Source organism: Nycticebus coucang, chromosome X (assembly GCF_027406575.1).
Source record: "Nycticebus coucang isolate mNycCou1 chromosome X, mNycCou1.pri, whole genome shotgun sequence".
NCBI lineage: Eukaryota > Metazoa > Chordata > Mammalia > Primates > Lorisidae > Nycticebus > Nycticebus coucang.
Window position 1 is genome coordinate 139,770,805 of NC_069804.1, and position 144,179 is coordinate 139,914,983.

At 45.1% G+C, this 144,179-nt stretch overlaps 1 long non-coding RNA gene and 1 pseudogene across 6 annotated transcripts; one reads left to right on the top strand and one right to left on the bottom strand.

Moving 5' to 3' along the window:
• Positions 1–9,357: 9,357 nt before the first annotated feature.
• LOC128578326 (uncharacterized) lies at positions 9,358–116,001 on the bottom strand. 6 transcript variants are annotated; one of them, XR_008377698.1, is made up of 7 exons: positions 115,837–116,001; positions 80,236–80,355; positions 76,341–76,405; positions 59,631–59,709; positions 38,440–38,703; positions 21,444–21,579; positions 9,358–12,061 (listed from the first exon to the last, which is right to left on the bottom strand). It is a non-coding gene; the product is annotated as an uncharacterized LOC128578326 (long non-coding RNA). The 6 variants fall into 6 exon arrangements; XR_008377699.1 differs by lacking the exons at positions 9,358–12,061; positions 80,236–80,355 and adding an exon at positions 69,136–69,211 and having other exon boundaries at positions 21,127–21,579; XR_008377696.1 differs by lacking the exon at positions 9,358–12,061 and having other exon boundaries at positions 21,127–21,579.
• LOC128578325 (1-acyl-sn-glycerol-3-phosphate acyltransferase epsilon-like) lies at positions 89,406–90,474 on the top strand (annotated as a pseudogene).
• Positions 116,002–144,179: the final 28,178 nt, after the last annotated feature.

The window sequence follows — 144,179 nt, forward strand, 5'->3', positions numbered from 1 at the left end:
TGAAACTGGACCCACACCTTTCACCATTAACTAAGATAGACTCTCACTGGATTAAAGATTTAAACTTAAGACATGAAACTATAAAAATACTAGAAGAGAGTACAGGGAAAACCCTTGAAGAAATTGGTCTGGGCGAGTATTTTATGAGGAGGACCACCCGGGCAATTGAAGCAGCTTCAAAAATACACTACTGGGATCTGATCAAACTAAAAAGCTTCTGCACAGCCAAGAACACAGTAAGTAAGGCATGCAGACAGCCCTCAGAATGGGAGAAGATATTTGCGGGTTAGGTCTCCACCAAAGGTTTAATAACCAGAATCCACAGAGAACTCAAACATATAAGCAAGAAAAGAACAAGTGATCCCATTGCAGGCTGGGCAAGGGACTTGAATTGAATCTTCTCTGAAGTAGACATGCACACGGTCTACAGACATATGAAAAAGTGCTCAACTTCTCTAATCATCAGAGAAATGCAAATCAAAACTACCTTGAGATACCATCTAACTCCAGTAAGATTAACCCAAATCACAAAATCCCAAGACCAGAGATGTTGGCGTGGATGTGGAGAAAAGTGATAACTTCTACACTGCTGGTGGGAATTCCAATTAATACATTTCTTTTGGAAAGATGTCTGGAGAACACTTAGAGATCTAAAAATAGATCTGCCATTCATTCCTATAATTCCTCTACTAGGTTTATACCCAGAAGACCAAAAATCACATCATAACAAAGATATTTGTACCAGAATGTTTATTGCAGCCCAATTCTTAATTGCTAAATCATGGAAAAAGCCCAAGAGCCCATCGATCCACAAATGGATTAATAAATTGTGGTATATGTACACCATGGAATATTATGCAGCCTTAAAGAAAAATGGAGACTTTACCTCTTTCCTGTTTATGTGAATGGAGCTGGAACATATTCTTCTTAGTAAAGTATCTCAAGAATGGAAGAAAAAGCATCCAATGTACTCAGCCCTACTATGAAACTAATTTTTGGCTTTCATATGAAAGCTATAACCCAGTTACAACCTAAGAATATGGGGAAGGGGGAGATAGAGGGGAGGCAGGGGGGAGGTTGGGCGGAGGGAGGGTGATTGGTGGGATTACACATGTGGTGCATCTTACAAGGGTACATGTGAAACTTAGTAAATTTAGAATATAAATGTCTTAACACAATAACTAAGAAAATGCCAGGAAGGCTATGTTAACCAGTGTGATGAAAATGTGTCAAACTGTTTACATAAGCAGTGTATGGTGCCTCATGATTGCATTAATGTACATAGCTATGATTTAATAAAAAAAAAATAAACTTAAATCAGAGCCCCCCCCAAAAAAAAGAAAGAAAGAAAGAAATAAAAAAAGAAAGAAAGAAAGAAAGAAATGCACGCACCCACTGCCAACGGGCAGCCGTCCCACTAATGGATGAGTACAGTGGGCCCAAAATCAATAAGCAAAGATTTGTGAACTGCTAACTGTGGGGATTAAAAGAGACTTTTGCTTAAAGGCAAAAAAAAAAAAAAAAGGATATGCAATTTATTTAGAAGGCAAAGGAAAAATTAATAAAGTGGTATAAGAATAATTGTTTCCTAAGGCTGCTGTAACAAATTGCTGGAAAGTGGGTGCTTATAACAACACAAATTTCTTACAGTTCTGGAGGGCAAAATTTCAAAATCAAGGTTTTGGTAAGGCCACACTGTGCACAGGCTCTAGAAGATATTCTTTTCCATGCCTCCTTAAGCTTTTAGTGCAGTGGTTCTCAACCTATAGGTCGTGACCCACAGGAACTGTATTAAAGGGTCGCGGCAATTAGGAAGATTGAGAACTACTGTTTTAGTGGCTATTGACTCATGGATACATATCTCTCTGCTCTTTGCACTGCCTTCTATGTGTTTCTGCGTAAAATTTCCCTGCTACTCTTGGTTAGAGATACATGTGATTACATTTAGAATCCACATAACTGATTATTGCATGCTGATCTATACTCTGTACCTGTTCTGAATTCTTTTGGCTCTATGTTTTCTTTGCAGATTTCTCTGGGTAGTCTATACATTAGAATTATGTCATCTGCAAACATAGTTTTACTTCTTTATTTCCAGTTTAGATGCTGTTTTTTCCATTTTCTTAACTAATTCTGATGGCAAGGACTTCTATTAAAATCTTGAAGAGTGGGTGGTGCCTGTGGCTCAGAGGAGTAGGTCACAGGCCCCATATGCTGGAGGTGGCCAGTTCAAACCCAGCCCCAGCCAAAAACTGCAAAAAAAAAAAAAAATCTTGATGAGCGTGGCTCAGCGCTTGTTGCTCAGTGAGTAGCGCACGGGTCACATAAACAAAGGCTGGCCTGGGCCTGCTAAACAATGACAGCTGCAACCAAAAAATAGCGGGTGTTGTGGCAGGTGCCTGTAGTCCCAGATACTTGGAAGGCTGAGGCAAGAGAATCGCTTGAGCCCAAGAGTTTGAAGTTGCTGTGAGCCGTGATGCCCTGGCATTCTGCCAACAGCGACATAGTGAGACTCCGTCTCAAAAAACAAAACAAAACAAAAAAAAAACTTGAAGATCTAGCACTCTGGGAGGCCAAGGTGGGTTGATCACTCTAGCTCAGGGTTAGAGACAAGCCTGAGCAAGAGCAAGACCCCATCTCTAAAAAATAGCCTGGCATTGTAACAGGCACCTATAGTCCCAGCTACCCAGGAGACTGAGGCAAGAGGATTGCTTAAGCCCAAGAGTTTGAGGTTGTTGTGAGCTGTGACTCCACGGCACTCTACAAGTTCAACAAAAGTAAGACTATCTCAAAAAAAAAATCTTAAAGAGAAGCAGTGAAAGCAGGCATCCTTGTCTTCTTTTAAAGGAAAAGATGTAGTGTTTCATCACTGAATATGATACCAGCTGTAGATTTTACATACAGCCCTTTATCATGATGAGGAAGTTCCTTTTCATTCCTACTTTAGTGAGTGTTTTTATCATTATCATAAGCTGTCCCAGCTACCAGGGAGATGGAGTCAAGAGAATCTGTTGATAGTGACAGACTTGAAAAGGGGAGGGGCACTTGACCAGCAAAGATCTCACAGACCACCAAGGCTTGTACGAAAGGTTTTTATTGGTGAGGGAGGGATGCTGCAGAGCACCACCAAGGAGAGAAAAGGAGAGAGAGGGGGGAGAAAAGAGAGAGAGAGGAAAGGGAGAGGGGGAGAGAGGAGAGACCGAGAGAGACAGGAAGAGAGAGGAGGGGAGACAGAGAGAGCACATGTGTGAGAGAAAGCTATATAGGTTTGGTTAGGGGAAGTCTTAGAATGGTGATGGGATGGTAGAATAGCCAGTAAGGAGTTACTGCCCTTGCCGGAAGAGGCGTTAGGGGCAGGCCATAAGTTTGAAATTTTCAGGGGGTAGCTATAACTTTAAGAGTGAGATAGCTAATCTTGGTCTATAGAAAGCAGGAGAGGCTTTTCTGGGGGAGGGGCTTTCTCTGGGGCAATTACTTAACATCCCTCCCTTCTTGATTTATTAAAAATAGGGGGTTGGCCTTGGGATTGGGGACATATAGTTCTCTCTTCTGTAGCTTCTTCCTGCTGAGAGGGGCTTGTAGTTTCGATTGGCCAACTAGAAGACGATTATGATTTTGTTGTTGTTGTTGTTGGGAGGATGTAAGTTTTTCCTTTCAGACTGTTCTTTTAGCTGTGGTTGTTTAGAAGTGGTGTTCAGGAAAGTCTTGTGGTTCGGAGTAGGTAGTCCATTCATGAAGAACAGTTTCTCTTGTAGGTTTGGAGTACCAACTGAGTACCTGTTGAGATAACTTTGAGAGTTGAGTTTAAATAAAATGAGTTATCGAGTAGGAAATATTAGCTATTTCTGTGTCTGTTACCTGTGATTCTCACTGCTGCCAGTAAGGGAAGTACAGCAACTTGGGCATCCCATTTCATACACGTTGGATAGAGAGAAAGAAGAGGCACTGGAACAGGTTCATCTCCTGCAATAATTTTAAAATCAGGTAGTAATATAACTACAGAACAGAGACTTTGAATGCGGATATGGGGAATTTGGTATAATTTTTTCCCGCACAGAAACTGGAAGGAAGGATGGCACTTTCTGTGCAACTTCTTTTTTGGTTTGAAAGGGAAAGTGACTATATTAGAGCACTTTGATGGGTTTAGGCCTGATAGGGGAGTGGTGCCGGTAAAGTTGAAGCAAAGAGGGTCTGACTAGATGACTTGATTGAGTGAGGGTACAAAAGGTTTAGTTTCATGTGTGCAAGTTGTTAAATTAAGAGATGTGTGGTCTGAAAGGTTGAGAGATAAAATTTTAGGAACTATGACTGGGGCGGTTTGAAGTTTAGTGTGTAAGAGACTTTGAAGATTTAATCCAATTTAGCAGTCCAGTTTATATTTAGGGTGATGTTTTAAAAGTGAGTATGTTTGTAAGATGGAATCATAGGTTAGATTAAGATTTAGTTGGGGTGTGAGGGTGGAGAGATTGAAACTTTGGATTTGATTTTGGCTAATCTCTTCTTTTAAAATTTGAGAATGAGTTTTAATGATTTTGATATCTGTTAAAGGAAGGGGAATAAATTTTGGTTTTTCTTTTGTGATTGTAAATTCTGAATATGCATTTTCTGGACCCCATTTCCTATCTGTTCTTATTTCCCACTTTTGTCCCTTAAGCCAAGTAGGGTCATTTGGTTTTAATACTGTTATAGTGAGTTCGTAAAAGTATGTCCAAGGGCTTGGAAAAGTAGTTGTTGATACCCTGTTCCCCTCAAAATAAGACATCCTCTGAAAATAAGACCTATTTACAGGAAAGATAAGACGTCCCCTGAAAATAAGACCTAGTGCATCTTTGGGAGCACACCTTAAAATAATACACTGTCTTATTTTTGGGGAAACAGGGTAGTTGTATATTGGTGTCAGTGACCTTCCAGGGGGCTATGGATTCACAGCCCCAATAGGCATATCCTTTTCTACATTTTGAGTCAGGATTTTGAGTACTGCAAGCATATATTTGGAGGGTATAGTTTAGATAATGTTCACCTAAAAAGACTAAGGTATATGAATCACCTTTAAATAATTCACATAAGGTGACATTAAATATTAGAGTGATTTGATTTTCTAGTTAGTGTTTTGTCAATAGAGGTGTGATATGACTTCCAGGTGTTAGATCATGAGTCGATGTGTAATTTCCATGTTTCTTCCCAGTGATCAGAAAGTGAGAGAAGTTGAGGGTTTTGTAATTGAGACCCATAAGTATTAGGAGAGGTTATTAGGAACAAGAAAATTATGAGAAGCATTTTAGGAAGGTAAGAGAATACTTTATGAACTTGGAGTAAAGGGATAGAGAGTATTTTGTTTTTGTGATTATTATGGTGGAGTAATTGTGATTGGATTAACCTTGAAGAGTAATATTAGGAGTATAGTTATTATTATAAAGATGTCTATTGGTGAGCATTAAGGGAGGTAATGATTGAAATTTTATGAGATGTATCTTTTAGAGCGTTGGGACCTCAGGTGGAGGATGAATTTTGGTTTCCTGGACCTCTGGAATCCGAGTGAGTTTAAGCTTTAGGGGGCCTGTTTCTTGAGCCAAGTATGAGGGAAGATTTTCAGGTGTCGTCTGTTGACTTGCAGTAGTAGTTGGGTTAAAGAAAGGCTTAATGCGAGATATATGAAACCATCCAGGAAATGAGGCTAATTTTACTGCAGTGGGTGTTGATAAAATTACTCTATGAGGTCCTTGCCATTTTGACTCAAGTGGTTTTTTGGGATGATTAGGAGGAGCTACTAGAACTTGATCTTCTGGGTGAAAGAAGGTGGGTAATGAAGGTGTTGGGATAGGAAGAAGTGTGTCTGTTTGTTTCCAAAAAAGGGATTGGATATACTGAAGAAGAGAGGATAAGATGGAGGGAGATAATGGGCTATCTGATGGTGTAAGTCCTGGAGGAAGAATGGGTCTACCAAACGTTAATTCAAAAGAAGAGAGGTTGGAGGGTTTCTTTGTAAGGGAATGTAGGCGTAGAAGTGCCAGGGGTAGAAGAGTGATCCAGTCTAAGTGAAGTTCAGGGAAAGTTTGGCTAATATAGATTTTAGGGATTTGTTAGACCTTTCAACCTTCCCTGAAGATTGAGGATGGAAAGGAATATGGAAATGCCAGGGGATACCTAAGGCTTTGGTTAAGGTTTGAGAAACGGTGGAGGTGAATTTAGGTCCATAGTCGGACTGTAAAGAACAAGGGATTTCAAAATGGAGAATAATGTCTTGGAGTATGATAGAGGCAACAGTGGTAACCCTTTTGTTTGTAGTAGGAAAGGCTTCAATCTAACCTGAGAAGGTATCTACTAATACTAAGAGGTATTTATAACATTTGATTTTAGGCATGTGTGTGAAATCAAGTTGTCAGTCTGTTCCAGGAAGAAGTTCCCTAGCCTGGTGAGTTGGAAAGTGTGGGAGGTGAGACTTTGTTTGTGGGTTAGAGTGTTGGCAGATTTCACAGGATGATGTGATTCAGAAACTCTGAATCTATTTGTGAGAGAGGAAGGAAAGCTTTAAGAAATTGTAGTAAAGTTTGAGAGTTGAGGTGAAATAACTTGTGGAGATAGATGAGAAGGTCATGAGTGGGAGGTTGATTCATTTCTTCTGCTGTAGTAGTAGTAATAGGAGTAGAAATAAGTGGGAGGTGAGAGGAGGTGTCAGGAGATGATTGTTTGAGAGCAGTCGTACACGCTGCACGGTCGGCTAGGTTATTACCCTTTGATATAGGTGAGTGGTTAGATTGATGTGAACGGTAATGAACAATGCCTATAGTTTTAGGCAATTTAGAAGCTTTTAGTAGTTTGATAATAAAGTGAGAGTTAAGAGGTCTTTCTTGTATGTTGGAGAGGTAAGGGAGAAGAGTGTCTAGTGTTTTAAGGTAACCGTGAGTGGGTGACGAGTCAGAGGGAGTAGGTAAGAGGGATGTAGGATTTAGTGTGGGGTATGTGTTAAAAGATAATGGTGGGTTAGATAAGAGAGGTTTGAAGGTTAAGAATGCGGTATGGTGGTAGGGTTCGAAGATTTTTGTATGTCAAAAGATCAGATAGCGAATGAGGGGATAAGACGGTAGTAGGGGAATTAAAAGTGAGTTCCTTTGATTCTTGTATTAGAGTAATTGTGGCTGCCAATGTCTTGAGATAAGGGGTTTAACTTTGAACAGTGTGATCTGTTTTGAGAGATAAGTAACTGAAGTAAAGGTGGGGCCTAGTTGATGTTTAAGTACATTGAGAGAAAATATATGTTTTTTTGTAATATATAGGAGGAAGTGGTGAAAAAGATTAGGAAGGTGGAGGACTGGAGTTTTTAATAAAGCATGTTGTAGAGATTAAAAGAAGTGGAAATGGAGGTTAGGAGAGGCTTATGAGGGTAATTTTGAGTAGTATTATATAAAGGAGCAGTTAGGAGAGAAAAGTTGGGAATCCATGCTCTGAGGTATCCAGCTAATCCTAAAAAGGAGAGGAGTTCTTGTTTTGTGGTGGGTAGAGGAAAGTCGTGAAGAAGGCTTTTTTGTCTATGGTAATAGTTTTGAAGTTTGGGGATAAAAGGATATTAAGGTACGTGATTTTCTGTTGGAATAATTGAAATTTTGAGGGAGAGATCTGGTATCTCCTATTTGCAAGGGAATTAAGGAGGGAATAGGTGTTTTGCTTAGAGTCATGTAAGGTGGGATTATAGAGTAGGAGGTTATCGATATACTTAATTAAGGTTGAAGGAGAGGGATTATAGGATTGGAGGTTTCGTGCTAATGTTTGGCCAAATAAGTGGGGGCTGTTATGAAATCCCTGGGGGAATATAGTTTAAGTAGGTTGGGAATAAGTCTGAGAAGTAGGGTCAGTCCATGTGAAGGCAAATAGGTTCTGGCATTTAGGGTGTAAGGGAATGGAGAAGAAGGCATCTTTGAGGTCTAGTACGGAGAAATAAGTTGTTTAAGATGGGATGGTTGATAGAAGGCATGTGGATTAGGGAATACTGGGTGTATAGGAATGAGCATAGAGTTAATGGGTTTTAGATTTTGTATTAAGTGATAGGTGCCATTAGGTTTTTTAATTGCTAGTATGGGAGTATTATATGGTGAGTGGGCAGGTTGTAAAAACCCTTTTTTTAGGAGATCTTGTATAATAGGTTGGAGTTCTTGGAGATTAGATTGGGAAGTAGATATTGACGTTGAGAAGGAAAAGTAGAGGGGTTTTTTAGTTTAACAAGAATTGGAGAGCAGGAGGCAATTGAGGGGGTTTTAGTATCCTAAATTTTAGGATTTACTTGCTCTGGTGGAATGGGCTAGGGCAACGAGTCTTTTATAGCTTGGGAAAAGACAAGGCAGAGTGAGGCAGAAGGAGATGGGTCAGCATTTATCAATTTAAGATCAAAAGTTAGGGCGGTACTTAATTTGGAAAGTATGTCACGTTCCAGAAGGGGAATTAGAAAGGAAGGTAACATTAAAAGGAATGTATAAATGAGAAATTGCCAATCATGTAGTGTAAAAAAGGAGTTTGAAACCCTTTACTCTAACAATAAGAGGTGGGGAGGTAGGACCGCTGAACTCTTTAAAAACTGAGACACTAGTTTCTGTGTCTAATAGAAAAGCGATCATCCTACCTGCCACCATCAGGGTTACTCTTGGCTCCGTAGAGGTAAACTTCGTCGGGTGAGAGAAGTCAGGGTCCTGTTAAGTCTTCAGAAGAGGCAACTCCCAGTAAGTCTGCTGTAAGTGCTGTAGGTTGGCTGGCCCCATGTCCTCTCTGAGCCAACGGGCAGTCAGCATTCCAGTGACCTTTTTTTTTTGCAGAGAGGGAATGGCCATGGCAGAGGTTTGGGATTGGGGCAACGTTTTACCCAGTAGCCTTCTCCATTGCATTTGTAGTATGATTCAGGTGGTTGAGTCATGAAGCTGTCTTTGGTCCCTGATTGCTTGGGTAGGTTAGGAATGATGGTCTTAGAGACACTGTAATGTTTTGAGCTAGCATTTGATAATTTGGGGTTTGAGATTTTTTATTTTCCCTTCAGAAAATATCATCTCGTCCCATGTAAACTTTAAAGGCCATATTTAAAATTACAGCTTGGGGTGTCAGGGGTCCGTGCTCCAAGCACTTTAGTTCAAGTTTGATGTTGGGGTAACTTTGGTTAAAGAAATAAGTCATGAGAACGTTTTTCCCATCTATTGTTTCAGGATTTAAGTTAGTATACTTAATAAAAGCCTCGGTAAGGCGTTGGAGGAAAGCTGAAGGATTTTTAGACTTATCTTGTATGACTTCCCATAATTTATCATAATTGATAGCCTTTTTGGTGGAAGCTCTAAGTCCACAAAGAATGCAGGTAATAAAAAAGTCTCTATTTTTTCTTAGTATTATTATTATAATTCCAATTTGGCTGGGAGTTAGGGACTGTAGTGTTACTTTTAGGATGTTTATTGTTTGATATATGAAATTGATTTCCTGCCTCTTTCACACTTTCCCGCACTCGTTTGCACTTGTCATAGGTTAGGGTAAGAGACTTGAAGAGAAACTTCTCTGAAGAAGTCAGGTGCACAGCTTACAGACATATCCAAAAATGCTCATCATCATTATCAGAGAAATGCAAATCAAAACCACTTTGAGATATCATCTAACCCCAGTAAGATTAGCCCACATCACCAAATCCCAAAACCAGACATGTTGGCATGAATGTGGAGAAAAGGGAACACTTCTACACTGAGAGTGGGAATGCAAGCTAATAAGTTCCTTTTGGAAATATGTTTGGAGATCACTTAGGGATCTAAAAATAGGCCTGCCATTCAATCCTTCAATTCCTCTACTAGGTATATATCCAGAAGACCAAAAATCACATTATAACAAAGACATTTGCACCAGAATGTTTATGGTAGCCCCACTCATAATTGCTAAGTCATGGAAGAAGCCCAAGTGCCCATCAACCCATGAATGGATTAATAAATTGTGATATATGTACACCATGGAACATTATGCAGCCTTAAAAAAAGATGGAGATTTTACCTCTTTCATGTTTACATGGATGGAGTTGGAAGATATTCTTCTTAGCAAAGTATGTCAAGAATGGAAGAAAAAGTATCCAATATACTAAGCCCTACTATGAAACCAATTTATAGTGTTCATATGAAAGCTATAACCCAACTACAGCCCAAGAAGAAGGGGGAAGAGAAGGAGGGGAGGGGGAGAATTGGTGGAGGGGCAGTTGCAGCTGGACAGATATTTGCTGCGCCTTGCCGTGTGGGCTGGACGGTGTGGGGCCCGGGGCCGGGTGAGCTCAAAGGTGGTGTCATCTGGGGGTGATGGGAGATGGTGACCCCCAAAGTGTGTTGCCCATGATCAGTCTACTCCGTATCTTCATTTTGGTTGCTGTCTCTGCAAGAAAACCCCGTTTCAGAGGGGAGGAGACAAGATGGCTGACTGAAGCCAGCTTTCCACAGAGGCTCCCGTCCAGTAGGAGAGTTAAAGGACAAAAATTCAGCAAGTAACCTGGTGGATTTGAGCTGCACTAAGAGAGAAGGTTGAAGAACGCATGTCAACCCCACTGAGGTGAGCTGCAACCACAAGGATACAAACAAAAGGTACAAAATCCATCACCAAGTGAATGGGAGTTACCTCCACCATAAGAACAGCTCAGAGTGCCCCACAAACAATCGGGCAGAGTTAAACGTTCCTCCCACTACACTCCACGGGAGAGACCCTCTAAAAACTGGACCTATCTCCCCTACTAGGGTGCCACAGTGTCCTCCTGCCAGGCATAAAACTGTATAAGCTGTATATAGTCTCTACCTGGAATTCTGAGCTCCCAGCGCTCCCCTTCACTCACACTGAGGTCTGGAGGCCAGTCCTGGTCGGCGAAGAGGGAACTGCACCGGAGTGGCGGTTCCCTGAGGCACAGTGCGACAGCCGTCTTTTGGTGACAGTATGGCCAGGCATAAAACTGTGTAAAGCTGTGTGTGTTCTCTGCCCTCAACCCCAGGCTCCCAGCGCTCCCTGCGGTCCCCTCTGCTCCAAAGTCTGGAGGCCTGTCAGCCAGGGGTTTAGACTCTTGGGTGATTGCTCGAGGAGTGTAGACAGTGCTGGGCTGTAGCCGGTTGGTGCAGACTCTGGGGTACGGGAACAGAGAGAGGATGGTTGGCCAGAAGGGAGCTACACCGGAGCAGCGGTTGCCTGAGCCATAAAACAGCAGCCCTCTTTGCTAGCAATACGGCTCACTACCGTATCTGAAGCCCACACTCCCTGTCTCCCTGGGCAACCAGAGACTCTGAGTATAGGATTTGCCTGAGGCTACTCCAACTTGCAAACTGGGAAAACTCCCAGGGCGGGGCTGACCCAGAGGTCCACTTTACTAAACCTAAGACACACCTGGCCCTCAGGGGATCGTCAGCCTATAGACAATACAAGAGCAAAGACAAGGTGATTTGGAACTCAACTCAGCTTCTCTTCTGCAGGGGAACCGCAGAGTTGTTCTGTTCTGTTCTGTCAGTAACATTAATCAGGGGCGAGACTGGACCTGCGTGAAAACCCCCCAACCTTCATCAAGCACCCGAGGTTGTCAGGCCTTACCTCCTCCTGCTAGAGAGAGGCAGAGCGCAGCGGCCTGGCAGATTTCCTTGTGATTCAGGCAGGTGCAAATTCCTGGAGTACCGATTCACTACAGGCAACTGGGTCAGCCAACTGCAGGGCTATCAGTGACTGGGTGTGACAGTGATGCAAGGTGGGGAAGGAGGCATTAACCTTCCCAGACTGATCTATTGGCTGGGTGGCTCCTCCTGACTCCACGCAGCACTGGAGCAAGCCACACGAGAGCAGTCACCAGACCCCTGTGATCCAGTTCCCAGAGACCTCTTAAACTCTCTCACCCAAGACAGGTGCAGACTGAGACAATTGATTTGGACTTTTTGAACTGAACCAATCGGCTGAGGACAAATCAGGTGGTGCCCTGGGTGCACGGTGGTAGGAAGGTTTGATTTCTCTTCTCCAATTGTTTGCCGGTGGGGGGTTGGGTGACTTCATGGCTGATAATTCTCCACAGCTGAGACTTCAATCCAGAGTATCTGTTTCACTAGGGTGGAACAGAAACCAGCTGAAAACAAGACAGAACTGCTTAGCCCCACCACACCAGACAGGGCCCCAGTTTCTCAGGCCACAACACTGTACAGGCCCTCGACAAAGCCCCAGGGGAAAAAATCAAAGGGAGTAAAACAAACATGGGGCGGAATCAGTGAAAAAACTCTGGTAACATGAATAACCAGAATAGATCAACCCCCCCCAAGGAAAGATATGGCAGATGCAAATGAAGATCCCATTCATAAACAACTGGTTGAGATGTCAGAAATCAAATTCAGAATTTGGATAGCAGACAAGATTAACAAAGAGGAATTAGGAATTCGAGGAGAAATTCCAAAGTTGTCACAAGAATTTAACGAATTTAAAGACAAAACCACCAAAGACTTAGACACACTGAAGCAAGAATTTGCAGCCCTCAAAGATATGAAAAATACAGTAGAATCCCTCAGCAACACCAATGGAGCAAGCAGAAGAAAGGATTTCTGACATTGAAGATAAAGCCTTTGAACACTACCAAACTCTCAAAGAGGAAGAGAAATGGAGAGCAAAAACAGATCATTCTCTCAGAGAGCTCTGGGATAATTCAAAGAAGGCGAATATCCGAATCATAGGAGTTCCAGAAACAGATGAAGTGGCCTCACTGGGCACAGAGGCCCTCCTGCATGAAATTATGACAGAGAATTTTCCAGACATGCCTAGAGATTCTGAAATTCAGATAGCGGACAGCTTCAGAACCCCAGCATGACTCAGCCACAATAAGACATCCCCCAGGCATATCATAATTAACTTCACTAAAGTTAATATGAAGGAGAAAATCCTCAAAGCTGCCAGGAGAAAGAAAACCATTACCTTCAAAGGGAAGAATATAAGAATGACTGCAGATCTCTCTGCTGAAACTTTTCAAGCCAGAAGAGGGTGGTCACCGACTTTTAATCCCCTAAAGCAAAATAACTTTCAACCCCTGATCTTGTATCCAGCTAAACTGAGTTTCATTTATGATGGAGAAATTAAATACTTTAACGACATTCATATGTTGAAGAAATTTGCCATAACCAAACCAGCTCCTCAGGATATTCTCAGACCTATCCTCCATAATGACCAACCCAATCCTATACCACAAAAGTAAACTCATTCAGAAACTTCGGATCAAACGCCAATTTCCACACTGGCAAAAGGATTAAAAATGAACCCCTGGACTTTTGAAAAACTCGATACCCAAAACTTCAACAGACTTATCAATATTCTCCATTAAAGTGAACGGCTTAAACTGTCCTCTAAAGAGGCATAGGTTAGCTGACTGGATACAAAAACTCAGACACGATATTTGTTGCATATAAGAGTCACATCTTAACTTAAAAGACAAATACAGACTCAGGGTGAAAGGATGGTCATCCATATTTCAGGCAAATGGTAATCAGAAAAAAGCAGGTGTTGCAATTCTATTTGCAGATACAATAGGCTTTAAACAAACAAAAGTAAGGAAGGACAAGAATGGTCACTTCGTATTTTTTAAGGGTAATACTCAATATGATGCGATCTCAATTATTAATATCTATGCACCCAACCAGAATGCACCTCAATTTATAAGAGAAACTCTAACAGACATGAGCAACTTGATTTCCTCCAGCTCAATAATAGTCAGAGATTTCAGCACTCCTTTGGCAGTGTTGGATTGATCTTCCAACAAGAAGCTGAGCAAAGAAATCTTAGATTTAAACCTAACGATCCAACATTTGGATTTAGCAGACATCTACAAAACATTTCATCCCAACAAAACTGAATACACATACTTCTCATCAGCCCATGGAACTTACTCCACAATCGATCACATCTTAGGTCACAAGTCTAACCTCAGTAAATTTAAAGGAATAGAAATTATTCCATGCATCTTCTCGGACCATCATGGAATAAAACTTGAGCTGAGTAACAACAGGAATCTGCATACTCATACAAAAACATGGAAGTTAAATAACCTTACGCTGAATGATAGCTGGGTCAGAGATGAGCTTAAGAAAGAAATCGCCAACTTTTTGGAACAAAACAACAATGAAGACATGAACTATCAGAACCTCTGGGACACAGCAAAGGCAGTTCTAAGAGGGAAATTTATAGCACTGCAAGCCTTCCTCAAGAGAATGGAAAGAGAGGAAGTTAACAACTTAATGGGACATCTCAACAATTGGAAAAGGAAGAACATTCCAACCCAAAACCCAGTAGAAGAAAAGAAATAACCAAAATTAGAGCAGAATTAAATGAAATTGAAAACAAAAGAATAATACAACAGATCAATAAATCAAAAAGCTGGTTTTTCGAAAAGGTCAGAAAAATAGATAAACCTTTGGCCAACCTAATCAGGAAAAAAATAGTAAAATCTCTAATCTCATCCATCAGAATCAACAAAGATGAAATAACAAAGGACTCCTCGGAAATCCAAAAAATCCTTAATGAATATTACAAGAAACTGTATACTAAGAAATATGAAAATCTGAAGGAAATTGACCGATACTTGGAAGCACGTCACCTTCCAAGACTTAGCCAGAATCCAGTGGAAATGTTGAACAGGCCCATATTAAGTTCGGAAATAGCATCAACCATACAAAACCTCCCTAAAAAGAAAAGCCCGGGACCAGATGGTTTCACATCAGAATTCTACCAAACCTTTAAACAGGAATTAGTACCTATATTACTCAACCTGGTCCAAAAGGTAGAAAAAGAAGGAAGTCTACCTAACACATTGTATGAAGCAAACATCACCCTGATCCCCAAACCAGGAAAAGACCCAACAAGAAAAGAAAATTATAGACCAATATCACTAATGAATATAGATGCAAAAATATTCAACAAGATCTTAACAAACAGAATCCAGCAACACATCAAACAAATTATACATCATGACCAAGTCGGTTTTATCCCAGGGTCTCAAGGCTGGTTCAATATACGTAAATCTATGAATGTAATCCAGCACATAAACAAATTAAAACAAAGACCATATGATTCTCTCAATCGATGCAGAAAAAGCTTTTGATAATATACAGCATCTCTTCATGATCAGAACACTTAAGAAAATCGGTATAGAAGGGACATTTCTGAAACTAATAGAGACCATCTACAGCAAACCCACAGCCAATATCATATTGAATGGAGTTAAATTGGAATCATTTCCACTCAGATCAGGAACCAGCCAAGGCTGCCCATTGTCTGCATTGCTTTTTAACATTGTAATGGAAGTTTTAGCCACCGCAATTAGGGAAGAAAAGGCGATCAAGGGTATCCATATAGGGTCAGAAGAGATCAAACTTTCGCTCTTCGCAGATGATATGATTGTATATCTGGAAAACACTAGGGACTCTACTACAAAACTCTTAGAAGTGATCAAGGAATACAGCAGAGTGTCAGGTTACAAAATCAACATTCATAAATCGGTAGCCTTTATATATACCAACAATAGTCAAGTTGAAAAAACAGTTAAGGACTCTATCCCATTCACAGTAGTGCCAAAGAAGATGAAATATTTGGGAATTTATCTAACAAGGGACGTGAAAGATCTCTATAAAATGAACTATGAAACTCTAAGAAAAGAAATAGCTGAAAATATTAACAAATGGGAAAACATACCATGCTCATGGCTGGGAAGAATCAACATTGTTAAAATGTCCATACTACCCAAGGCAATATATAATTTCAATGCAATCCCTATTAAAGCTCCACTGTTATACTTTAAAGATCTTGAAAAAACAATACTTCATTTTATATGGAATCAGAGAAAACCTCTAATAGCCAAGACATTACTCAGAAATAAAAACAAAGCAGGAGGAATTACGCTACCAGACCTCACACTATACTAGAAATTGATAGTGATCAAAACAGTATGGTATTGGCACAAAAGCAGAGAAGTAGATGTCTGGAACAGAATAGAGAACCAAGAGATGAACCCAGCTACTTACTGTTATTTAATTTTTGACAAGCCAATTAAAAACATTCAGTGGGGAAATGATTCCCTATTTAACAAATGGTGCTGGGAGCACTGGCTGGCAACCTGTAGAAGACTGAAACTGGACCCACACCTTTCACCATTTACTAAGATAGACTCTCACTGCATCAAAGATTTAAACTTAAGACATGAAACTATAAAAATACTAGAGGAGAGTGCAGGGAAATCCCTTGAAAAAATTGGTCTGGGTGAGTATTTTATGAGGAGGACCCCCCGGGCAATTCAAGCAGCTTCAAAAATACACTACTGGGACTTGATCAAACTAAAAAGCTTCTGCACAGCTAAGAACACAGTAAGTAAAGCAAGCAGACAGCCCTCAGAATGGGAGAAGATATTTGCAGGTTATGTCTCCGACAAAGGTTTAATAACCAGAATCCACTGAGAACTCAAATGCATTAGCAAGAAAATACAAGGGATCCCATCGCAGGCTGGGCAAGGGATTTGCAGAGAAACTTCTCTGAAGAAGACAGGCGTGCGACCTTCAGACATATGAAAAAATGCTCATCATCTTTAATCATCAGAGAAATGCAAATCAAAACTACTTTGAGATAACATCTAACTCTACGGAGACTAGGCTGTATCACAAAATCCCAAGACCAGAGATGTTGGCGCGGATGTGGAGAAAAGAGAACACTTCTGCACTGCTGGTGGGAATGCAAATTAATACATTCCTTTTGGAAAGAGATATGGAGAACACTTACAGATCTGAAAATAGATCTGCCATTCAATCCTGTAATCCCTCTACTGGGCATATACCCAGAAGACCAAAAATCACATCATAACAAATATATTTGTACCAGAATGTTTAATGCAACCCAATTCATAATTGCTAAGTCATGGAAGAAGCCCAAGTGCTCATCGATCCACGAATGGATTAATAAATTGTGGTATATGTACACCATGGAATATTATGCAGCCTTAAAGAAAGATGGAGACTTTACCTCTTTCATGTTTACATGGATGGAGCTGGAACATATTCTTCTTAGTAAAGTATCTCAAGAATGGAAGAAAAAGTACCCAATGTACTCAGCCCTACTATGAAACTAATTTAGGGTATTCAGATGAAAGCTATAACCCAGTTAGAACCTAAGAATGGGGGAAGGGGGAAAGGGAGTGGAGGGAGGGCGGAGGTGGGTAGAGGGAAGGGGATTGGTGGGATTACACCAGCGGTGCATCTTACAAGGGTATATGTGAAACTTCGTAAACGGTCTGTGAAGCTAGTGAATGATGCCCCATGAATATATCAATGTATACAGTTATGATTTAATAAAAATAAAATAAAATATAAAAAAAAAGAATTGGTGGAGGGAGGGTAATTGGTGAGACTACACCTATGGTGCTTTTACAAGGGTACATCTTAAATTTACTAAGTGTAGAGTATAAATGTCTGAACACAGTAACTAAGAAAATGCAGTGAAGGCTATGTTAATCAGTTTGATGAAAATATTTCAAATTGTATATAAAACCAGCACAATGTACCCCATGATTGCATTAATGTACACAGCTATGATTTAGTTAGAAAAAAGAAAAGAAAAGAAAAGAAAGTCTTGGTCCTAGGTCCAGTAGGATTGCATTCCATGTATCTTTTCCCATAGTGCAAGTCGTGCTGAAAGCATGCAGGAGCTTTTAACAACTGGTTCTTGGGTGGTCAGAAAAAGAATTGAAAGAGACATCACTCACCAGAGGTTTTCAGTTACCACGCCTCTTCCTAGCTAAGGGAAAACCAGGATGAGATAGAGTATACTCCATGTTAGAGTACTTAGAGTTTATTGAAAGACACAAAAAAACTCTATAGTTAAGACAAGGATCAATAGTATAGGGGTGGTTGAACACCACCAACTTCTACTCTAATCTTTACTTCTTATATATCTTATAACTACCTTTATGGCTGGGTGTGGTGGTTCATATCTGTAATCTGGAAGCATTCTGGAAGGCCAAGGTAGGTGGATTGCCTGAGCTCAAGTGTTTAAGACCAGCCTCAGCAAGAGCAAGACCCTGCCTCTACTAAAAATAGAAAAACTGGCCCAGCATTGTGGTGGGCACCTGTAGTCCCAGATACTTAGGAGGCTGAGGCAAGAGGATCGGTTAAGCCCAAGAGACTGAGGTTGCTGTGAGATATGACATCACGGTTACTCTACCCAGGGAGAGTAAGACTGTCACACACACACAAAAAGTGACAGTATGTATTTATCCCATCCAGCCAATCAAGAGAGAGCTTTTAGGCCAGGATATCAGCTTGTGAGTCAATCATGATTTCTGCAGAAAGAATAGCATGAAATCAACTGTACTGATATCTTAGAAATTGCACAAATGGCATTCAGGACTGTCATAAAGAAGCAGTTCTACTGGAAGAAGCCCAGGTGAAATCGAGAATACCTTCTCTTTGGCTCTCTGTTCTATGCATATCATGGCCATCACACCTTGGTGTCTATATTCATACAACTTTCCTCCTGGTGTTTGTACATGTGTATGTATGGAAAAGTAAACTTCAGAATATCTCCATGAGGCTGTTTCTTCCATAGCCCATAAATGGACTAATAGACCCTTGAGGGACCGGCAGCTTGTCTGGCCAGAGAAGGAGAACTGGGTATAATCACTCTTGCTGGATACAGATCTGTACATTAATTTTCCAGGGATAAGGGTAAATCATTCTTAGGGGTGGTCGTGTCTCGTTCTACCCAGCTGTTGGGCTCTGAGTGGACATGGACACTACATAATATACTGTCACATGCACATACTCACCCTGTCAGAACTAGGACTTTATATGTTGCTTGAATGCCAAGTCTATTTCAAAGGAAAGAAGAGGGGAAGAAAGAAAACAGAAACTGTCCAAAGAAAAGAGACATGGTAAATAAATGATGCTTCTGCTGCTTTCAGGAAGGCACTCTAGCACCCCAAGCAGTTGTTACAGAGGAAATGGAAAGGATCTGGTGGGACAATGATTCTGCACATATGTGCAAAGACCCAAGGATATGTTTTTTGTGAAAGGAGCAAAGTATAAGCGCCTATTACATGTAAGTCTGGGGAGAGTCAGAGAGAAGGCCAAAAGCAGATACGTGCCTGCATTTGCCTGCATTCATAGTGTATACTGGAAGCATACGCATGAGAGAAAGTGACACCTAATTCTCACTGTGGGGATAGTTGTTAGGAAGGGTAGAAAGCAGCAGGACAACTTAGAAGCAGACATCCTGCAATGTTAGTGGCTATTGCTTTGATTGAGAGAAATCTCTATCCGTAGTGGCATGTCCAAGGCAGTTATGGGAGAAACAAGAAAGAAAAGAAAAGGGGGAATACATATGTACATATGTACGCACATACACACATAAATATAAAGAGCACGTGTATACACAAGTCCACGTTCATGAATGAATGAATGAGTGTGTGAGGGCTGAGTGGAAAGCATACTTTCGGGTGGCACCTGTGGCTCAAGGAGTAGGGCACCGGCCCCATATACCAGAGGTGGCAGATTCAAACCTGGCCCTGGCCAAAAACTACAAAAAAAAAAAAAAAAAAGAAAGAAAGAGAAAAGAACTGTGTGCTTAGCAACATTTATCTCCTTCATGGCCTTGACAGGTCTAATTGATAGGGATCAATTTGAGCAAAATGGGGAGGAAGGGTGCTAGGCTACTGCAATGAGAAAAACAAAGGTGGAGAAAGGATTAGGGCAGTGACATAACTGGTGAGATTTAGGCAGGGTAAACTAACCTTCTTAATTGCCAGGTCCCAGAGCAAAGACTAGGTTGAGAATGGAAATGTAGAGGTAAACAAAAAACAAGGGCCGTTCTTGGTCATTTCTCTGAGGTATCATGGATTCTTAGGCAAAGTGGCCAGTAAAGAAGTGTCTGAAAAGGCACTGTACCAGGCAATTGCTATATTAAAAAATGAGACCTTCAAAACTAACAGAAGTCCTCTGCAAAAGTGTAGGGTATCATGGGTGTTGGTTAGGAATAGGAAAAGGGGCAAAAGACAAAGTAACCACAGACTTCAGATGAGGCTACCCCAGATTTCACCTACTTCTGCCTAGAGATGGCCTCCACCAGGCTCTGCAGCCTGGGCTTCCTCTATAGGACCCACCAGGCATGATGGCTGTCTGTCTCTGCCTGCTGCATGTCTCCTATGGCCTCATGGCCCCATCTGCTGCGGGACATGCTAACCTCAGCCTCCCCGAGAGTACAGATCCCTCCATAACCCAGTTCCCTGATCTCCCCTGACCATGACTGAACTCCCAGGCCACTCTTCCCCAGGAAACTCCAGGCAAGGCTTTGGGGGATCGCCAAAAGTTCCTCTGGACAACGGTATTTCTCCACAAATGCCCACCTGTCATCCCCCAAGTCCACTCCCTCCACCTTTTGCCGAGGAAAAAATGCTACCCGCTGTCCAACATGGAGGATCAGAGTCTTGGCCACTTTGGGAGAGCGTTCATGTAGTGCGGCGCAGCCAGGGGCCTGGCTGCTGGAGGGCCCTTTTCACCTGCCTCTTTCACAAAGAGGGCATAGTAAGGCCTGGGGCCACCAACCAGACCTAACTTGACACAATCCCTTAGCTATGCCTCTAGGATTAGGGGTGCTTGAGCCCCCATGGACAAAATGCAGACTGGACACAGAATTACATACAACCCCATCCCCTGCCCACCAGGAAACACCGTTGACCACTCTCCAAGGCTGCTCAAAGGCCAGTTGGACTACTTAGGTCCAGTGTGACCAGGGTCTCACAGGGTCGTGGTGGGGAACAAAGGTCACCAGAAACTGAGACTCTGGACAGCTGGCTTGAATGCCGGGCCCTTATTGATATGGCAATTATGGTTCTGAAGGCATGCCTAGGTCCGAAGGGAGGGGAGCCACCCGAAAGACACCCCTTGTCACGCTCGGCCTAGGTCTGCCAGTCATAGCTCCCACCCAGAGGTTAGTTGTATAAGACGTGTAGAAGCATGTGTGGTTCTTTGGATGCATGTTTATGTTTGTATCTTCTCAAGGACATTTTACTGTTACTCCACTGGGGCTGATTTCAAGTAAGAGCACCCCCAAAGCATGCTGTAAAAACAAGCTGGTTTTGAACCCTAGTGTGGACCATGCTTCCCCTTTGCCTTTAGTTCTGTATCTCCTCTTCGTCCTGCTCAGACTCTTACTTGACTCCAATCCCACTCTTCCCCATAAAGGTTTAACAAAAACAGGGGTCATGGAATTGGCAAAGACAATCCTCTTGTGTCATATCTGGCTCTGGAAAAATTAGAGTGAAAGAAAATCAACTGTACCAATCTGTTGGAAATTGCATGAATTTCATTTGGTACTGCCATGAAGAGGCAACTCCCCCCAGGACTGATCTCCAGTATAAAAAAAGAATTCCTTTTTCTTGGCTTTTTGATTGGTGAGAACCACTGTCAGCACACCTTGGCTGTCAGCTGTCACATAACTTCCCTCCAGTTGTTTGTGCTGTGATATATATCAATACATCTTCATGAGGTTGTTTTTTCTACTTTTCATAAATAGAGTAAGAAACCCTCAAGGGACCAGCAGCTCATCCACCTAGAGAAGAAAAGAGAACCTAGTAAGTTTACTTTGCTTGCAAACAGATCTACCACATTGACTTTCCAGTGATAAGGGCAAATTATTCTTGGGGGTGGATGCATCCCAACTGACCAAATTGATGGCATCCGGGTTGACATGGACATTACACATGATATACCTGTCACGAATACATGCTTACCATGCCAAAACTATAAGTTTATATGTAGCCTCAAGGCCTGGTCTGTTTCAAAGAAAATAAGAGGGGAAAAAACCAAAACAGACACCAAATATCCAAAGAAAAGAGACATAATTAACGAACAGTGCTCCTTCTGCTCACAGAAAGACACATTCCCACTCTAAGCAATTGCTACAAGCAACATGGAAAGGATTTGGTAGTTGACTGCACACATGTGCAAAGGGTAGGGGATGTGTGCTTTGTGAAAGCAGTAAGTGCCAGAGTGTAGCATGTGTGAGCCTGGAGGAGTCAGAGAGTATGCACAAGTGAACATACTTCTGTGGTATCATTTATTTGCATAAAATACAGGCAATAAACACACAAGAGAAAAACACAATAACTTTCACTTTAGGGAGGACTGATTCAGAGGGAGAAAGGCAGAGGGGACAACTTGGGATTCAATGTTTTGCAATGGTAACAGTTATGACGTTAACTGCGAGAAATTTCTCTGCATAGTGGCATCTCCAAGGCACTTACAAAAGAAAGAAAATAAAAAATCAAAAGTGGGGGCAGCGCCTATAGCTCAAAAGAGTAGGGCACTGGCCCCATATGCTGGAGGTGGTGGGTTCAAACCCAGCCCCAGCTAAAAACTGCAAAAAAAAGAAAGAAAAAAGAAAAGAAAGAAAGAAAGAAAAAAAAAAGCACTATTAGGGTGGCACCCGTGGCTCAAAGGAGGTGGCGGGTTCAAACCCAGCCCCAGCCAAAAAAAAAAAAAAAAACTGCAAAAATCAAAAGGGGACAACACACAAACATGTACACAAAAATTTAAGGATGAAAGGGTGTTGGTATATATACATGAATGAATGCATGAATAAATGCATGAGTGAACTTGTAGACACTGAGGGTTTTTTCCCCTCTTATTTTCTTTGAAACAGACCAGGCCTTGAGGCTACAAGTTCACTCATGCATTTATTCATGCATTCATTCATGTATATATACCAACACCCTTTCATCCTTAAATTTTTGTGTGCATGTTTGTGTGTTGTCCCCTTTTGATCTTTGTAGCACAGCCACACTCCAGTATAGGGCTACCCACAAGGGGCTACAGAACCAAAGGCCCTCACCGAGGTCCCATACCTGTGGAGAGCCACTGGGCTCTTCTACTGACCCTGGGAACCTCAATCTGGGCTACACAATGGGGAGTAACTACCTTAGATCCTTGTAGGTGACCAAGGGCTACATCCTCCCACTCTTCTCACGGGACAGGCCCCTAAATGTATTCCTGCTGCTCCCACAATGGCTTACAACTACTGTCTCTCAGGACTGCTCTTAGACATTTATTTTGTTGCTTCAGGTCCTTGGCTTGACTCTTTGGGCTAGTCCTGGCTCCTTGAGGGACAGAATAGATGTAATGACTGCAGGATCAGAGGGGAAACCCAGGTACTCATCCCGTTTAAGGCTGCAACTCAATATCCCCTTAATACCAATAATTTTACTCAAGAGGACCCATATAATATCCACAAGGTGTACCCAGAAAAGTGAGGACTCCATTACATTATATTCAGACCTAAAAGTCATAAGGGAATGATGTAGCAAGGGATACACTGATTTATCTATCCCTGTTGGTGAACATATTCCCACATTTGTATTTCAAAGCAAGAGTCTGGTAAGAATGAACATCATTTCATATACCACCCCAACAGAATAAACTCCAGTCACAGGCCTTGATTTATTTTTGCCTTCCTTGGTGTTTTTTAATCTGGAAATGGTGGAAAAGGTCTGGAAGGCAAATTGGTTGGCATTTCTGGAGCAATAGTGCCATCAAGTGGAAGGTTTTTGAGTGTGGTTTCCAACTTCACTGTGTATCTGGACAGGAGTCAATTCCAGGCATTCATGGAATTCTGAGGCTGTACCTGATGACCTGATGGGAGAGTCCAGATTCAGTAAGAAAGGGAAGAAGACAAGGCTCTACAAACAAGTAGCCCCAGATTCTCAGACCTGCCAGGCTCAGGACTCCATGTCCTGGTGTCCGCCATGTTTGGGAACCTGGAGCTGAAGCTATTGCATGGAATCTGACCTCTGGGCGAGGTCAGGATGTTAGCACTGCCAGACTCCTAGAGAGCAGGCCCACACTTCCAGGGAGGAGGCATCTTGTAAGAACGCCTGCCTTGCCAGCTTGGCTTTTGCTGGAACCCTAGATGCGGGAGCCCCAGCAGACAAATGAAGGAGCTCCTGCAGTGGCCCCAGTTTACCTCCTTCACTTTTCGGGGAGCCATGGCGCCTCAACCCTCAGCTTCTCTCTTTGACACATAGGCTGGGCCTGGGAGAAGATGGACCTTCCTAGCTCCAGCTTCTCCCTTTTATAGAACAGAAGACCAAAGGGTGTGGCTGGCAGGGAGCAGGAAGTAGGAACCAAGTTACTGGCTGGGGACTGTTCCCAGTCAGAACAAATAGCGAGGAGACCCTAGTGAACTTACACTCACCTGGTCTCATATAATTAAACTTGCAGATTTTGATTCCATGTGTTCCTTGCTAAGGTTCAAGGGAGAACACACGCCTTTTAAGTAGTTTTGATATATAACCGCAACCTATCAGTTACCCCGAAAGTAGGAGGCAATAGCCAGTCCTGCTGGGGAAAAGGAGGGGATAATTAGGTAGTTTAATTTGTTTATAAAAGACAATATGACTTCAGACTCCGGGGTCTCTTCTCCACTTATGGGAGGAAATCATCTCACTCTTGAGATGTATTTTACCTGTGGTTTGTGTACTTTTGTTCTGCAATAAATGTATGCTGCTGGTGGTTGCTTTGTGTTTGTGATTACTCTGTAATCTGCTAAGCACCAGTGCTCATTCTTGACACTGGGAGCCAAGAACCAGGGAACATCCTCTCTCCAGAGGGCCCCAACAGGGGGAAGAAGAGTGTCACTGTCCTGGTGGTTAGGACCAAGGGGAAATTGGGATCTGATGGACCATCTGGAAAACCTAGGACTAGACAAGTAAAGAGGAGGGGTCAGCAGTTTACAATGTCAGGAGATGTCTCTTGCAGAGACGAATTCTCTGATTAGCAGATACTAGAACAAGACATGAAACAGCAAGGTAGGTGCATTGCAATTCAAGTTTTATGTGATTTCCTCTCACTCCTGTCAAAAAACCTCTGGGTTAAAGGCCTCACAGGATGCCATTCTAGGCATCTTTCCCCATTTTGCAGAGGGTTAGAACCAACTGGGAATCAATAAGATAAGTCATCCCTTTTCCTCTGGAGTTGGAAGACTTGGGTCCATATTGTTCATGCACTATAGTTAGGAAAAATTCCAGAGATGCCCTATTCCCTGGCTTTCAGTGGTATATCCCAATTTCCTGTGAGGACATCACAGGAGTGGGGATCTATGTTCTGGGAGTCCAGCTGACCCAGAACACTGGAGAATCTTAAGGAACTCACTGAGACCATCACAGCAATAGCCTTGGGCTGGGAAGAGATCAAATTTTGCAGGTCTACCCCTTGGCCAAGGAATGGAGGAAAAAAGGTCAGAGGGACTGAAGGCTTTACCCACATGAAACCATTAATCAAGTATTTGGGAAACCCATGAAGATAAAAGGACACAGAAAGCCCTTTACACTGCTGGTGGGACTGTAAACTAATACAACATTTTTTGAAGTATGGAGAATTGTCAAAAGACTCAAATTAGACCTCCTATTTGATCCTGCCATCCCATTACTGGACATCTACCCAGAAGAAAAAAATTATTTTATCATAAGGACATTTGTACTAGACTGTTTATCACACCTCAATTTACAATTGCCAAGATGTAGAAACAACCTAAATGCCCGCCAACCCAGGAATGGATTAATAAGCTGTGGTGGGCAATGCCTATGGCTCAAGGCGTAGGGTACCAGCCCCATATACTGGAGGTGGCGAGTTCAAACCCAGCCCTAGCCAAAAAAAAAAAATTGCAGAACAAGCTGTGGTATATGTATACTATAGAATACTATTCAGCCATCACAAGAGATGGAGACTTTATGTCTTTTGTATTACCCTGGATTGAGGTAGAATGCATTCTTTTTAGTGAAGCATCTCAAGAACGAAGAAGCAAGAATCCTATGTACTCAATTCTAATATGAAGGCAGTAAACACCCAAATAAATGGTGGGGGGTGTTTAGGGAATGATGGATCAGGGGTAGGAGAGAAGGAAGGGGATTGGGGAATCAGTGTGGCACACCACTTGGAGGTGGAACACAATTATAAGAGGGACTTTACCTAAGAAATGCAATCTGTGCAACCTAATTCTTTCTACCTTTAATGAACCCCAAACAATGCAAAAAAAGAATTTGGGGAACTCATAAGGATAAAGGGACGCAGAGAGTCCTTCTCAGAAACTAACCAGTAGCTATGAGAGGAAAAGAGTACAGTCCTAGGCTTTGAAACTTATTCCCATATCCTTGGGCTGGCACTGACTAGGTAGCAAATGCTCAGGCAGATGAGAACTGGCCAATAGCATGACCCACACCAGCGGTTCTCAAGTAGTAGGCAATCGTGTGGTTGAGGTGGAGGAGAAAGGCCTGTGTGTCCAGCAGTGTTCACTTCATCTGTGGCCTTGGCAGGTCTGATTCATGAGGGTGAATCTGAAAGATATTGGGAGAAAGGGAGCTGGGCCCAGAGCACACACAAAAAAGCAAGAAGGTGGGAAAAGCAGAAGGAGAGTAACTGAACTCCAAAGTTGTGAAACACAGGCAAGGTCACCTGACCTTCCTGACCACAAGCTTCCTAATAAGCACAGAGTTGAGACCAGGAGACCTACAGGCAAACAGAAAACAAGGGCCATTCTTAGCGATTGCTCTGAGACTCTTGAGAATTTTAGCAAGGTGGCAAAGACAGAAGCCTGAAAAGGAACTGGCCAAAGTGATTCTTTCCTACACCATTAGACATGCTAACTACAAATAAGCCTCTGAAACAGAGCAGAGCAATGTGAGAGTAGGAATTATAGACAACAAATAGGAAATGAAAATGGCCACAGCCCCCACGAAGGCTCCCTGTCCCAGGCCTCTACTATCTCTGCCCAAAGATGGCCACCATGAGGCTGCAGAGACTGGATATACTGTATAGGACCCGCCACTCCTGCTGGTTATCCGTCTGGGCCAGCTGACTGTCTCTGATGCTTCCACAGCTAGATCCTTCACAGCCACACTTCTCTCAACCTTACAGAAACCTCTCTAAGCCCCTTTTCCCCTATCTGACCACTACTTCCCAGGAAGCCCAGGCAGGGCTTCAGAGGATGGCCAAACAAGTTCCTCTGGATGGCAGTAGTGCTCTACAAATACCCATCAGCCCTTCCCACCAAGTCCACTCCTTCCACCCTTCACTGAGGAAAAAAAAGCCAGCTGTGATCAAAGGCAAGCTGGACCACCAGGTGCAGGGTGACCTTGTGGCACAGGGCCCTGGAGAGGATCCAGGGGTCACCAGACAGTGGGCTAGAGCACCCTGGCTCTTCTCACCCTCGCAGACCATGAGACTAAAGGCATGGGCAGGGCCGTGGGAGGGGAGCAGGTGCCACCCATAAGACACCAATTTCCTTATGTTGGGCCTAAGGCCACCTGGGACAGCTCCTACCCAGAGGTTAGCTGTGTAACACACCTGTAGAAGTGTGTGTGCTTGTGCACACTGGTGTGAGCTATGCCGGATGAAGACATGGATGATGACAGGCACCTCTCCCATCGATAAGTACACATTCTCATCGAATAAGTACCTAACCGAGTATGGGTTGCTGATGATGAGAATGGGGAATACCTCCAGCACAAATTCAAACAATAGCCCAGAAACACTGCACTGTTGGGAAGACTAAACAGAAGGAACAGGATAATGAAGTTCAGTCTCCCTGACTCCTGAATGCAACTTCCAAAAATAAATGTGCAAGGGTCCCTATAACATTGTGTTTCTTCCCTCCTGAACATGCCCAATTTTCTCTCTAACCCTCCTTCTCTGTCATACTTCTCATCCTTCTCTCTCCCCTTGTGAATTTTACCTCCTCCTCCCCATGACCTCTGCTATTACATCCCTGCCCCTAAACCATGAGACATGCACTTGAAGGTAGTAGCAATTCTAAAAGGAGACTGACAAGCCTCAAGGCAACACAAAGGAGCATAAGCCCCATGCCACCAGCTCCATGGACAGTCACTGTTGCCTCTCCCACCGCCAACACCAACATCAAAAAGCTCCTCACTGATCCCCAAAGCCAAAGCTAGGCAGGTCACCATTGCAGGTCTCCCTCTCTGTCCTAGGGAAGAAACCCATGTACACCAGCTAGCAGTCATTATGTGGAAGGCGAATCTAAATCTGCACCATGGTCCCTGGGCTCACAAGAATAGAGGGGTTTACAGGTCCATCTCCCTGTCTCTCTATATTCAAGATGGGGGCCAGCCCTTTCCTTTCCTCTCCAGGACCATTCCCTCCCAGAAAGATGCCCTGCGCCTAAGTTGTCAGGTCTCCAAGGTCCAGAACCTCACCCTTCCTGAATTCCCTCCTGCCCTCCTTGCGGAAATAACACCTCCCACCCGGGACCTCCTAGTACTCAACCTTCATAATGCTGCGACCCTTTAATACAGTTCCTCATGTTGTGGTGACCCCTCAGCCATAAAATTATTTTCGTTGCTACTTCGTAACTATAATTTTGCTACTGTTATGAATCATAATGTAAATACTGGATATGCAGGATGTTAAAAGGGTCGCGACCCACAGGTTGAGAACTGCTGGGTCCCCCGTGCCCCATCCCACTTTAACATTCTACAGATTAAGATTTAGCCACGCTTCCTTGAACACACCCCTCTCTTGTGTTGGAAGACTGCTTGCTTGTCAACATTCTGGGACCTGTGAGAAAACATGGGGAACTGGCCCAGGCCTCTGCCTATCCAGATGAATTCTTGCAAAGGGACTTGTCCTCCAAGCTCCTGCAATCCCCACAAGCCAAGGTGCCACCCGTGATGTCCACATAAGGACATGGAAAGGGAAGCGGGGATGAAGGTGCCAGTACACATGGCTACTTGCTATGTCCCCTGAGCAAGCCTGAGCTTCCCCTGGGACAAACCCAATGGCTCCATCCTTCTGGGTGATTCTTTGTGCCCTTCACCAGGCCTACAGAGACACCTTCCCACCCCATAGAAACCCAGAGTCCCCACTCCTGATGACTAGTCAAAGGCCTGTGTTCCCAAGGGGGAACATACAGGCAAGGACTCAAGACAATGTACATAGTGGACAGTGAGCACAGTGGACAGTGACCCACCTCCCAGCCTACCATCTCATCACCTGGGACATAGACACCAGAAGGAAGGAGAACGGGGCTACACTGTATTGCACGTTGGTTGGGCAAGGCTTGGCACTGGTGGGTTTAAGGGAAAGTTTGGCTGTGGGCCCTACACATGATACTACTCCTGCCAGGGAAGAAGGATCATCTCCACGCTGGCCACCAATAGCCACAGACACCCAGGGTGAAGAGTGGACCTTCACTGCAGTGCCCTGTGAACAAAGAGACATGCTAGCTGGCCTGACCATTGATCATAAGGGAGTGGACACCAAACTGCCCACAGCCCCCAACGAAAGACTCTCTGCACCCAAAGTTCTTCTAGTCCCGCCCAGACATGGCCACCACCAGGCTTCACAGCCTGGACTTCCCCCACAGTACTCGCCAGTCATACTGGGTGTCCGCCTCAGCCTGCTGCCTGGCTGTGGAAACGCCATGGCCTGATCTGCAGCAGGCCACCCTTCCCCCAGCCACCCAGAGAGCACTGATCCTTCCCTGGTGCTGTTCCCTGGTCCCCCCGAGTACGACTGTACTCCCAGGCCCCTCCAGGAAGTCCTGGGCAGGACTTCAAGGGACAGCAAAACAAGTTCCTGTGGATGGCACTATTGCTCCACAAATGCCCACCTGCCCTTCTCCCAGGGCCATTCCCTCTGCCCTCTGCTGAGGAAAAAATGCCAGCCACTGTCCAACATGGTGGATCAGGCTCATGGCCACTTCTGGGGAGCCATATCCCTCTGGCAGTGCTCAAGTGGTATGGCTAGGAGCCTGGCTGCTGGAGGGTGCTCTTCACCTGCCCCAGGTCATACCACTCTCAGCACTAGGGGATGCTTGAGCCCCAGGGACAAGATGCAGCTTGCACACACGGTTGCATCCAAGCCTACCCCCTGCCTACCAAGAAACACTCTTGACCCGGCCACTGAAGGGCCAGCTGGATTGCTAGGTCCAGGGTGGGCAACATCCTCCAGGGGGCTGGAGGGGAGCCAAGGGTCACCAGAAACTGCAACCCGGGCTGGTGGACCTCAGCCTGACAGCCAGTGGGGCTGAAGGCATGGCTACGGCCGACGGAAGGGGGAGCAGGTGCCACCTGTACGACACCCCTTCCCTTCCCCTTGGTCCCTGGGCTACCTGGGGACAGCTCCCACCCAGAAGCTGGCTGGGTAACACACCCGTAGAAGTGTGTGTGCTTGTGCGCACTCAGTGTGCTATGCCGGATGAAGACAAGGACGAAGATATAGACGAGGACATGGACAAGGATAAGGCATCTCCCCCATGAAGAAGTAGACATATTCTCATCCACACATTACCATAACCGGGTAGTGGAAGATGAGCATGGGACTCCCTGCAGCACAGATGCCAATGACGCACAGCCCAGGAACAGTACTCTGTCGAGAAGGCACAGTAAACACAAGGACCACACTATACCACCATTCGGCCTCCTTGCCCTGCCTCCCAACTGTGACTCCCCCAAATCACCGTGCAAGGTGCCCCACAACAGTATGTTTGCTCTCGCTTGTGTTGCCCCTATGTCTCTGACTCTCACACCATCCTCCTCCTCCATCCTATCCCTTTCTCCCTCTCCCCTTATCGATTTTCACTCCTTCCCTCCGACAGGCGCTTGTCCCATTCTTAATCCTTCACTGGGTGTCTGTCCCTGCATGCATGGTGCATGTGTGTGCCCGGGCCCGTGTCCATACATGCACTCCTCCTCTTGTCTGTGGGACCTCACATCAAGGTATTTCCCCCAAACCATGTGAGGTGCATTTAAAGGTGGTAGTGATTATGCAGGGAGACTGACAAGCCTCAAAGGAAATGCAAAGGAGCCCAAGCACCATGCCACCAGTCCTGTGGACACTTGGAGCAGCGTCAGCCATGGCCTCTGTTGCCAAAACCATCAGCCACACCACCACCACCACCACCTGTACCACCGTCACCCTCTCGCCCCCACCACTGCCATCCTCTGACCCAAGAAGCCCTCACTGATCCCCAAACTCAAGGCTAGGCAGGTCACAGTCGGATTTTTCCCTCTCTGTCCCGGGCAACACAACCCACATACACCAGCCAAGCTGTCCTTACATAAAAGGGGAATGAATGTAATTCTGCACCGGGATCCCTGTCCTCATGGGCACAAAACAGTGCACATGTGCACTGCTCTCTCTTTCTGGATTCAGGTGGGTGGGAGGGCAGGCCTGTCCTCTCCTCTCTTCTCCAGGACCTTTCTTCCCAGAAGGACGCCCTGGGGCTAAGGAGATAGGCCTGCGAGGCCCACCACCTCACCCTGCCTACATTCTCTCCCACCCTCCCTGCAGAAATACCCCCTCCCACCTGGGACTCTCTAGAGCAGTGGGCCACATTTCCCCCAGCCCCCTAGAGAGCTCTGATCCGATAATGGCCCCATTCCCTGGTATCCCCTAACATGAGTGCATTCCTAGGCCACTCCTTCCCAGGCTGGGCTTTACAGGATGACCAAACAAGTTCCTCTGGATGGCAGTATTACTCTACAAATGCCCCCCTACACTTTCCCAAGTCCACTCCTTCCACCCTTTGCTGAGGAAAAAACGCCAGCCTCTGTCTGACATAGTGGATCAAAGTCTTGACCACTTTAGGGGAGCCAAATGCCACCTGTAGGGATCATGTTGTGGGCCAGGAGCCTGATCTCTGTAGGGTCCTCTTCACCTGCCTTTGTTTTTATTTATTTAGTTTTCCACACAGCCTCACCTTGTTGCCCTTGGTTGAGTGCCCTGGCTTCATAGCTCACAGCAACCTCAAACTCTTGGGTTTAAGTGATTCTTTTGTCACAGTCTCCCAGGTAGCTCAGACTAGAGGGGCCTGCCACAAAGGTTGGTTGTTTTTAGAGAGGGAGTCTCACTCTTGCACAGGTTGGTGTCCACCTGCTGAGCTCAAGCAATCTACCCACCTTGGCTTCCTAGAAGGCTAGAATTAGAGGCATAAGCCACCACACCCAGCCATCACCTGCCTTCTTGACAAAAAGGGAAGTGTTCCTCTGAAACCTCCCTAGTGTCCAGGGAGCCCTCACCAATGTCAACTACCTATGTGGGGCCACTGAGCCCTCCTACTCACCCTTGGAACTCTAACCTGAACTATTCAATGGGGGAGTGACTACCTGAGATCCTTTTAGGTGACCCAGAGTACTATCCTCCCATGTTTGTAAACTGACCATAGGAATTGAGTCTTCTTATCATACCCAAGTGAAAGACTCAGGATGCCAGGAGCAACAATCACTTGGGACGTATATCATTGTTCCAGCATCTAATTCTCTATAATCCTTCCTGCCGAAGCTGTTGCAATCCAAAAACAGTTTTATCTAACAACTACTGAAATAACTTGATGAGACTCTAACACTAGTTTTACCCAAAGACATTACTTACAATCATAGCTTGAAAGCATCATGAAACGTTTCTAGTGCCACAAAACTTTCGGGAAAATCAATATGTAACACTTCTCCTTTTTATAAAGCTTGCAACCTCTTATTTCCTCTTTGTATATACCAAAGACCACCATGTCTATATATACGCTCTATATTGTAATTCGTCCTTCCCAAATACAATGTTAAATCTAAATATTCACCTCTACATTAAGGTTAGATTTTGACACAGTTTTCTTGCCTGACAGGGCCCCTGTCAATTTCTGCTGCCACCACAATGGCCTACTATTCCCTCTAGGTCCTATTGCTGACACCTTAAGCTGAAGGAGGATGCTGGACTGGCTTGGGTGGGTTTGGCCTGTATCCATGAGGACAGAGGAGAGGCAGTGACTCTAGGATAAGGAGGGAAATACTGGTACTCAGCCCACTGCAAGATATGAGTCAATATGCTAATGAGTCACAATTCTACCCAAAATGACTCATATAGTACCTATAAGTACAGTCAGAAAATTCAGGACCTCAATACATATTTGGACTTTATTTATTTATTTTTTTTTTTTTTGAGACAGAGCCTCAAGCTGTCACCCTGAGTAGAGTGCCGTGGCATTATAGCTCACAGCAACCTCCAACTCCTGGGCTCAAGCGAGTCTCCTGCCTCCACCTCCCAAGTAGCTGGGACTACAGGCGCCCGCCACAACGCCTGGCTATTTTTTGGTTGCAGCCGTCATTGTTGTTTGGCAGGCCCGGGCTGGATTCGAACCCGCCAGCTCAGATGTATGTGGCTGGCACCTTAGCCGCTTGAGCCACAGGCGCCAAACCCATATTTAGACTTAATTCTCATAAGAGGATGAGGTAGCAACAGATACATCAATACATCAAAGCCTTTTGATGAACATTCTAATGCAAATATTTATATTTCCATTGAGACATTGGAGAAAGGGATACCCCATCACCTAGCACCCCAACAGAGTAAAACCCACTTTTAGAATTTATATGGCTTTTGGGCTTTCCTTGGAGTTTTGTTATTTGCAGAGGCAGAGAAAGAAGACCAAAAGGTCAATGGTCGGTTTTTCTGGACCAATAATACTACCAAGCTGAAGCTTCATGAATCCGGCTTCCAGGCCATCTCTGTGTAATTGGAGGGGAAGGCCTTTAAGCGAAGGAAGGCTGGATTTGGGGAAGTCAGGGAATTCTGGGGCTAGACTCAGCCACCCAACTGGGTAACTCCAGAGTCAGTGTGAAAGGGACTGAGCTGAGCCTCCTCACTAAGAAACCCTGGACTTCCAGGCCTGCTAGACGTGAAAGGCAGTAGAGGGCAGGCCTTGGTAGGGATGGCCCTTGCCATGGGTAGGGATCTGGAGCTGAAGCTACTGCAGGGCATCTGTTTCTGGATCTTCATTCTCAATGCAGAAGCAAGATCAGGGAAGGGGGGCACATTGCTCTAGAGGGTCTCAGAGGAACCCAAAACTCAAGACCCAATGTCTCATCTGGTGGACCTAAGGACACCCAAGGAAAGGGGAAGCAGCAATGGCCCCACTGTCAGAGGCAGCCTCTTATAGACAGGATAAAGAATTTCCTCATTATTAGGTACTAGAACAAGACAAGAAAGAATAGTGTAGGTGTGCTGCAGCTCAAATTTTCCTGGTTTGTACTTGCTCCCATCAAAGAAACTCTGGGTCACAGGCCCCAAAGGATGGCAGGTGATGCTTATTTTCCCATAGTATAGAAAGTGCCTACCCCACTGAGGAGTGATAACTGGAATAGGACATCAAGCTATGGAGTACAGGAGCTCAGGTCTGTACTGCATGTGTACTTTGGCTTGAGAAGAATCCAGATGCTCTGCTTCTTGGCCTCTGAAGTATGACATACTTCGTCTCCTTGTGGAAGACACCTGTATTCACATGTGTGGGTGTATGTTGTGTGGCTCTGGGTGTTCCACAAAGTTGGCCCAGGCTGAAGGAGCACACTGAGAGCAACATGCTCACTGCCTCACCCAAGAGACCAGTCAGACCCTGTAGATGCAGATCCTGCCCCAGGGCTTGGCAAAGAGGAAAGTCATCAGCCCAAAAGGCTTTACTCACTTAGGACAACTAGGCAACCCAGGCGTGTGAAATGGAGGGGGCGGGGAACAATTTTCAGCCTCCACATAGGAGGTGTGGAAAAAAAAAAAGTAGAGGGCTGGACTTTCAGTACAGTTCCCTGAGCAAATGTTAACCACTAACCAGGGAACACAGCTCCAGGCAGGTGGGAGCTGGCAAATGGTAGACCCACCACAGAAGTTCCCCAAAAGGGTGCTAATGGCACCATCAGGTTATATGAGTAACAGCTGTATGTCCAAGAGAGCACACCATGTCCTGGTCATGGCAGGCCTGTTCGATAAGGAGCGGATCAGATATAAAAAGCAAGAAAAGGCAAAAGCTGGGGTCGGAAAAGTTGGACTGGGTATGAACTGAAACCAATAGTACTGAGACTGAGATAGGGATTACTGAATGATCTCAATTCCCAGCTCCTAGGGTGACCATGAGTTAAGACCCAGAGAACTGAGGGTGAAAAGGAAACAAATGCCTATTCCGGATCATGGGACAAAGGCTCCCTTGAATTGCAGGGACAGTGGACAAGTAACAAGTAGTCCTCAAAGGCAGCAGCCTTAGTTCCCAGATCCCCTTGAAGAGTTAGAACCTGCAACACTGAGGAAAGGCCTCTGCCAGACAGAAGGCAACACAGAAAGTGAGCAGTGCAGCCTGCAGAGGGGCAGAAGAAACAATGTTCACAGCCCAGAGGTTCGAATTCAGGGGGAGGCATCCTCCTTCTTTCATAGGAAAGAGGGACATCTCAGCTATTACCCTAGAGCAGTGGTTCTCAACCTTCCTAATGCCGTGACCCTTCATCACGCCAGGTACTCCTATGTGGGCGTACCTGCATGTGGGTGGACCCGCCTGGAGATGGATAGAGGAACGGTGTTTCGGTTCCTAAGACCATTGGAAATATGTGTTTTCTGATAGTCTTAGGTGACCCATGTGAAAGGGTCGTTCAAGAGGTCACGACCCACAGGTTGAGAACCGCTGCCCTAGAGCCAGTTGTTACAGAGGCCCTGAGTCACCTGGGATGTCCTGTCCTTTACTCCTAAGGGAAAGGGCACCAGAAACTATATCCCACCTTCCCCTAGTCTTGCCCAGACATGGCCACCAGCTCTAATTTGTGGGCTTCCTGTACATGACCTGCTGTGTCTTCTGGCTGCTCTGGAACTTTTACGGCCTAGTCGGACACGGGCCATGATTCCACAAGGACTCCAAAGAGCTTTGACAATTCCGAGGCCTCGTCTCTTGTCTATGTCCCCGAGGGAACACAGCTACATTCCCAGGACACTCCTCCTCCAGGAAGTCCAAGGTAGGTCATTGCAGGATGGCCAAACTATTTCCTCTAGATGGCAGTATAGCTCCACAAATGCCCATCTGCCCATCCCTCAGGTCCGTTCCCTCAGCCCTTTGCTGAGGAAAAAATGTCAGCTGCTATCCCATGTAGCAAATCATGGTCTTGGACACTTTTGGGGAGTCCAAACCCACCTGCAGTGCTCCTGGCTGATGGGGGGTCCTCTTCACCTGGCTCCTTGACAAAGAGGGAATAGTTGCCCTGCAAGGTTGGGGCCACCAACCCGACTGGACCCAATCCAATCCCTAGGCTATACCATTGTCACCAGTGGGGGATGCTTAAGTCCCTGGGGACTAGATGTAGACTGTACAGAGGGTTGCATTCAACCCTGCTCTCTGCCCACCAGGAAACACTCTTGACTTGGCCACTCTCACAGGCCACTCAAAGGCCAGCTGGACAACCACGTGCAGGGCGACCAGCATCCCACAGGGCCCTGGCAAGGAGCCAAGGGTCACTAAAAACTGCAACCCTGACAGCAGGCCTGCTGTACATCCAGGCCCTTCTCACCCTGGCAGCCCCTGCGGCTGTAGGCATTGTAGGGCAGATGGGAGGGGAGCAGGTGCCACCTGTAGGACACCCTTCTCATTGCTCCAGGCCTAGGGCCACCTGGGGACAGCTCCCACCCAGAGTGTAACACACTTGTAGAAATGTGTGTGCTAGTGCAGATTTGTGTGAGTTATGCCGGACGAGGACATTGAAGAAGACAAGGCATCTCCCCCTTCGATAAGTACAAATTCTCATGGATACCTTACTGAAACCGGGCCTCTGATGATGAGAATTGGGAGTACCCCAGCATGGATGCAAATAACACACAGCCTGGAACACTGCTCTGTTGACAAGACACAGTGAACACAAGGAACAGAACAATAAATTTCAGCCTCCCTGCCTAACTCCCAAGTGTGACCCTCCAAAAGAGAACGTGCAAGGATCCCCATAACATTGTGTTTATTCCCTCTTGCACCTCTGGATTGTCTCTCTGCCCCTCCTTCCCCTTCACACTTTTCACTTTTCCCTCTCCCCTTGTGAATTAACCTTCCTCCCCCCACCTTGGCTATCACATCCTTGCCATCAAACCATGAGAGGTGTACTTGAAGGTAGTAGCAATTCTGCAAGGAGACTGTCAGGCCTGAAATATAACACAAAGAAGAAGTGCCATGACACCAGCTCCACAGACAGATGCTGCTGTCTCTGCCTCTGCCATAACTAAACCCCAAAACCCCTCCCAGATCCCCAACACCAAGGCTAGGCAGGTCACACTTGGATGTTTCCCTCTGGTCCTGGGCATGACAACCCATGTCCACCAGCTAAGCTGTCATTACATGAAAGTTGAATGTAAGTCTGCACGGGGGGGGGGGGCGTGTGCTCATGGGCATAGAGGGATACACATGTCCACCTTCCTGTCTCTCTAGATTGAGGTGGGTGGCCTTGTCCTCTCCTCTCCAGGATCTTTCCTTCCAGAAAGACATCATGTGCCTTAGGAGTCAGGCCTCACAAGCCCACCACCTCACTCTGCCAGCATTCTCTCCCTCTCTGCAGAAATGATACCTCCCACTTGGGACCCTCTAGAGCAGCAGTTCTCAACATGTGGGTCATGACCCCTTTTTTCCATTTGTAACAACGAGGCAATTAGGAAGGTTGAGAACCACTGCAGAGGGTCCCCTGGGTCCCTTCCCACTCTAAAATTCTACAGAACATGACTTAGTCAAACCTGCTTGGACAAGCACCTTTCTTTCCTTGGAACACCCCTGGTTTCTTAACGTTCTGGGATGTGTGAAAAAACACGTGGAACTGGCCCAGGCCTCTGCCTTTGTAGATGGGTTCCTGCAAAGGGACCTGTCCTCCAAGCTCCCACCAGGTCAAAAAGCCAAGCTGGCCCCAGCCAGATGCTTCCTGTGGTGTCCACTTGAGTACATGGAGAAGGATGCGAGGGCAAAGGTACCAGTGCACACGGCCATTTGTTATGTCTCCTGATCCTGCCAGAGCTCTTACTTCTGGCATGCAGGGGGCTCTACCTTCACCAAACCCTAGGGCTCTGTCCTTCTTGGTGATCTTGCCTTTATGTCCTTCACCAGGCCTAGAGAGCCACCCTCCTGCCCCTTGGAAACCCAGAGTCCCCAGTCATGATAATTGGCTAATAGGCTGCATACACAAGGGGGAGTACACGGGCAAGGCCCTGAGCCTCAAATGGGCACCAGGGACAGTAGACAGTCTCCAAGTCTATTGCCCCATTGCTTGGGACCTGGACACAACAAGGGAGGGGAGCAGGGCTATACCATAGATCAAGTTGTTGAGCCAGGGCTTGCACTGGTGGCCACATGGTCCAACTCCTGCACTAGAAAGACTGATAGTCTGCGCTGGTCTCCACAGCCACCAATGGCGAGAGTATGAACTGAGCGCGGGCCATCCTTCTCTTTGCTTTTACTTCTGTATCTACTGGTGGCTGCATCCTTCATCCTGCTTGGACCCCTACTTGACTCCAATCCCACTTTTCCACATAAAGGTTTAACAAAAACAGGGGTCATGGAATTGGCAAAGACAATCCTCTTGTGCCATATTGGACTCTGGAAAAATTATAGAGTGAAAATAAAATCAACTGTACTGACCTGTTGGAAATTGCATGAATTTCATTTGGTACTGCCATAAAGAGGCAACTCCCCTGGATTGATCTCCAGTATAAAAAAGAATTTCTTCTTCTTGGCTCTGTGATTGGTGAGAACCACCATCAGCACACCTTGGCTGTCTGCTGTCACATAACTTCCCTCCAGTTGTTTGTGCTGTGATATATATCAAAACATCTTCATGAGGTTGTTTTTTCTACTTTTCATAAATGGAGTAAGAAACCCTCAAGGGACCAACAGCTCATCTGCCTAGAGAAGAAAAGAACCTGGTAAGTTTACTTTGCTTGCAAACAGATCTACCACATTGACTTTCCCATGATAAGGGCAAATTGTATCCCAACTGGGCAAATTGATGGCATCTGGGTTGACATGGAAACTACACGATATACCTGCCACGAATACACGCTTACCATGCCAGAACTATAAGTTTATATGTAGCCTCAAGGCCTGGTCTGTTTCAAAGAAAATAAGAGGGGGAAAAAAACAAAACAGACACCAAATATCCAAAGAAAAGAGACATGATTAATGAACAGTGCTCCTTCTGCTCACAGAAAGACACATTCCACTCCAAGCAATTGCTACAAGAAACATGGAAAGGATTTGGTAGTTGACTGTACACATGTGCAAAGGGCAGGGGATGTGTCTTTTGTGAAAGCAGTAAGTGCCAGAGTGTAGCATGTGTGAGCCTGGGGGAGTCAGAGAGTATGCCTTGAGTGAACATACTTCTGCATTACCATTCATTTGCATAAGATACTGGCAATGAACACACAAGAGAAAAACACAATACCTTCTCACTTTAGGGAGGATTGATTCAGAGGGAGAAAGGCAGAGGAGACAACTTGGGACGTTAATAGTTATGATATTAATTGGGAGAAATTTCTCTATATAGTGGCATCTCCAAGGCACTTACAAAAGAAAGAAAATCAAACATTAAAAGGGGGTGGCTTGGCGCCTGTAACTTAGTAGTTAGGGTGTCGGCCACATGCACCGGGCCTGGTAGGTTCCAACCCAGCCTGGGCCTGCTAAACAAACAAACATCAACAACAACAAAAATAGCCAGGTGTTGTGGTGGGCACCTGTAGTCCCAGCTATTCAAGAGGCTGAGACAATAGAATTTCTTGAGCCCAAGAGTTTGAGCTTACTGTGAGCTATGATGTTACAGTACTCTACAGAGGGTGACAAAGTGAGATTCTGTCTCAATTAAAAAAAACTCAAAAGGGAAAACACACATACCTGCACATAAAAATTTAAGGATGAAAGGGTGTTGGTATATATGCATGAATGAATGCATGAATAAATGCATGAGTGAACTTGTAGACACTGAGTGGAAAGCACAGCCACACACCAGTATAGAGCTGCCCACAAGGGGCTACAGAACCAAAGTCCCTCACCAAGGTCCCATACCTGTGGAGAGCCACTGGGCTCTCCTACTGACCCTGGGAACCTCAATCTGGGCTACACAATGGGGAGTAACTACCTTAGACCCTAGCAGGTGACCAAGGGCTACATCCTCCCAGTCTTCTCACGGCAGGCACAGGTCCCTAGATCTATTCCTGCTGTTCCCACAATAGCTTACTATTGTCTCTCAGGATTGGTCCTAGGTCTTTATTTTGTTGCTTGAATGTGTCTGCCTTGATTTCTTGGGGCAGTCTTGGGTCCTTGAGGGAGGAAATAGATGTAATGACTGTAGGATCAGAGGGGAAATCCAGATACTCATCAAATTTGAGGCTATGACTCAATATCCCTTTAAGACCAACAATTTTACCCAAGAGGACCCATGTGATACCCACAAGGTATACTCAGAAAACTGGAGACTAAGCCGGGTGCCTGTAGCTCAGTGGCTAGGGCGCTAGCCAGGTACACTGGAGCTGGGGGGTTTGAATCTAGCCTGGGCCTGCCAAACAATAATGACAACTACAACCAAAAAATAGCAGGGCATTGTGGCGGTGAAAGGATCAAACTAACTCCATTTTGTTAAAACTAACTCCATTTTGTCTCACAGCCTTCACTGACTCCACTTTGCCCCACAGCCTTCAATTTGCAGCTACATACCAAAGGTGATAGGCAACCTGTTTGCATACCAAAGGTGATAAGCAACCTGCTTCTTCCCCCACCCCCAGCTCCAGTATGTCTGCCCCCAGCAATAAGGGCACCCACCCTGGGCCCCAGTAGTAGTAAATCCTTCCCCTAGGCTAATCAGCCCACATCAAACATTGTCCAGTTCCCTAAGCCCCTATCCCAGCTCCCTTTTTCCTTTCTGTATCCTTAAGACTGCTCTTCCCCCTGCGGTTGGGGCTTCTCTGCTCTCCTACTGTGTCAGGAACGGAGAAGCCCAAGCCCGAGCTTGTGAATAAACTACCTCTTGCTTTTGCATCGGACTTCGTCTTTGGGTGATTCATGAGGGGTACCCCGCGACCTGGGCACAACATTGGGTGCCTAGAGTCCCAACTACTGGGGGGGCTGAGGCAAGAGAATTGCTTAAGCCCAAGTGTTTGAGGTTGCTGTGAGCTGTGATGTCATGACAGCTTGAGACTGTCTCAAAAAAAAAAAAAAAGGATGGGGGTGGCGCCTGTGGCTCAGTGGGTAGGGCACCGGCCCCATATACTGAGGTGGTGGGTTCAAACCTGGCCACAGCCAAACTGCAACAAAAAAATAACCGGGCATTGTGGCCGGTGCCTGTAGTCCCAGTTACTTGGAAGGCTGAGGCAAAAAAATCGCCTAAGCCCAAGAGCTGGAGGTTGCTGTGAGCTGTGATTCTGCAGCACTCTACAGACAGCAACAAAGTGAGACTGTCTATAAAAAAAAAAAAGGAAAGAAAACTGGAGACTCCATTATTTGATATTCAGACTTAAAAGTCATAAGGAAATGATTTAGCCCTTTAGCCCTAAAGCCCTTGCTAAAGCCCTTGCTAAAGCCCTTGCTAAATTCATTGATATATCTTTTTTTTTTTTTTTTTATTGAGACAGTCTCATTTTGTCACCCTTAATAGAGTGCTGTGGAGGCATAGCTCACAGCAACCTCAAACTCTTGGGTTTAAGCGATTCTCTTGCCTCAGCCTCCTGAGTAGCTGGGACTACAGGAGCCCACCACAACACCCAGCTATTTTTAGAGATGAAATCTTGCTGTAGCGCAGGGTGGGCTTGAACTCCTGAACTTAGGCAATCCACCAGCCTCAGCTTCCTAGAGTGCTAGGATTACATGCGTGAGCCAGCATACCTGGCCTATATCTATTCCTTTGATGAACATATTCCCACATGTACATTTCCCACCAAGAGTGTGATAAGAGTGAACATCATTTCCTTTACCACCCCAATAGAATAAACTCCACTCATAGCCCTTAATTTACATTTTGCCTTGGTGCTTTTTCATCTCCAAATGGTAGAAGAGGTCTTAATGGCAAATTGGTTGGTATTTCTGGAGCAACAGTGCCATCAAGTGGAAGATTTTGAATGTGGTTTCCAGCCTCTGTGTATTTGGACAGTGGTTATTTCCAGGCATTCAGGGAATGGTGAGGCTGTACCTGATGACCTCATTGAGAGACTCTAAGCTCAGGAAGAAAGGGAAAAAGACAGGCTCTACCAACAAGAAGCCCCAGAGCGCCAGGCCTGCAAAGCTCAGGACTCCATGTCCTGGTGTCCGCCATGTTTGGGAACCCCCAGGCAAGCTACGGCAGGGAATCTGCCTCTGGACATTTGTTCTTGTTGCAGGGGACAAGTTAGGGTATTAGCACCAAATTACTGTCTGGCTCCTGGAAAGCAGCCCACACTTCTAGGAAGGAGGCAGTCTATAAGAGTGCCTGCCTTGCAACCTTGGCTTTTGCTGGAACCCTAGATGCAGGAGCCCCAGCAGGCAAATGAAGGAGCTCCTGCAGCTGCAGTGGCAGCAGGCAACAGCTCCAGCAGGGCTGCTGCCCCAGGACACAGCCTGTCCCACCCTCCAGGGAGTCTGTGTGTAATGCGGTAACATGCCATCTCAGCCCCCAGCTTCTATCTTTCACTTTAGGGGGAGACGTGACACCTCAGCCCACAGCTTCTCTCTGTGACAGGTAGGGTGTGAGCCGCTGAGATTAGGAGGTGATGGACCACCCCAACTAAGGCTTCTCTCTTTGATAGAACAGGAGACCAAGAGGTGTGGCTAGGGGGCGGGGAGTAGGAACCAAGTTACTGGCTAGGGACTGTTTTCCAGTCGGAACAAATAGCGAGGAGCCGCTAGTGAACTTACACTCACCCAGGATCAATATCATATAATTAAACTTGCATGTTTTGACCCCCAAGTGTTGTTTGCTAAGGTTCAAGGGAAAACACATGCCTATTAAGTAGTTTTTTTGTATAACCCCAAACTGTCAGTTACCCCAAAAGTGGGAGGCAATAGCCAATTCTGCTGGGGGAGGGGGGAGAGGGCACAACTAGGAAGTTTAGTTAGCTTATGAAAGACAATGTGTCTTAAGACTCTGGGGTTTCTTTTCCACTTGTGGGAGGGAACTATCTCATTCTTGAGATGTATTTTACCTGTGGTTTGTGTACTTTTGTTCTGTAATAAATGTATGCTACTGGTGATCACTTTGTGTTTGTGATCGTTCCGTCATCTGCTAGGCACCAGTGCTCATTCTTGACACTGGGAGCCAAGAACCAGGGCACATCCTCTCTCCAGAGAGCCCTAACAGGGGGAAAGAAGAGTATCACTGTCCTGGTGGTCAGGACCAAGGGGAAATTGGGACCTGATGGACCATCTGGAAAACCTAGAACTAGACAAGTCAAGAGGAGGAGTCAGCAGTTTATAATGTCAGGAGATATCTCTTGCAGAGATGATGAATTCTCTGATTAGTGGATACTAGAACAAGACATGAAACAAGGTAGGTGCACTGCAATTCAAATTTTATGTGATTTCCTCTCCTGTCAAAAAGCCTTTGTGTCAAAGGCCTCACAGGATGCCATTCTAGGCATCTTTTCCTATGGTGCACAAGGCTGGAACCAACTAGGAATCTGTAAGTCAATCAGTCCTCCTCCTCCTCTGGAGTTGGAAGACTTGGGTCCATATTGCTCACGCACTATAGTTAGGGAAAATTCCAGAAATGCCCTATTCCATGGCTTCCAGTGGTATGTCCCAATTTCTCTCCTTGTGGAGGACATCTAGGTTCACAGGAGTGGGGATGTATGTTCTGGGAGTCCAGCTGACCCAGAACACTGGAGAGTCCTAAGGAACACACTGAGACCATCACAGTAACAGCCTTCAGCTTGGAAGACATCAAATTTTGCGGGTCTACACCGTGGGCCAAGGAATGGGGGGGAAAAAAGTTAGAGGAACTGAAGATTCTACCCACATGAAACCAGTAATCAACAGTTTGGGAAACTCATGAGGATAAAGAGATGCAGAGAGCCCTTTTCAGAAACTATCCAGTAGCTATGAGACAAAAGGATTGTAGTCCTAGGCCTTGAGATGTACTCTCACATCCTTGGCCTGGCACTGACTAGGTAGCTAGTGTTGAGGCAGATGAGAACTGGCAAATAGCATGACCCACACCAATGGTTCTCCAGTAGCAGGCAATTGTGTGGTTGAGGTGAAGGAGAAAGGCCTGTGTGCTCACCTCTGTTCACTTCATTTGTGGCCTTGGCATGTCTGATTCATGAGGGTGGATCTGAGAGCTATTGAGAGAAAGGGGCTGGGTCCAGAGCAGAGAAGGAAAAAATGGGTAAAGAACAAAACTGGCAATTGAACTCTAAGGTGGTGCAATATAGGTAACGTCACCTGACCTTCCTGACTGCAAGCTTCCTGAGCACAGGGTTGAGACATGCAGACCTATAGGTAAACAGAAAACAAGGGTCATTCTCAGTGATTTCTCTAAGACTCTCGAGAATTTTAGCAAGGTGGCAAAGACACCAGAAATCTGCAAAGGAATTGGCACAGGTGATTCCGTCCTACACCATGAGACATGCTAACTACAAATAAGCCTCTGAAATAGAGCACAGAAATGTGCGAGTAAGAACTACAGACACCAAATAGCAAATGAGAATGGCCACAGGCACCACGATGGCTCCCTACCCCAGGCTTCCATTATTTCCAACCAAAGATGGCCACCATTAGGCTGCAAAGCCTCGTGCCAGATACGCACAGCTAGATCGGCCATGGGCTACACTATCCCCATTCCTCCAGAGACTTCTCCCAATCAATTGTCACCCCCTGATCACCACTCCCCAGGAAGACTGAGGCAGGGATGGTGAGATGGCCAAATGTGTTCCTCTGGATGGAAGTATTTCTCTAAAAATGCTCACCTGCCCTTCCCCCAAGTCTACTCCCAATGCCCCTTGCTGAGGAAAAAATGCCAGATGCTGTCCAACATTGTTGATCAGAGACTGTGCCACTTTTGGGGAGCTGAATCTCAACTCACAACTCAAGTGGTGAGGTGAATTGAGCAGCCTAGCCATTGCAGGGTCTTCTTAACCTGCTTCCAACCTAAAAGAACCCAAAACAATGTCTCAGGTATACCACCTTCAGCAAAAGGGGAAGCTTAAGCTCCCAGGGATAAGATGGAGACTAGACACAGGTTGCATCCAAATCCAACCCCTGCTGACCAGGAAAAAAAACTTGACTTGGACACTTTCAGAGGTCGCTGAAATGCCAGCTGAACCTCTAGGTCCAAAGTAACCAGGATACCATAGGCTCAGAAGAAAGCCAAGAATTGCTAGAAACTATAACCCAAAACAGCAAAAGGAGCACTGGGGACCTTATCAAGTGGCAGCGATTGAGGCTTAAGACATGGCTATGGCCAATGGAAGGGGAGCAGGTGCCACTGGTACGACAACACTTCCCCTTGCATTGGGCCTGGGGTGGCCTGGGGATGGCTCCCACCTGGAAGCTGGCTCTGTAACCCACCTACAGAAGCGAGTGTACTTGTGAGGACACGACTCTGCTATGCTGGAAGAAGACATGGATGAGGATATGGACTATGGATGAGGACAAGGCATCGTACCAATGGATAAGTACACATATTCTCTCTTTTTTTTTTTTTTTGTAGAGACAGAGTCTCACTGTACCGCCCTCGGGTAGAGTGCCGTGGTGTCACATGGCTCACAGCAACCTCTAACTCTTGGGCTTAAGCGATTCTCTTGCCTCAGCCTCCCAAGCAGCTGGGACTACAGGCGCCCGCCACAACGCTCGGCTATTTTTTGTTGCAGTTTGGCCGGGGCTGGGTTTGAACCCGCCACCCTCGGCATATGGGGCTGGCGCCCTACTCACTGAGCCACAGGCGCTGCCCAAGTACACATATTCTCATCCACACCGTACTACAACCAGATACCAGATGATGAGAAAGGGGAGTACCCCCAGCAAGGATAAAAAAGACACAGGGCCCAGGATAGTACTCTATCAATAAGGCACAGTAAACACAAGGACGACACTACACCACCATTCGGCCTCCTTGTTTGCCTCCCAACTGTGAGTCCACCCATGCACCCTACAAGATTCCCCACAAAAATATGTTTGCTCTTGCTATACTTGCCCCTGTGTCTCTCTGACTCTCACACCACCCTCCTCCTCCAATCCCATCCACTTCTCCCTCTGCCTTTATCAATTTTCACTCCTTCCCTCCAACACAAGCCTGTGCCATTCCCGACCATCACTGCCTGCCTGTCCCTGCAAACAAGGTGCCTGTGTGTGCCTCGGCCTGCATCCTTACGTGCGCTCCTCCTCTTGACTATCGAACCTCACATCAAGGTATTGCCCCCAAACCATGCCAGGTGCATTTAAAGGTGGTAGTGATTATGCAGGGAGACTGACAGGCCTCAAAGGAAATGTGATGGAGCCCAAGTGCCAAGCCACCAGTGCCGTGGACTCTAGGAGCCGACTCAGCCATGGCCTCTGCCGCCAAAACGATCAGCAGCACCACCATCGCCACCCACACTGCCACCACCACCTTCACCCCCCTCCCCCAGGCCCCACCAACACTAGCCTCTGACCCAAGAAGCCCTGGCTGATCCCCACAGCCAAGGCTAGGAAGGTCACTGTCCGACTTCTCCCTCTCTGTCCCGGGCAACACAAGCCATGTACACTAGCCAAACTGTCCTTGGGAGAAAGGGGAATGAATGTAAATCTGCACAGGGATCCCTGTCCTCATGGGCACAGAATGGTGCACATGTGGACCATCCTGTCTCTCTGGATTCAGGTGGGTGAGAGGGTAGGCCTGTCCTCTCCTGTCCTCTCCTCTCCAGGACCTTTCCTTTCACAAGGACACCTTGGGCAGAAGGGCTCAGACCTCTCACACCGACCACCTCACCCTGCCTGTATTCCCTCCTCCCCTCCCTGCAGAAATAATCTCTCACCTGGGACCCTCTAGAGCAGCAGTTCTCAACCTAGGTCCCAGTGGCAACCCCAGGAACTGTATTAAAGGGTTGCAGCATTAGGAAGGTTGAGAACAACAGTCGGGTCCCCTGGGTCCCATCCCACTGTAACATTCTACAGAATGTCACTTTGACACACCTGCCTGGACAGGCACCTCCCTCGCCTTGGAAGGGTGCTTGTTTGTCACTGTTATGGGATGAGTGAGATTACATGGGGAACGGGCCCAGGCCTCTAACTTTCTAGATGGATTCATGCAATGGGTCCTGTCCTCCAAGCTCCCACTAGACACATAAGCCAAGCTAACCATGGCCCGATGCCACCTGTGGGGCCACGTAAGGACATGGAGAGAGACACGGGAGCGAAGGAGCCAGTGCACAAGGCCATTGGCTATGTGGCCTGAGCCCACCCAAGCACCGCCTGGGCCAAATCCAAGGACTCCATCCTTGTGGGTGATCTTGGCTTCATGCCCCTCATAAGGCCCAAAAAGTCACACACCTGCTCCATGGAAACCCAGAAGGCCCACTCCTGATAAATGGCCAGAGGCCTCTGTACCCAAGGAGGAGCACACAGGCCAGGCCCCAAGTCAATGGACATAGTGGACAGTGCGCACAATGGACAGTGACCCACCTCTCAGCCTCCCATCTGATCGCCTGGGACAGACAGCAAAGGAAGGGGAGCAGGGCTGCACTGTATGTCATGTTGGTTGGGCCAGGCTTGGCTTCCATGGGCTCAAGGGAAAGTTTGGCTGTGGGCCCTGCACAGTGCCACATGATCCTACTCCTGCATGGGGAAGAAAGATAATGTCCGCACTGGTCACCACAGCCACCAATGGCTACCAATGGCTATAGACACCCAGGGTGAAGTGTGGACCTTTACTGGAGTACATTGTATGTTACCTTGGTTGAGCCAGGCTTGGCACTGGTGGGCTCAAGGGATGTTCGGCTGTGGGCCCTGCACGGTGCCACATGATCCTACTGCTGCCCGGGGAAGAAGGATCATGTCTGTACTGGCCACCACAACCACCAATGGCCACAGACACCTGGGGTGAAGGGTGGACGTTTACTGGAGTGCCCTGTGGACAAAGAGACATACTAGCTGGCCTGACTATTAATCATAAAAGAGCGGACGCCAAACAAACTGCCCAGAGCCCCAACCCAGGACTCCCTGCGCCCAAGTTCCTCTACTTCCGCCCAGACATGGCCGCCACCAGGCTTTACAGCCTGGACTTCCCCACAGGACTTGCCAGTCGTACTGGGTGTCCGCCTTGGCCTGCCGCCTGACTGTGGAGACTCCGTGGCCTGATCTATAGCAGGTCACCCTTCCCCCAGCCGCCCAGAGAGCACCAATCGGTCCCCAGTGACATTCCCTTCTTCCTGGGGGCATGACTGTACTCTCAAGCTCCTCCAGAAGTCCCAGGCAAGGACTTCACAGGATAGCGAAACAAGTTCCTGTGGATGGCAGTATTGCTCCACAAATGCCTACCTGCCTTTCCCTCAGGGCTACTCCCTCCGTCCTCTGTTGAGGAAAAAATGGCATGGCTGATCAGGCTCATGGCCACTTCTGGGGAGCCAGATCCTTCTGGCAGTGCTCAAGTGGTATGGCCAGGAACCTGGCTGCTGGAGGGTGCTCTTCCCCTGCCCCAGATGACACCACTCTCAGCATTAGGGGATGCTTAAGCCCTAGGGACAAGATGCAGACTGAACACATGGGTGCATCCAAGTCTTCCCCTTGCCCACCAGGAATCACTCTTGACACGGTCACTGTCAGAGGCCACTCAAATGTCAGATGGATGGCCAAGTCCAGGGTGGGTGGCATCCCCTATGGCCCTGGAGGGGAGACTAGGGTCTCTAGAAACTGCAACCCAGGACTGTGGGCCTCAGCCTGACAGCCCGTGGGGCTGAAGGCATGGCTATGGCTGAAGGGAGGGGGAGCAGGTGACACCTGTACGACACCTCTTCCCTTCCCCTTGGGCCCTGGGCTGCCTGGGGACAGCTCCCACCCAGAGGCTGGCTGAGTAACAGACTTGTAGAAGCATGTGTACTTGTGCAGACGTGGGTGTGCTATGCCGGCCGGGGACATGGTCAGGGACATGGACAAACACAAGGCATCTCCCCCAAAGAGAAGTACACATATTCTCATCCACATCTTACCACAACCGGGTAGCAGAAGATGAGAATGGGACTCCCTGCAGCATGGTTGCCAATGATGCAAGGCCCAGGAACAGTATTCTGTCGAGAAGGCACAGTAAACACAAGAACCACACTATACCACCATTCGGCCTCCTTGCTACACCTCCCACCAATGACTCCCCAAATCACCCTTCAAGGTGCCCCACAACAATATGTTTGCTCTCGCTTGCATTGCCTCTATGTCTCTCTGACTCTTACACCATCCTCCTCCTCCATCCTATCCCTTCATCCCTCTCTCCTTATCGATTTTTACTCCTTCCCTCTGACACACGCCTGTCCCATTCCTGACCCTCACTGGGTGCCTGTCCATTCCTGCATGCAGGATGCCGTGTGTGTGCCTGGGCCTGTGTCCATATGTGCGCTCTTCCTCTTGTCTGCCGAACCTCATATCAAGTTATTGCCCCCAAACCATGCCAGGTGCATTTAAAGGTGGTAGTGATTACGCGGGGTGACTGACAGGCCTCAAGGGAAATGCTATGGAGCCCAGACACCAAGCCAATAGTGCCGTGGACACTCGGAGCCGCCTCAGCCATGGCCTCTGCCGCCAAAACGATCAGCCGCACCACCTTCACCACCCCCACCACCTTCACCCCACTCCCCCAGCCCCTACCAACACCAACCTCTGACCCAAGAAGCCCTGGCTTAGCCCCACAGCCAAGACTAGGCTCTCCCTCTTCATCCCGGGCAACACAAGCCAGGTACACCAGCCAAGCTGTCCTTAGGAGAAAGGGCAATGAATGTAAGTCTGCACTGGGATGGGATCCCTGTCCTCATGGGCACAGAGCGGTGCACATGTGGACCGCCCTGTCTCTCTGGATTCAGGTGGGTGGGAGGGCAGGCCTGTCCTCTCCTCTCCTCTCCAGGACCTTTCCTGCCGGATGGATGCCCCGGGCCTAAGGGGTCAGGCCTCCCAGACCCACCACCTCACCCTGCCTGCATCCCCTCCCACCCTCCCCTCCCACCTGGAACTCTTTAGAGCAGGGGTTCTCAACCTGGGACCCTGTCGCGACCCACAGGAACTGAATTAAAGGGCCACAGCATTAGAAAGGTTGAGAACCACAGCTCTAGAGGTTCCCCGGGTCCCGTCCCAATGTAACGTTCTATAGAACATGACTTAGCCACACCTGCCTGCACAGGTGCCTCCCTTACCTTGAAAGGGTGCTTGTTTGTCACCATTCCAGGACATGTGAGATCACATGGGGAACTGGCCCAGGCCTCTGCCTTTCTAGATGGATTCCTGTAATGGGTCCTGTCCTCTAAGCTTCCACTAGACACATAAGCCAAGCTGGCCACGGCCCAATGCCACCTGTGGGGCCGACGTGAGGACACGGAGAGGGACATGGGAGCGAAGGACCCAGTGCACACGGCCATTGGCTACGTCCCCTGAGCCCGTCCAAGCACGGCCTGGGCCAAATCCAAGGACTCCATCCTTGTGGGTGATCTTGGCTTTGTACTCCTCATAAGGTCCAGAAAGTCACCCACCTGCTTCATGGAAACCCAGAACGCCCACTCCTGATTAATGGCCAGAGGCCTCTGTACCCAACGAGGAGCATACAGGCCAGACCTCAAGTCAATGGACATAGTGGACAATGACCCATCTCCCACCTCCCATCTGATCACCTGGGATGAAGACAGCAGAAGGAAGGGGAGCAGGGCTGCACTGTATGTCACACTGGTTAGGCTAGGCTTGGGCTCAAGGGAAAGTTTGGGTGTGGGCCCTGCACAGTGCCACATGATACTACTTCTGCCCGGGGAAGAAGGATCATGTCTGTAGTGGCCACCACAGCCACCAATGGCTACCAATGGCCACAGACACCCAGGGTGAAGAGTGGACCTTTACTGGAGTGTGCACTGTATGTCACCTTGGTTGGGCCAGGCTTGACATTGGTGGGCTCAAGGGAATGTTCGTCTGTGGGCCCTGCAAGGTACCACATGATCCTACTCCTGCCCGGGAAAGAAGGATCATGTCCACACTGGCCACCACAACCACCAATGGCCACAGACACCCGGGGTGAAGGGTGGACGTTTACTGGAGTGCCCTGTGGACAAAGAGACATACTAGCCCGGCCTCACCATTGATCGTAAAAGAGCGGACGCCAAAGTAACTGCTCAGAGTCCCGACCAAGGACTTTAGTCCCACCCAAACATGGCCGCCACCAGGCTTCACAGCCTGGCCTTCCCCCACAGGACTCGCCAAGTCGTACTGGGTGTCCGCCTTGGCCTGCCGCCTGACTGTGGAGATTCCATCGCCCGATCTGTAACAGGTCACCCTTCCCCCAGCCGCGCAGAGAGCACAGATCGTTCCGGTGACATTCCCTTCTCCCACCCAGGCATGACTGTATTGTCAAGTTCCTCCAGGAAGTCCCAGGCGGGACTTCATGGGACAGTGAAACAACTTCCTGTAGATGGCAGTATTGCTCCACAAATGCCCATCTGCCCTTCCCCCAGGGCCACTCCCTTGGCCCTCTGTTGAGGAAAAAAATGCCAACCGCTGTCTAACATGGCTGATCAGGCTCATGGCCACTTCCGGGGAGCCAGATCCTTCTGGCAGTGCTCAATTGGTGTGGCCAGGAGCATGACTGCTGGCGGGTGCTCTTCACCTGCCCCAGATGACACCACTCTCAGCACTGTGGGATGCTTAAGCCCCCAGGGATAAGATGCAGATTGCACACAGGGATGCATCCAAGCCTACCCCCTGCCCATCAGGAATCACTCTTGACCAGGCCACTGTCAGAACCCACTCAAATGTCGGCTGGATGGCCAGGTCCAGGGTGAGTGCATCCCCCATGGCCCTGGAGTGGAGACAAGGGTCTCTAGAAACTGCAACCCAGGACTGTGGGCCTCAGCCTGACAGCCCGTGGGGCTGAAGGCATAGCTATGGCCAAAGGGAGGAGGAGCAGGTGCCACCCTTATGACACTCCTTCCCTTCCCCTTGGGCCCTGGGCTGCCTGGGGACAGCTCCCACCCGGAGCCTGGCTGAGCAACACACATGTAGAAGCATGTGTACTCGTGGGGACTCAGGTGTGCTATGCCGGCCGAGGACATGGTCGGGGACATGGACGAGCACAAGGCATCTCCCCCATGGAGAAGTACACATATTCTCATCCACACCTTACCACAACTGGGTAGCAGAAGATGAGCATGGGACTCCCTGCAGCATGGATGCCAATGATGCATGGCCAAAGAAGAGTAGTCTGTCGACAAGGCACAGAAAACACAAGAACCACACTATACCACCATTCGGCCTCCTTGTCCCACCTCCCACCAATGACTCCCCAAATCACCTTGCAAGGTTCCCCACAATATGTTTGCTCTCACTCATATTGTCCCTATGTCTCTCTGAGTCTCACATTGCCACACTCCTCCATCTTATCCCTTTCTCCCTCTCCCCTTATTGATTTTCACTCCTTCCCTCCGACACACGCCTGTCCCATTCCTGACCCTCACTGGGTGCCTGTCCGTCCCTGCATGCAGGATGCCATGTGTGTGCCCGGGCCTGTGTCCATATGTGCGCGCTTCCTCTTGGCTGCTGAACCTCACATCAAGGTATTGCCCCCAAACCATGCTAGGTGCGTTCAAAGGTGGTAGTGATTACACAGGGTGACTGACAGGCCTCAAGGAAAATGTGATGGAGCCCAAGCGCCAAGCCACCAGTGCCGTGGACACTCGGAGCTGCCTCAGCCATGTCCTCCACCGCCAAAACGATCAGCCGCACCACCATCACCACCCACAACTTCACCCCCCCCCCCCCCCCGCCGCGGCTCCCGCCAACACCGGCCTCTGACCCAAGAAGCCCTGGCTGAGTCCCACAGCGAAGGCTAGGCAGGTCATTGTCTGATTTCTCCCTCTCCGTCCCGGCCAACAAAAGCCAGGCACACCAGCCAAGCTGTCCTTGGAAGGAAGGGGAATGAATGTAAGTCTGCACTGGGATCCCTGTCCTCATGGGCACAGAATGGTGCACATGTAGCCCGCCCTGTCTCTCTGGATTCAGGTGGGTAGGAGGGCAGGCCTGTCCTCTCCTCGCCTCTCTAGGACGTTTCCTTCCAGATGGATGCCCCAGGCCTAAGGGGTCAGGCCTCCCAGACCCACCACCTCACCCTGCCTGCATCCCCTCCCACCCTCCCCTCCCACCTGGGACTCTTTAGAGCAGGGGTTCTCAACCTGGGACCCTGTCGCGACCCACAGGAACTGAATTAAAGAGCCACGGCATTGGAAGGATGAGAACCATAGCTCTAGAGGGTCCCCTGGGTTCCGTCCCAATGTAACATTCTACAAAATGTGACTTAGCCACACCTGCCTGCACAGGCACCTCCCTTGCCTTGGAAGGGTGCTTGTTTGTCACCATTCTGGGACGTGTGAGATCACATGGGGAACTGGCCCAGGCCTCTGCCTTTCTAGATGGATTCCTGTAATGGGTCCTGTCCTCCAAGCTCCCACTAGACACATAAGCCAAGCTGGCCACGGCCCGATGCCACCTGTGGGGCCGACGTGAGGACACGGAGAGGGACATGGGAGCGAAGGACCCAGTGCACACGGCCATTGGCTACATCCTCTGAGCCCGTCCAAGCACGGCCTGGGCCAAATCCAAGGACTCCATCCTTGTGGGTGATCTTGGCTTTGTACTCCTCATAAGGTCCAGAAAGTCACCCACCTGCTTCATGGAAACCCAGAACGCCCACTCCTGATTAATGGCCAGAGGCCTCTGTACCCAAGGAGGAGCATACAGGCCAGACCTCAAGTCAATGGACATAGTGGACAATGACCCACCTCCCACCTCCCATCTGATCACCTGGGATGAAGACAGCAGAAGGAAGGGGAGCAGGGCTGCACTGTATGTCACACTGGTTAGGCTAGGCTTGGGCTCAAGGGAAAGTTTGGGTGTGGGCCCTGCACAGTGCCACATGATACTACTTCTGCCCGGGGAAGAAGGATCATGTCTGTAGTGGTCACCACAGACACCAATGGCTACAAATGGCCACAGACACCCAGGGTGAAGTGGGAACCTTTACTGGAGTGCACTGTATGTCACCTTGGTTGGGCCAGGCTTGGCACTGGTGTGCTCAAGGGAATGTTCGTCTGTGGGCCCTGAACGGTGCCACATGATCCTACTCCTGCCTGGGGAAGAAGGATCATGTCCGAACTGGCCACCACAGCCACCAATGACCACAGACACCCGGGGTGAAGAGTGGACCTTACTGGAGTTCCCTGTAGACAAGAGATATCCTAGCTGGACTGACCATTGATTGTAAGGGAGCGGATGCCAAATAAACTGCCCAGAGGCCTGAGCAAGGACTCCCTGTGCCCAAGTTCCTCTAGACTCACCCAGACATGGCCGCCACCAGGCTTCCTAGCCTGTACTTCCCCCACAGGACTCGCCAGTCGTACTGGGTGTCCACCTCGGCCTGCCGCCTGGCTGTGGGTACTCCATGGCCCCAATCTGCAGCAAGGCACCCTTCCCCCAGCAGCCCAGAAAGCATCGATCAGTCCCCGGTGCTGTTCCCTGGTCCCCCCTGAGTAAGAGTATACTCCCAAGCCTCTACAGGCACTCCCAGGCAGGGCTTCACGGAATGGCGAAACAAGTTCCTGTGGATGGCAGTATTGCTCCACAAATGCCCACCTGTCTTTTCCCCAGGGCCACTCCCTCCGCCCTGGGCTGAGGAAAAAAACGCCAGCCACTGTCCAACCTGGGGGATCAGGCTCATGGCTACTTCCAGGGAACCTGATCCCTCTGGCAGTTCTCAAGAGGTATGGCCAGGAGTGTGGCTGCTAGTGGGTCCTCTTTACCTGCCCCAAGGCACACCAGTCTCAGCACTGGAGGATGCTTGAGTCCCCCGGGACAAAATGCAGATTGGAAATAAGGGTGCATCCAAGCTTACCCCCTTGACCCCCAGGAATCACTCTTGACCTGGCCACTGTCAGAGGCTACTCAAATGTCAGCTGGATTGCCAGGTCCAGGATGGGTGGCATCGCCCAGGGCCCTGAAGGGGAGCACAGGGTCACCAGGAACTGCGGGCCACTCGTGGTTCTGAAGGAATGGCTAAGGCCCATGGCAGGGAAGCAGGTACCACCTGTATGACACCCCTTCCCTCTTGTTGTTTAGGGACACCTCCCACCCATAGGCTGGGTGTGTAACACACTTGTGAAAGCATGTGTACTTGTCTGGACTCTTGTATGTTATGGTGGACGAGGACATGGAAAAGGACATGGACAAGGGTATGGATGAGGATAAGGCTTCTTCCCATAGTTAAGTATACATATTCTCAACACTTTACCGAAACTCGGTTGCGGATTATGGGAATGGGGACTACCTCCAGCATGGATGCAAATGATGCATGGCCCAGGAATACTGCACTGTTGACAAGACTCAATAAACAGATCAATCAGGACAATGATGTACAGCCTCTGTTCGTCAGTCCCGAATATGAATCCCAAAATATAATATGCAAGGGTCCCAATAACGTACGTTCTTTCCTCTTGAACCTGCCTGATTCTCTATCTACTCCTCCTTCTCTGTCATACTTTTTATTTTTCTCTCTGCCCTGTGTATTTTCCCTCCTCCCCCCACCTCAGCTATTACATCCCTGCCCCTAAACCCTATAGCTACACTTGATGGTTGTAGCATCCTGCAAGGAGCCTGACAGGCCTTAAGGCAAACACAAACATGCACAATCCCCAAGACACCAGCTCCACAAACAGTCACTTTTACATTTCCCACTGCCACCAGCAATACCAAAAGCCTCTCCTGGATCCCTAAAACCAAGGTTAGGTAGGTGAGACTTGGAGGTTTCCCTGTCTGTCCCAGGTAGTACAACTCATGCATATGAGATAAGCTGTCATTAAGTATAAGGTAAATCTAATTCTGCACCGTGGACCCTGAGCCCATGGGAATAGAAGGGTGCGCACATCCATCTCCCTCTCTCTCTGGATTCAGGAGGGAGGGCAGGCCCTCTCCTCTCCTCTCTAAGACCTTTCTTCCCAGCAAGACGTCCTGCGCCTAAGGAGTCAAGCCTCAGAGGCCCACCACTTTACTCTGCCTGCATTCCTTCCCTCCCTGTCCCCTGGGTCCCTTCCCACTGTAACATTCTACAGAATATGACTCAGCCATACCCCCTTGGACAAGCGCCCCTTTTTCTTTGGAAGACTGCTCACTTCTCAATGTTCTTGGACATGTGAGGAAACACGGGAAACTGGCCCAAGCCTCCGCCTTTCTAGATGGGTTTCTGCAAAGGGACATGTCCTCCACGCTCCCACCAGCCCCACAAGCCAAGCTGTTCTGGCCCTATTCCACTCCTAGCGCCAACATGAGGACACACAGAGGGACACGGAGATGAAGGATCCAGTGCCCCTGAGCCAAACCCAACCTCTCCTTCCTTCTAGGTGATCTTCTCATAGTGCCCTTCACCAGGCCTAAAGAGACACCCTTCTGTCCCATAGAATGCAGAGTCCTCACTACTGATGACTGGCCAAAGGCTTGTGTATTTCAAGCAGAACACATAGGGAAGCCCTAAAGTCAATGGACATAGTGGAGAGTGAACAGAATGGACAGTTACCTACCTCCCATCCTACTATCACTTGGGACATAGACACAAGAAGGAAGGGGAGCAGCGCTGTATTGTATATTAAGTTCATTGGGCTAGGGTTTGCATTGGTTGCTTCAGAGGACAGTTTGGCTGTGGGCTCTGCACAGTGCCACATGATACTACTCCTGCCTAGAAAGAAGGATCATCTCCACATTCCACAGCCACCAACTGTCAAAGATACTAAGGGCTAAGAGTGGTCTTTCACTGGAACATCTGTGGACAAAGACATCTTAGCTGTCCTGCCCATTGCTCCAAAGGAGGCAACACCAAACAAAATGCCCACAGCCTGGACACAGAACTCCCTTTCCCAACATTCTTGTAGGCCCGCATGGACATGGCCACCACCAGGCTCCACAGTATTGGCTTCCTCTATGGGGGACACGGCAGTTGTGCTGGGCATCCTTCTCAGCCTGTATCTGGTGACCCCATGGCACAATCCGCTGTGGGCCATGTTTATGCAATCCCCCAGAGAGCTCTGGTCCATCTGTGGCCCCGTTCCTTGGTATCCCCTGATATGACTGCACTCCCAGGCCACTCCTTCCCAGGCAGGGCTTTGCAGGATGGCCAAACAAGTTTCTCTGGATGGCAGTATTGCTCCACAAATGTCCACCTATCCTTTCCCCAAGTCCACTCCTTCTATCCTTTGCCGAGGAAAAAATACCAGCCACTGCCTGACATGGTGGATCAAGGTCTTGGCCACATTGGGGGAGCCCAATCCAACCTGCAGGGATCATGTTGTGGGGCCAGGAGCCTGGTCTCTCTAGGGTCCTCTTCATCTGTCTTTTTATTGATTGATTTTTTTCACATAGAGTCTCACTTTGTCACCCTTGGTAGAGTGCCCTGGCATCATAGATCACAGCAACCTCAAACTCTTGGGTTCAAGTGAACTTCTTGCCTCAGCCTTCCAAGTAGCTAGGACTAGAGGACTATGACATACTCCTCTCCTTGTGGAAGACACATGTATTCGCACGTGTATGGGTGAATGCTGTATGGCTCTAGGTATCCCACAAAGTTGGCCTGGGTCGAAGGAGCACACTGAGACCACCATGCTCACAGCCTCACCTAAGAGACCAGTCAGACCCTATAGATGCAGATCCTGCCCCAGGGCTTGGCAAAGAGGAAAGTTATCAGCTCAAAAGGCTTTACTCACTTAGGACAACAAGGCAACACTTTGGAAAACCCAGGCAAGTGAAATGGAGGGGGCTGCAGAACGGTTTTCAGCCTCCATATAGGAGGTGTGGGAAAAAAAAAGTAGAGGGCTTGGCCTTCCTTCCAGATCCCTGAGCAGGCGCTTATCAGCAAACACAACTCTAGGCAGGTGGGAGCTGGCAAATGGTAGACACACGACAGAAGTTCCCCAAAAGGGGGCTAATGGCAACATCAGGTTATATGAGGAACAGCTCTATGTCCAAGAGAACACACCATGTCCTGGCCATAACAGGCCTGCTCTATAAGGGGTGGATCAGACAGATATAAAAAGGAAGAAAAGGCTGGAACTGGGGTCAGAAAAGTTGGACTGAGTGTGAACTGAAACCAATAGTACTGAGGCTGAGATAGGGATTACTGAATGATCTCAATTCCCAGCTCCTAGGGTGACCATGAGTTATGACCCAGAGAACTGAGGGTGAAAAGGAAACAAATGCCTATTCCGGATCATGGGACAAAGGCTCCCTCGAATTGCAGGGACAGTGGACAAATAACAAGTAGTCCTCAAAGGCAGCAGCCTTAGGCCCCAGATCCCCTTGGAGAGTTAGAACCTGCAACACTGAGGAAAGGCCTCTGCCAGACAGAAGGCAACACAGAAAGTGAGCAGTGCAGCCTGCAGAGGGGCAGAAGAAACAATGTTCACAGCCCAGAGGTTTGAATTCAGGGGGAGGCATCCTCCTTCTTTCATAGGAAAGAGGGACATCTCAGCTATGGTACTACAACCACCGATGGGTACAGAAGGCCAGAGTCACCTGGGATGTTGTTCTTTACTCCTAAGGGAAAGGGCACCAGGAAAGTATGCACAGCCCCACCTTCCCCTCATCCTGCTCAGACATGGCCACCACAGGGCTCCTCCTTGTGGGCTTCCTGTACATGACCTGCTGGGTGTTAAGGCTGATCTGGTACTTCCAAAGCCTAATCAGCCACAGGCCATAATTCCCCAAGGACTCCAAAAAGCTCAGACCCCTCTGAGGACCCATCACCTGTCCCTGTCCTCCTTGGACCACAACTACCTTCCCAGGCCATACCTTCCCAGGAAGTCCCAGGCATGGCTTCACATAATCACCAAACACGTTCCTATGGATGGCAGTATTACTCCACAAATGCCCATCTCCCCATCCCCCAGGTCCACTTCCTCCCCTTTTTCATAAGGAAAAAACACATGCAGCTTCCAACATGGCAGATCACAGTTTTGGCCCTTTGGGGAACCCAATTCTACCTGCATCACTCATTTGGTATGGTCAGGAGCCTGGCTGCTGGAGAGTTCTCTTCACTTGCCTCCTTGACAAAGAGGGAATAGTTGCCCTACAAGACCCGGGGCCACCAATCCAACCTGTCCCCACTAGACAAAATCCCTAAGCTATACTGTAAGCTCTGGGAGTTGCTTGAGCCCCCAGGAACAAGTACAGACTCTGGGCTTCTATACCCATTGCTGGCTGTACTACAATAGTTGAGATATCCCTCTTTCCCATGGACACAGGGTTGCATCCAACCCTACCCCCTGTCCTCCAGGAAACACTCTTGACTTGGCCACTCTCAGAGGCTGCTCAAAGGCCAGTTGGACCACCAGTCCAGAGTGACAAGCACCTTACATGGTGCTTGTCAGCACCAGACAGCAGGCCTGAGGGCCTGGACCCTTCTCACCCTGGCAGGCTGATGGTAGGGGAACTGGTGTCACCCGTAAGATACCCATTCTCCTCACACTGGGCCTGGGACCACCTGAGGACAGCTCCCACCAGAAGGCTTTCTGTGTAACACACCTATAGAAGTGTGTGTGCTTGTGCAGACTTGTGTGTGCTATGCCTGATGAGGCATGGACGAGGACAAGGCATCTCCCCCTAAATAAATATTCTCATCAATACCTTACCAAAACTGTGTCACGGATGATGAGAATGGGGAAAATTTCCAGCATGGATGAAAATGACACACAGCCCAGGAACACTGCTCTGTTGACAAGACACAGTAAACAAAATGAACAGGATAATGAAGTTCAGCTTCCTTGCCTAACTCCCAACTGTGACCCTCAAAAGAGAATGTGCAAAGATCCCCATAACATTATTTCTTCCCTCCTACATCTCCCCATTCTCTCTCTGCCTCCCCTTTTCCTTTATACTTTTCATTTTTCTTTCTGTGCTAGTGAATTTTCCCTCCTTCCCCCAAGTCAGCTGTCACATCCCTGCCCCCAAACCATGAAAGGTGCACTTAAAGGTAGTAGCAATCCTATAAGGAGACTGACAGGCCTCAAGGCAAACACAAAGGAGCACAAGTTCATGCCACCAGCTCCACAGACAGATGCTCCCTCCTCTGCTGCTGCTATCACCAACCCCCAAAACCCCTCTCCATCCCCAAATCCAAGGCCAGGCAAGTCATATTTGGACATTTCCCTTTTTGTCCTGGACAGGATAACTCATGAACACCAGCCAAGCTCTCCTTACATGGAGGGTGACCGTAAGTCTGCACTGTGGTCCCTGTGCTCATGGGCAGAGAGGGGTGCACATGTCCACCTCCTTCTCTCTCTGGATTCAGATGGGTGGGAGGTCAGGCCCTCTTCTCTCCTCTCCTCTCTAGGACCCTTCCTCCCGGAAAGACACCCTGCGCCTAAGGAGTCAGGCCTTCAAGGCCCACCACCTCACTCTGCCTGTATTCCTTCCCTCTCTCCCTGCAGAAATAACACCTCCCACCTGGGATCCTCTAGAGCAGTGGTTCTTAACCTTCCTAATTGCCACGTTGTTACAAATGGAACAAAGGGGTCACGACCCACAGGGTGAGAACCGCTGCTCTAGAGGGTCCCTTGGGTCCCTTCCCACTGTAACATTCTACAGAACATCACTTGGCCACACCCACTTGGACAAGCACCTCTCTTCCCTTGGAAGATGGCTCGCTTTTCAATGTTCCGGGATGTGTCAGAAAACACAGGGAACTGGCCTAGGCCTCTGACTTTCCAGATGGGTTCCTGCAAAGGGAACTGTCTTCCAAGCTCCTGCCAGCCCCACATGCCAAGCTGGCCCCAGCCTGATGTTGCCCATGGCCCTGATGTGAGGACACAGAAAGGATTGCGGGGGCAAAGGTGCCAGTGTACACTGCCACTAACTATGTCTTCTAAGCCCGTCGGAGCTCTCCCTCCTGGCATGTAGTGAGATCTGCCTAGGCCAAAACGAATGATTCCATCTTTTTGGGTAACCTTGGCTTTGTGCCCTTCACCAGACCTCAAAAGACACTCCTCCCACCCCATGGAAACCCAGAGTCCCCACTCCTGATTAGTAACCATAGTCCTGCGTACTTAAATAGGAGCACACAGGAAAGGCCCTGAGCCACAAATGACCACCAGGGACAGTGGTCCAGTTCCAAGCCTATTGCCTGATTGCTTGGCACCTGGACACAACAAGGGAAGGGAGCCGGGCAGCACCGTATGTCACATTGGTTGGTCTGGGGCTTGCAGAGGTGGCCTCAAGGGACAGTCTGGCTGCAGTCCCCACAGGGTCCCACAAGGCCGGACTTCTGACCTAGGAAGACTGACTGTCTCTGCACTGGCCACCACAGCCACCAATGGCCTCAGAAGCCCTGGGGCTGAGACTGGTCCTTCACTGGGGTGCTCCATGGACAAAGAGATTTCAGACACCCCGCCCATTGCTGATAAGGAAAGGAGCAGCAGGCAAACTATCCACTACCCAACAAGGAACTCCCTGCTCCAACCTTCAGCTAGTCCTGCCCAGACATGGCTACCACCAGGCTCCATAGTCTGGGCTTCCTCTATAGGACCCGCCAGGCGTGCTGAGTGTCTGCCTCAGCCCGCCACCTGTCTCTGGTGGCCCCATGGCCTGATCTGCCATGGGACATGCTTCCTCCAGATCCCCAGAGAGCTCTGATGTGTCTATGGCCCTGTCTGCTGGTATGGTCCCCCCATTAGGAATGCACTCCCAGGCCACTCCTCCCCAGGAAGCCCCAGGCAGGGCTTTGTGGGATGGCCAAACAAGTTCCTCTGGATGGCAGTATTTCTACACAAATGCCCACCAGCCCTAACCACAAGTAAGGGCAGGTAGGCATTTGATGTACTTATCACACTGGACCCTGTTATAACCAGGACTTTATATCCCAGCCTCAAGACCACATCTGTTTCAAAGAAAAGAAAGGATGAAGAAAAACAGAAACCAAAGAGGAGAGACATAATAAATAAATGGTGTTCCACATGCTTCCAGGAAGACATGGGCAAACCAAGTATTTGTTCCAGGGCAAATGAAAAGTATCTAACTTTTTAAGTTAATTCTGCACACATACAAAGGCAAGGTACATATATTTTGGGAAAGCAGCTAAGTGTAAGACTTTATTACGTAAAAGTCTGATGGGGTCAGACAGAAGGCCAAAAGCAGACATACTTCTGCATTTTCATGCATTTGCACAGAACACTGGAGGCATACACACAGGAGAAAATCATATCCGCTTCTCACTTTAGGGAGAGCAAGAGGGATGGAAGGAAGAAAGACAACTTGAGAGTGAACATCATGCAATATTAAAGACTATTGCTTTAACTGGGAGAAACTCCATCCAAAGTGGCATTTCCAATGTAGTTATAGGAGAAAAAAATAAAAAAGGAATATGGAAACATACATACTCACAAATTCAAAGAAGGAAGTCAGTGTGTGTGTATTCATCCACAAATGCATGCATGAGTGAATGAGTGGTGGCTGAGTGGAAAGCATAGCCATACTTTCACGTAGAGCTTCCCCAAAGGGGCTGAAGAATCAAAGGCTGTCATCAAGGTTACCTACCTATGTGGAACCACGTGCCTTCTAATGACCCTTGGAACTCTGACTCGAGTTACTCAATAGGGAGGGACTACATGAGACCCTTGTAGGCGACCCAGAGTTACATCTTCCCAGTCTTCTCCCTTACATGGCCCTTGTCAAATCCTGCTGCTCCCATCATGTCATACTACCCCATTCAGGCCTGCTCCTAGACAGTTTGCTCTTTCAGTGTGTTTGCCTTGGCTCCTTGTGGCTAGTACTGGCTCCCTGAGGACAGAACAGAGGTAATGATTGCAGGATAAGAGGGGAAATCCAGGTACTCAGCTCACTTCAGGCTTTGGGTCAATATCCCTTTAAGAGTAACCATTCTTCTATTCAAGAGGAACCATAATCCTACCCACAGATGTATCCAGAGAACTGGATATCTCATTATTATATTTGGCCAAAAAAGTTATGATGGGAGGATATATCAATGGACGTATCAATACACCTCTTTTTTTTGTTTTGGTGAGACAGAGTCTTACTCTGTTACATGGGCTTAATCTTAAACCCTTGGGATCAGTCTTCCTGCCTCTGCCTCCCAAGTAGCTAGGACTACAGGCATACACTACCATGTTCTACTGATTTTTCTAATTTTTTGTAGAGACAGGTTGTCACTTTGGCTCACATTGATCTAAAAATCGTGTCTTCAAGCAATCTGCCTGCATTGGCTTTCCAAAGTTCTAGGATTAAAGACATGAGCCATTTATCCTGGTGGCTCTATGTATTTCCTCTGATGAACATTTTCACATATATATTCTACTGTCTGAGAACAAAGAACACCTTTCTCTCACCACACCAACAGAGTACACCTCACTCCTAGGGCTTTAATCAATTTTGAGCGTTTCTTGGCATTCTTTGGCATCTGTAAAGGATGGAGAAAGAGACATGGGATGAAAATTGGTTGACATTTCAGGAGCAATGGTGCCATCAAGTGGAAACTTTTTAAGTATGGCTTCTAGTCCCTCTCTGTGTCTAGACATAGGGAGGCTTCTGAGAGAAGGGTAGGTGTGGGAAACTTAGGGAACTTTGGAGCTAGACTTGCCCACCCCATGGTGTGACTCCAGGTTCAAAGAGAAAGAGATGGAGTCAGGGTGGGCTACCATGGGGCCCTGGGCTTCCCGGCTGGGCAGGCCATGGTGTTTAGGCCTCAGCAGCCGCCACAAAACACATCTGGTGCTGAAGCTACTGCAGGATGGCCTGTAATCCTACCACTCTGGGAGGCTGAGGCGGGTGGATTGCCTAAGCTCACAGGTTCGAGACCAACCTGAGCCAGTGCAAGACCTCATCTCTTAAAAAGCTGGGCATTATGGTGGGAGCCTGTAGTCCCAGCTACTTGTGAGGCTGAGGTGAGAGAATTGTTTGAGCCTAAGAGTTTGAGGTTGCTGTGAGCTATGACACCACAGCACTCTACCAAGGCTGACAAAGTGAGACTCTGTCTCAAAAAAAAAAAAAAAAATGAAGCTACTATGGGGAATTTGCCTCTGGATCTTTGCTCTTAGTGCAGTGGCAAGGTTGAGGGAAGAAGAGGATCTCTTTGGGAATCAAGGCCACTGGGAAACTGGGACCTAATGGTCCATCTGGAAAACCTAGACTCAACCATCTAAAGAGAAGGGGCCAGCAGCCACAATGTTAGGGACTGTTGCTTGTAGGGATGAATATCCTGATTACTGGGTACCTGAACAAGACAAGAAATGGTAACAGAGGTACATGGCAGATCAAGTTTTTTTTGTTTCTTTTTTGAGACAGAGTCTCACAGCTCACAGCAACCTCTAGCTCTTGGGTTAGGCTATTCTCTTGCCTCAGCCTCCTGAGTAGCTGGGACTACAGGAACCAGCCACAACATCTGACGATTTTTTTTGTTGTTGTTGCAGTTTGGCCGGGGCCTGGCTTGAACCCGCCACCCTCGGTATATGGGACCGGTGCCCTACTCACTGAGCCATAGGTGCCGCCTGGCAGATCAAGTTATGTTATTTCCTCTCTCTCTTGTCAAAGAGAGTTTGGGTTAATAGGCCCCACAGGATGCCATGCCTAGCATCTTTTCCCATTGTGCACAGTGTGCCAGCACCCACTGAATATCAATATGTCAAGTCAGCTCTTGTCCTCCAGAGTCTGGAGACATGGGTCTGCAATGCTCATGTACTACTGGTGAGGAACCTATCACAGATGCCTGGTCCCTGGCCAGTGGATATATGGCCTAGATCCTCTTCTTGTAGAAGAAATCTGGGTTCAGACATGTGGTGGTGGGGTCTACATTCTCTGGATCTAGCTGTCCTGAGATGTGGCCTGAGGCCTAAAGAGTAAACTGAGCCCACTAGGTTACTAGCCTTGGGATGGGAATGATCAGATCCTCTAGGTCAACATCATGCCACAGGGGTAGACAAAGAAAAAGGTAAGGTAGCCTAGAGGCTCTGCCCACATAAGAACACTAAGCAAGAATTCAGGAAACTCAGGAGGGTAAAGGGGCTTGGGGAACACTTTTTAGAAACTATCTAGTAGGTATGAAAGAAAAGGTGTACACTTCTGGGCTGTAAGACTTCCTACCATATCCTTGGGCTAGCAGGGACCACATAGCAAAGCTGCAGGCAGGTGGAACTGGCAGAGATAGTGACCCACAACAGTGGTTCTTCAGTAGTGGGTTATTGAGTGGTCAAGGTCTAGGAGAAAGTCCTGTGTACCCAGCAGTATCCACATTGTTCCTGGCCTTGACAGGTCTGATTCATAGGCATCAATCTGTGAGACATAGGGAGAAGGAAGAAGGCTGGGGCTAAAGCAGCTAGGAAAAAAAGGTAGGGAAAGGAAGAGAGAAGAGCAACTGAATCCAATAGTGATGACACTTATACAGGGTCATCTGTCCTTCTTCATTGCAAGCTCCCTACCCAACCACAGGTGTGAGATCAGGAAACAGATATAGAGGAAACCAGAAAACAAGGGATATTCTTGGTCACAGCCTTGAGGCTGCAGGTACTTTTAGGTAATGTTGTTAACACGGGAGAAGTCCACAAAGCCAATACCTGCAACACTAAGAATAAGACTGTAAGAGTGCAGGAAAACTGGGAATCTTTATTGGAGCCTCCCAAGTGGAACAGGCCAAAAGCCCAGACAGGAAACTCCCAGAGTAGTCTTCTGCTAGTCCCGCCCAGACATGGCCACCACCAGGCTCCACAGACTGGGCTTCCTCTACAGGACCCGCCAGGCGTGCTGGCTCTTGGCCTTGGCCTGCTGTCAGTCTCTGGTGGCCTCACGGCCTGATCTGCCAGTGGTCATGCTTCCCATAGGCCCGCAGAGTGCTCTGATCTGTCTATGGCCCTGTCCCTGTCCCTCCTGACCATGACTGCACTTCCAGGTCATTCTTCCCCAGGAAGTCCCAGGCCATCTCATGACCAAACAAGATCCTCTGGATGGCAGTATTGCTCCACAAATGCTCACCTGCCCTTCCCCCCCCCCCAAGTCTACTCCCTCCACCTTTTACTGAAGAAAAAAAGCCAGTGGCTGTCCAACATGGCAGATTAAAGTCTTGGCCACTTCCAGGGAGTCCAATCCCACCTGCAGCACTCATGTGGTGGTGTGGCCAGCAGCCTGGCCATTGGAGGGTCCTCTTTACCTGCCTCCTTGACAAAGACGAAATAGTTGCCCTGCAAGGCCTGGGGGAACAGACTCGACCTGAGCCAATCCCAAAGTTACACCATAAGCACTAGGGGCTGCTTGAACCCTCACAGATAAGTTGCTGACTAGACACAGGGTTGTAGCCAACCCCAGCCCCTGCCCACCACCAAACATTCTGACTTGGCCACTCTCAAAGGTTGCTCAAAGGTCAGCTGAACCACTAGGTCCAGGGCCACCAGCATCCCATAGGGCCCTGGAGGGGAGCCAAGGGTCATCAGAAATTGTAACACTTGACAGTGGGCCTGAGTGCCTGGGCCCATCTCACCCTGGCAGCCCGTGGGGCTGAAGGCATGACTAGGGCCCATGGGAGGGCAGCGCCTGTGAGACACCGTTCTCCTCATGCAGAGCCTGGAGCCGCCAGCTCCCACCTGGAGGCTGGCTGTGTAACACAACTGTAGAAGGGTGTGTACTTGTGCGGACTTCTGTGTGCTATGTCGGACAAAGACATGGGGGAAGATAAGGCATCTCCCCCATAAATGGGTACATATTCTCATCAACACCTTACTGATATCAGGTGGGGATGATGAGAATGGGGAATGCCTCCAACACAGATGCAAATAACACATGGCCCAGAAACAATGCTTTGTAAATAAGACAGAGTAAACACAAGGAACACAATACACCACTATTAGGTCTCCTTGCCCACTTCCCAACTATGACCTGAAAAATTCTGTATGGGATTGTCCGTGCTTTTTCCTCCCTTCCCCCTCTGTCAGTTTCTCTCCCCATTTTCCGTTCTTTTGCCCAGGCCTAACTGTGGACAAAGTCTACATAGAAGTTTGCTATGTAAGACACATGTTAAGTGTGTGGACTTTTATAGATTCACATGTACTATGCAAGGTCGAAGTGTTTCCATCTTCTTCCCCATAAATGGGTGTACATTTTTGAGGATATCTAACTGTGACCATGGCAGGTCTGAGCAGAAGTAGAAACACCCTCACTATGCAATGAAAAAAAATAAACTGGCCTGGATGGCTGCTCTGAACTTCCATGGGCCGTGCTTTCCTACTTGCTTTTATCTCTGTATGTGTAGGTGGTCCTATCCTTCATTCTACTTGAACCCTTGTACTGTATCCCATTTCCCCTCATAAAGTTATAACAAGGAAGGGAGTCATGGAATTGGCAAAGAAAATCCCTCTAGGTTAGTTCTGACTTCTGTAGAAATTATAGAATGAAAATCAACCTTACTTATCTCTTGGAAATTATAGGAAATCATTTCAGATTGTCATAAAGAAGCAGCTCTCCCAGAACAATCCTGTTTGAAAAATAGGACACCTCACTCTTGGCTTTCTAGTCAGTAAAAACTACAACCAGCCCATCTTGGGCATCTGTCCTCACATAGCTTCCTTCTCTCCTCGCATTCATACTGTGTGACTATGGAGAAATATATGTATATCAAAATATCATCACAAGGCTATTTCCTTCACCACCCATAAATACAGTAACAGACCCTTAAGGGACCTGGAGCTTGTATTTCTAGAAAAGGAATAGGAAGCAGCTATATTCAGTCTGGCTGCATACAGATCCACCATACTGACTTTTCAGTGAAGGAGCTAAGGAAATTTTACCCCAAAATATGACTACTTAATATAAAGAATATTTTGAATTAAAGGCCATTCACAATCAGAAAGCAATGGAAAGGGCTTTCCCTCTATCTGCATAAAACCAGAGTGACTAGATCAATGATTGAAGAAGGCAACTGACTTCCTTTTCTCCCTCTGAATGCTAGCAGACTGGGCCCAAATAATTTAAAACACACTATCTGTCACTCAGGTTAATTTACAAGTCAATCTGTTTCCCCCACTTTTTTCCCTACCTATTCATCCTCCCTAGCAACCACTTGTGGCACCCATACTCCATATTCTACTTTTCTCTTTCTAATCTGTCCTAATTATGAGTTGATCTTTCAGTGAATCAACCAAAGGAAAAGGGTGAATTTCGCCATGATCCCTACACAGGGATGAGGGCAAATGGTTCTTGGAAGTGGCTGTGTCTCAATGTAACCTACAGTTGGCTTCTGGGTGAACACAAACACTACTTGTAGTATCTGTCATATACACACACACTCACCCTGTCAAACAAACTCACTACCAAACCTGTTTCAAAGAAAAGAAGATAGGAAGAAAACAAAAACCAAATGTCCAAAGAGAAGAGACACAGTAAATAAATTATCCTGCTGCTTCCCCAAAGACAACAATGAGCATCCCAGGTAGTTGCTACTGGGAAGAAATTGAAAGTTCTGGTAGGATGTTGACTTTGCACACATGTGCAAAGGCCAGGGGGCATGTGTTTTGTGAAAGCAGAAAGAATCTATTTCATAAGAGCCTGGTGGGGTCAGAGAGAAGGCCAAAAGGAGACATACTTCTGCATTTTCATGCATTTGCATAGGAGGGAAGCATACACACAGGAAAAAGGGTCATCTCCTTCTCACTTCAGGGAGGGATGGTAAGAGGTGTAGAAGGCAGAGGGACAATTTGGGATTAGGGATCATACAATGGTAAGAACTTTTTCCTTAATTGGTTGAAATCTCTAGCCACAGTGGCATTACCAACGTAGTCATAGGAGAAAGAAAATTAAAAATAAAAAAGGGAAAAACACGTGTATTTAAGGAAGAAAGTCGGTATATGTGTATTAACCCATCGATGTATGCATGAAGGAATGGGTGGGAACTAAGTAGACATCACAGCCACATTTCCATGCACACTTTGCCACAAGGGACTATAGAACCAAAGGCCTTTACTAAGTTAACCTAACTGTTTGGAACTACTGGGCACTCCTCCTGAACCTTGGAATCTCAACCTGGGATACTCATTGAGAAGTAACTACCAGAGACCCTTGGAGGTGACACAGGGCTACATACTCCCAGTCTTCTCACATGACATGGCTCCTGTCAATTCCTGCTGCTCCCACAATGGCTTACTATACCTTCTTTGGACTGCTGCTAAGGCAGTTTCCTCCTTCAGTGTGCTTGCCTTGGCTCCTTGGGTCTAGTCCTGGCTCCCTGAGAACAGGATAAGGGTAACAACTTTACGATAAGAGGGAAATCCAGATACTCAGCTTCCTTCAGGCTACGAGTCAATATCCCCATAAAAACAACCATTCTACCAAAAGGACCAACATAATATTCACAGGTGCACCTAGAAAACAGGGTGCCTCGGGTGGCACCTGTGACTCAAAGGAGTGGGGCACTGGTTCCATATATCAGAGGTGGTAGGTTCAAACCTGGTTCCGGCCAAAAACTGCAAAAAAAAAAAAAAAAAGAAAAAGAAAAGAAAACTGGGTACCTCATTATGGTAAATTCTTACTTAAAGCTCATGAAGGAATAACGTATCAATGGATAAATTGATACATCCGCTTTTCTTTTTTTTGAGAGAGAGTCTCAAACTGTTGCCCTGGGGAGAGTGCTGTGGCGTCACAGCTCACAGCAACCTCACACTCTTGGGCTTAAGCGATTCTCTTGCCTCAGCGTCCCAAGTAGCTGGAACTACAGACCACAATGCCTGGCTATTTTTTGTTGCAGTTGTCATTGTTGTTTAGCTGGCCTGGGCTGGGTTTGAAGCCGGCACACTTGGTACATATGGCCGGCACCATAACCACTGTGCTATGGGAGCCGAGCCACACATCTGCTTTTCTTAATGAACATTTTCACACACTCACCTTCCATTCTTAGAGCCTGAGAAAAACACACACCTTTATCCTCACTACCTGAAAGAAAAAATAAACCTCCACTTCCACTTTTAGGGCTTGAATTCAATTTGGGCATTCCTTGGAATTTTTTTTTTTTTAATCTGTAAAGGCTGGAGAGTCCTGTGAGACCAAATTGGTTGGTATTTGTGGAGCAACAGTGTCACCATGTGGAAAATTTTGAGTATGGCTTCCAGATACTCTATGTATACTGATGGGAAGGCCTCAGAGAGAGGAGAGAAGGTTTGGGGAAATCAAAGAATTCTCAGGCTGCACCTGAGGACCCCAGACGACTTCAGGTTTAATGAGAAAGAGATGGAGGCAGGCCTGGCCACCAATGAGGCCCAGGCTGCCAGGCCTGTGTGTCTCGGGAGGCCATTCAGACAAGGCCGCCATATTTGGGAAGCTTGAGCAGAATCAACTCCAGGGCACTTGCCTCCAGATCAGTGGTTCTCAACCTTCCTAATTGCCGCATTGTTACAAACTGAACAAAGGAGTCACGAACCACAGGTTGAGAACTGCTGCTCTAGATCTTTGTTACTGATAAGGGGCCCAGTTGGAGGAAGAAGAGGGACACTGTCCTGGGAGTCAAGGCCACAGAGAAATCTGGACCTAACAGTCCATCTGGAAAACCTAGGTCCAGCCATGTAAAGAGACAGGGCCAACAGCCACAGTGTTAGGGGCTGTCTCTTGTAGAGAGGATGAACATCTTGATTACTGGGCACCAGAATAAAATAAGAAACAGTAACAGAGGTGCATTGTAGCTCAAGTTTTGTGTGATTTCCTCTTACTCCTGTCAAAGAAAGTCCACATCACAGGCTGCACAGGATGCCGTTTTGAGAATCTTCTATCATTGTGCAGAGTGTGCTGGCACCCACTAGGCATCAATAGGTCAAGTTGGCCCTTGTCCTCTGGAGTTAGAGGACTTTGAGTCTGTATTGTCATGCACTACAATTGGGGAACATTTCAGAGATGTTTCATTCTCTGGCCTCTAGTGGTCCTTGTGACCCACTCAGGTTTACACATGTGGAGGTCTATGTTCTGTGAGTCTGGCTGTGCTAGAGCATTGGCCCAGGCCAATGGAGCACATTGAGACCATCATATTTACAGCTATGGGTTGGGACATTATGAGATCCTGTAGTTACACACCCTAACCAGTGGATTGGTAAAGAAAAGGTCAGTTGGCCAGAAAGGTTGAGTGCCCATTTTTCTCCTCAGCAATAATTCAGGAAACTCGCCAAGGTGAGGTACTACAGCACAAGGAATGGTTTTCAGAAACCATCCAGTAGGTATGAAAGAAAAGGAGTGCAGTCCTGGGTCTTGATACTTCCTGCCATATCCTTAGGCTAGAATAGGTAGCACAGCTCCAGGCAGATGAGAACTGACAAAGAACATGACTCACAGCTATTCTTCAATAGCAGGCTACAGGTGTAAAAGGTCTATGAGAAAGGCCTGTGTGACCAGCGCTATTCACATTGCTTATGGCCATGGCGGATCTCACTGATATGTGTGAGTCTAAAAAACAGGAGGAAGAAAGAGAATGGGGCTAAAGCAGAAGGGAAAAACAAGGTGGAAGAAATTAGGACAAAAAGGCTAATCAATCGAATAGTGATGACATTTACATAGGGTCACCCAGCCTCTTTGACTTAAAAGCTCCCTGGCCAAGCACAGGGCTGAGACCAGCAGATGTAGAGCAAACCAGGAAATAAGGAATATTCCTGATCATTCCCTTGAGGCTTTCTGGAATTTCAGGCAAGCTAGCCATAAAAAGAAGTCTGCAGAGGTATGGGCTCACATGATTGCTCCCTTGACAAAGAGACTTGCAAACCTAAGGAGAGGCCTCTGCAAGAGTCACTAACACCCTGAAGCAAGTAAGGCAACAGGAAAAGGGGGAGAGGCCAAACAGCATAGCCCAGACTGGAGGGCTCCCTCTCCCATCTTTCCCAGAAATGGCTGCCTTCAGGGTCAGTATTCTGGGATTCCTGTATAGGACCTGCCAGGTATGCTGGCTATCCTAGTGCTTGCACAGTCCAATCTACCACAGTTCGGCTTGGTGCCCATAGTACAGTGGTTACGGCGCCCGCCACATACACCGAGGCTGGTGGGTTCGAATCTGGCCCAGGCCAGCTAAAACAACTATGACAATTGCAAGAAAAAAAAGCCGGGCGTTGTGGTGGGTGCCTGTAGTTCCAGCTACTTGGGAGGCTGAGGCAAGAGAATTGCTTAAGCCCAAGAATCTGAGGTTGCTGTGAGCTGTGACACCCTGACACTCTACCAAGGGTGACATAGTGAGATTCGGTCTCAAAAAAAAAAAAAAAAACAAAAAAAAACCCAAAACGACCTCAGTTCACAGTTCCCTCAGGCCTATAGAGAGCTCTGATCCATCCGTAGCCCCATCTCATGTCCTCCTGGACCACCACTGCACTTCCAAGCCACTCTTTCCCAGGAAGTCATAGGCAGGGCTTTCCATATTCGCCAAACCACTTCCTCTAGATGGCAGTATTACTCCACAAATACCCACTTGCCCCCCCCGCCCCCCAGGCCAACTCCTTCAGCCCTTTATGGAGGAAAAAATAAATGACAGCTGTTGTCCCACATGGCAGAACACAGTCTTGGCCACTTTGCGGGAGCCCAATCCCACCTGCAGCGCTCATGTTGTATAGCCAAGAGCCTGGCCTCTGTAGGATCCTATTCACCTGCCTTCTTGACAAAGAGAGAATAGTTGTGCTGCAAGGCTCTGGGCCACCAACCCAACCTGAGGGGACCCAATTCCTAATTTACACCATCAGCACCGGGGGCTTCATGAGCTCTCAGGGACAAGATGCAGACTGGACACAGGGTTGCATCCAATCCCACCCCTGTCCACCAGGAAACACTCTTGACTTGGCCACTCTCAGAGGTGGCCACTCAAAGGCCAGCTGGACCAGCAGGTCCAGGGTGACCAGCATCCAACAGGGCCCTGGAGGGGAGCCAAGGGTTACCAGAAACTGCAACCCCAAACCGGACAGGGGGCATAAGCACTGAGCCCTTTTCACTCTAGCAGCCCATGGGCTGACAGTAGGGGAGCAGGTGCTACCCATAAGACACTTTTTTTCGGACCAGACATGGTGGCTCAGGACTGTAATTCTCACACTCTGGGAGGCCAAGGCAGGAGGATTGCTTGAGCTTACAAGCTTGAGCCCAGTCTGAGCAAGAGGGAGACCCTGCTTCAAGAATAGCCCATGCCCTCGCCCACCGCCCTCTCCAGGATCTTTCCTCCCAAAAAGACACCGCGTGCCTTAGAAGTCAGGCCTCACAGGCCCACCACCTCACTCTGCCTGCATTCCCTCCCTCCTTGCAGAAATAACACCTCCTACCCTCTAGAGCAGTGGTTCTCAACTTTCCTAATGCCGTGACCCTTTAATACAGTTCCTCATGTTCAACCATAAAATTATTTTTGTTGCTACTTCATAATTGTAATTTTGCTACTGTTATGAATAGTAATGTAAATATCTGATATGCAGGATGTGTTTTCCGATGGTCTTAGGGGTTGTGACCCACAGATTGAGAACCACTGCTCTAGAGGGTGCCCTGGGTCCCATCCCACTGTAACATTCTATGGAACATGACTCAGCCACATATACTTGGATAAGCACCTCTCTTCCCTTGTAAGACCACTGGCTTCTCAATGTTCTGGGACATTTGTGAAGATATGGGGAACTGGCCCAGGCCTCTGCCTTTCCTGATGGGTTCCTACAAATGGACCTGTCCTCTTCACTAGACCCATAAGCCAAGCTGGTCCTGGCACAATGCTGCCCGTGGTGCTGACATGAGTACACGGAGAGGGACGTGGGAGTGAAGGCACCAGTGCACTCGGCCACTTGCTATGTTCCCTGAGCAATCCCAAACTCTCCCCTGGACCAAATCCAAGACTCTGTCTTTCTGGGTAATCTTGGTCTTGTATCCTTCACCAGGCCTGGAGAGACACCCTTCTGCCCCAGGGAAACCCAGAGTCCCCCCTCCTGATGACCGACCAAAGGCCTGTGTATGCAAGGGGCAGCACACAGGCAAGGCTTTGAGCCACAAAATAACCACCAGGGACAGTGGCCTGGCTCCAAGTCTACTGCCTGATCGCTTGGGACCTGGATGTAACAAGGGAGGGGAGCAGGGTGGCACTGTATGTCAAGTTGTTTGGGTTGGGGGAATCAGTGGACAGTCTTGGCTGTGGGCCCTGCAGGGTACCACATGGCCCACCTCTGCCCTAGGAAAACTGCTCATCTCCCGGCTGGCCACCCCCAGCCACCACCAATGGCTGTAGAAACCCCAGGGTTGAGACTGGTCCTTCACTGGGGTCCCTGTGGACAAAGACACATCTGGGACACCCTGCCCATTAAAGGGAGGAGGCAGCAGGCAAACTGCCTATGGTCCTGACACGGAATTCCCTGCCCCAGCCTTTGGCTAGTCCTGCCTAGACATGGCTGCCACCGGGCTCCATAGCCTGGGCTTCCTCTAGGGGACCCGCCAGGCATGCTGGCTGTATGCCTCAGCCTGCTGCCTGTCTCTGGTGGCTCCACGACCTGATCTGCCACTGGTCATACTTCCGCTAGCCTTCCAGAGTGCTCTCATCTGTCCATGTATTTGTCCCTGTCTCCTGTCCCTCCTGAGCATGACTGCACTCCCAGGCCACTCCTCCCCTGGAAGCCCCAGACAGTGCTTCATGGGATTACCAAACAAGTTCCTCTAGATGGCATTATTGTTTTATGAAAGCCACCAAACCCTACTTCCACAGCCCTAGCACTTGCCAATATAAAGTACGCCAAACAGTGTCCATTCTTTCTCAATCTTGGGAGCTACCAGTTGTCTGAGATATTTCAGCTCTTCTTGGTAGTATTGTCTTAGGCTTTCCTTCAGATAAGGAAAAATGTTTCCACATCAAGTCACTCTAGCCATAGATAAAATGCCTTCACCAAGGCTTTATCTTTAGCCCTGGAGGTGGTTCAGCCCAGGGAGAAATACCTAGAGGGCACAGATTAAGGGCCATACATTTTTCTACACATTGAGGAATGTTTACTTTGGGGCACTGCCAGGAGGCAAGGAATGGCCAGCTTGATGAAGAGGTCTTAAGCAATCATAAGTGGTGGCATACCAGAGGCACCTGGACTGGGATGACCAGTGAGGCAAAACTGCCAACACAAGATAGGGACAATGAACCAACAGGGACTGAGAACCCAACTCCTTTCCCATGGTTGTCATCTCATCTTTAGACAAAAGGGTTCCACACTTGAGTCCCTTCACAAGGGCAATCAGGTGACATACCATGCATACCTGCCTTCTTTGAACCTGATCCCACTGTCAATGGCTGGACAATTCCCACCAGAGCCTTAGAGTGGAAAACACAGATCCAAGTACACTTCAAAGGGCTCATGCATTTCATCTTGGAAGGGAATGACACCTCCTTAAGATACCACACTTTTTCTATGGTCCTTTTTAGTATCCTAAGAGACAATGGTAGGGGTCTTGGAGAGACTGACATCGGGCTGTGTGAGTGCATATCCTGCCCCCTTCAGCTTGTGTGCTTCTTCTAGTTCAGCCACAGTATGCCCCTTATTCTCCAAATCAGGTCGACAGTCGTGGTACTGTGAACTGGGCCCAAGAGTGATCATAAGATGACAGGCCAGCTGGGCACAGTGTCTCAACGCCTGTAATCCCAGCACTTTGAGAAGCCAAGGTGGGTGAATTGCTTGAGCTCTTGATTTGAGACCAGCCTGAGCAAAAGTGAGAACCTATCTCTACTAAAAATAGAAAAAACTCAGGCATGAGGATTGCTTGAGCCCAAGAGTTGAAGGTTGCTATGAGCTATGATGATGCCATGGCACTCTACCCAGGGCGACAGCTTGAGACTCTGTCTAGAAAAAAAAAAATGACAGGCAAAACATATAGGTAGCATTCCACCGAACACTAAGAAGGTGAAGGCCTGAAAAACCTGGCTGTCCTGCCTCTGCTTGTAAATCTGTCTCTCACCATGGAGTTCTGTGGCCCCTTTTTCCAGGGGGTAAGGCTGGAAGTCCATGTTCCTGCTATTGTCAGATGCCCTCATGGGGGCCCGGTTCAGTTCATTTCCACTCTCCACTGCACTGCAGGACACTGACCTCAGTCCATTTCCACTCTCCACTGTACTGCAGGACATTGACCTCATGTTTCATAGACTGATCCAGATCCCTTAGGAAAACACATATTGCCTAGGTGCTCATTCAAGTACCTCATACTTTGGTTACCACCATCAGTACCTTACCTAAGAACCTTTCCTACCAACCATGATGGAACATTATAGAAGAGATTCTATTGCTCCCTGCCCATCTTGGCAGTCTTTCAGGTGTGCTGAAATCCCAGAATCACTATCTATTTCATAGGATAAAATAAGACTTATTTTTTTGAAAAGGAAAAGGAAGAGAATAAAGAACACTCACCCCTAAAAACAGCACTGAGAGATGACCCAGGCTCAGGGAGTTTTCTTTGCCTTCTGTCCATAGTCCTGCAAAGAAATAGACAAATGTCCTTCACTAGATGTGGGACTTACTGCCAAAGTAATGGTCAAATATGGCAGTGTACATACACCCCACCTTGCCAATCTAGAGAGCTTTTAAACTAGGCTAGCAGCTGTTGTTCGGGTGAACTGTGATTATCTAAAGAAAGTATAGCTCAATAAACAACTCTACTAATCTCTGGAAATTACATGAATGTCATGTGGGGTTATCAATCATAAAGAGACAGCTCTCCTGGAATGGCCCCGTATGAAACTGAACTGGAGGATACCTTCCTCTGGGTCTCCTTTCTCTGAGAATGAAGGCCATCATAACTTGGTTGTCTATCCTTGCACAGCTTCCCTCTCAGTGTATTTATGTGACTATGGAGGAATATATATTCTAATATTGTCATGAACCTGTTTTCTCCACTGCTCATAATGAAAAAACAGACCCTTAAGGGACCATTAGCTCTTCTGCCTAGAGAAGAAATGAGAACCAAGTATCTCCAATCTGGCTACATACAGATCCACCACACTGACTTTCCAGGGATGAGGGCAAATCATTCATGTGGGTGGCTGCATCTGAATCCACTCTGCTGCTGGCCTCTGGGTGGACACATCATACATACACACTCACTGAGTACAAAGTCCTGTTGGAACTAGGACTTTATACTCAGCCCCAAGACCAGGTCTATTTCAAAGAAAAGAGGAAGGGTGCCAGGCATGGTGGCTTATGCCTGTATTACAGTACTTTGGTAGGCCAAGGCTGGAAGATGGCTTGAGGCCAGAAGTTTAATACCAGCCTGGGCAATAGCAAGACCCTGTCTCCACAAAAAAAAAGTTTAGCCAGACTTGGTGGTATGTGACTGTAGTTCAGCTGCTTGGGAGGCTGAGACAGGAGAATCTGTTGAGCCCAGGAGTTAAGAGTCTGTAGTGAGCTATGATGATGTTACTGTACTCTAGCCTGGGTGACAGAGCAAGAGTTGGTTGCCAAAAAAAGAAAAAACAAAAAAGACAATGGTAGGAGGAACAAGGGAGGGGATATAGGGGAGGACGGGATTGGTGTGATCCCACTTAATGGGCACAATATAAGGGTATGTGGCACACTTTTTGGATCTGGGACACAACTACAAGAGAGACTCTACTTAACAAATGCAAATATTATAACCTAGTTGTTTGTACCCTTGCCATAACCTGAAATAAAAAAAGAGACATGGTAAATAAACAATGTTCTTGTTGCCTCCAGAAGACATGGGCACCTAAGAAGATATTACAGGGGAAATGGGAAAAGATCTGGCAGGACATTGCCTTTGCATATATGTGCAAAGGCCCAGAGACACATTTTGTGAAAGCTGCAAAGTACATAAAATCTATTACATGTGAGATTCTTGGGGTGGGAGAGAAGGCCAAAAGCAGACACACATATACATTTGCCTGGATTCTCACTGTACGCCTGAAACAAACATAAGGAAACACAGCTGTACTTTTCTTTTTCTTTCTTTTTTTTTTTTTTTTCAGTTTGTGGCCAGGGCTGGGTTTGAACCCGCCACCTCTGGCATATGGGGCCAGCGCCCTACTCCTTTGAGCCACAGGTGCTGCCCCACAGCTGTACTTTTCATGTAGAGATTCCTAGCAGAAGTTGTAGAACCAAAGTTTTTCACCAGTGTTACCTACCAATATGGAGACATAGGCTCTCCTTCTGACCCATTAACACCAACTTGGGACACTCAATGGTAAGTGACTGAGACCCTTGTAGGCAACCAAGGGCTACATCCTCCCAAGCCTTTTCATCTGACATAGCGCTTGTCAATTCCTGCTGCTCCCACAAAAGCTTACTCCTCCCTTTCTGATCTGCTCCTGAAACAGTATGCTGGATGAGGCTCCTCGACTTAATTCCTTTGGCTAGGCCTTGTTCCAGAGGGACAAAAGAGAGGTAACGCTACAGGATAAGAGGGGAAATAGAAGTACTCAGCCTACCTGAAAGTATGAGTTAATGTTACTATGAGAGCAAGAATTCTACCCAACATGAACCATATAATACCCACAAGTATGACAAATAACTGGGAGCCCCTTTATGTGATATCCAGACTGAAAGCTCATAACAAGATGATGTAAGAATGGATACATAATACATGCATATATATTTTTCATCAACATTTTCACACACATATTTATATTCCCTAACAAGAGCCAGAGGGGAAGGGGCACCCCTTCTCTTAGCATCCTTACTGAGGAAACCCCACTTCTAGGGTTTCCAGGGATTTTGACCCTTCCTTGGTATTTTTTTTTTAAGCCATGAACAGTGGAAGGAGATGTTTGAGATGGCAAGATGGTGAAATTTCTGATACAATAGTGCCATTAAGTAGAAGCTTTTGAGCATGGCATCCAGATCCCTCTGTGTATCAAGGGAGGAAGGGTAAGTTTGGGGTACTCAGGGAATTCTGGGGCTAGAGTTGGCCACTACACTGGGTATAAAGTCTTAGTTCCAGGGCCAGTGTGAAGGTGACTATGATAGGCCTACCCACCAACAATCCATGGACTATCAGGCTTACCAGGTCTGGAGACCAAGGCTTAGTGGCCATCAGGTTTGGAATGTTGGAGCTGAAGCTACTCAGGGCTTTTGCCTCTGGATTTTTGATCTTGGTGTGGAACAAGTTATGGGGAAGTAGAGGGCCATTGTGCGGGGGCATGAGGGCCACTGTGCCGGGGCGTTAGGGCCAAGGGGAAAGTGAGTCCAGATTGTCCAACTGGAGGATGCAGGCCCAGTCAAGTAAAGAGGAGGGGCCAGCAGCCACATTGCCAGGGACAGCCACTTACAGAGAGGATGGACAATTTCCTGATTATTGGGTTTGAAACTAAGAGATGAAGATATACTATAAGTGCACTGAATTTCAAATTTTGTTGGATTTCCTCTTGTTCCCATCCAAGCAAGTCTGGATGGGTCACAGGGTCCACAGAATGCCATTCTGAATATTTCCCATAGTGCAGAGGGTGCCAGCACCCACTGGGGAACAATAACTGTAATCAGACATAATTATTAAGAGTCAGGGGAAGCTGGTTCTGTATTGTGTATGTACTTCTGGTCACGATCATTTCAGCAATGCCGTCTTCCCTGCCATTTGGTGGTGTGATCCAGTTCCTCTCCTTGTGGAACATACCTGGGTATACAAATGTGTGTGTGGGGTCTATGTTCTCTGGGTCTGGCTATTCCCACTCAGTCGCCCTAGGCCTAAGAAGGACATCCAGGTGGGTGTGGTGGCTCATGCCTGTAATCCTAGCACTCTGAGAGGCTGAAGCAGGTGGATTACTTTAGCTCAGGAGTTCAAGACCAGCCTGTGCCAGATTGAGACTCCATCTCTATAAATAGCCAGGTGTTGTGGCAGGTTCCTATAGTCCCAGATACTTGGGAGGCTGAAGTGGCAAGCAGATCACTTGAGCCCAGGAGTTTGAGGCTGCTGTGAGCTATGCTGCCACAGCACTCTACCAAGGGCAACAAAGTGAGACTGTCTCAAAACAAACAAACAAACAAACAAAAAAGAAGCACATTGAGACCACTATACTTATAGCCTTGTGCTGGGGACTGATCAGATCCTATAGGTCTAGACCCTGTCCTAGGACTTGGCAAAAAAAGATGTCAGTCCAAAAGACTCTGCTTATGTAGACCACTGGGAAAAAGAAAAATCACATGTGTCAAATGAAAGAGGGCAAGGAATAGTTTTTAGCACCCATCTGGGAGGAAGGAAACAGAAGAGGTCAGGTCCTGCACCTTGAGGCTACCTAGCATATCCTTCATCGAATGTGGAACAGGGTGGTAGGAGCTAGTAGAGAGCTTAACTTACCACAAAGGATCTTCATAGTTGGGCTGCTGAAGGGCAAAGATTTAAGAAAAAGGCTTGTGTGCCCAGAAGTAAGCACCTGGTTTCTGGTCCTGCCAGGTCAGCTTGATGCCAGGGGTAGATCTAGGAGAGAGGGTAAAAAAGGGCCTAGAGTTGAGTGAATGGGGAGGAACAAGGGTGGAGAAAGGAAGGGCAGCAACTGAATCCTACATTGATGAGATTTAGGCAGCAACTCCTGAAGCTTTTTCCCAGCATGGGATGGAGATATGGAGAAGCAGGAGTTATATGGAAACGAGCCACTCCTACTCATGGCATTGAGAATCCTAGGACTCTTGGGAGAGTGGACAATAAGAAAAGAATCTGCAAAGGCATAGGCCTAGGTACCTGTTCTTCTTGAGAGATGGGTACTATAGCACTGAGAGTAGGTCTCTGCCAGAGTACAGGAATTGGGGGACATGAAGGAATCATGACCATAGTCCATACTAGGCAACTGACCACAGACCCAGCCCAGGCTTCTATTAGTATTGCCCAGGCATGGCCACCACCAAGTTCCTCAGCCTGGGCTTCCTGTATAGGACCCACCAGGTGTGCTGGCTATCCTGATGCCTGCACAGCCAAATCTCCCATAGGCCATGCTTCCCTCAGGCCTCCAGAGAGCTCTGATTTGTCTGTGACCCTGTCCCCTGGTCCCACCGAACCAAGAATGCACTCCTAGGCCACTCTTTCCCAGGAAGCACTAGGCAGGGCTTTGTGTGATCGTCAAATAAGTTCCTCTGATGGCAGTATTGCTCTACAAATGCCCACCTGCCCTTCCCCCAAGTTCACTCCCTCCACCCTTTGATGAGGAAAAAACACCAGCCGTGGTCCAACATGGCAGATCATGGTCTTGACCATTTTTGGGGAAAGCAATCTCACCTGCGGAGCTATAGGGTCCTCTTCATCTGACTTACTGACAAAAAGGGAATAGTTGCTCTGCAAGGCCCTGGGCAGCAAACCCGACCCCAACCCAAACCCTAAGCTACAGTGTCATCACTAGGAGCTGCTTAAGCCCTCAGGGATAAGAAGCAGACTGGACTCAGGGTGGTTTCTAACTCCACCCCCTACCTTCCATCAAACATTCTAATTTGGCCACTCTCAAAGGTCTCTCAAAGGTCACTCAAAGGCCAGCTGAACCACCAGGTCCAGTGTGACCAGCATCTCACAGGGCCCTGGAGGGGAGCCAAGGGTCACCAGAAACTGCAACCCCGGATAGAGGGCCTGAGTGCCTGGGCCCTTCTGAGTCTGGCAGCCCGTGGGCCTGAAGGCATGGCTTAGGCTGATAGGAGGGCAGCAGGTAGCGGATGGGAGGGCAGCAGGTGCCACCCATAAGACACCCCTCTTCTTTGTGCAGGGCCTGGGGCCACCTGGGGACAGCGTCCACCCAGAGGCTGACTGTGTAACACACCTGTAGAAGCGTGTGTACTTGCGTGGACTTGTGTGTGCTAGGTTGGACAAGGACATGGATGTGGACAAGACTTCTCCCTCACTGATAAGTACATATTCTCAACAAAACTGGGTCTCAGATGATGAGAATGGGGAGTACCTTCAGCATGGATGCAAATGACACAAGGCCCAGGAACACTGCTATGTCAACAATACACAGTAAACACAAGGAATACACTACAGTCCCTTTCAGCCTCCTTGCTTGCCTCCCAACTGTGACCGCCCCAAAGTACTGTGCAAGGTTCCCTACAACAATGTGTTTGTTCCTCCTCCCTCACTCCATTTCTCTCTCTCCCTACCTTTCTCCTTCATCCTTTTCTCTCTCTCCCCTTATGAATTTCTCTCTTTCTGTAACTGTGTCTTATCCCCTACTTTCATTGTGCTTACACATAGCTGTTATTTTCTCCAGGACTGCCTATCAAGGTATTGCCCCCAAACCATGACAGATGCATTTGAAGGTAGTAAATTGGCAAGTAGACAGGTGTCAAGACAAATGCAAAGGAACCCAGCCCCATTCCACTACCTCAACAGATAGATGGTGCCACTTCCAACCCACTGCCACCCTGATCCTGGAAGCCAAGGCTGCAGAAATCCCAATCTGACATTATCCTCTTTGTCTTGGGAAGGTTGGCCCATGTATGTTAGCCAAACAGTATTTGCATAAAAAATGATCATAAGTTTTCATCACAGTCCACGTACAAATCAGCATAGAGGGGTACACACATTCACATTGCTATCTCTCTATACTCAGGTGGCAGGAAGGGTTGACTAGCTCTTGGGATCTTTTCTCCACTTTTCACTCCCAAGAAGATGCCCTGTTTTTTTTTTTTTTTTTTTGTGTGTGTGTGTAGAGATAGAGTCTCACTTTATCGCCCTTGGTAGAGTGCTATCACATAGCTCACAGCAACTTCCAATTCCTAGGCTTAGCCAATTCTCTTGCCTCAGCCTCCTGAGCAGCTGGGACTACAGGTGCCCACCATAATGCCTGCTTGTTTTTTTTGTTGCAGTTTGGCTGGGGCCGAATTTGAACCCACCACCCTTGGTATATGGGGCCGGCGCCCTACCCACTGAGTCATAGGCACAGCCAAGATGCCCTGTCTTAAGGAGTCAGGGCTGAGAGGCTCACTACCTCTTCCTATGTTCCTTTCCTCCCTTGAGAAATAAGTCCTCTCATCTGTGATCTATGCAAGATCCCCTGGGTTCCTTCCCACTGGTGAATTCTACAAAGTGAGGCTCAGTGTCACTTAGACAAGCACCTCTTTTCTGTGCAAAGACTGATTCTCAAAGCTCTGGAACACACAAGAAAATATATGCCAGTGGCCCAGGCCTTTCCAGATGGGGTCTTACAAAGGGACCTGCCCTTGAAGCTCTAGTCCCCAAAAAATAAAAATTAAAAGAAAAAAAGCTCCAGCCCCATAAGCCAGGGTGGACCCAGGCATATTCTACCCATGGGAACCATGACAGGACATAGATAGTGATGACAGGGTGAAGAGACCAGTGTACACCACCATTCACTGTGTTCCAGAGCCTGTCTGAAGTGTCTCTGTTGGCATGCAGTGGTCTCTTCCTGTGACAAATCCAATGGCTCTCTCCTGGATCCTCTTGGCTTTGCCACTTTAGCTGGTCTAGAAAGATACCCCTCTCATCTAGTCAAAGTCTGGGCTGTCTCTTTCCCAAAGCTTTCCACCCCTCCCATTTGTCCACTCCTGACAACTAAGCAAAGGCCTGCATAACCCCAGAGCACAACACAGGCTGAAGTGCAAGGCCTTGATACACAAGTGACCGCCACAGATAGTGATATGGCTCTAGACCAATTGCTGATCATTTGGGACATAGACACAAAAAATAACGAGAGCAGGACACACTGTATGTCAAATTGGTTGGGCTGGTGCCTGAAGGTTTGCACTGGTCCCTTCAACTGACTTTGGGTGTAGGCCCCATGGGGTGTCACGTGGCCTGACTCCTTCACTAGGAAGCCAGATCATCTCAGTATGGGCCACCAGAGCCATCAATTGCTGCAAAACCCCAGGTTTGGAAGTGATCCTTCCACTAGGGTACCCCATGGACAAAGAGACATTTTCTCTATCCCACCCTTCGCTCCTAAGGGAACGGACAGTGGGCAAATTGCCCACAGCGCCGACATGGAACTCCCTGCCCCACCCTTTCCCTACTCTTGTCCAGACATGGCCGCCACCAGGCTCCACAGCCTGGGCTTCCTCTACAGGACCCATTAGGTATACTGGCTGTCGGCCTCCGCCTGCCTCTGGTAGCCACACGGCCCCATCCACCACAGGACGAGGTTCTCCTAGCCACCCAGAGACCTCTGATCCATCCATGGCCTTGTTCCCTGGTCCCGCCCCCTCCCTTCCCAATCCCTACCCACACTTCACTCCCAGGCCACTCCTCCCCAGGAAGTCCCAGGCAGGGCTTTGTAGGATGGCCAAACAAGTTCCACTGGATGGCAGTATTGCTCCATAAACGTCTACCTGCCCTGCCTCTCAAGTCCACTCCCTCCGCCCTTTGCTGAGGAAAAAACGCCAGGTGCTGTCCAAATGACAGATCATGGTCTCAGACACTTCAGGGGAGCTTGGCCACTTTGGGGGAGCACAATCTCACCTTAACAGGGTTCATGTTGTGTGGCCAGGAGCCTGGCCTCTTCACTTGCCTTCTTGACAAAGAAGGAACAGTTGCCCTGCAAAGCCCGGGGGAACAGACCTGACCTGACCTGACCTGACCCAATTCCAAAGTTACACTATGAGCACTAGGGGCTGTTTGAGCCCTCAGGGATAAGATAAAGACTAGACACAGGGTTGTATCCAACCCAACCACCCATCTACCACCAAACATTCTGACTTGGCCACTCTCAGAGGTTGTTCAAAGGCCAGCTGGACCACCACCGGGTCCAGTGTGACCAGCGTTCCACAGGGCCCTGGAGGGGAGTGAAAAGTCACCAGAAACTTCAACCCCAGACAGCAGACTTGAGTGCTGGGGCCCTTCTCACCCTGACAGACTGTGGGGTTGAAAGCATGGCTCAGGCTGATGGGAGGGGAGCAGGTGCCACCTGTGAGACACCTCTTCTCCTTGCACCAGGCCTAGGTCCACCTGGGAATAGCTCCAACCAGGAAGCTTTCTGTTTAAGACATGTAGAAGCACGTGAACTTGTGTGGGCTCGTGTCTAGACCTAGGTTCATCTCAGGACAGCTACTACCCAAAGACTTGCTGGGCAAAACACACAGAGTTGTACATCCTTCTGCCAACTCAAGTGTGTTACATCCTGGACAAAAAGGACAAGGCAGAAGTCTTTTCTTCTTCTTCCTCATAAATGGGTGCATATACTCATTGACACCTCATCATTACCCTGTTGGGGCTGATGATAAAGGGGAATACTCCGAACATGTATGGAAAAAATCATACTGCCCAGGAACACTGATCTATAGACAAGACATAGTAAATACAAGGAATTTACTACGCCCCACCCCTTGTCTCCCCAACCCACATATACTTTTCTGACCTACATAGCATTGATGGGAGACCGCTTTCAGAGTGCCAGCAATCTTGCAGTAAGCCCTGTAGGTGGTAAAGTGGCAGGAGCTCAAATGCCCACAGGCACTGGGCAAGGCTCTTTTGTGGGTGCTTCCCCTAATTCTGAGACGAGGTGGCTGCTATCTGGGTTTTCTGTGCCCTATGGTCAGTCATCCTGGTCTTTTCTAGCCTGATGCCTGTCTTTGGATGTTCCAAAGCCTAAATTCAACTCAGGACACGCTTTCCACATACCTCCTGGCAGCATGGATCTGCTGGAGTTCCCTTCCTTAGTCCTGCCTGAGAGACCCTGACTTTCCTACAATTCTAGTTCTTCACAGGAAAGTGTGATATGGAATGGGTATTGCTGGACTGGCTAAGACTTTGCTGCAGATGGAAGTATTGTACCAGTAATGTTAACTTGCCCTTTGTTGCCACCCCACCCGGTTACCTCTTTCTCCCCCATTTGCTACTGAGAAGAATTCCAACCTGTATTAAGATGGCTGAAACCAAGTGACTCCTACCCTAAAGTCTGGTCCTGTAGCATGCAGGACCATTCTAGGTAGGGTGGTCTTGGTTTCCTCTTGGACAAAAGGAAATGATTCCCTATCAAATCACCCTAGGAATGGACCCAAACATATTCATTTCACAGTATATCATTAGTACTGGATCTGACTGAGAACACTGGAAATATCTTGAGTCTGGGCATAGAGTTGAAACCAAACTTGCTAACTGGGAATATTCTGACTTGAGCATTCTCACTGAAATTTAACTTGGCCTTGGGGTCTCAGGCAGCCAGACACAAAGGGTGGTGGCCCAAATGTACAGGGGGCCTGAGAAACTACCATTATAAGAAAAAGGTGCCTGAGGATGGGGCTCTTCTTAAGTGGCTATCCCCTGGTCTTCAAATAATGGTCCTATCTTTTAGGCCAGCCAGATGTAAGAACCTCAGAATAGCTGGCACATGAGAATTCTTTCTAAACCCCTGCACTAAGAAATTTACCAAAGTGCAACATTCTGGCAGCTTACAGCAGTGTCCTTAAGATAACCCAGCCCCCCTTTTACTACATACCAGGGAATGCTTACAGATGACAAAAAATTTACTGTTTTTTTCTAGCCAACACATACCTGATGACAGGCCCCTAAACTTCCTTTCATAGAGTACTTCTTAAAAGGAGCTTACAATTACAAACACGTATATGTCTTGCAACTCAGTGGAGTCTCTCTCTAGTAGCCAAGCTCTTCCTTTTTTTTCCCAGTAAGACTAAATTTACTTTATCAGTACCATGCGCTAACCGATTGCGCCACTGGAGCGACTAAATTTACTTTAAATTAATTTAAATTCACTTTAAATTAATATAATTTAGTAAAAGTTTTGATTGTAAATATCCAACAATATAAAAAGTATAAAACAGATTTGTAAATTTCTGATATATTAAATCAAAATATGTGACTACGAGTACATTACATTCTACAGAAAAGAGAGCTAGAAGGGGAAAAAGTAGACTGGTTGAGATCTAGTAATAATAAATAAATATAGAAGTAGATATTATCCACATGTTAGACCAAATCTACAGCCAAAATATACAGAAAAAAATTTCAAAATAACTCAGGAGGCTAATGGTGGACTCTTAAAATTCACCTCAAGGCTATGAAGAGCCATCTCAACTCACTGTGGAATCTGTGCATATGGTGGCTTGCAGCATGTAGGTTTTGTTTTTCAAAAGGAAGAAATACAAAATGGTAAACTTAGATTAAGAGCTATAAAAGCATAGGGTGCCTATAAAAAAGCAGCCCACTCCTTACTATTATATTATCTAGTTTTAAAAATCCAGTTGGAAAAATTAGCAGGCAAATATTCCTTCTTCATTATGAGAAGTATGAACTGGTGATTGTTTTTCTCTGAAATTTTAGAAAAGAGGCAATGTAGGATAATATTTATAAATAAACATATCCTACATCAAGCACACAAACTGAACTCAGTGTGAGTTTAAAATGACTTGCTTTTCTTCCAGAAGCTTAAGGGACCTGGGCCCCCCTGGGACACACACAGAGTTGTTGGCTTGCCTGGAGTTAAAAATTCCACAAATACATTCTCTGAAGCTGTGCACCCCATGAAGCCTGAGATCAAAGGGCATGCCGCCCTTCCTCAGGGATATGGGCCAGAGGGTTGATGTATGTTAACAACATATTGTCAGAGATCTATAGGTACTCTGCCCTGAGGGAAAGACACAGTCTTTACTTCATGCTGAGTAAACTGAGTGAACACTTGAAGATATTCTTCCATTAACTCTGTTCCCCTGTGGCTACTTTCTTCTTTGTGATCTTTATTTAGATACCTGCCCAGAGATTAGTCAGTGTTTAGAAGAAGAGGTTTACTATAAAAGTGATTGTATTGATATGATAACAAAATATTTCCTTTCAAGTTAATTTCAGATAGGTAAAATAAGATAATGATGGAACCAACAGATGATAGATTAAGTGTGTATGTGACTAGAAAAGTATAAAATCTAAACCCTGAATAAAGAATTTCACTACACGCCATCTCATCTCGTGTAGTCTGTTTCTTGACTTAATAATTACAGGAGCGAGTTTACACCCATGGCAAAGCTGCTGTTCGATCGCATCTCCGGTCATGCAACAGGCAATAAGAGTATTTAGGTTTGGTTTAAGTGGGAGGCTTCTAATGAGGATTTTAGCACTGAAGAACTCTAAGCTCAGGACATTTCAGTGTTCACAAAGCCTGAGTAAAAGAAGCCAAACATAACCACCCCACTAAGCATTAATATATACCTCTTTTCTTTTAGAATATTTTACTTCAAATAAAAAAAAATAAAACCCTAATAAGTTAAAACAAGTCAAACACCCACTCCACACAGATAAAACCTTCACAAAGGTACACTGAAGTAATCTAGAGCCAAAACTGAATTGCGCAGATTTTCAATTAAGTCATCAGTCATGTAACACAAACAAAAGTCAATTATTTACACACTTGGCAATCCTTCTAAGAAATGTGTCCCAAGAAGCATTAACATTTGTTTTGACCCATCCTCATGCCTTGTACATTTTTCAGATAGTTTAACATTTTTCACAAAGCGTGTTCTCTACTACATGGTCATGCTTTGGCGCTATTTACAGAGAATCTTTCCTATCCTAAGGACTCACCATTTCCTCAAGAGGAACTCTGATTTTGCTTTAGAAGTTTCACATAAATTAAAATCTCAATCAAATATTAAGAGATGGCACAGGATGCAACATATACAGTGAAGTTATCTTTCTGTATATTTAAAAATTACTTTTTCCTTCAAGGTATTTGCAACAAAAAGCTCAATGTATACTGCTTAATAATGAGTAGTGTGGCTTGAATCATCAGAACCTTGGCAAGACTGTAATATTTCAAAATTATTAACCACTTCCTCTAGGGGCAAGTCCATTATACTAAGTTACGACAAATTTATTATCATGAGGAAAAAAAATATAGCCAACCATCTTTTGAAACAATCCAACCAGTGTTTCTCAATATAAAGACTAAACTACATATGGTTTATCATATAACAAATCCTCTCTCTCCCTTGAAATTCCCCTAGTCTTGTTCATTAGAAAATGATTTTATGAAAAAGAACACTTTAAGACCAAGGTGGGAAGATCCTTTGAGCTCAGGAGTTCCAGATCAACGTGAGCAAGAGGAGACCCTGTCTCTACTAAAAATAGAAAAGTAGATGGGCATTGTGGTGGGTGCCTGTAGTCCCAGCTACCCCAGAGACTGAGGGAAGAGGATCACTTGAGCCCCAGGAGTTTGAGGTTGCTGTAAGCTATGGTGCACGGCAGTCTAGCCTGGGACAACAGAGTGAGACTCTGTCTCAAAAACAAAACAAAACAACAACACTTAAAAGCAGCATTTAGGAAGGTCATGGGGTATGACTACTGAGCTATGGAGACTCAGTAAACCACTGTGTCCCCTCACCGTGGTGAACCACTGCACCCCCACACTCCGGGGGCTCCCAGTGACACACTGGCCATGCATGGGGTTGGGGGTCAGGAACAGCCTGTGAGCTGGGCATTTCAGTGGTAACCAGAGGAGCTGCCATCTGGCCATGGCTTAGGGCCCCACATAGCCACATGGGGAGAACAGGTGGAAAGCAAGTGGAGCCCTGGGACACCAAGCCAGAAAGATGCTGCTGTCCCCAGTGCTCCACACGTAAGTGCTACCTGCTGCCCAAGCATGTGCTCCGGGGCATGAAATCCACCTATGTGGAGGCCTGGGGCATCTTAAAGCTGCTCTCCACCTTCCTGACCAACTGATTCTAGCAGGAGGCAGAGGTAGATGACCAGCTCTACTGCATTTACCAGAGAATGGTGCTCTTCTTCTTTGAGAACTACACTAGAGTATAGATACTGCTATATGGAGATATATTTAGCAAATTATCAAAGCAGAGCTGACTGGATTGTTGCTGGTATCTTGGCTATTAGGGAGAATGCTCTTGGTCACGCACACTATGTACTGAAAGATGGGTTAAAATATCTTCCATTGTATGGGTGTTATTTTTTTCAGCATGAAGGAATCCATGTTAAGCAAAGAGTCAAATTTAACTAAAAAGAAATGAGAAACAAGCACCAGAGTTATGTGAATGCAGAAACACTAACAGATCTTGTGATTTCCCCGGAAGGTACAAAGTGTAATCCAGGACAAATAAACTCCTTTCAGCTAGTCAGGCATTTGCTGCTCAACAAGGCCTTGCAGTATGTGCTGACACTGCAAATAAGGACAATTTATGTTGCTTTTGATTCTGTAAAGAATTACTTAGATGTGATTTCTGATGTTACAGTCATTTATGAAGGAAAAGATGATAAAAGGCAGTGAAAAGAATCCATGACTGAGCCACCATGACTGAATTTTTCTGCAAAGAATGTCCATAAATTCATTCACATTGATTATATAGACAAAAAAGATGTCCCAGAAAAGGAAGAACATATGAGAAGATGGCTTCATGAATGTTTTGAAATAAAAGATAAAAAGTTTATAGAATTCTCTGATTAACCAGCTCCAGAAAGAAGAAACAAGTTTCCTGGGAAAATTCCAAATTAAGTATCAGGAAGACTTTACCATCAGTTTTGATCTTATTGATCTCAACTGATTTGGTTGTGGACATGCTTATGAGCAAGACTAGAAGGCAATTGTATGTAAACATGGGGATATACAGAACCTCACTGGGCTGCCTGTGGGTTATTATTAAAGCATGAATAGGGAGCTGTCTCCAAGCAGTAGGATATGCTGCACTATTTTTTTTTCTTTTGAGACAGAATCTTATTATGTCACCCTTGGCAGAGTGCCATGGTGTCACAGCTCACAGCAACCTCAAACTCTTGGGCTTAAGTGTTTCTCTTGCCTCAACCTCCCAAGTAGCTGGGGCTACTGGTACCTGCTACAGTGCCCGGCTATTTTTTGTTGTAGTTGTCATTGTTGTTTAGCTGGCCCAGGCCGGTTTCGAACCCTCTAGCCTTGGTGTATGTGGCTGGCACCATAACCACTGTGCTACAGGCGCCAAGCCTGATACACTATTTTTAAAGAAATTATTGTTTAATTAACATTACAGTGGTAAACAACTTTATGCTTATGTTCTTTGTAGATATAGATCACTGGCTCACATATAATTCAAAAACCACAAAGAAGCTAAGAGTCTTTACATTAGGTATGTTTTTCCTAAAAATCCTTACTGTAATCTGGTCTATACTCAAGCAGTAAAATTTAATTATGCATCATTTTATATTTAATAGGTCACATTTACATAACAAAATAATGAAGGCACAGCTAATAAGGCAAACTTAAACCCTTTTTACTTCTAACCTGAAGGTAGGGGCACACACTTGGATTGGCTCTTCAAATATGTGTGTATATACAATTAAAAAATTCATTATAACTTTCTTCCATAATCTTATTAAAATACTTAACATTTGTATGGCATATGAAATTCAAATTGCATTCATATTTATTACTTTGTCTGATCCTAACAACCTTCTCTATGAAATAGAAATTTCAAGCATAGGATCATAGACAGTGACAGAGACAACCAGAGGCAAATCCTCTGGCCTGGGTCATGGATCTTTTCCATCATCTCAATGCTTTCTAAAATTTTAGTAAGGCTCCCCTGCTTTAGTAAGCACAAAGACAAAGTCTACTTCATATCTGTGCTTACCATAAAACCTTAGTATGTCAAATAGTGAAAAGGATAATGTAAATTTAAATAAAATAATATCTTGCAATTAATTATTATCTATCTCATATATATTTTGGAGACAAGAGTCTCATTCTGTTGCACAAGCTAGAGTGCCATGGCATCAGCCTAGCTCACAGCAACCTCAAACACCTGGGTTCAAGAGATCTTCCTGCCTCAGCTTCCCAAGTAGCTGGGACTACTCGTGCCCTCCATAACACCCACCTAATTTTGTTCTCTCTCTCTCTCTCTCTCTCTTTTTTTAGTAGAGATGATGTCTTGCTCTTGCTAAGGCTGGTCTCAAACTTCTAAGCTCATGGGATCCTCCTACCTCAGCTTCCCAGAGTGCTAGGATTACAGGCCCAATTATAAATTTTTTTTTTTTTTGCAGTTTTTGGCCGGGGCCAGGTTTGAACCTGCCACCTCTGGTATATGGGGCCAGTACCCTACTTCATGAGCCATAGGCGCTGCCCCCAATTATAATATTTTTAGAAACATTAACAATCAGCACTTCCTGAAAACGTAAAATTCATCAGGCACAGTTGTTAAGTGATTAAAGTGAATTAATTCTTTTTCTTTGGTGGTAAGAGTTTCACTTTGTCATCCTTGGTAGAGTGCCATGGCATTATAGCTCATAGGAATCTCAAACTCTTGGGTTCAAGCAATTCTCTTGCCTCAACCTCCAAGTAGCTGGGACTACAGGTGCCTGTCACAATGCCTGGCTTTTTTTTTTTTTTTTTTTTTTTAGAGAAGAGGTCTCCCTCTGGTTCAGGCTGGTCTCAAACCTCTGAGCTCAAGCAATCCACCCACCTCAGCCTCCTAGAGTGCTAAGATTACAGGTGTGAGCCACCATGCCTGGCCTGAATTAACTCAATTCTTTTTTTTTTTTTTTGGTAGAGACAGAGTCTCACTGTACTGCCCTCGGGTAGAGTGCCGTGGCATCACACGGCTCACAGCAACCTCTAACTCTTGGGCTTACGCGATTCTCTTCTCTCAGCCTCCTGAGCATCTGGGACTACAGGTGCCCGCCACAACGCCCAGCTATTTTTTTGTTGCAGTTTGGCCGGGGCTGGGTTTGAACCCACCACCCTTGGCATATGGGGCCAGCGCCCTACTCACTGAGCCACAGGCACTGCCCTAACTCAATTCTTAAAATGCTCAAAGGTAGGTAACTATTTCAGAGGCATCAAGTGATGAGTACTTTATCCAAGCTACCCTGTTTTCCCGAAAATAAGACATCCTCCGAAAATAAGACCTACTTACAGGAAAGATAAGACATCCCCTGAAAATAAGACCTAGCACATCTTTGGGAGCACACCTTAAAATAAGACACTGTCTTATTTTTGGGGAAACAGGGTAGTAACTGTAGAAGCCAGGATTTGAACCCAGGCAAGACTAATTCCGAAGACCACATTCTCACTTCCTATACAATGAAGTATAAGTAGGACATGATAAAGCATATATTTTAATGGTATTGAGGTCAGGTGGACTTAAATTTGAACACAGACTTAGCCACGCAGGTGTATGATTTGGGACATTCATTCTCTGTGTCTTACATTCTGCATCTGTAAAATGCAGATAACGAAATGAGACAATGATGTAAAATCATTTAGTACATCAAAGGGGTGAGCAGACAGAGAAAGATGGAGGGGGTGAGGGTAAGGGAAATAAAAAAGAAAATAGTGACGAATTCTCACATAAACTGGATTCAAATTTGACTAAAATACGTTACTTAAACATTAATTTTTACTTCAACTTCTTAATATGTTGTTTACAATACAGGATACTGCATCCTCATTTATAAGTGAATTATGTTTGTAATTTCCCCTTTATAATAATATATTTTTTCCAATTTTAATATTAGGTGTACCCAGATTAAGTAGAATGATTTTGAAGTATTTCTTCTTTTTCTGTTGTCTATAAGATTTGGTATAATCTGTTTTTTGAAATTATCTTTTATTTTATTTTTATTGTTGCGGATTCATTGAAGGTACAATAAGCCAGGTTACACTGACTGCATTTGTTAGGTAAAGTCCCTCTTGTAATCGTGCCATGCCCCCAAAAGGTGTGGCACACACCAAGGCCCCACCCCCCTCCCTTCTTCCCTCTCTCTGCTCTTCCTTTCCCCAACCCTTCCTCCTTCTTTCTCTCTGCTCTCCCCTTCCCCCACTCCCACCATGACCTTAATTGTCATTAATTGTCCTATCAAAATTGAGTACATAGGATTCATGCTTCTCCATTCTTGTGATGCTTTACTAAGAATAATGTCTTCCACTTCCATCCAGGTTAATACAAAGGATGTAAAGTCTCCATTTTTTTAATGGCTGAATAGTATTCCATGGTATACATATACCACAGCTTGTTAATCCACTCCTGGGTTGGTGGGCATTTAGACTGTTTCCACATTTTGGTGATTGTAAATTGAGCTACAATAAATAGTCTAGTACAAGTGTCCTTATGATAAAAGGATTTTTTTCCTTCTGGGTAGATGTCCAGTAATGGGATTGCAGGATCAAATGGGAGGTCTACCTTGAGTGCTCTAAGGTTTCTCCATACTTCCTTCCAAAAAGGTTGTACTAGTTTGCAGTCCCACCAGCAGTGTAAAAGTGTTCCCTTCTCTCTACATCCATGCCAGCATCTGCAGTTTTGAGATTTTGTGATGTGGGCCATTCTCACTGGAGTTAGATGGTATCTCAGGGTGGTTTTGATTTGCATTTCTCTAATACATAGGGATGATGAACATTTTTTCATATGTCTGTTAGCCATTCATCTGTCTCCTTTAGAGAAGGTTCTATTCATGTCTCTTGCCCATTGATACATGGGATTGTTGGCTTTTTTCATGTGGATTAACTTGAGTTCTCTATAGATCCCAGTTATCAAGCTGTTGTCTGATTCAAAATATGCAAATATCCTTTCCCATTGTGTAGGCTGTCTGTTTGCTTTGGTTGTTGTCTCCTTAGCTGTACAGAAGCTTTTCAGTTTAATGAAGTCCCATTTGTTTATTTTTGTTGTTGCAATTGCCATGGCAGTCTTCTTCATGAAGTCTTCCCCCAGGCCAATATCTTCCAGTGTTTTTCCTATGCTTTCTTTGAGGATTTTTATTGTTTCATGCCTTAAATTTAAGTCCTTTATCCATCTTGAATCAATTTTTGTGAGTGGGGAAAGGTGTGGGTCCAGTTTCAGTCTTTTACATGTGGATATCCAGTTCTCCCAACACCATTTATTGAATAGGGAGTCTTTCCCCCAAGGTATGTTCTTGTTTGGTTTATCGAAGATTAGGTGGTTGTAAGATGTTAGTTTCATTTCTTGGTGTTCAATTCGATTCCAAGTGTCTATGTCTCTGTTTTTGTGCCAGTACCATGCTGTCTTGACCACTATGGCTTTGTAGTTTAGCCTAAAATCTGGTATGTTGATGCCCCCAGCTTTATTTTTATTACTAAGAACTGCCTTAGCTATACGGGGTTTTTTTTCTGGTTCCATACAAAACGCAGAATCATTTTTTCCAAATCTTGAAAGTACTATGTTGGTATTTTGATAGGAATGGCATTGAATAGGTAGATTGCTTTGGGAAGTATAGACATTTTAACAATGTTGATTCTTCCCATCCACGAGCGTGGTATGTTTTTTCATTTGTTAATATCCTCTGCCATTTCCTTTCTGAGGATTTCATAATTTTCTTTATAGAGGTCCTTCACCTCCTTTATTAGGTATATTCCTAGGTATTTCATTTTCTTTGAAGCTATGGTGAAGGGAGTTGTGTCCTCAATTAGCTTCTCATCTTGACTGTTATTGGCGTATACAAAGGTTACTTACTTGTGGACATTGATTTTATATCCTGAAACATTACTCTATTTTATTGATGACTTTTAGGAGTCTTGTGGTTGAGTCTTTGGGATTCTCTAAGTATAGGATCATGTCGTCAGCAAAGAGGGAGAGTTTGACCTCCTCTGCTCCCATTTCGATTCCCTTTATTTCCTTGTCTTGCCTAACTGTATTGGCTAGAACTTCCAGCACTATGTTGAATAGTAAAGGTGACAGAGGACAACCTTGTCTGGTTCCAATTCTAAGAGGAAAAGCTTTCAGTTTCACTCCATTCAGTAAAATATTAGCTGTGGGTTTGTCATAGATATTATCTTTTATTTTTATTTATAAATATTAGTTGTCTATTGATACTTTGGAAAAATAAGTTAATTGATGACTCCATACTGAGTCTATGATAGACATACTCTTATTTGACAATGTGAATGTTACTTTCTTTGCATTACTATTATTATTATTGCTTAATACTTCATTGTAGCAATCGTCTAATTTATTTTCTGAATGTATTTGTCTTCATTCGTTCTTTAAAAGGTTTTTGTTTCTGGTCCCTATCTTAAACATTGTTATTGTTGTTAAATTTTGAGCCTTTCTAATTTTTTTTTTTTTTGAATGCATGATCATATTATATAATTACACAGAAATATATCAAAGTGTATTGCTGTAGATCAGAAAAGGATTTTGATGGATATAAAATGTATCACATTTCCTTTTTTTTGCAGGCAATGCAAACAATTTTAACAACAATGTATACCATTTACAGAATGCCTGCTGTGTCTGTCACTCTTGTCATTGCTTTTATGTGTATTAATTTTATTTGATCTCGCAACAACCCTATGTGTTAAGTACTATTTTTATTTATTTTTTAAATTTCTTTCTTTCTTTTTTTTTTTAATTTTTTTATTAAATCATAACTGTATACAATGATATGATTATGGGGCATCATACACTCACTTCATATACCATTTGACACATTTTTATCACAGTGGTTAACATAGCCTTTCCGGCGTTATCTCAGTTACTGTGCCAAAACATTTACATTCTACATTTACCAAGTTTCGCAAATACCCCTGTAATATGCACCACAGGTGTGATCCCACCGATTCCCCTCCCTCTACCCCCCCCTTCCCACTTCCCCCTATTGTTAAGTTGTAGCTGGGTTATAGCTTTCATGTGAGAGTCCCAAATTAGTTTCATAGTAGGGCTGTGTACATTGGGTATTTTTTCTTCCATTCTTGGGATACTTTACTAAGAAGAATATGTTCCAGCTCCATCCATGTAAACATGAAAGAGGTAAAGTCTCCATCTTTCTTTAAGGCTGCATAGTATTCCATGGTATACATATACCACAATTTATTAATCCATTCGTGGATCGATGGGCACTTCGGCTTTTTCCATGACTTAGCTATTATGAATTGGGCTGCAATAAACATTCTGGTACAAATATCTTTGTTATGTTGTGATTTTTGGTCTTCTGGGTATATGCCCAGCAGAGGAATTACAGGATTGAATGGCAGATCTATTTTTAGATCTCTGAGTGTTCTCCATATATCTTTCCAAAAGGAATGTATTGATTTGCATTCCCACCAGCAGTGCAGAAGTGTTCCCTTTTCTCCGCATCCACGCCAACATCTCTGGTCTTGAGATTTTGTGATATAGGCTAGTCTCATTGGAGTTAGATGATATCTCAAAGTAGTTTTGATTTGCATTTCTCTGATGATTAAAGATGATGAGCATTTTTTCATATGTCTGAAGGCCGTGCGCCTGTCTTCTTCAGAGAAGTTTCTCTTCAAATCCCTTGCCCAGCCTGCGATGGGATCCCTTGTTTTTTTCTTGCTGATGCGTTTGAGTTCTCTGTGGATTCTGGTTGTTAAACCTTTGTCAGAGTTATACCCTGCAAATATCTTCTCCCATTCTGAGGGCTGTCTGCTTGCTCTGCTTACTGTGTTCTTAGCTGTGCAGAAGCTTTTTAGTTTGATCAAGTCCCAGTAGTGTATTTTTGAAGCTGCTTCAATTGCCCGGGGGGTTCTCCTCATGAAATACTCACCCAGACCAATTTCTTCAAGGGTTTTCCCTGCATTCTCCTCTAGTATTTTTATAGTTTCATGTCTTAAGTTTAAATCTTTAATCCAATGAGAGTCTATCTTAGTTAATGGTGAAAGGTGTGGGTCCAATTTCAGTCTTCTGCAGGTTGCCAGCCAGTTCACCCAGCACCATTTGTTAAATAGGGAATCTTTTCCCCACTGAATGTTTTTAATTGGCTTGTCAAAAATCAAATAGCGGTAAGTAGCTAGATTCATCTCTTGGTTCTCTATTCTATTCCAGATATCTACTTCTCTGTTTTTGTGCCAATACCATGCTGTTTTGATCACTATCGATTTGTAGTAAAGTCTGAGGTCTGGTAGTGTGATTCCTCCTGTTTTGTTTTTATTTCTGAGTAATGTCTTGGCTATTCGAGGTTTTTTCTGATTCCATATAAAACGAAGTAATGTTTTTTCAAGATCTTTAAAATATGACAGTGGAGCTTTAATAGGGAGTGCGTTGAAATTATATATTGCTTTGGGTAGTATGGACATTTTGATAATGTTGATTCTTCCTAGCCATGAGCATGGTATGTTTTTCCATTTGTTAACATTTTCAGCTATTTCTTTTCTTAGAGTTTCATAGTTCTCTTTATAGAGATCTTTCACGTCTTTTGTTAGGTAAATTCCCAAATATTTCATCTTCTTTGGCACTACTGTGAATGGGATAGAGTCCTTAACTGCTTTTTCAATTTGACTGTTGTTGGTGTATATAAAGGCTACCGATTTATGAATGTTGATTTTGTAACCTGAGACGCTGCTGTATTCCTTGATCACTTCTAGGAGTTTTGTAGTAGAGTCCCTAGTGTTTTCCAGATACACAATCATATCATCTGCGAAGAGCGAGAGTTTGATCTCTTCTGACCCTATATGGATACCCTTGATCGCCTTTTCTTCCCTAATTGCGGTGGCTAAAACTTCCATTACAATGTTGAAAAGCAATGGAGACAATGGGCAGCCTTGTCTGGTTCCTGATCTGAGTGGAAATGATTCCAATTTAACTCCATTCAATATGATATTGGCTGTGGGTTTGCTGTAGATAGCCTCTATCAGTTTAAGAAAAGTCCCTTCTAGACCAATTTTCTTGAGTGTTCTGATCATGAAGGGATGCTGGATATTATCAAAAGCTTTTTCTGCATCAATTGAGAGAATCATATGGTCTTTGTTTTTTAATTTGTTTATGTGCTGAATTACATTTATAGATTTACGTATATTGAACCAGCCTTGAGACCCTGGGATAAAACCGACTTGGTCATGATGTATAATTTGTTTGATGTGTTGTTGGATTCTGTTTGTTAGGATCTTGTTGAATATTTTTGCATCTATATTTATTAGTGATATTGGTCTATAATTTTCTTTTCTTGTTGGGTCTTTTCCTGGTTTGGGGATCAGGGTGATGTTTGCTTCATAGAACGTGTTGGGTAGTCTTCCTTCTTTTTCTACATTTTGGAACAGGTTGAGTAATATAGGTACTAATTCCTCTTTAAAGGTTTGGTAGAATTCTGACGTGAAACCAACTGGTCCCGGGCTTTTCTTTTTAGGGAGGTTTTGTATAGTTGATGCTATTTCTGAACTTGATATGGGTCTGTTCAACATTTCCACTTGATTCTGGTTAAGTCTTGGAAGGTGGCGTGCTTCCAAGTATCGGTCTATTTCCTTCAGATTTTCATATTTCTGAGAATAAAGTTTCTTGTAATATTCATTAAAGATTTTTTGGATTTCTGATGAGTCTGTGGTTATTTCGTCTTTGTTGTTTCTGATTGATGATATTAGAGATTTTACTCTTTTTTTCCTGATTAGGTTGGCCAGAGGTTTATCTATTTTTTTTTTTTAATTTTTTTTATTAAATCATAAGTGTATACAATGATATGATTATGGGGCATCATACACTCACTTCATAAACCATTTGACACATTTTTATCCCAGTGGTTAACATAGCCTTTCCGGCGTTATCTCAGTTACTGTGCCAAAACATTTATATTCTACATTTACCAAGTTTCGCAAATACCCCTGTAATATGCACCACAGGTGTGATCCCACCGATTCCCCTCCCTCTACCCACCCCCCCCTTTCCCACTTCCCCCTATTGATAAGTTGTAACTGGGTTATAGCTTTCATGTGAGAGTCCCAAATTAGTTTCATAGTAGGGCTGTGTACATTGGGTATTTTTTCTTCCATTCTTGGGATACTTTACTAAGAAGAATATGTTCCAGCTCCATCCATGTAAACATGAAAGAGGTAAAGTCTCCATCTTTCTTTAAGGCTGCATAGTATTCCATGGTATACATATACCACAATTTATTAATCCATTCGTGGATCGATGGGCACTTCGGCTTTTTCCATGACTTAGCAATTATGAATTGGGCTGCAATAAACATTCTGGTACAAATATCTTTGTTATGTTGTGATTTTTGGTCTTCTGGGTATATGCCCAGCAGAGGAATTACAGGATTGAATGGCAGATCTATTTTTAGATCTCTGAGTGTTCTCCATATATCCCTCCAAAAGGAATGTATTAATTTGCATTCCCACCAGCAGTGCAGAAGTGTTCCCTTTTCTCCGCATCCACGCCAACATCTCTGGTCTTGAGATTTTGTGATATAGGCTAGTCTCATTGGAGTTAGATGATATCTCAAAGTAGTTTTGATTTGCATTTCTCTGATGATTAAAGATGATGAGCATTTTTTCATATGTCTGAAGGCCGTGCGCCTGTCTTCTTCAGAGAAGTTTCTCTTCAAATCCCTTGCCCAGCCTGCGATGGGATCCCTTGTTTTTTTCTTGCTGATGCGTTTGAGTTCTCTGTGGATTCTGGTTATTAAACCTTTGTCAGAGTTATACCCTGCAAATATCTTCTCCCATTCTGAGGGCTGTCTGCTTGCTCTGCTTACTGTGTTCTTAGCTGTGCAGAAGCTTTTTAGTTTGATCAAGTCCCAGTAGTGTATTTTTGAAGCTGCTTCAATTGCCCGGGGGGTTCTCCTCATGAAATACTCACCCAGACCAATTTCTTCAAGGGTTTTCCCTGCATTCTCCTCTAGTATTTTTATAGTTTCATGTCTTAAGTTTAAATCTTTAATCCAATGAGAGTCTATCTTAGTTAATGGTGAAAGGTGTGGGTCCAATTTCAGTCTTCTGCAGGTTGCCAGCCAGTTCACCCAGCACCATTTGTTAAATAGGGAATCTTTTCCCCACTGAATGTTTTTAATTGGCTTGTCAAAAATCAAATAACGGTAAGTAGCTGGATTCATCTCTTGGTTCTCTATTCTATTCCAGATATCTACTTCTCTGTTTTTGTGCCAATACCATGCTGTTTTGATCACTATCGATTTGTAGTAAAGTCTGAGGTCTGGTAGTGTGATTCCTCCTGTTTTGTTTTTATTTCTGAGTAATGTCTTGGCTATTCGAGGTTTTTTCTGATTCCATATAAAACGAAGTAATGTTTTTTCAAGATCTTTAAAATATGACAGTGGAGCTTTAATAGGGAGTGCGTTGAAATTATGTATTGCTTTGGGTAGTATGGACATTTTGATAATGTTGATTCTTCCTAGCCATGAGCATGGTATGTTTTTCCATTTGTTAACATTTTCGGCTATTTCTTTTCTTAGAGTTTCATAGTTCTCTTTATAGAGATCTTTCACGTCTTTTGTTAGGTAAATTCCCAAATATTTCATCTTCTTTGGCACTACTGTGAATGGGATAGAGTCCTTAACTGCTTTTTCAATTTGACTGTTGTTGGTGTATATAAAGGCTACCGATTTATGAATGTTGATTTTGTAACCTGAGACGCTGCTGTATTCCTTGATCACTTCTAGGAGTTTTGTAGTAGAGTCCCTAGTGTTTTCCAGATACACAATCATATCATCTGCGAAGAGCGAGAGTTTGATCTCTTCTGACCCTATATGGATACCCTTGATCGCCTTTTCTTCCCTAATTGCGGTGGCTAAAACTTCCATTACAATGTTGAAAAGCAATGGAGACAATGGGCAGCCTTGTCTGGTTCCTGATCTGAGTGGAAATGATTCCAATTTAACTCCATTCAATATGATATTGGCTGTGGGTTTGCTGTAGATAGCCTCTATCAGTTTAAGAAAAGTCCCTTCTAGACCAATTTTCTTGAGTGTTCTGATCATGAAGGGATGCTGGATATTATCAAAAGCTTTTTCTGCATCAATTGAGAGAATCATATGGTCTTTGTTTTTTAATTTGTTTATGTGCTGAATTACATTTATAGATTTACCTATATTGAAAAAGCCTTGACACCCTGGGATAAAACCAACTTGGTCATGATGTATAATTTGTTTGATGTGTTGCTGGATTCTGTTTGTTAGGATCTTGTTGAATATTTTTGCATCTATATTCATTAGTGATATTGGTCTATAATTTTCTTTTCTTGTTGGGTCTTTTCCTGGTTTGGGGATCAGGGTGATGTTTGCTTCATAGAACGTGTTGGGTAGTCTTCCTTCTTTTTCTACATTTTGGAACAGGTTGAGTAATATAGGTACTAATTCCTCTTTAAAGGTTTGGTAGAATTCTGACGTGAAACCATCTGGTCCCGGGCTTTTCTTTTTAGGGAGGTTTTGTATAGTTGATGCTATTTCTGAACTTGATATGGGTCTGTTCAACATTTCCACTTGATTCTGGTTAAGTCTTGGAAGGTGGCGTGCTTCCAAGTATCGGTCTATTTCCTTCAGATTTTCATATTTCTGAGAATAAAGTTTCTTGTAATATTCATTAAGGATTTTTTGGATTTCTGATGAGTCTGTGGTTATTTCGTCTTTGTTGTTTCTGATTGATGATATTAGAGATTTTACTCTTTTTTTCCTGATTAGGTTGGCCAGAGGTTTATCTATTTTATTGACCTTTCAAAAAACCAGCTTTTTGATTTATTGATCTGTTGTATTATTCTTTTGTTTTCAATTTCATTGAATTCTGCTCTAATTTTGGTTATTTCTTTTCTTCTACTGGGTTTGGGGTTGGAATGTTCTTCCTTTTCCAGTTGCGTGAGATGTCCCATTAAGTTGTTAACTTCCTCTCTTTCCGTTCTCTTGAGGAAGGCTTGCAGTGCTATAAATTTCCCTCTTAGAACTGCCTTTGCAGTGTCCCAGAGGTTCTGATAGTTTGTGTCTTCATTGTCATTTTGTTCCAAAAAATTGGCGATTTCTTTCTTCATCTCATCTCTGACCCAGCTATCATTCAGCATAAGGTTATTTAACTTCCATGTTTTTGTATGGGTATGCAGATTCCTGTTGTTACTCAATTCAAGTTTTATTCCATGATGGTCCGAGAAGATGCATGGAATAATTTCTATTCCTTTAAATTTACTGAGGTTAGACTTGTGACCTAAAATGTGATCAATTTTGGAGTAAGTTCCGTGGGCTGATGAGAAGTATGTGTATTCAGTTTTGTTGGGATGAAATGTTCTGTAGTTGTCTGCTAAATCTAAATATTGGATGGTTAGGTTTAAATCTAAGATTTCTTTGCTCAGCTTCTTTCTGGAGGATCGATCCAACAGTGCCAAGGGAGTGTTGAAATCTCCAACGATTATGGAGCTGGAGGAAATCAAGTTACTCATGTCTGTTAGAGTTTCTCTTATAAATTGAGGTGCATTCTGGTTGGGTGCATAGATATTAATAATTGAGATCTCGTCATATTGAGTATTACCCTTAACAAATATGAAGTGACCATTCTTGTCCTTCCTTACTTTTGATGGTTTAAAGCTTACTGTATCTGCAAATAAAATTGCAACACCTGCTTTTTTCTGATTACCATTTGCCTGAAATATGGATGACCATCCTTTCACCCTGAGTCTGTATTTGTCTTTTAAGTTGAGATGTGACTCTTGTATGCAACAAATATCTGGCTTGAGTTTTTGTATCCAGTCAGCTAACCTATGCCTCTTTCGAGGACAGTTTAAGCCATTCACATTGATGGAGAGTATTGATAAGTCTGGTGGAATTTTGGGTATCGAGTTTTTCAAAGGTCCAGTGGACATTTTTAATCCTTTCGCCAGTGTGGAAGTTGGAGTTTGATCCGAAGATTCTGAGTGAGTTTACTTTTGTGGTATAGGATTGGGTTGGTCATTGTGGAGGATAGGTCTGAGAACATCCTGAAGAGCTGGTTTACTTATGGCAAATTTTTTCAACATATGAATGTCATTGAAGTATTTAATTTCTCCATCATAGATGAAACTCAGTTTAGCTGGATATAAGATCCTGGGTTGAAAGTTTTTTTGCTTTAGGAGATTAAAAGTTGATGAGCAGCCTCTTCTTGCTTGAAAAGTTTCAGCAGAGAGATCTGCAGTTATTCTAATATTCTTACCTTTGTACGTTATAGTTTTCTTTCGCCGGGTTGCTTTGAGAATCTTCTCTTTCATGTTAACTTTAGTGAAGCTAATTATGATATGTCTGGGAGATGGCTTATTGGGGTTGAATCGTGCTGGGGTTCTGAAGCTGTCTGCTATCTGAATTTCAGATTCTCTAGGCATGTCTGGAAAATTTTCTTTCATAATTTCATGTAGAAGGGCCTCTGTGTCCTTGGCAGCCACTTCATCGTTCTCCGAAATTCCTATAACCCTTATGTTGTTTTTTTTCGAATTATCTGAGAGCTCTCTGAGTGAGTGATCCGTTTTTGCTCTCCATTTCTCTTCCTCTTTGAGAGATTGGGAGCGTTCGAAGACTTTATCTTCAATGTCAGAAATCCTTTCTTCTGCTTGCTCCATTCTGTTACTGAGGGATTCTACTGTATTTTTCATATCTTTGAGGGCTGTAAGTTCTTGTTTCAGTGTGTCTAAGTCTTTGGTGGTTTTGTCTTTAAATTCGTTAAATTCTTGAGACAATTTTTGAATTTCTCCTCGAATTCCTAATTCCATTTTATTAATCTTGTCTGCAAACCAAATTCTGAATTCGACTTCTGACATTTCAGCCAGTTGTTTATGAATGGGATCTTCAATCACATCTGCCGTATCTTTTCTTGGGGGGGTTGATCTATTCTGGTTATTCATGTTACCAGAGTTTTTCCGCTGATTCCGCCCCATGGTTTACTCCCTTTGGTTTTTCCCCTGGGGTTTTATCGAGGGCCCGTACAGTGTTGTGGCCTGAGAAACTGGGGCCCTGTCTGGTTGGTGGAGCAAAGTGGTTCTGTCTTGTTTTCAGCTGGTTTCTGTTCGATCCTATTGCAACTTCTACTCTGGCTTGAAGTCTCAGCTGTGTGGAAAAATCAGCAATTAAGTCACCCCGCGTGCCCACCTCTGGCCCCAGTTGGAAAAGGAGAATCAAACCTTCCTACAATCGCACACCCAGGGCACGCCTGAAGAGTCCTCAGTCTATTAGCCCAGTTCAAAAGGTCCGAATCAACTGTCTCAATCGGCACTTGTCTCGGGTGGAAGGGTTCAAGAGGTCTCTGGGAACTGGATCACAGGGGCCTGGTGAGTCCTCTGACACAGCTCACCCCAGTGCAGCGTGGAGTCAGGAGGAGCCACCCAGCAAACAGAGCAGTCTGGGAAGGTTGACGTCTCCTTCACCACTTTGCCCCTCCGTCGGACCCAGTCACTGGTATCTCTGCAGATGGCTAACCCAGTTGCCTGCAGTGAACAGACACTCCAGGGGTTTGCACCTGCCTGAATCGCAAGGAAGTCTGCCAGGCCCCCGCAGACTGCCGCTATCTAGCAGGAGGAGATGGGGCCTGACATCTTTGAGTGTTTGATGCAGGTGATGGGAAGGAGGTGTTCACTCAGGCTTAGCCCCGTCCCTGATGCATGCTGCTAACAGAACAGAACAGAACAGACAACTTTGTGAGGTTCTGTCTCTGTTCCTGTCGTCGCCTACAGGAGACGGGCTGTTTTGAGTTCAAACGTCTTTGCTGCTGGAGAATTGCGTCTGAACACCTCTCTGGGTCGGCCCCTCCCTGGAGGTTTCCGGGTTTGTGAGCTGTGTCACCGGTGGCCTCCTCTGGTTGCCCAGGGAGACAGGGGGTGTGGCCTCAGAATATCCAGAAGTGAGCGTTCTGCCATTAAAGAAAAAACGGCTGTTGATCTACCTCCAGGGAACTGCTGCTCTGGTGTGGGCACTCAGGCGACCCTTTTCTCCTCTGTCCCGCGCCCCAGAGTCAGCACTGAGCGGCCGCAGTTTGTGCTGGGTCCACACCCCTTAAGAGATCCCCCAAGAATCAGAACTCTTGGGGGATGGGCCCCCAGACCCCGATTGGGAGTGGGGCGGGGGGAAGCTAGAGTTTCATTCAGTTTCACGCAATACTACGGTCCGGGGGGGGCTCCTGCACTGCACCGCAGGGAAGTGCCGCCAAGGCTTGATTTCCCCTCAGCAGAGTGCCCTCTCCTCGCTCACGTGTCCCAGAGTCAGCGCTGACCTGACGCAGCTCAGGCACTGTGCACTCCTCTCGAGAAATCACCCAAGGAGCCGAACTCCTGGGGGATAGGCCCTCAGACCCCAAGTGAGAGTAGGGGTTCTCAGTTCTCAGCGGGGAGGCCAGAGTCTGACTCAGTCTTGGGCCCCGTATGCCTGGGGAGGGTTGCTGCACTGCACCGCAGGGAAGTGCCGCGAGGTGTGACTCCCCCTCAGCCCGGTGCCCTCTCCTCACTCGGCGCGCCTCAGAGTCAATGCTGACCAGTCGCAACTCGGGGACTGTCCACTCCCCTTGAGAAATCACCCAAGGATCCGAAGTCCTGGGGGACAGGCCTCCAGACCTCAGTGGGCGGGAGGGGAGCGCCGGGGATTCAGGGTTGCCGGCAAAGGATTCCCAAAGTTTTATTCAGCCCTATGTCCGGCAGGAGAATGCCACGGTACCCCAGTAGGGGAGGTAGGTCCAGTTTTTAGAAGGTCTCTCCGGTGGAGTGTAGTGGGAGGGCCTTTAATTTCTGCCCGTTTGTCCAATTGTGGGGCTCTAGAGCCGGTCTCTTGGGGGAGGGGGACTCCCGTCCGCTTGGTGGTGGATTTTGTACCTTTTGTTTGCGTCCTTGTGATCACAACTTGCCTCAGCGGTGTTGATGTGCGTTCTTCAGCCTTCTCTCTTGGTGGGCCTCAAGTCCACCAGGATACTTACTAAATTCCTGTCCCTTAACTCTCCTTCTGGACGGGAGCCTTTGTTGAAAGCTGGCTTCAGTCCGCCATCTTGTCTCCCAGTGCCTTTCTAATTTTTTGAAGGCAAAAAGTGGAAGCCTAATGAACACATGTATATGTGAAAAAAAATCATTTAGTACAGTGCCTGGTACATAATGTATACCAATTATTAAGCCCTTCTTATTTCTATTTCTATGACTTTTAGAAATATAGAAGAACAATCCAACACTGTCTAATTTGGAGACTCCAAGCTAAATATCAAAAGGCATTCTTCTTTCATCCATGCTTCTTTCTTGCCGACTATTCCAGAAATACATGCAGTATTCCAATAATTTCACTTTCCATAAGTTAAGAAATAGATGAGGTTAGTAGTTAGAGGTGTCTTAAATTATATCACAAAGGTGTCTAGAAATGCCTAATAACTTCGGTAAAGCAATGCTATACTTATGATAAGTATACTTTTTTCTTTATGGGGGGACAGAGCCTGAAGCTGTCGCCCTGGGTAGAGTGCTGTGCCATCACAGCTCACAGCAACCTCCAACTCCTGGGTTCAAGTGATTCTCCTGCCTCCACCTCCCAAGTAGCTGGGACTACAGGCGCCTGCCATAACACCTGGATATTTTTTGGTTGCAGCCGTCATTGTTGTTTGGTGGGCCTGGGCTGGATTTGAATTCACCAGCTCAGGTGTATGTGGCTGGTGTCTCGGTCACTTGAGCCACAGGCATGGAGCCGATAAGTATACTTTGAAAGATTCTGGACATTGCTCAAGCATCTAACATCTAATAAAAAAAATCACCAAAGTATATATCTAAATATTTATTGAATTCTTCTTAAAATACTGAGTTCATACCATCTCTTGGGGTTTGTAAGATAGCTGTCTGCTTACTCTTATTTCTCTGTTCCTTATTACAAATTTCAAAGCATTCCTTATTTTAATATTCCCATTATTCTTCATGATTTACATGGTTAGATCATACACTCTTTCCATCTCCATTTTTTCCAGATAAAATAATATTGCTTTTATAGTTTATCCATTTTCTTCCATAATTTCTCTGGATCTTTTCCATTTTTGAAGCATTTTTCTTGACATGATTTAGTGAGAAGAACTCTGGGCTAGGGGCCAGGAGTTCTCACTCTGTCACCTCATCATTCCGATTCTTTATCCTGGCTCAAGGATCTAAGAAAGCACTATCTTTCCTCACATTGCCTTCGAGGGAATCAGGGCTTCTTGGTCTATGACCTTTGCACTAAAACAGGCACCCATCAACATTGGCCAACATCTCCCAAGAGTTTAATCCCGCGGCCTTACCCTACTGGTTTGGTCTGCCCCAGGCATCCTAAGGAGAGCCTTCTTTTCACAAAGGCAGGACTTGGCCACGCCCACCACCAATTGCCCTGCCCTCTCGGCTGTGGCCACACCCTCAACTATACACTTTTCCTGGAATATACTAGCTTCAGTGAAGAGTTCTGATGGTTTTCACAGCTATACCCTAAAAGCTACATGATATAAAGATTCCCCAAGGACCAAACTATATAACACTGGATACACATGCTTTACATAATTTGCTATAATCTACATCTCTTCAAGTAAATTAATACTTCTAAAATGCTATGCTAGGTAAAGTGATTTAATACTCAAATATTTTGGGTATTTTTTATGCTTTATAAATAGACACAACCAAGAAAACACATAAATATGAGATTATAGTGAATACATATGTTGAGGATATTATACAGTTTTTATACTCTCTTAGAACCATGATTCTCTAAATCTAAATAATTGAGAACATTTTTCAGAACTAGAAATGGCAGTTTGCCTGGCCTAATTAATAATAGTGTCATGATCTCCATTGCAGGTTCCCTCCATGTCATCACTCTCCTCCAAAGACTAAAACTATGTATATCTGGGTTACAAAGCAAAATCTTAAAGATGATGTTTTTCTTGAGCTCTGCTTTGCTCCAATGTGGGTGCTGGGATGGGGGATACACCCTGAGAGAATGGGATTCCTGAGTGGCACAGGGTAGACAATCACATATCCCACTCTAACCACAGTCTCCTATTCCCTGGAGGGGGTGAGGACTGAAGGGAAGGTGAAGTACTGGGATTCTGTGTTGGTGGTGTTTTCCCCCCTAGGGGAGGCACAAGAAGGGAAATCAAAAATCATACACTTCCTATTTCTTTTTTTTTTATTGTTAAATCATAGCTGTGTACATTAGTGCAATCGCCTGTACCCATTCTAAGATTTCACCAAACAGTAGAAAGATAAAAATTCAAAAGCTCTTGAAAATTTAGGAACGTAGGGCTGTGCCTGTGGCTCAGTGGGTAGGGTACCGGCCCCATGTACCAAGGGTGGCGAGTTCGAGCCTGGCCCGGCTGAACTGCAACAAAAAAATAGCTGGGTGTTCTGGCGGGCGCCTGTAGTCCCAGCTATTCGGGAGGCTGAGGCAAGAGAATCACCTAAGCCCAGGAGTTGGAGGTTGCTGTGAGCTGTTGACATCATAGCACTCTACCGAGGGCAATAAAGTGAGACTTTCTCTTACAAAAACAAACTTAGAAACTTGTCTTGCTATGTTGTTGAATGCATATGTGGAAAAATGTAGCTGTATTTCTTTTAGGTAAGAAATAAAGGAAAGAAATTGTGCTTTATTTAGGGGTAAAGTTAGGGGAGCCCAGCCCCTTTGGGTAGGGTATCCTTGCAGTTTAATAACCACTTAATCGAAACCTACCCAGCAGGTAGATCCTTGTTTCTACATGTGAGTGGGGAGATCCCCACCTGTGCAGAAATAATCGACAGGTGGGCACACCAACTGATCCCACCCACTGCTGCCGCCACACTCCGGCTACAAAAAAATGCTGCCAGGCCTACCAATGGGGAAGGCCAGAGGGGATAAACGTGGACTTATTTGCCAAAGCACAAAATTTAGGCAGTGGCAAATAATCAGCAATAGCCAGGATGAAAAAAAAAAAAAAAAGCAAAGCGCAGTAGACCCACCTGGCTGAGGACACGCACCAGAAAGAAATGTCTGACCAGATCCAATTCGGACATTAGGGAGGGATGGACACCGATGCACCCACTGCAGTAATGGGATGCAGGCTTGGCCCAGGGTATGCAGCCACCTCTGTGACCACCATGATTGTCTATTCCCTGGTAGGGGTCCAGGCTGAAGGGAAAGGGAAGTGCTGAGAAACTGTGGTCAGCGGTGTGGGCCCACCTAGGGAAGAAGCGTGATGTGCTAGGAGAGTTGGAGAGGCTTGAAGGGGCAGAGAGAAAGTAGGCTTCAGAAAGTCCCGTGGAAAACCACTCATCTTGCCAGTTGTCCAGGACAATCTATTTGTTTCCCTTAGGGTAGGGTCACAGTTGTCAAGAGGGCAAAGGATGACTGAGATAGAACAATAAAAAAGAAAAATTTTTCGCTTGACATTCTGAAAAGTATCTAGAGGTGAAAGAATAATAAACACACTATCAAAGAATATTTTTCTCTGGCAGCGCCTGTGGCTCAGTGAGTAAGGGCGGTAAGTTCGGGTTTGAGCCCACCCGGGCCAAACCGCAACAACCAAAAAAAAAAAAAATAGCCCGGTGTGGTGGGCGCCTGTTTTCCCAGCTACTTGGGAGGCTGAGGCATGAGACTCGCCTAAGCTCAAGAGCTGGAGGTTGCTGGGAGCTGTGACCCCTCAGCACTCTACCAGGGGACAAAATGAAACTCTGTCTCTTAAAAAAAAAAAGAATATTTTTCTCGTTCATATGACCGTGGTTTTCAAAAGGCTTAATTGCTCCCACCCCCAGATAACAGGCGAGTTCCCTATACCAAACATTGCCAGTGTCCTATCTCATTCTGCATTTTGCTAAACAAAACGTTTGCTGGTAGTTAGTGCTTCTTGTTTGGCCTTCTAGGGCTGCTGCAGGGGGTCCGACGACCTACCTGGTACTGGTGTGCTCATTTCCAAAGTGCTCCAGTTACTCACCGGTTTTCCCTGTCTGACCAATGCCTTGATTTACCTCTTGTTTAAAAGACACACCTCTCCAGCTAAATAATAGTGTATAGAGCAACGGTTCTCACCCTGTGGGTCAGGACCCCTTTTTCATAATGAAAATACATTACGGCATTAGGAAGGTTGAGAACCACTGGTATAGAGGAAAATGAAAGTAACTGGTGATGCCACCACTTACAAAGGAGAAGTGTTACATTAAGTTGTCTATCTTCCCAGGGTGGCATTGGTACCACCCTGACCCTCTTCATCATCATCTTTTAGATTCCGCCAGAGCTCAACCACCCTACTGCAATGTTTTGTGTCTGTTCAGACTCAATAACACAAGGCATATTTACTGTGGTAAAGAACATCAGGCTGATGATCAAGTTCAGGACACAAGCAGATTCTTTGGAAGCCAGTTCATTTAGACCACAAATGCTAGACCACAACCTTCTTTTTCCACAATTTGAATTGTAATAGACACAGAAGATGGAATCATGCCTGAAATTGTGAAAGAGATATTGCAGGAGATTTCAGGGAGCCCAGGTGAAAGCCTTTAGAAGAACTAGATTCCTCAGCAAAATAGAGATCTAGGAAAGATAAACATTTCCATTAGTTTAAAACTCAAATAGTCTTCGAACCAGAAATGATTCTCAGATAGGGCAGAAGTCTTGTCCCATCTGGATTTCTGGTGAAAACATCCCTCAAGGAAATGATATTTCAGATTTGCCCTGTGGTGCCAAGAGACTATTTCAATTCCAAGCCATGCTTCAGCTCCTAAAGTACCTGAAGGCTGACAGACTGGCAACAAGCATGGACTGGTGACGGTCTGTCTTCACCTGTGCTGAGAGGTATAGTTTGGGTACTGGCTATAAAGAGATATTTGTGAGGAAGAGGATGTAACAGTTATACCTTAAAGGCATCTCAAAATTCTAAAAAATGTTAATGATCCTTTATACCTTAAATTCTATTTCAAGGACTTTATTTGAAGGAAAAAATAACAATAGAAATAGAGGTACAAAGGAAGACACAAAGTTGTTACTTGAGGCACTGTTTACAGGGTCTAAATACAAATAAAACAAAGAGTGCAATGACAAGGAATTGAATAAAATTTGGTGTAGCCACCATGGAAGGCTAAACTGCCTCAATGATTCACACCTATTTGGACTTAAAATAAGAATACAGATTTAAATTGTAGTTGGTATACATGATGGTATAAAAAATACCACCATTATAGGTGGTATTCTTGTATGTGCTTTTTTTTTGGTAAAATTATCTTTACAGATGTATGTGCACAGAAATAAATCTGGAATGATACACACAAAAAGAAATGTAATCATCAAGAAGGATATGTTCTCTGCCTCCCAGTTTGTGTGAGCATAGAATCCTAACTTTAGGTAACTGCCTGCTAGCAGAGACAGCTGGTCTAATCTCATTTGACCTCTACTTTTTCATTTCTACTTCCTGATTCTAGAGGCCCTTGACCCCAGTAAATAGTCTGAAATAAATGGGACGGTACCTAAGGGTTCACAGACACTCTCCTGCATCTTAGGCCTACAGACTCAAGAAGAGGCTGGTACTTGGGTGAGTGCCTGTTGACAGGATAGTACTAAGGCCAAATTTCTGGAGGTGGACGTGCCCCACCTGAAGTACATGGCAGATATAGAGGTGGAAGGCAAGTCTGGACCTCCTGAGGCCCCTCTCCTACTAAGACAGCCTCATGTAAATTTTTTTTGGGACAGTCAGGCCTTGGTGGGAAACATGATCCCGAAGCCAGTGCCCAAGCACTTGGCTTCAATATGCCTATCATCCTGGCATCCAGTAAGAAGTTTGTGTGCACTCTGCATAGAGCTGGGTCCACTAATGCAGGAATCCATGCATATGGACCACGATGGTGTGATAGCATCACTAAGATCAAGGAGTGCTCATGCAAGCAGCACTGGGTGCCTGCCACGTGGCTGAAGGGCCACAGTTCCTGTATCTCCCAGGAGCCTGGAGAAGGGGAGATCCAAGCCCCCCCTCAAGGACCCAGCTCAATGGCCCAGCTCTGGAAATGTGTTGCAATTCTGTATTGCTCTGAATGCCAACAGTCTCCTGAGGATGTTCGACCCAGAGCTAAGACTCAGTGTGTGTATATTCTACTCCTTCCACCCCAACAGAAATAGACATTCACAGTCCATAGAGAAACACACAAGGATCCCAAAATATACAAAAATATGCCCCAGTCACTCATAAGGAAGTAAAACAAAAAATCACACAGATCCTATTTCACAGAACAGTAGAAAGATAAAAATGCAAAAGCTCTTGAAAATTTAGGAACTTGTCCTGCTATGTTGTTGAATGCATATGTGGAAAAATACAGCTGTATTTCTTTTAGGTAAGAAATTCATTAAAGGAAAGAAACTGTTCTTTATTTAGGGGAAAACTCTGGGGAGCCCAGCCTCTTTGGGTAGGGTATCCTTGCAGTTTAATAACCACTTAATCAAAACTTATTTAGCAAGTAGATCTTTTTCTCTACATGTGGGTGGGGAGACTTGTGCAGAAATAATCGACAGGTGGGCACACCAACTGAACCCACCCACTGCTGCCGCCACACTCTGGCTACAAAAAAAATGCTGCCAGGGAGTACTGATGGGGAAGACCAGAGGGGATAAACGTGGAGGTTTTACCTAACTTGCCAGAGCACAAAATTTAGGCAGCAGCAAATCCTCAGCAACACCCAAGCCGATCCACGCCGCGCTGCGTGGTTCTGCTGATATCCCGCGATACCCACCAGACACCCGAACCCTCGCGGCTACAGCCACCGTCGCGCGAGGTTTTAAGCCGGGAAGTGACTGTCCATACACTCTAGGGTGGGTAGCCAGTGCTGGGATAAGTCCCGGAAAGGCCGCTCATGGCCAAGTCCGCCGCCTGGGTTCTCCCCCATCAGGGAAATGATAGGCAAGAAAAGGAAAAGCGAGGGGTAGTAGACCCAAGCGGCTGAGGGTGCCAACCAGCAGAAAGGCCTGACCAGGTCCAACTCGGGCGTTTGGGGTGGTGCACCCTGCAAGAATGAGATTCCCAGGTGGCACAGGGTAGGCAATCACATCTCCCACTCTCACCACTGTCTCCTATTCTCTGTAGGGGGTGTGGACTGAAGGGAAGGGGAAGTGCTGGGAATCTATTGGTGCTGTTTCCCCGCCTACGGGAGGCACAAGAAGGGCTATCAAAAATCACACACAACCTATTTCAGCGAACAGCAGAAAGATAAAAATGCAAAAGCCCTTGAAAATTTAGGGACTTGTCCTCCTATGTTGTTAAATACATACGTGAAAATGCAGCAGCATTTCTTTTCGCTAGTAAATTCATTAAAGGAACGAATTTGTTGTTTTCTTTCTTTCTTTTTTTTTTTTTTTGAGTCAGAGTCTCACTCTGTCACCCTGGGTAGAGCGCCATGGTGTCATAGCTCACAGCAACCTCTTGGGCTCAAGCAATCCTCTTCTCTCAGCCTCCTGGGCAGTTGGGACTATGGAACCCTGTCCCTATGCCTGACTAGTTTTTCTATTCTTAGTAGAGAGCGTCTCACTTTGCTTCATCTCCTGGAACTCCGGTTGGAGCTCAGACAATCCACCCGCTTCCACCTCCCTGAGTGCAGGAACTACAGGCATGAGGCACCATGCTGAGCTAGAAATTGTTCTTTAGGCGTAAAGTCCAGGGAGCCCAGCCCCTCTGAGTAGGGTGTCCTTGCGGTGTAACAACGACTTAATCTAAACCTACTGAGCAGGGATATCCTCCTCCCGCCACGTTAGTCAGTAGACAGGGGGTTGTGCGCACAAACCCGGCGCACCCTCTGCCCCCGCCCTCGGTCGCCCTCTTGCCGCAGAAAAATGCTGCCAGAGGGTACTGATAGGGAAGACCAGAGGGGATAAACATGGAGGTTTTACCTAACTTGCCAGCGCACAAAATTTAGGCAGCAGCAAATCTTCAGCAACACCCAGGCCGATCGATCCACGGGGCACTGCGTCGTTCTGCTGGTACCTCGCGTACCCACCAGACGCCCCGAACCCTCGCGGCTGCAGCCACCATCGCACGTGGTTTTAAGCCGGGAAGTGACTGTCCATACACTCTAGGGTGGGTAGCCAGTGCCGGGATAAGTCCCGGAAAGGCCACTCATGGCCAAGTCCGCCGCCTGGGTTCTCCCCTATCAGGGAAATGATAGACAAGAAAAGGAAAAGAGAGGCGTTGTAGATCCAAGCGGCTGAGGGTGCCAACCAGCAGAAAGGCCTGACCAGGTCCAACTCGAGCGTTTGGGGTGGTGTACCCTTCAAGAATGAGATTCCCAGGTGGCACAGGGTAGGCAATCACATCTCCCACTCTCACCACTGTCTCCTATTCTCTGTAGGGGGTGTGGACTGAAGGGAAGGGGAAGTGCTGGGAATCTATTGGTGCTGTTTCCCTGCCTAGGGGAGGCACAAGAAGGGCTATCAAAAATCACACACAACCTATTTCAGCGAACAGCAGAAAGATAAAAATGCAAAAGCCCTTGAAAATTTAGGGACTTGTCCTCCTATGTTGTTAAATTCATATGTGGAAATGCAGCAGTATTTCTTTTCAGTAGGAAATTCATTAAAGGAACGAAATTGTTGGTTTTTCTTTTCTTTCTTTCCTTCCTTCCTAGTCTCACTCTGTCACCCTGGGTAGAGCGCCATGGTGTCATAGCTCACAGCAACCTCTTGGGCTCAAGCAATCCTCTTCTCTCAACCTCCCCGGCAGCTGGGACTAGGGAACCCTGTGCCTTTGCCTGACTAGTTTTTCTATTCTTAGTAGAGAGTGTCATCGCTTTGCCCAAGTTGGCCTGGAACTCCAGAGCTCAGACAATCCACCCGCCTCCACCTCCCTGAGTGCTGGGAATACTGGCGTGAGGCACCGTGCTTGGCCAGAAATTGTTCTTTATCTAGGGGGTAACTCCGGGGAGCCCAGCCCTTCTGAGTACCGTGTCCTTGTGGTGTAATAATCACTTAATCCAAACCATCTTAGCAGACAGATACTCCGTACAGGGCTATGTGCTTCGGAAGACAACAAAATCGATGCGCCGGCACCGCCCTCTGCCGCCCTCTGGCCAGAGAAAAATGCTGCGAGGCCTACGGATGGGGCAAGTCCGAGGGGATAAACGTGGACGTTTTACCCAACTTGCCAGACCACAAAATTTAGGCAGTAGATAATACTCAGCAATACCCAGGCCGATGCACCAGGCTGTTTCCGCCCGCTTTTACCTCGAGATCCGCACTGAACGCCCGAATCATCGCGGCTGCAGACACCATTGCCCGGAACTGTCCATGCTCTGTAAGGTGTGTAGTCAGTGCCCTGCTAGCTTCCAGAAAGGCCATTCATGGTCCGGTCTTTGCCCCCACGTTATCCCCCATTAGGGAAATGAAAGGCAAAAAAAAAAAAGGAAAAGGAAAGCGCAGGAGACCCACCTGGCTGAGGACACGCACCAGCAAGAAATGTCCGACCAGCTCCAATTCGGGCGTTAGGGAGGGATGGACCCTGATGCACCCCCTGCGGCAATCGGATGCTGGCTTGGCCCAGGGTATGCAGCCACCTCTCTGGCCACCGCGATTGCCTCCTATTCCCTGGAGGGGGTGTAGACTGAAGCGAAAGGGAAGTGCTGGGAATCCGGGTTCTGTGGTGGGCCCCGCCTAGGGGAGGAGTGTGATGTACTACTATAGTTCCGCAGGCTTGAAGGGGCGGAGGGAAGTGGGCTTGAGAAAGTCAGGTGGGAAACCTCTCATCTTTGCCAGTTGCTCAGGACAATCTGTTTCCCTTGGAGTAGGGTCACTATTGTCAAGCAGGCAAAGGATGACTGAGATAGAACAATAAAAGACAAAAATTCTTTGCTTGACATTCTGAAAAGTATTTAGAGGTGAAAGAATTTATAAGAAACAGTATCACAGAATATTTATCTCATTCATATGCTTGCAGTTTTCAAAAGGCTTAATCGCTCCCACCCCCAGGTGACAGCCGAGTTCCCTATACCAGACACTGCCAGTGCCCTATCTCAATCTGCCTTTTGCCAAAGTATTTGCTGGGAGTTAGTGCTTCTTGTTTGGCCTTCTAGGGCTACTGCAGGGGGTCCAATGAACCTAGGTAGTGTTGATGTGCTGATTTCCAAGGAGTTGCAGTAACTCACGGGTTTTCCCTGTCTGACCAATGCCCTGATTTACTTCTGCCATATCTTGTTTAAAGGACACACCTCTCTTGCCAAGTAATAGTGTATAGAGGAAAATGAAGGTAACTGGTGATGACACCACTCAGAAAGGAGAAGTGTTACATTGAGGTATCTATCTTCCCAGCACCTTTTCCCCCAAGGAGAGTGGTATCTAAATGAAGAATCTTGTAAAATACTAGCCTAGGGACCTCCCATGCCCTGTGGGAAAATTCCAGAATAGTCACTTGCTAAACAATTGACTGTGGAGTTAATTTTTGGAGCTTTTTTATTTCTACTGACAATGTAGTCTTTGACTGATTTTATGGAAAAAGTCACAAATATAGGAGTGCTTTAAATGAAAACTGAAATCTCCCCTGTCTTGGTTTACTCTCCAGTGTAAACACCCTTAAAAGAAACACTTGTAAAAGATATCTAGGGCCTCTGCAGTACAACCAGTAAAGGCAGTACAATCAGCTTTTCACCACCTCCATCTCTTCAGAACTTCCTGCCTGTTTTTCACTCTTAGCCCAGCCCATGCTCAAGACCACCTGCTGACTAGCTGCTGGCAGGCTTGGGTTCTGGGGTGGACTCCCAACTCTTTTTTCTTGCCCATTCCTTTGTTGTTTGGACAGCATTGGATGTGCAATATCAGGACAGGTGGAGGGCAATAAATAGGACATATGTTGCTTTATTCTGGCCAGGCAGCTGCTTTTTTCATTTCAGGTTAATATGGGGAATCTCATAGAACTCAGCTGGCTCCAACTGGTGAAGGAGACTTGGGATAGGGGTTACCACTCTGCTACAGCTCCGCTTTGTAGAAAATGATAAAAAGAGGGTGATGCCTGTGGCTCAAAGGAGTGGGGCGCCAGTCCCATATGCTGGAGGTGTCCGGTTCAAACCCAGACCTGGCCAAAAACTGCAAAAAAAAAAAAAAAAAAAGAAAATGATAAAAGAATTTCTGCCTTCTCCCCAGGTGGAAATACCTGAAAAAGCCCTGCACCATGAATCTCACCTGCTAGCCTCTGGATTCCTTCTTATTTTTCTCCTCTTTCAATTAATGGCATGACCCACACAGAGAGTCAAGTCATAGTCTTTGTTCTGCCCCCATTCCCTTAAGAGACACTATTCAATAACTACTCATTGTGCCAGGAAACCGGTATCCACAGAAGCTAATTGGCATTGCTGAGGTAAACCAGGGCACCACAGCCAGGCCCTCATACTGCAACTTCCCTGTTCTCTCCATGCAAATGGCATGTTAGTACAAGAAAAGATGCTCAATATCATTATTTATTTAGGCAAATACACATCAAAATCACAAGGAGATACCCTTCATACTTACTAGAATGGCTAGTATAAAAATAAAATGGAAGATAACAAGTGTGGTGAGCATGTGAAGAAACTGACCTTCGTGTACTACTGGTGAGAAAGTAAAATGTAGCCACCGTGGAAAGCAGCTTGGCACTTCCATAAAAAGTGAAACATATAGCTGGGGCACAGTGGCTCACACATGTAATTCCAGCTCTGTGAGGGGATGAGGTTATATTGCTTGAGCTCAGGAGTCTGAGACCAGCCGAAGCAAGAGTGAGACCCTATCTCTACTAAAAAATAGAAAAAATGAGGCAAGAAGATCACTCAAGCCCAAGAGTTGGAGGTTGCTGTGAGCTATGATGACTCCATGGCACTCTATCCATGGTGACAGAGACTGTCTCTCTCTCTCTCAAAAAAAAAAAAAGAAAGAAAGAAAAAAGTTAAACATACAGTTTCCACATGATTCAGCAATTCCTTTTTTAGGTCTATGCCCAAGAGAACTGAAAACAGATACTCACACAAAAACTTGTACCACAGTGTTTGTGGGAACATTCTTCATATAAACTCAGAAGAAGAAACAAGCCAAATGTCCAAGTGATGAACCTTTAAACAAAACCAGGTATTTCCATACAATGGATTATTATTTAGCCATAACATGGAATGAAGTACAGATACATGATACAACATGGAATTAATGTTTAAAATAGTATAATACATTAAAGAATCCAGATGCAAAAGAATGCATATTGCATTATCCCATTCACACAAAATGTTCACAATATGCAAATCTATACAGAGAGAGAGTGATTAAGTGGTTGCTAGGGGATTGCGGAAGGGCAATGAGCAATGCCTGCTAATGGGTGTGGGCTTTCCTCTTGGAGTGACAAAAAAATGTTCTAAAATTGGTTGTGGTAATGAATGCTTAATTTTGTGAATATGTTAAAAACGAGTTGTACACTTTAATGATGTGAATTATAAAATATGTGAATTGCATATCAATAATAAAGAGGTAAACTGGGACATAGATTTAAAAAAAATGGTAAAAGACTGATGGAAAATTTTATAATGTAGCTGCATCAAGAAAAAACTCATTGATCCATCTTTATATCAAAATTTGTGGCGGGGCGCGCGGCGGGCCATGGAGGTGGAGGAGGCGTTCCAGGCCGTGGGGGAGATGGGCATCTACCAGATGTACTTGTGCTTCCTGCTGGCCGTGCTGCTGCAGGAAATTCACAGGAAGACTACCTTTTGATGAGATGTGATTGAAATGATACCTGGTTCTTCTAATCTCCATACCATAAGCAAGTGATGAAGTTCACACCATAAGCATTAGTGAAGAGTTTATTGCATTACAGTCATTAAGACCAGCACTCATATTTTCCACCACCAGGGGTTCAGCCGTGATGAGAACCTATGGTGTTTATACAAGCTTCTTTATCATGACTCCAAAACATGTGACCATCTACTAGCGTCCTCTGCTAGTTTGAACAAGTTTCATGCTGTTCCTACCCTCAGATTTTGGTTCTGTGGAGCTTAGATCTTCTAAGGACTTATGATGAACTGCGGAACATTTGCCTGGTGTTCCTTCTACCAGTTTAGGTGGGTGAGGCACCACAGTCAAAGAGACCAAAGCCACATTGGACCCTTCCGGAAAACTGGTTGTCCGTAGACAGACACTGCCCCCTGGTGTAATGCATATGAAGCTGCAGAACTAAAAAAAAAAGAAAGAAAGACAGAAAAGAAAAAAAAAGAAAACTAGCCTGGTGCCTCTGCAATACCTGCACCCCCAGAAGCATGCCAGGAGAGGCCGCCCAGCAGCTGTTTGAGTTGTGTCCTGACAGAAGATACTACCTTTCAAGACAGCACAAAAGTCATTAAAGTCAAGGAGACAGGAAATGTGAATATGGCACAAAGGTCACTGAACTCGAGTGCTTTGCTGCCGTGCTGCAAGACAGCCAAGCGAATTAGGCAAGCGACTCCTCACACTTTACTGTGTGCTTGGAAATAGATCATGAAAGTTCGGTTCCTTTAGCAAGTTTAGGATTTCTTAAAGTTGTTCAATGCCCAGCAATTAATTGGCACGTGTCAGTATTGACCTTGAGGTTTTCAGAATATGAGCTTTGTTCATCACCGCCATTAGAGTCTGCCTTGGAAGAAACGAGACCATCAAACCCAAAGATGCACGTAGCTTGGGACTCTCCTCTCTGACCAAACGCGGAAACAAACTACTGTCTGCATTCAGGGGAATCATGTAGTACTCAAGAAGTGGTATGATTGTAGAAAAGAGAGAAAATATTGAAAAGAAAAGGAAATCAACAGTGCTTCTTCGACTCAGATGTGGAACAGGCTCACATTTTGGTGTACAGCCTTCCAGAGACTCCAGTGTATACATACATACCTTTGTGCACTCATTTATTTTGCAGAAACCTGTGTTATACCTGATGTTGTTTCTCAGCAGTGTCGTGAATGCCGCCTTGCTGTGCTCATCAAGGAGTAACTATGTATTTTTTAATGGTCGTAGCATAGTATTTCAATATATGGCCAGACTATAATTTGCTTATTCAGTTCTCTTACGTTGCGAATGTTTGCTTCCTCTTTTTTGAGTTCAGAAACCTCCCATGGTGTTGAATCGTTCCTTTGTTCTGGCCTTCACTTCTTGCCAGTTGATTGTTCACCACTGTTCCTAAGCTCAGACTTCTCCTGCTTTCTTTCTTTTTTTTTTTTTTTTCCCTTTCATTAAGTCATGAATACATTTATGCCTGTGTGGAATCCCATGTGTTTGATCCTGCAATTCCTCTACTTCTCTTTTTTTCATTGGTCTCATTTTCCCCACCTGCTCTTTGTCCCAACCTCATGGATAAAATACAGGTTACTGGGTGTAAATTTCCTAAGTATTCTTTCCTTTTACTTCAAACTTTATTTTTTTCTTAGTTATCATTAGGTTTCCCCAGAGAAATACCTTCTCCGTCAGGGTACGTGTCCAAGAGGAAGACATACTTCAGCCCTCTTTCCAGGGAAGTCCTCTGACCTTTGTTCTGTGTTACTCCATTGATTACTTCTGATCTTGTGTCTTTCTGCATTCTCTGACATCCCAAAGAATAGACTGCATGGTGGAGTTAGGTACTATATTTATTTATTATTATTATTGTTATTTGAGACAGAGTCTTACTTTGTCGCCCTCAGTAGAGTGCCACAGCCATGGCATCACAGCACACAGCAGCCTCAATCTCCTGGGCTTAAGCTATCCTTTTGCCTCAGTCTCCCAAGTAGGTGGGATTACAGGTTCCCGCCACAATGCCTGGCTAGTTTTTTCTATTTTTAGTAGAGACAAGGTCTCACTCTTTCTCAGGCTGGTCTTGAACTCCTGAGCGCAGGCAATCCACCTGCTTTGGCCTCCCAGAGTTCTAGGATTATAGGTGTGAGCCAGCATGTTGCCTGGCCCTAGGTAATTTATCTAAATTGTATTGAATAGCATTAAATCATAAAGTGAGAGGGTTATTCCTTTTGTGAGTCTTTAGTCTTTCTTTTTACCTAAGGAGAAAGTCTCATTTGGTGCTAGCACTTCTCAAAACATTTGCACACATTGTATTTCTGTTTTAACAAAGGAAATGAACTGGAATGAAAGAATTAAAGGAGGTTCAGGTTGGCAGAAAACCTTACTACTGGTTAGAATTTAATAACATTTTTCTGTTTTATTGTATATATTACTCATTTTCTTTCAAAAGTTATTTTTAAATTATAAAACGTTTCAGATGAAAAGTATAGAGAATAATATCACAAACACACATGTACCTACTTTAGATTTAATAAATGCAGATACTTTGTCCAAAAAAACCAAAATTTGTGAAGTGTATTATATGAATTCTCATATAATGCAATTGGAATACAAAGCATCAACTGTAAATGTTCTAGCCAAGAAAATTGCACTGGAATTTTCCAAATCCATAGATCTAACTACAAGATACTTTATTTGTTAAGAAACATGTTTTTTTTTTCAACAAGCCCAGAAAGTTTGTATTTATTCATCCACTTCTATATTTATCCAGCAAACATTTCTTTTTTTTAATAAAAAAATGTATTAGAAGCATTCGGAATGTCAACAAAACAGCTGCAGCTTTTTTTCTTTTTGCAATTACAGAGTGGTATTCAGTTAACAGAACAATGATTCTTTTTTTTTAAGTCTTTTGTACATAGATCATAAATACATTTATGCCATTTTCAATGTGTTGATTATTTGTACAAATTGGAGTGCTTACATCATACTAATCAACATAGCTGTCACCTCATTTACCCAATTATAGCTTTAGGACATTTGTGTTCTACACATGATAGATCCAACTTGTACTTGCAATGTGCTCCATAGGTGTGGTCCCCTTACGATCCCTCCCACCCCCTTACCTCCCCTCTCCCTCCCCTTCCCTCTTTCATCCTAGGCTAAAGTTGTGTTTCATTTTTCATATGCAAGTGTGAGTGATTATAAATTGGTTTCACAGTAGTACTGAGTACATTGAATACTTTTTTTTCCATTACTGAGATACCTTACTATGAAGAAGAAACGTTTTGTACTAGCATGCCTAACGTGAAATACAGAATGTGAATAATTCTACAGTGAAAATAATAAATTAGTCTCTCATCAAAGGAATGGCAAAGATAAAAAAGGGGAGAAGGTATTAAAAGAGGAATAGAAAAATTCTGAATGAGTGTTATATATAATGTTTCTTTTGGATCCTAATGAGAACAAGTCAAAATTAAGAGGCATTTTTAGGTCTACAGGGAAATTAGACATGGATATTTTCATTTGCCATTAGAGAATAATTTAAATTTTTCTCAGATGCAATGAAGGTATTTTGCTTATTTTTTATCAAAATAGCTTGTTAGAATTCATGTGTGAAGTCATGTGATATTTGGAATATACTTTCAAATATTCCAGCAAAAAAAGCAGATAAAACATAATTGGTGAAAAGTTCATCATTGCCGAAGCTGGTTAGTGGATATGACAATTTTTATTTATTGTTTTTATCTCTTTGTTCAAAATGATTCCTGATAAAGAATAAACAAAAACAACCAGATCATAATTTGAATATATTATTGAGAGAGACGAATGAAAATACCCACACTAAGTTAGTTACAGAGCTATAATCACTTAGGTTTCTAGGCAGGATTGTAGACAGGTGATTTTTAAGTATTATATAAATATTCAGCAGCTTAATTAGGTATAAGGTATCAATTTTTAATGGGCCATCATATCAGAATGTAAATATGTGGAAGGAAATTCTCAAGGAAGCACATTATATTATTAACAGTCATTTCTCATAGTAGCATGAAGATTAAGGTTGGTGACCAAAGGTGATAATTATTAATTCCATCAGACATCTGTGGAGCCTCTGCTGTGTGCCTGACATGTTCTTAATGTTGGAACTATAGCCATGAAAGAGACAAAGTTTCTGTTCACATGGAACTCACATTCTAAAAAGGGAGACTGAGAAAATAAGACCAATAAGATATGTATATATCATGAAAGATAGTCCCATGTGCTACAAAGCAAACTAAGCAAGGATGGGAAATGGTAGGGGTGGATATAGGATTGGCAACTTTGGGTCAATTGTGCATCTAAGGCTTTGCTGAGAAGCTGATACAGGAGGAAAGACCTGATGGGTGAGAGGAGGGCCTTGTGGAGATCTGGGAGTGGGAGATATAAGGAGACAGTATCTGGGAGTTTCTGATTTTTTCCCCGGTAATTTTTTTACTCACTGATAAATAGTAATGTGCACCCAATTTTGATGCAAGAGGTGCTGTGTTGTTGTTTGGCAGATATGAATTGGTCAGGATTAAGATCAGGGTTACCTTGACAGTTTGCAGAATTATGACATGGTTTAAGACCTGTGATGCTTTGAACAAATTGAGGCAATAGCCAGGCATAGTAAATTTGTAAGCTTCTATAACATGGATCTTTTGGGATATGTGTATAAATAGGTCCTTGCAATAGCCTCCCACTTACGTGTCTCTGTCCATTTTTGTAAGCCGTGTTGCTACCTGAGTTACTGTGCTGTACAAAATCCCAACTGTTACATGAACCTAGTGCTGGGGAATGCAACTGTCATTAGAATCAATAAGCCACAAGTGGGAGAACATTTCTCTCTCTGTGGATGTAGGGATAACAAGCTACCCATTTCATTAATTTCAGGGACAACAGCTGAAGTGAGTAGAAAAGGCCAATTAGTATCCTTGACCACAAGTCTGGATCCCAGCACATTACAGTATGTAGTATGAAGTCACTGCCCAGTCATAGTTGATGACATCACAGTGGGTTTTGCCCTCTGAAGTCCAGGCCATCTTTAAGCTTAGGCTTATTCCTGCTAAGGGTGTGTAATGGTTGGAAGGATTTATTGTTGTTCCTGGGTTTTCAACTATTAAAAAAGAGTGGGATTCTTTTCTCCAGACTAAATTCCCGCTTAGTAAAGTTGTTTTGTATTTGTGGCAAAGGTATTCAACAACACCTTCTTTCCTTTTCGGGTCACGGGATTTGTAAGAAAATTGAAGAGTGGGGCGGCGCCTGTGGCTCAGTCGGTAGGGCACCGGCCCCATGTGCCGAGGGTGGCGGGTTCAAACCTGGCCCCGGCCAAACTGCAACCAAAAAATAGCCGGGCGTTGTGGCAGGTGCCTGTAGTCCCAGCTACTCGGGAGGCTGAGGCAAGAGAATCGCTTAAGCCCAGGAGTTGGAGATTTCTGTGAGCTGTGTGAGGCCACGGCTCTCTACCTAGGGCCATAAAGTGAGACTCTGTCTCTACAAAAAAAAAAAAAAAAAAAAGAAAATTGAAGAGTGTGGTTTGCGGCTGGTACTGCCCTGTGGCAGTATAGATCTAGACCCCAAGCACCAAGATCAGACGTTAATTTCACACATCTAACAGGTATGTAACACAATCCTCAGTTCTACTTTCATTGTATTTTACTCCCTTCTGTACGATGGGCTTATTTATTTATTTATTGCAGTTTTTGGCCGGGGCGGGTTTGAACCCACCACCTGTGGTATATGGGGCCGGTGCCCTACTCCTTGAGCCACGGGCTCTGCCCTGGGTTCATTTCTTAAGTCCAGTTGTCTCACCGAACTTCCTCTCTTAATATCTGGTTAGGCACTGTGTCCAATAGTGTACTTAACAGCTTTTAATTTGATGATCATGAGAGTTCTGCCTGTGAGATTGGAAGTATCAACCTATATGTTAACTTCCAACACCTTTTGCCTTCTCTGGGCCACACTGGAAAAAGAAAAGTTGTCTTGGGCCACACATTAAATAACTAACACTAATGAAAGCTGATGAGAAATAAAAAAGGTCTGTGCATAATTTTTATGATATCTGCCACCACAGATAAGCTAAAAAGTCCTCACATATTCCACATATAACCTACGGACCTGTGGGTTGGATACCCCTCAAATCCCAGAAAAGGTCACTTTGTAACTAGAGCTCAATGACTTTATTTTTAGAAGCACAATTGAAATATTTTCATCCCATTTGCACTGGTACCATGGAAGTTTGTAGAAATCGTGTGCACATTAAGCTTCAACCAGTATCATAGCTATTTTCTGAGTGCTGAACAGTGAGGAAAGACAGGCAGGACCATTTTAGTAACATGAGAACTTGAAAGGCTACCAGAGTAGCCTGGTATATTGATAAACTACAGAGCTGGGAAAAAATTTGAGGTGATCCTGTTTGTCTCCTTGGACTGCAGAGCAAAGGTCCTCCTATCATTCTACACTGTAATCTCTGAAAGCAGTTGCAAAATTTCCCTTGTGAAGTGCACTTAGCCATGTTGCTGTGCAGAATCTTTTTAGCTTGATGTGATCACATTTATCCAATTTTGCTTTGGCTGCCTGTGCTTTAGGGGTATCACTCAAGAAATTGTTGCCAAGACCAATGTTTTATTTTAGTAATTTTATAGTTTCAGGTCCTAGATTTAAGTCTTTAATCTATTTTCATTTTATTTTTATATATGGTGAGAGATAGGGCCTAGTTTCATTCTTCTGCATATGGATATCCAGTTTTCTTAGCACCATTTATTGCAGTGACTATACTTTCCCCACTGTATGTTCTTGGTACTTTTGCAAAAGATAAGTTCACTATAGATGCGTGGATTTATTTCTGGGTTTTTTACTCTGTTCCATTGGTCTATGTGTCTGTTTTTATGCCAGTACCATGCTGTTTTGTAGTATTATATAATTTGAAATCAGGAAATGTGATTCCTCCAGTTTTCTTCCTTTTACTGAGGATGGCTTTGGCTATACTGGGTCTATTGTGGTTTGGTATACATTTTAGGATAATTATTTTTTCTATTTCTGTGAAGAATGTCATTGGTATTTTGATAGAGATTGCATTGAATCTGTAGATCATCACTGTGGGTAGTTTGGGCATTTTAATTCTATTGATTCTTCTAATATCTTTCCATTTTTTGTGTGCCCACTTCAATTTCTTTTGTCAGTTTTTGTTTTGAGATAGGTTATTACTCTGTTGCCTCAGTTTAAGTGCACTGGCATATCATAGTTCACTGTAACCTCAAACTCTTGGCTCAAGCAATCCTCTTTCCTCAGCCTCCTGATTAGAATTCAGCAGTGATGCTATCAGGTCCTGGGCTTTCTTTTGCTAGGAGACTTTATATTACAGCTTCTATTCCATTACTTGTTTTTGGTCTATTGTTTTTGGGTTTCTTCCTGGTTCAATCTTAGTGGTTTGTATGTGTCTACAAATTTATCGATTTCTTTTAGCTTTTCCCATCTATTGGCATATAGCTGCTTATTGTAGTCTCTAATGATCCTTTGAATTGCTCTGGAATTGGTTGTAATGTCTCATTGTTTTTATATCTGATTTCGTTTATTTGTGTCTTCTTCATTTTCTTAGTCTGGCTTAAGGTTTGTCAATTTTGTTTGTCTATTCAAAAATCAGACCCTTCATTTTGTTGATCATTTTTATTTTTATTTCAATTTCATTTATTTCTGCTCTGATATTTATTACTTCTTTTCTTGTACTAATTTTGGCTTTGGTTTGCTCTTGTTTTTGTAGTTCAATATATATACTTAGGTTGTTAGAAGTTTTTCTAATTTTTTTGATGTTGGCATTTATTGCTATAAACTTTCCTTTTATTACTGTTTTTTTCTGTACATCCTATGTTTTCATATGTTTAATTTCCATTTTCATTTGTTTCAAGAAGAATTTTAATTTGTGTTTTAATTTTTGCATTGACTTAGTGGTCTTTGTGAGCATGTTGTTTAATATACATATATGTGTATAGTTTTCAAACATCCTCTTATTTATTATGAATTTATAGTTTTTTTTCCACTGCGGTCAGAGAAAATACTTGAAGTAAATTCAAGTTTTTGAACATTTTAATCAGTTTTGTGATCTAATATATGTTTTATCCTTGAGAATGATCCCTGTGCTGAGAAGAATGTGTATTTTGCAGCTGTTGGATGTAGTGTTCTGCAGATGTCAAGTCCATTTAGTCTTTAGCGCCAATTAAGTCCAATATTTCATTGTTGATCTTCTATTTGGATGATCTGTTGATCTTCTGTCTGCACGATCTGAAAGCGGGTTGTTGAAGTCTCTAGCTGTTACTGCATCGAGTCTGTCTCTCTCACTCTAATCATAGTTTCTTTATATATTTAGCGCTCCAGTTTTAGGTACATATATATTTATAATTATTACGTGTATATCCCCTTGTTTATCATTTTTTAAATTTATTCTTATTAAATCATAGCTGTGTACATTAATGCAATCATGGGGCACCATACACTGGTTTTATAGACTGTTTGACACATTTTCATCACACTGGTTAACATAGCCTTTCTGGCATTTTCTTAGTTATTGTGTTAAGACATTTACATTCTACATTTAGTAATTTTCACATGTACCCTAGTAAGAGGCACTGCAGGTGTAATCCCACCAATCACCCTCCCTCCACCCACCTCTCCTGCCCCATCCCTTTCCCCCTTCCCCCTATTCTTGGGTTATAACTGGGTTATAGCTTTCATGTGAAAGCCATAAATTAGTTTCATAGTAGGGCTGAGTACATTGGATACTTTTTTTCCATTCTTGAGATACTTTACTAAGAAGAATATGTTCTAGCTCCATCCATGTAAAGATGAAAGACTCCATCTTTCTTTAAGGCTGCATAATATTCCATGGTGTACATGTACCACAATTTATAAATCCATTCGTGGATCAATGGGCACTTGGACTTTTTCCATGACTTAGCAATTATGAATAGGGCTGCAATAAACATTCTGGTACAAATATCTTTGTTATGATGTGATTTTTGGTCTTCTGGGTATATGCCTAGTAGAGGAATTATAAGATTGAATGGCAGGTCTATTTTCAGATCTCTAAGTGTTCTCCAAACATCTTTAAAAAGGAATGTATTAATTTGCATTCCCACCAGCAGTGTAGAAGTGTTCCCTTTTCTCCACATCCACGCCAACATCTCTGGTCTTGGGATATTGTGATGTAGGCTAATCTTACTGGAGTTAGATGATATCTCAAAGTAGTTTTGATTTGCATTTCTCTGATGATTAAAGATGATGAGCACTTTTTCATGTCTGTAGGCCGTGTGCCTGTCTTCTTCAGAGAAGTTTCTCTTCAAGTCCCTTGCCCAACCTGCGATGGGATCACTTGTTCTTTTCTTGCTTATACATTTGAGTTTTCTGTGGATTCTGGTTATTAAACCTTTGTCGGAGACATAACCTGCAAATATTTCTCCCATTCTGAGGGCTGTTTGCTTGCTTTACTTACTGTGTTCTTAGCTGTGCAGAAGATTTTTAGTTTGATCAGGTCCTAGTAGTGTATTTTTTTTTCAAGTTTATTGGTTGACATAGCATTCCTGGCATTTTCTTAGTTATTGTTTTAAGACATTTACATTCTACATTTACTAAGTTTCACATATACCCTTGTAAGATGCACCGCAGGTGTAATCCCACCTCTCCCCCCCATTCCTTTCCCCCTTCCCCCTATTCTTAGGTTATAACTGGGTTATAGCTTTCATGTAAAAGCAATAAATTAGTTTCATAGTAGGGCTGAGTACATTGGATACATTTTCTTCCATTCTTAAGATACTTTACTAAGAAGAATATGTTCCAGCTCCATCAATATAAACATGAAAGAGGTAAAGTCTCCATCTTTCTTTCCAGTAGTGTATTTTTGAAGCTGCTTCAATTACCCTTGGGGTCCTCCTCATAAAATACTCGCCCAGACCGATTTCCTCAAGGGTTTTCCCTGCACTCTCTTCTAGTATTTTTATAGTTTCATGTTTTAACTTTAAATCTTTAATCCAGTGAGAGTCTATCTTAGTTAATAGTGAAAGGTGTGGGTGCAGTTTCAGTCTTCTACAGGTTGCCAGCCAGTTCACCCAGCACCATTTGTTAAATAGGGAATCTCGTCCCCACTGAATGCTTTTAATTGGCTTGTCAAAGATCAAATAACAGTAAGTAGCTGGATTCATCTCTTGGTTCTCTATTCTATTCCAGACATCTACTTCTCTGTTTTTGTGCCATTACCATGCTGTTTTGATCACTATCGATTTGTAGTATAGTCTGAGGTCTGGTAGCGTGATTCCTCCTGCTTTGTTTTTATTTCTAAGTAATGTCTTGGCTATTTGAGGTTTTTTCTGATTCCATATAAAACGAAGTACTGTTTTTTCATGATCTTTAAAATATGACAGTGGAGCTTTCATAGGGATTGCATTAAAATTATATATTGCATTCGGTAGTATGGACATTTTAACAATGTTGATTCTTCCCGGCCATGAGCATGGTATGTTTTTCCATTTCTCAACATTCTCAGCTATTTCTTTTTTTAGAGTTTCATAGTTCTCTTTATAGAGATCTTTCACTTCCTTTGTTAGGTAAACTCCCAAATATTTCATCTTCTTTGGGACTACTGTGAATAGAATAGAGTCCTTAACTGTTTTTTCAGCTTGAATATTGTTGGTACATATACAGACTACCGATTTATGAATGTTGATTTTGTAACCTGAGACGCTGCTGTATTCCTTGATCACTTCTCAGAGTTTTGTAGTAGATTTCCTGGTGTTTTCCAGATATACAATCATATCATCTGCAAATAGTGAAAGTTTGATCTCTTCTGGCCCTATATGCATACCCTTGCAAGCCTTTTCTTCCCTAATTGCAGTGGCTAAAACTTCCATTACAATGTTAAAGAGCAGTGGCGACAATGAGCAGCCTTGTCTGGTTCCTGATCTGAGTGGAAATGACTTCAATTAAACTCCATTCAATATGATATTGGCTGTGCGTTTGCTGTAGATGGCCTCTATCAGTTTAAGAAATGTCCCTTCTATACCAATTTTCTTAAGTGTTCTGATCATGAAGGGATGCTGGATATTATCAAAAGCTTTTTCTGCATCAATTGAGAGAATCATATGGTCTTTGTTTTTTAATTTGTTTATGTGCTGAATTATACTTATAGATTTACGGATATTGAACCAGCCTCAAGACCCTGGGAAAAAACCGACTTGGTCATGATGTATAATTTGTTTGATGTGTTGCTGGATTCTGTTTGTTAGGATCTTGTTGAATATTTTTGCATCTATATTCTTTAGTGATATTGGTCTATAATTTTCTTTTCTTGTTGGGTGTTTTACTGGTTTGGGGATCAGGGTGATGTTTGCTTCATAGAACGTGTTGGGTAGTCTTCCTTCTTTTTCTAAATTTTGGAACAGGTTGAGTAATATAGGTACTAGTTCCTTTTTAAAGCTTTGGTAGAATTCTGATGTGAAGCCATCTGGACCTGGGCTTTTCTGTTTAGGGATGTTTTGTATGGTTGTTGCTATTTCAGAACTGGATATTGGCCTGATGAACATTTCCACTTGATTCTGACTAAGTCTTGCCAGGTGACGTGCTTCCAAGTAACGGTCAATTTCCTTCAGATTTTCATATTTCTGAGAATAAAGTTTCTTGTAATATTCATTAAGGATTTTTTGATTTCTGAGTAGTCTGTTGTTATTTCGTCTTTGTTGTTTCTGATTGATGAGATTAGAAATTTTACTCTTTTTTTCCTCATTAGGTTAGCCAAAGGTTTATCTATTTTATTGACCATTTCAAAAAACCAACTTTTTGATTTAATGATTTGTTGTATAATCCTTTTGTTTTCCATTTCATTTAATTCTGCTCTAATTTTGGTTACTTCTTTTGTTCCACTGGTTTTGGGTTGGAATCTTCTTCCTTTTCCAGTTGCTTGAGATGTCCTATTAAGTTGTTAACTTCCTCTCTTTCCGTTCTCTTGAGGAAGGCTTGCAGTGCTATAAATTTTTCTCTTAGGACTGCCTTTGCAGTATACCAGAGGTTCTGATAATTCGTGTGTTCATTGTCGTTTTGTTCCAAAAATTTGGCAATTTCCTTCTTAATCTCATCTCTGACCCAGCTATCATTCAGCATAAGGTTATTTAACTTCCATGTTTTTGTATGAGTATGCAGATTCCTGTTGTTACTGACCTCAACTTTTATTCCATAGTGGTCCGAGAAGATACAAGGAATAATTTCTATTCCTTTAAATTTACTGAGGTTAGACTTGTGACCTAAAATGTGATCAATTTTGGAGTATGTTCTGTGGGCTGATGAGAATTATGTGTATTCAGTTTTGTTGGATGAAATGTTCTGTAGATGTCTGTTAAATCCAAATGTTGGATGTTTAGGTTTAAATCTAAAATTTCTTTGCTCAGCTTCTTATTGGAGGATGGATCCAACACTGCCAAGGGAGTGTTGCAATCTTCAAGCATTATGGAGTTGGAGGAAATCAAGTTGCTCAGGTCTGTTAGAGTTTCTCTTATAAATCGAGGTGCATTCTGGTTGGGTGCACAGATATTAATAATTGAAATCTCATCATATTGATTATTACCCTTAAAAAATATGAAGTAACCATTCTTATCCTTCCTTACTTTTGTTGGTTTAAAGTCTATTGTATCTGCAAATGAAATTGCAACACCTGCTTTTTTCTGATTACCATTTTCCTGAAATATGGATTACCATCCTTTCACCCTGAGTCTATATTTGTCTTTAAGGTAAGATGTGACTCTTGTATGCAACAAATATCTGGTCTGAGTTCTTGTATCCAGTCAGGTAACCTGTGCCTCTTTAGAGGAAAGTTTAAGCCGTTAACATTAATGGAGAATATTGATAAGTCTGGTAAAATTTTGTGTATCGTGTTTTTCAAAAGTCCAGTGGACATTTTTAATCCTTTAGCCACTGTAGAAGTGGGAGTTTCTGAGTGAGTTTACTTTCGTGGTAAGGGATTGGGCTGGTCATTATGGAGGATAGGTCTGAGAATATCCTGATGAGCTGGTTTGGTTGTGGCAAATTTCTTCAATGTATGAATGTCATTAAAGTATTTAATTTCTCCATCATAAATGAAACTCAGTTTAGCTGAATACGGGATCTGGGGTTGAATGGTATTTTGCTTTAGGAGGTTAAAAGTTGATGACCACCCTCTTCTGGCTTGAAAAATTTCAGCAGAGAGATCTGCAGTTATTGTAATATTCTTCCCTTGGTAGGTAATGGATTTCTTACGTCTGGCTGGTTTGAGAATTTTCTTCTTCATATTAACACTAGTGAAGTTAATTATGATATGCCTGGGGGATGTCTTATTTGGATTGAGTTGTTTAGGGGTTCTTAAACTGTCTGCTATCTGAATTTTAGACTCTCTTGGCGTGTCTGGAAAATTCACTTTCATAATTTCATCAAGAAGGGCCTCTGTGCCTTTCGAGGCCACGTCATCAGTTTCAGCAATTCCAATGAGGCAGATATTAGTCTTCTTCAAATTATCCCAGAGCTCTCTGAGAGAATGATCCATTTTTGCTCTCCATTTCTCTTCTTCTCTGAGAGTTTGGGAGCGTTCAAAGGCTTTGTCTTTAATGTCAGAAATCGTTTCTTCTGCTTGCTCCACTCTGTTACTGAGGGATTCTACTGTATTTTTCAGATCTTTGAGGGCTGCAAATTCTTGCTACAGTGTGTCTAAATCTTTGGTGGCTTTGTCTTTAAATTCGTTAAATTCTTGAGACAACTTTTGAATTTCTCCTCGTATTCCTAATTCTGACTTTTGAATTGCTGCTCGAATTTTTAATTCTAAATTTTGCTCCACTTTATTCTTCTTGTTTACAATCCAAATTCTGAATTCTATTTCTGACATCTTGGCCATTGGTTTATGAATGGGATCTTCACTTACATCTGACATATCTTTTTTTGGGGGGGGTGGTTGCTCTATTTTTGTTATTCATGTTAACATAGTTTTTCCACTGATTCCACGCCATGATTGTTTTACATCCTTTGATTTTTCCTCTGGAGCTTTGTTGAGGACCCGTACAATGCTATGACCTGAGAAAATGGGACCCTGTTTGGTTTGGTGGGGCTAAGTGGTTGTGTCTTATTTTCAGCTGGTTTCTGTTCGACCCAAGTGAAACAGTTACTCTGGGTTGAAGTCTCACATGTGGAGAAATACCAGCAATTAAGACACCCCGCCCACCATAGGCAACAATTGGAAAAGGAAAATCAAACCTTCCTACAACCACACACCCAGGGCAGCACCTAAATAGTTCTGTGGCAATTGGCTTAGTTCAAATCATTTATCTCAGACAGCACCTGTCTCAGGTGGGAGAGTTTAAGAGATCTCTGGGAACTGGATCACAGGAGTCTGGTGACGACTCTGATATGGCTTACTCCAGTGGTGTGTGGAGTCAGGAGGAGCCACCCAGCAAACGGTTCAGTCTGGTAAGGTTGATGCCTCCTTCCCCACCTTGAACCTCTGTCACACCCAGTCTCTGATAGCCCTGTATTTGGCTGACCCAGTTGCCAACAGATACTCCAGGGGTTTGCACCTGCCTGAATCACAAGGAAATCTGCCAGGCTTCTGTAGTCTGCCTCTATCTAGCAGGAGGAGGTGAGGCCTGACAGCCCCGGGTGCTTGGTGAAGGTTGTGGGGTGTTCGCTCAGGTCCATCCCTGCCCCTGATTGATGTTACTGATAGAACCGAACAGAACTGCTAAATTCCCCTGCAGAAGAGAAGCTGTTTTGAGATCCAAAGCCCTGTCTTTGCTACTGTAGCTTTGTATTAGGTTACCTGTCAGTTCTATCCTGGTGCCTTACTTTGTCTATAGGCTGATGATCTCCTGAGAGCCAGGTGCTTTTTAGGCTCAGTAAAGTGGTTCTTTGGGTCAGCCCCGCCCTGGGAAGTTCCCGGGTCTGTGAGATGGTACCGCCTCAGGCAAATCCTTTACTCATGGGTTTTTGCCGGCCTCCACTTGTTGCCCAGGGAGACAGGGAGGGTGGCTTTAGAATATCTGTGAGTGAACCATATTGCTGCTAAAAGATGGCTTCGAGCCTCAGGGAAGTGCTGCTCTTGTGTGGTTCCCTCTCAGCCGACTGTCCTCTCCTCATTCCCATGCCCCAGCATCAGCACTGACCAGCTGCAGGTTAGGTACTGTCCACAACCCTCTAAAATCACCCAAGAATCTGGACTCCTGGGGGACTGGCTTCCAGACCTCAGAGTGAGAGTGGAGGGAAGTGCTGGGAGCTCAGAGTTGCAGGTAGAGACTATATGCAGTTTTATGCCTGGCCATATTGCTGCAAAAAGACGCTTGCTGCTCCGAGCCTCAGGGAACCGCCACTCTGGTGTGGTTACCTCTCAGCCAACCATACCCTCCTTGCTCCCGTGCCGCAGAGTCAGGACTGACCAGCTGTCGTTTAGGCACTGTCCACACCCCTCGAGAAATCACCCAAGAATCTGAACTCCTGGGGGACAGGACTCCAGACCTCAGAGTGAGAGTGGAGGGGAGTGCTGAGAACTGAGATTTGCAGGTAAAGAATATACACAGTTTTACACAGTTTTATGCTTGGCCATATTGCTGGTGAAAGATGGCTGCTGCTCTGTGCCTCAGGGAACTGATGCTCTGGTGTGGTTCCCTCTCAGCTGATTATCCTCTCCTCACTCCTGTGCCCCAGAGTCAGTACTGACCAGCTGCAGTTCAGGCACTGTCCACAGCCCTCAAGAAATCACCCAAGAATCTGAACTCCTGTGGGACAGACCTCCAAACCTCAGGGTGAGAGTGGAGGGGAGTTCTGGGAGCTCAGAATTGTAGATAGAGAATATATACAGTTTTATACAGTTTTATGCCTGGCAGGAGAACACCAGGGCATTGTAGTAGGGGAGGTAGGTCCAGTTTTTAGAGGGTCTCTTCCTTGGAGTGTAGTGGGAGGAACTTTGAACTCTGCCCATTTGTTTGCGGGGCACTCCGAGCCGTTATCATGGGGGAGGGGGCTCCCATCCACTTGGTGATGGATTTTGTACCTTTTGTTTGTATCCTTGATGTCGCAGCTCACCTCAGCGTGGTTGATGTGCGTTCTTCAACCTTCTCTTTTGGTGCAGCTCAAATCCACCAGGTTACTTGCTAAATTCTTTCCTTTATCTTTCCTTCTGGAGCGGAGCCTCTGTAGAAAGTTGGCTTCAGTCAGTCATCTTGTCTCCACCCCTCGAATTAACCCATTTTCTTTTTTTTTTTTTTTTTTTTTTTGCAGCTATAAAATTTTTATTTTTTTTATTTTTATTTATTTATTTATTTATTTTTTATTAAATCATAACTGTATACAATGATATGATTATGGGGCATCATACACTCACTTCATAAACCATTTGACGCATTTTTATCACAGTGGTTAACATAGCCTTTCCGGCGTTATCTCAGTTACTGTGCCAAAACATTTACATTCTACATTTAACAAGTTTCGCAAATACCCCTGTAATATGCACCACAGGTGTGATCCCACCGATTCCCCTCCCTCTACCCACCCCCCCCTTTCCCACTTCTCCCTATTGTTAAGTTGTAGCTGGGTTATAGCTTTCATGTGAGAGTCCCAAATTAGTTTCATAGTAGGGCTGTGTACATTGGGTATTTTTTCTTCCATTCTTGGGATACTTTACTAAGAAGAATATGTTCCAGCTCCATCCATGTAAACATGAAAGAGGTAAAGTCTCCATCTTTCTTTAAGGCTGCGTAGTATTCCATGGTATACATATACCACAATTTATTAATCCATTCGTGGATCGATGGGCACTTGGGCTTTTTCCATGACTTAGCTATTATGAATTGGGCTGCAATAAACATTCTGGTACAAATATCTTTGTTATGTTGTGATTTTTGGTCTTCTGGGTATATGCCCAGCAGAGGAATTACAGGATTGAATGGCAGATCTATTTTTAGATCTCTGAGTGTTCTCCATATATCTTTCCAAAAGGAATGAATTAATTTGCATTCCCACCAGCAGTGCAGAAGTGTTCCCTTTTCTCCGCATCCACGCCAACATCTCTGGTCTTGAGATTTTGTGATATAGGCTAGTCTCATTGGAGTTAGGTGATATCTCAAAGTAGTTTTGATTTGCATTTCTCTGATGATTAAAGATGATGAGCATTTTTTCATATGTCTGAAGGCCGTGCGCCTGTCTTCTTCAGAGAAGTTTCTCTTCAAATCCCTTGCCCAGCCTGCGATGGGATCCCTTGTTTTTTTCTTGCTGATGCGTTTGAGTTCTCTGTGGATTCTGGTTATTAAACCTTTGTCAGAGATATACCCTGCAAATATCTTCTCCCATTCTGAGGGCTGTCTGCTTGCTCTGCTTACTGTGTTCTTAGCTGTGCAGAAGCTTTTTAGTTTGATCAAGTCCCAGTAGTGTATTTTTGAAGCTGCTTCAATTGCCCGGGGGGTTCTCCTCATGAAATACTCACCCAGACCAATTTCTTCAAGGGTTTTCCCTGCATTCTCCTCTAGTATTTTTATAGTTTCATGTCTTAAGTTTAAATCTTTAATCCAATGAGAGTCTATCTTAGTTAATGGTGAAAGGTGTGGGTCCAATTTCAGTCTTCTGCAGGTTGCCAGCCAGTTCACCCAGCACCACTTGTTAAATAGGGAATCTTTTCCCCACTGAATGTTTTTAATTGGCTTGTCAAAAATCAAATAGCGGTAAGTAGCTGGATTCATCTCTTGGTTCTCTATTCTGTTCCAGATATCTACTTCTCTGTTTTTGTGCCAATACCATGCTGTTTTGATCACTATCGATTTGTAGTAAAGTCTGAGGTCTGGTAGTGTGATTCCTCCTGTTTTGTTTTTATTTCTGAGTAATGTCTTGGCTATTCGAGGTTTTTTCTGATTCCATATAAAACGAAGTAATGTTTTTTCAAGATCTTTAAAATATGACAGTGGAGCTTTAATAGGGAGTGCGTTGAAATTATATATTGCTTTGGGTAGTATGGACATTTTGATAATGTTGATTCTTCCTAGCCATGAGCATGGTATGTTTTTCCATTTGTTAACATTTTCAGCTATTTCTTTTCTTAGAGTTCCATAGTTCTCTTTATAGAGATCTTTCACGTCTTTTGTTAGGTAAATTCCCAAATATTTCATCTTCTTTGGCGCGACTGTGAAAGGGATAGAGTCCTTAACTGCTTTTTCAATTTGACTGTTGTTGGTGTATATAAAGGTTACCGATTTATGAATGTTGATTTTGTAACCTGAGACACTGCTGTATTCCTTGATCACTTCTAGGAGTTTTGTAGTAGAGTCCCTAGTGTTTTCCAGATAGACAATCATATCATCTGCGAAGAGCGAGAGTTTGATCTCTTCTGACCCTATATGGATACCCTTGATCGCCTTTTCTTCCCTAATTGCGGTGGCTAAAACTTCCACAATGGGCAGCCTTGCGATGGAGACAATGGGCAGCCTTGTCTGGTTCCTGATCTGAGTGGAAATGATTCCAATTTAACTCCATTCAATATGATATGGGCTGTGGGTTTGCTGTAGATGGCCTCTATCAGTTTAAGAAAAGTCCCTTCTAGACCAATTTTCTTGAGTGTTCTGATCATGAAGGGATGCTGGATATTATCAAAAGCTTTTTCTGCATCAATTGAGAGAATCATATGGTCTTTGTTTTTTAATTTGTTTATGTGCTGAATTACATTTATAGATTTACGTATATTGAACCAGCCTTGAGACCCTGGGATAAAACCAACTTGGTCATGATGTATAATTTGTTTGATGTGTTGCTGGATTCTGTTTGTTAGGATCTTGTTGAATATTTTTGCATCTATATTCATTAGTGATATTGGTCTATAATTTTCTTTTCTTGTTGGGTCTTTTCCTGGTTTGGGGATCAGGGTGATGTTTGCTTCATAGAACGTGTCGGGTAGTCTTCCTTCTTTTTCTACATTTTGGAACAGGTTGAGTAATATAGGTACTAATTCCTCTTTAAAGGTTTGGTAGAATTCTGACGTGAAACCATCTGGTCCCGGGCTTTTCTTTTTAGGGAGGTTTTGTATAGTTGATGCTATTTCTGAACTTGATATGGGTCTGTTCAACATTTCCACTTGATTCTGGTTAAGTCTTGGAAGGTGGCGTGCTTCCAAGTATCGGTCTATTTCCCTCAGATTTTCATATTTCTGAGAATAAATTTTCTTGTAATATTCATTAAGGATTTTTTGGATTTCTGATGAGTCTGTGGTTATTTCGTCTTTGTTGTTTCTGATTGATGATATTAGGGATTTTACTCTTTTTTTCCTGATTAGGTTGGCCAGAGGTTTATCTATTTTATTGACCTTTTCAAAAAACCAGCTTTTTGATTTATTGATCTGTTGTATTATTCTTTTGTTTTCAATTTCATTTAATTCTGCTCTAATTTTGTTTATTTCTTTTCTTCTACTGGGTTTGGGGTTGGAATGTTCTTCCTTTTCCAGTTGCGTGAGATGTCCCATTAAGTTGTTAACTTCCTCTCTTTCCGTTCTCTTGAGGAAGGCTTGCAGTGCTATAAATTTCCCTCTTAGAACTGCCTTTGCAGTGTCCCAGAGGTTCTGATAGTTTGTGTCTTCATTGTCATTTTGTTCCAAAAAATTGGTGATTTCTTTCTTAATCTCATCTCTGACCCAGCTATCATTCAGCATAAGGTTATTTAACTTCCATGTTTTTGTATGGGTATGCAGATTCCTGTTGTTACTCAATTCAAGTTTTATTCCATGATGGTCTGAGAAGATGCATGGAATAATTTCTATTCCTTTAAATTTACTGAGGTTAGACTTGTGACCTAAAATGTGATCAATTTTGGAGTAAGTTCCGTGGGCTGATGAGAAGTATGTGTATTCAGTTTTGTTGGGATGAAATGTTCTGTAGTTGTCTGCTAAATCTAAATATTGGATGGTTAGGTTTAAATCTAAGATTTCTTTGCTCAGCTTCTTTCTGGAGGATCGATCCAACACTGCCAAGGGAGTGTTGAAATCTCCAATGATTATGGAGCTGGAGGAAATCAAGTTACTCATGTCTGTTAGAGTTTCTCTTATAAATTGAGGTGCATTCTGGTTGGGTGCATAGATATTAATAATTGAGATCTCATCATATTGAGTATTACCCTTAACAAATATGAAGTGACCATTCTTGTCCTTCCTTACTTTTGATGGTGTAAAGCCTACTGTACCTGCAAATAAAATTGCAACACCTGCTTTTTTCTGATTACCATTTGCCTGAAATATGGATGACCATCCTTTCACCCTGAGTCTGTATTTGTCTTTTAAGTTGAGATGTGACTCTTGTATGCAACAAATATCTGGCTTGAGTTTTTGTATCCAGTCAGCTAACCTATGCCTCTTTAGTGGACAGTTTAAGCCGTTCACATTGATGGAGAGTATTGATAAGTCTGGTGGAATTTTGGGTGTCGAGTTTTTCAAAGGTCCAGTGGACATTTTTAATCCTTTCGCCAGTGTGGAAGTTGGAGTTTGATCCGAAGTTTCTGGGTGATTTTACTTTTGTGGTATAGGATTGGTTTGGTCATTGTGGAGGATAGGTCTGAGAACATCCTGAAGAGCTGGTTTACTTATGGCAAATTTTTTCAACATATGAATGTCATTGAAGTATTTAATTTCTCCATCATAGGTGAAACTCAATTTAGCTGGATACAAGATCCTGGGTTGAAAGATTTTTTGCTTTAGGAGATTAAAAGTTGATGACCAGCCTCTTGTTGCTTGAAAAGTTTCAGCAGAGAGATCTGCAGTTACTCTAATATTCTTACCTTTGTACGTTATAGTTTTCTTTCGCCGGGTTGCTTTGAGAATCTTCTCTTTCATGTTAACTTTAGTGAAGCTAATTATGATATGTCTGGGAGATGGCTTATTGGGGTTGAATCGTGCTGGGGTTCTGAAGCTGTCTGCTATCTGAATTTCAGATTCTCTGGGCATGTCTGGAAAATTTTCTTTCATAATTTCATGTAGAAGGGCCTCTGTGCCCTTGGCAGCCACTTCATCGTTCTCCGGAATTCCTATAACCCTTACGTTGTTTTTTTTCGAATTATCTGAGAGTTCTCTGAGTGAGTGATCCGTTTTTGCTCTCCATTTCTCTTCCTCTTTGAGAGATTGGGAGCATTCAAAGACTTTATCTTCAATGTCAGAAATCCTTTCTTCTGCCTGCTCCATTCTGTTACTGAGGGATTCTACTGTATTTTTCATATCTTTGAGGGCTGTAAGTTCTTGTTTCAGTGTGTCTAAGTCTTTGGTGGTTTTGTCTTTAAATTCGTTAAATTCTTGAGACAATTTTTGAATTTCTCCTCGAATTCCTAATTCCATTTTATTGATCTTGTCTGCAAACCAAATTCTGAATTCGACTTCTGACATCTCAGCCAGTTGTTTATGAATGGGATCTTCAATCACATCTGCCGTATCTTTTCTTGGGGGGGTTGATCTATTCTGGTTATTCATGTTACCAGAGTTTTTCCGCTGATTCCGCCCCATGGTTTACTCCCTTTGGTTTTTCCCCTGGGGTTTTATCGAGGGCCCGTACAGTGTTGTGGCCTGAGAAACTGGGGCCCTGTCTGGTGTGGTGGAGCAAAGTGGTTCTGTCTTGTTTTCAGCTGGTTTCTGTTCGATCCTATTGCAACTTCTACTCTGGCTTGAAGTCTCAGCTGTGTGGAAAAATCAGCAATTAAGTCACCCCGCCTGCCCACCTCTGGCCCCAGTTGGAAAAGGAGAATCAAACCTTCCTACAATCGCACAACCAGGGCACCGCCTGAAAAGTCCTCAGTCTATTAGCCCAGTTCAAAAGGTCCGAATCAACTGTCTCAATCGGCACTTGTCTCGGGTGGAAGGGTTCAAGAGGTCTCTGGAAACTGGATCACAGGGGCCTGGTGACTCCTCTGACACAGTGCACCCCAGTGCAGCGTGGAGTCAGGAGGAGCCACCCAGCAAACAGAGCCGTCTAGGAAGGTTGACGTCTCCTTCCCCACTTTGCCCCTCCGTCGGACCCAGTCACTGGTATCTCTGCAGATGGCTAACCCAGTTGCCTGCAGTGAACAGACACTCCAGGGATTTGCACCTGCCTGAATCGCAAGGAAGTCTGCCAGGCCCCCGCAGACTGCCGCTATCTAGCAGGAGGAGATGGGGCCTGACATCTTTGAGTGTTTGATGCAGGTGATGGGAAGGAGGTGTTCACTCAGGCTTAGCCCCGTCCCTGATGGATGCTGTTAACAGAACAGAACAGAACAGAACAGACAACTTTGTGAGGTTCTGTCTCTGTTCCTGTCATCGCCTACAGAAGTCGGGCTGTTTTGGGTTCAAACGTCTTTGCTGCTGGAGAATTGCGTCTGAACACCTCTCTGTTTCGGCCCCGCCCTGGAAGCTTCCCGGGTTTGTGAGCCGCGTCACCCGGTGGCCTCCTCTGGTTGCCCAGGGAGACAGGGGGTGTGGCCTCAGAATATCCAGAAGTGAGCGTTCTGCCGTTAAAGAAAAAACGGCTGTTGATCTACCTCCAGGGAACTGCTGCTCTGGTGTGGGCACTCAGGCGACCCTTTTCTCCTCTGTCCCGCGCCCCAGAGTCAGCACTGAGCGGCCGCAGTTTGTGCTGGGTTCACACCCCTTAAGAGATCCCCCAAGAATCAGAACTCTTGGGGGATGGGCCCCCAGACCCCGATTGGGAGTGGGGGAGGGAAGCTAGAGTTTCCTTCAGTTTTACGCAATACTACGGTCCTGGGAGGGCTCCTGCACTGCACCGCAGGGAAGTGCCGCCAAGGCTTGATTTCCCCTCAGCAGAGTGCCCTCTCCTCGCTCACGTATCCCAGAGTCAGCGCTGACCTGACGCAGCTCAGGCACTGTGCTCTCCCTTCGAGAAATCACCCAAGGAGCCGAACTCCTGGGGGATAGTCCCTGAGACCCCGAGTGAGAGTAGGGGTTCTCAGCTCTCAGCGGGGAGGCCAGAGTCTTATTCAGTCTTGGGCCCATATGCCCGGGGAGGGTTGCTGCACTGCACCGCAGGGTAGTGCCGCGAGGCGTGACTCCCCCTCAGCCCGGTGCCCTCTCCTCACTCGCGCGCCTCAGAGTCAATGCTGACCAGTCGCAACTCGGGGACTGTCCACTCCCCTTGAGAAATCACCCAAGGATTCGAACTCCTGGGGGATAGTCCCTCAGACCCCGAGTGAGAGTGGGGGCTCTCAGCTCTCAGCGGGGAGGCTAGAGTCTTATTCAGTCTTGTGCCCGGGGAGGGTTGGTGCACTGCACCGCAGGGAAGTGCCGCGAGGCGTGACTCCCCCTCAGCCGGGTGCCCTCTCGTCACTCGCGCGCCTCAGAGTCAATGCTGACCAGTCGCAACTCGGGGACTGTCCACTCCCCTTGAGAAATCACCCAAGGATCCGAAGTCCTAGGGGACAGGCCTCCAGACCTCAGTGGGCGGGAGCGGAGCGCCGGGGATTCAGGGTTGCCGGCAAAGGATTCCCAAAGTTTTATTCAGCCCTATGTCCGGCAGGAGAACTCCACGGCACCCCAGTAGGGGAGGTAGGTCCAGTTTTTAGAAGGTCTCTCCCGTGTAGTGTAGTGGGAGGGCCTTTAATTTCTGCCCGCTTGTTCAATTTTGGGGCTCTTGAGCCGGTCTCATGGGGGAGGGGGACTCCCGTCCGCTTGGTGCTGGATTTTGTACCTTTTGTTTGCGTCCTTGTGATCACAGCTTGCCTCAGCGGTGTTGATGTGCGTTCTTCAGCTTTCTCTCTTGGTGAGGCTCAAGTCCACCAGGATACTTACTAAATTCCTGTCCCTTAACTCTCCTTCTGGACGGGAGCCTTTGTTGAAAGCTGGCTTCAGTCCGCCATCTTGTCTCCCCAACTCGAATTAACCCATTTTCAAGAAAGCCTGTCCTGGCAGGGTAGGTAAGCAATGCTTTCCTTTCCCACATCTGTTTTGATTACCTGCCCCCCCCCCGCCATGCTTCAAGATGCTGAGAAGAACCGCATCCTCTGAAAGAGTAAATCTGTACCTGGCTCATGCTCTTGGGCCTGGCGGTCAGTAAGCCTTCAAGAAAGCAAAGGGGAAGAGTAGTTCACTATGAAAAGTTAAAAAAAATTTCATATACTTTAATGTGTTCCTGTCAAGACATCAGGAGAACAAGAGCTTGAAAACATCTTCTGCAGGCTTCCCAAGGTTGTGTCTTCCTCACACCCACCCCTCCATGAACCACTGGATCATGGGGACAAAGTCTTCTTCTACAGGAGGCAGGTGACTTGTCTGGCTTCCTAGTTCAAGACGAGGCTGGAGTTTTTGGAAGTTCTGCTGCTTCAGATTTTTGGCTTGGAAAAGGTGCCAGGGACCTCTCCTGGAACCTTTGATCTTCTGTTCCTTGAACTTTATGGTATTCCGTATTGGGTTCCCAGTATTTCGTATTTATTTATTTATTTATTGTTAAATCATAGCTATTTAAATTAGTATAATCAAGGGGTACAATGTGCTGGTTTCATATGCCATGTGAAATAATCCCATCAAACGATTCAACGTAGCCTTCATGGCATTTTCTTATTTATTGTATGTAGATACTTGTATTCTGCATTTTGTATGTTTCGCCTGTACCCATTCTAAGATGCACCATAAGTGTGGCCCCACCTATTTCCTTCCCTCCACCCTAACCTCCCCCTCTCTTCCCCTCTCTTGGCCCTTTCCCCAAATTCTTGTGCTATAGTTGGGTTATAGCCTTCATATGAAAGCTATAAATTAGCTTCATAGTAGGGCTGAGTACATTGGATAATTTATCTTCATTCCTGAGATACTTTGCTAAGAAGAATATGTTCCAGCTCCATCCATGTAAACATGAAAGAGGTAAAGTCTCCATCTTTCTTTAAGGCTGCATAATATTCCATGGTATCCATGTACTACAATTTGCTAGTCCATGCAAGTGTCGACGGGCACTTGGGCTTCTTCCATGACTTAGCAATTATGAATTGGTCTGCAATAAACATTCTGGTACAGATGTCTTTGTTATATT